The 144,179-nt window shown below is 35.6% G+C and overlaps 1 protein-coding gene and 1 long non-coding RNA gene across 8 annotated transcripts; one reads left to right on the forward strand and one right to left on the reverse strand.

Annotated features, from left to right (window-relative positions):
• Positions 1-865: 865 nt before the first annotated feature.
• On the reverse strand, positions 866-83,560 carry GLRA3 (glycine receptor alpha 3). Of its 4 annotated transcripts, none has more exons than XM_064417733.1 (10): positions 83,128-83,560; positions 61,945-62,072; positions 56,604-56,671; positions 41,557-41,780; positions 38,569-38,651; positions 28,515-28,652; positions 16,004-16,218; positions 14,299-14,445; positions 9,963-10,082; positions 866-6,210 (listed from the first exon to the last, which is right to left on the reverse strand). In XM_064417733.1, the coding sequence occupies exons 1-10, from the start codon at positions 83,244-83,246 to the stop codon at positions 5,941-5,943; spliced, it is 1,512 nt and encodes a 503-aa protein (XP_064273803.1). In that variant the 5' UTR covers positions 83,247-83,560; the 3' UTR covers positions 866-5,940. The 4 variants fall into 4 exon arrangements, with proteins under 4 accessions (XP_064273803.1, XP_064273802.1, XP_064273806.1 ...); XM_064417732.1 differs by having other exon boundaries at positions 866-6,213; XM_064417736.1 differs by lacking the exon at positions 9,963-10,082.
• LOC135299174 (uncharacterized) lies at positions 53,816-69,048 on the forward strand. Of its 4 annotated transcripts, none has more exons than XR_010361221.1 (6): positions 53,816-53,893; positions 55,263-55,483; positions 59,647-59,769; positions 62,316-62,361; positions 65,792-66,797; positions 67,098-69,048. It is a non-coding gene; the product is annotated as an uncharacterized LOC135299174 (long non-coding RNA). The 4 variants fall into 4 exon arrangements; XR_010361223.1 differs by having other exon boundaries at positions 65,792-65,870; XR_010361220.1 differs by having other exon boundaries at positions 65,792-69,048.
• Positions 83,561-144,179: the final 60,619 nt, after the last annotated feature.

A 144,179-nucleotide genomic window follows, 5' to 3' on the forward strand; every position in this document is an offset into this window, starting at 1 on the left:
TTTGCTTTAGGGAAGACAAGATAGTATAGATATGCTGGAGAAACAGCTGTCACAAATAACAAAGATCTGAGAGTTCTGCAGGTTCTGTGGAGGCTCACTCAAGATTTCTGCTAAGGCTTCTCTGGTGTTCTTGTTTCATTTGAACAATGACTGTTCCTCTGAGAAATTTCCATTTTATAAAGCTCCAAGCTACAGGTTTGCTGTACTGAATTACTTGCATTTGATAATGGAAATACTTCATTTGTGAGTATGTCAAAGTTGCTGATTTGTGTCCCATTGACATGATAAGCAAATTGAGAGGTGGGAACTGATGTCGCCTTTTGTCATGTGTGGGCAGGGAGTGACAAACAGCTGAGTTGTCTCCTAAAGACAGGGCTGTTACTGACTGTGCTCTTTATAAGAGCATTAACACTGCTGTAACCAGATTAGAAGAACTCAGACTGTTCTCAAATGACTTCTTATCTGCCAACTTCAAGTTTTCTATGAAGGAGTACCTAGGAGGTGCTCAGAGACCTATAAAATTTTCATAAGGCTATTTTGCTGCAAGTGAAACTCTTTGCCTTTTTGATAATAAGTTCAGCAGGACTATTTTGGAGTGGCTGTACTTATTTCAATAGGCATTTATCAAGATAACATTACCTGAGTTTTCAGAACAAGGGTTTCAGAGCTAGAGCCCATATAACAATCAAAGGCACTCTACTCAAAGGCATTCCTTCTCTCTTTTGCTTTCACTCCTGAAATACTTGATGGTAGTGCATGGTAACTACTGCTGTGGATTTAATCCTTTTTTCCAATGGTGCTGTCTATCCTTCTTTTGACTTTAAATTCATTTAAATTCAAAAATATAATAAAAATTACTTCACAGTTTCTGAAAAAAGATAAGTTTATTTTCTTTTTTGAACAAAATATCTACAATGACATCGGTGACACCATAAATTTCACATTTTTAACACTTCTGACTGCAGAGAATGTCAGTTTAAGTGCAATATGATACTGTAATACAATAAAAAGGAATCTAATAAAGTCCATGCACAACACATTTATAGATTTTTACCAAAAAAGGAAGTACTTTGCAATGAAATTGCTGTCAGAGAGAACTCACAGGAGAATATTTTGAAAACTCACAGACAAGTTATTAATACACTATCATATAAATTTTTATTTTTTTCTCACTGTAGCCTTTAAAAAGCCAGGATCACTAACACAGAAAATACCATATATTATGTTAAACCTTTATGTCAAAAGCTTATGGCACAATTTCTTTTTATACAGCTCACAATTCCACATTCATGGAACATCAGTAGCTACTTGAGTCCATTTCATCTGTTAATATCACTCTGACGCACATTAAAATACAAACATAAGAAATGTTTCTTGCATATTTCACAAAGATGAAAGTGAAGAAGTGCAGTAATATTCGAGAATGTCAAGAAGACAGGATGAGCCAACACTTTTTTTGGCATTAATGTACTGCTTCTAGCAATCTAACCTGCTTCCACATGCCTTCCAAACTGATAGTACTTCAGTAATTACTGTAGGTTATTGTTGCCTGAAGACACCTTTTCTGTAACTACTCCAAAACAGAACACTCGTTTTACTACTAACAAGTAGTCTGGTTTGAGATTTATGTTTTTCTTCTTAGTTGTCTCAAAAATGAAAAAATCTGTGAAATCTGATATTGTACTCATCTAACTAACCACATGATTGGGCAGTAAGTTGTGGATAAAGTTATTTTACTACCTCACAGGGGTACTGTATGTATTACTAGCTCATTTAGCAGTTTCACATTTTAAGGCCAAATTCTATTCTGTTGCATTAGATTAACTTCTATGAGCTCAAATGAGAGCAGAAACTGCACAAGAAGTGTATCTTTTGCAACCAATCATGTCAGCTTGGGCTGGGAATGGTATAAATAAATTAATTTCCTTCTACTATAAAATTATTGCTGAAAATAATACTTTTTCTTTTTCTAAGGTTAAGGAAGACTTTTTATCTTTCCCTACTGTTAAAAAATATAAGGTTTTGTACAGTTTATTATATTCCATCTTTATCTACATTATCAGTCTACAGTTCTGTAAGGGATTATACACGAAGTGGAAGCAATATCTCACTCCTTAAATGTAAAGTGCACATTTAATCACCTAAATATTTCTGTCTAGTGAGTAAACAGAATCATCTCTCACACATCACAAATGATTCTTTATAAAGCAGATTTTGGAATAAGCAATAAGAAAAGGAATCCAAAGAAACCTAATTTATGATTGAGCTAAAAAAATAATTAAATCTTAAGTAAATGCTCTATTCCTCCTGAATTACACTAACCTGTTAAACAATACTACTTGCTGTCAAAAGTCCTTGAAAGTAAAACGTACTTTATTTTGGTCTTAAAATAGCTGAGTTCTAAGTAGTACAGTATTAGTATGCCTTATTCCCTTACATCTTCACATAGTTTATGAGCATTATAGAGAAAAAAAAGCCATCCCTCTAACCATGCAAGCCTATTGTGTTGATATTTGAATCTAGTTTTAAAAATAAAATGCATTTTGCTGTTTGGAATTTAAGTAGTTAGGCACAGTGATACTTGAATATTTCTACTGCACCTCTATGGGGCTTTTCTTGTTCTCCCTCAAGGTACTGGAGTCTTTTGCCTTGTGAGGGGATGTGGCCACATCTCTCTTTAGTGCAGAATGAAAAGACAATCACGTAAGAGGTTCCAGGCTCTGCTTTGGGCTTTCTCCCTCCCTGTGGCCCCTGTTCTCCTATGCACAACCCAGACTTTTCATCCTCTATCTTTCTGTTTTGCTTCTCTTTCTATCAAGAAAGAGGATGGTGTGGAAGTCAATCTGCACAGGTAGAAATTACTGTCACAAAACAATACAAACTTTGCAGCAGATGACATAAATTGTTTTCCCCTGTAGTTACTGCTTCCACCTGTGCAAGTGCACCTACGGAGACACAGCAGGATTGGGAAAAATACTAAGGGTGCTTAGTATTAGGATCCCTTTTTTCCCTTTATGTTGACTGTGTCAGCTCCTCAGTATCTCTGTTACTGGGGTATTTCTCCAGATCCCACAGTGTCTCTGTTCTCATTGTGTTACAGTGTCCTTCAAGTGCCAGTAATTAATTTTTGAGGCATAGGGCTGGTCCACAAAAACATGACCTGTGAAGTACATTGTCTGCACCTATGTTGGATGATGACTTGGGACAAAGCTGCATTATCCTGTCACACAGGGATTGTGCTTATGAGAAGGCTTCTTATGTGGCTTTGCCAAGGACTTGTCCTCTGCAGAGCCCAGGTCCAGTGATAGTGAAGTGAGGTAGCTATTACTTCTGCCTAATGAATGGGGCCTTTTCTAGATGTAGGAGGAAGCCTGCTAGGTACCATTTGCCTCAAGCATTATCTCCGTGATGAGTGTTTTTCTGCATTTCCACTGTCTCTTTGATGGGAGTGCAACAAAAATACTGCAGTGTGGTAAGTACTGCAGAGCACCTTTCAATCCTTGCATCTTAACTTCATTTCCTGCTGCTTCATTATACAGTTGCAAAAATATAATCTCTTACAGTAATCTTAGTTGATGTCAGTAGTTGTTGATTCCAGCTTTGCACAGAGGGCTGGCATGCCTGCTGGCTGTTTTGGACTATTCCCGTTGTCAGTGGTGAATAGCAGGCATTTGTGCCTTGAAATTTCTTATAATCTTAAATGACATTTCTCTTTCTCTACCACATGACTTTATACAAAGTAATTCAGGAATAATTGAAATGAAGCTTAAAGTTATTATTTCTTTTGAAAAACATGTTAGTGGACTACAGAGGTTTATGTTACCTTGGTAAATGTTATGGTTCCTTTAAATGTCCACAAAACCATCAGATCCAGAGAGATCTTGGTTCCATTGTATCAAAATAGAATCACATGCCAAATGTAATGTGCATTTGAAAACAACCCCTAAAGAAAATAAAGTTATTTTGCTGATAACAGAAACATGTTAACAACCTTTCCATACAATATAACTAACCCTAACTTTGAGAGAGGTGAATATCAGCCATAAATTCATGATACCTCCTCAGACCTTCATAAGGGAATGAGATTTTTTTGGAACATGCACATAAAGAAAGAGATAAAATAGCAGACAAAATATCAGGAAAAAAAAACCCCAAAAAACCCCAAAACAAAACAAAAAAACAAACAAAAACAAACAAACAAAAAAAATGAATTTAATTAATTTTAGATTATAAATGAAGCTAAACTATAAAAGAATAATAGTTTTAAAATAAAGGTGGATTATACATGTTTTTCTGAATTTCACAATTTAAGAAAATGTGAGATGTACTATTATAGAATCCCTCTAAGTAATCCTGGCAGGAAAACAATAACAAACCAAACCAAAGCCGAGGTTGCTATGTTACAAGCCCCAGCACAGAGTTACATTGCTTCTGTTACTTCATATGCACCATGCCTTTGGCAGTGCACCAGATGTTTGCCTCCAGCTGATCCTGCTTTTGTATACACATTCTGATCATCAACAAAGCACACATTTTAAACACGTCCAAAATAAAAATATTTTGCAATGAGAAGCAGCCTCACTAACTGGACTTAAGAGTATCTAATAACTAAATGCTATATTTCCACATCATAGCATGGTTTTTTTGCCAATAGATTGACAAAAGTAAATACTCTTGCCAGGACACCGTGCCATAAATATGTTCTATGGTGTTATAATTCAAAGAAGCAGCTAATATGGCTTATTCAAACCTAACAGGGAAGATCTAAGAGTTTTAATATTTGTTCTCCTATTTTTAATGTGAAATCTAGTAAAGTAAAAGACCATCCAGGTATTTTTCTTTCGTTTCAGAAGAGCTGCGTGTTTTTCCAAAGTTGTGACACGCTTCTTAACCAGTATCTAAATCATATTAACAAACTTCAAGGAATGAGTCAGACATTTTGACATATTCATAAATTAAAGTTCCTGGAATTATGTAATATATAGGAAATGAATGTGCATAAACATAACTGTATTCATCTCCCAAATGCTTCAGCAAAGGAGTTGACTCTGCTTTCTGTTTTGGTCCAAAATCTCTTTGCATTGAATCAAAATGAAGCATTGCACAATTTTGATGTAATTTGTCTATTTCACAAGCTGAGTTTTATGAATTTAGAAAAAAAACACCTTAAAATATAAAAAGGGATTAAATAAAATTAATTAATTAAATTAAATTATCAAAGTAAAGGTAAATAAAAGGAAAAAAATCCTTTGCAGGAATCAATGCTTTACAAATTTTAGTATATTTCTCATGTGAAAGGTAGACTGTTAGGCTGTATACCTTGTGCTGGGATTATTTCAACATACATCTTCCAAGGCAACAGTAATATGAAGTACATTGAATAAATTAAATGACTTTAAAATGTTAAGTATGTTCACTGTAAAACCAACAGTACTGTCCTAAGACTAGATCAAGTCCTTTAAGCTGTTTTCTCCAATCAGTAATTTGTCATTATATTGTAAAATTAAAAGAAAACTTAGAAGCACTAATATATTCTGTAATACTGTGGGATTCACCTAGGGTGTTCTGCAGACATTTTCAAAATTAAAAATACACCAGAATTAAAAAAATTTAAGGACCATCAAAGAGTACTGTACAATTTTACCACTATGTAACATTATGTATAAATACTTGGCAGTAAAGCTTCAGTAGATAGTGATTTTCAATGAAAAAGTTGTTAATATTTAGTTTGACAAGGAAAGTTTGCAATAGCAGATGTATCTTCTCTGGGTTTCATTCTTCCATCCCACTGTAGCTGGTCACTGCAGGCCATGCAGGATCCTTTTCCTCCCCCTCATTGTTTTTAACTCTTCCAATCACTCCTCTGGTGTGCATGTCTAACAAAAGGTCTCCCGTTGAGTGTGGCAGCCAGATCTTTATGTACTGCAAGCCTGAATCTTGTTACTGGTGAATGTCCTCATGCCTGATGATTTTGTAGATTACCCAATAAAAAATATTGAAAATCAGAAAGGCTAATGGGAAACAAGCTCTGGATATTGTGTCAATCTTCTTGGCCCGGTCAATGAATACCTTTCTCATCTCATCAGGGCTTTTTGGTACAGGTTGAACAGGATTATTTGCCCCCTTTTGTGTTATTCCATCTTTTGCTTGCACACATGGACCCACTCCATATGCTGTAATGCTAAACTGACTGTCACGTGTATCATCATCCTGCTGGAAAAAAAAAGAAGAAAAGAAAGAGAAAGAGCAAGAAATTTTTTTTGTTTTTGTTTTTGTTTTTGTTTTGTTTGGTTTTGTTTTTTTTTTTTAGTTATTGTTTACAGAAATCTCACCTGCTGCTAAATACCAGTTGCACCATTACTTCATTGATTTCTTGAATCCACACCTTATGTTAATTGTTGGAATTTCATCCCTATCAGTCTACCAAAAATATTGCTGGATTGTTAACAAGCACAGGATTTTTCTGTTTGTTTATAGATTCTGTAATTTAATTAGAGAAATGAGAAAGCCTAGCAAACTAGTGGTAATTGGGCACAAAACTTCTAATTTGGTTTAAGTTTTCCCATTTACAGTAAATATGTGCAATCTTCAAAAGGACAAATTTCACACTGCTCTTTCAGAAAACAGCTATTAAGTCTGTCCATTGCCTTACAACCCAGGATCCTGGCCTCTAGACATGTTCCTCATAAAATCACTAATGATATGCACGTTCATTATATTAGTGAGAATTCTGCCTATTTGGCCACTGTATATTTAATTAATCTTATCTATATGACTAATTTCTGCTGTTCCCTATGAATGCATCAGGTAAAGATGGGGAAAAAAATGTTAGTTTAAAATAAAGGAAATGGAAGCCAAAGGCCAGATTTTTCTTCTGACTGATTTTGTTCTGACTGATTCTTTTGTCAGTTCAGGGGAAAACTGGCAAAGACAGTCAGGATTAGGGAACTATAAAAGAAAGTGATTCTTAATCACACAGCACAGAAACGGTAGATGTTTTGAAGATACACATATTTTCATAGCATAAAATTTAAAAATATAGCTTGTGTCTGGAGACATCTTTGTTACTTCTTACCTAGATATCCTCAACTAATAAAAAGGGCACACATGCAGACAAATAAATGATACATAATCTGTGAAGTCAGGGCTAGATTTGGTTCTGAAATGCAGTCCAGTGTACTCCTTCTTTACGTGGACTACTCAAGAGTAATTATGTGATTTTGATGGCATTCACCATTTTTCAATGCTAATTTTAAATTCAGGAATGTCAATTTGTCATGTCTAATTTAGCCTAGTTGCTTTAGGATTTTACACTTTTATTAAATATAAAAATTATTACATTAATTCTTAAGTAAGTATTTTGAAAAATATTTTTATAAATATTATAAAAACACCTGAGCAGCTGTCAACTGTAGGAGAATTTTTGATTTTTTTAAAGCTCTTCCTAGCTGAAATTAAAATAAGTCTAAAAACTTTTTATTTGCCAAAACAAGTCAAATAATTACTATTTAAATTCAATAGTTAGAAGCATTTTTTTTGTTTTATTTTAACTTCTTGCTTTATAAAAATGTAATTTCTCAATGAGCACAAATTAAATCCAAAGTTGCAAATTTTTTATTTTGAAAATGTCTGACATTTTGAAAATCTGAAAATATTTTTCAATGAAGAATTAATTTTAAAGATTTAAAACTTTCATCAAATAATTGCTAATTACTTTGTTTAAAAAAATCCAAGTTTTATTATCAATATTAATTGAATATGTTAGCTACAAAAGAATGCAGATAAATTACTACATTTCAAGGGAAATATTTGGCCATCAGCATGACAATCCAGCTGAGCTGTAGATATCAACCTACTGAAATACTTCTTCATATATGTAAACTGAATAAATAGTGAGACTGATAAAATTCACTGAAACTACTATATCTAAAATCTGTATTAGAATTTGCCTTTAAAAAATAAAAATAAAGAAAAATTATCATGAAAGAAAAGGAGGAGGAAAAATAACTGACTGACTTTACTATGGAGATGAAAAACAGAAATACAAAATGATAGGAACATTATTTGATGACGTGATAAAACAGAGATTTATTTACTCCAATAGTGTTCCTCTGCTGTCAGCTAAGAATGGAAAATAACATCTTTAATGTAGTTGTATTCTAGAATAGTGGTAGTCTTGTGTTGCAGTTGAGAGAAATATTAAGTTAGAAATGCATGTAATGTGAGAATTTTGTGTAAACTTGCCATTTAAACACCTTCATATGTACATTTCAGGATTTTGTCTTGTTATGCTGTGTTGGAATACAGACAATAATGCTTATGACTGCACAGGCTGAGTAAGATAATAAAATTATTCTTTTGAGTAGCAGATTTCAGCTGTGCATATTTTCAGGATTGGGCACTATAAATTAAGATTTTACTGTCTTTGTTTCAGATTTATCTGAATGGAATGATCCCCTAGAATGTTTTAAAGGCCAGGTCTCTCATCATTTTTGTGCTTGCTGACCTCCTGTATTTCATCTGCAAGCAGACTCGTTGGAAATGCTCTCAGTAGTTGAACTGATGTGAAGCTCCTTGTAGGAGCCCAGCATTCCTGCCCAGTGTCTGTCGGATGGTGTCTCCACAAGGACAGGCAGCATGGCTGGAGCCAGCCAAGTCACACCCAAGTGCTAGGGCTGGTGGATATGCAGGAAAGGACCTTCTGGAGAATGCCAAGAGCCACCAGAATTCCTTTCAGGGGCAGCAGCTTGAATATTCAAAATGGGGTTCTGCAAGTTTCCCAGCAGATTCATAATGCAGAAAGATCACTAGGTTGGCTTCAGATTCATATCTGAGGGTGCTTGTGCACAGCAGGAAAGATGCGGTTGCTGTTGTTATCAATACCAGCTTTGAGTGCCTTTTTGAAGGCATTTATGTCAGTGACATCCTTTTTCTTTTTTTTACTATTGATTGATTTGGCTAAAATCCTTCTTTTTGACTAGAAATATGTCTTAGGATGCACATGTCTGAGTCTACAGATGTAGAAATCATCTGGAGGACAATACCCTGCATGAGCCAGTTGAGAGCCTTTACGGTGAATCTTCCTGAAAAAGTTATGCATATTGGCTGAATGAATATAATTATTTTTTAAGAGATAAGGAAACTTTTGTTCCTTTTGTGACCTTTTTAGTGTATTACCAGTCAGAAAAATACTACAGATATTTGATAAAATTTTAAAAATCTTATTAGTAATGAACTTTAGTAAGACTTTGATTTGAATGCATTTTTCACCCATTCAGCTTTAGAATTAACGACTTTAAAGTTGTTCTGCATGCAGTTACATTTAAATACTTTATAATTTCTATTAAAATTAATGTAATTAAGGATTGGAAAAAATTTAGATAAGGAGTTTTTTTTTTTGAAAATTAGAATTCTTTAGTGGTCTGAAGGAAATAATTTCAATTCATTTGCTTCTGTATCAATGTTTTTCTACAAAATACTTAGCAATAAATGAATAAAAAACTGTGAGTTTTGTGGTTTTATATCACCATGATGTTTCCAGATAGTTTGCTTAGTAATACATTTCTCTTGAGAAATAACATGTATACAAGGGCTGAAAATAACTCCATAGCTGTTTGATTGTAAGGTATTATACCTCAAAAACTATTTGAAGCCTTGACTTTAGTAATTTGAACACTCTCTTTTTCACTGCTCAGTTTTGAGAAGGAAAGTGGTATTGAGCTGTTTTGCACTACAATGCAGAATTTTAGTATTATGTTTTAATCCAGATTTAAACAGATCAAAATGGATTATGAAATTAACAGGACATTACCTTTACTAACATTTCACGTCATCACATACAGGTAGCAATGAAGGTATATGAAGTTCACATGGGAAGATGTTATTGTAGACAAAAGGACAGGGCCTCTGTTAATGGTTGGATAGCACATTATGACAAATGGGACATCTTCTCAATAGTTTACCCTTAAATTTGTACTGTAGATTTGAGGCAAAGTCCCGTCTATACGTCCTGCACATCTCAAGCCATTGCTATGCTGCAATGATTCACTGATTTCATTTCCATCAAGAACTCCCTCAAAATACTTTCATCAAAATGGGTGGTTGGCCAAAAAGAAAACAAAAGAAAAAAGGTGTGATTACCATTAAAGACAATCTAGTTTGCATGTCTATTTTCTTCTCTAAAGATATGGTGATCTTTAGATTTTGAAAATAGAACTAATAGACTGAATATTCCCAAGACCTAAATATATTGACAGCTAACCTAAAATCAAATTGTTATTATTCAGTATATGTACACAGTTAATATTTTTCCCATAGAAGGTAAATGCAACTAAGGAAAAACAATGATCATAGGTGTGTTTCAGTATCCCTGTATGACTTCTTTTTCTGCATTTTTTTTTTTGTCTTTTAGGAAGGAAATGAATAATTAATATTCATTCTGAAGGAATGGTAACATAATATTTCTGAATAGTTCTTTTCACTGGACGGGTTTCTTTTTTGTCAGAGAACTGGGGCTCATATACTAAGTATCAAACAAAGTCTCAAACTGGGAACCAAAATTCCCGTTCTCAGAATTGGTTATGCCATTTGTTTAATTATAAAGAGATTAGACCCTTAAAAAAATCTCCTATTCCTATTGTGATGATTTTTGGAAAAAAATCATTGAGTAGGTTGCACATTATGTTGAAACAACAGCTTTCATTTGTAAATTAATTTTTAACACAATCCCAGACACTTCAAAAATTTTTGCTAGATCTGTACAAACTGGGTTAGGCCTCTGAAAAGAAATTTGCCTTTAAGTAATTTGGAATCACTGAGTGAAGTCCATACTTACAATCATAAAAATGGTGTCCAGAGTGTGCAGTGGTACCTAAGAATTGCCTTTGATGCTGTTGTTGCTGTCTGGGAAGGGAGGCCGCAAATGAACCAGATGGTGTGTAAAAAAGGCAGTGACTGTAAGTGGAAAAAGCATAAGGAAAATGGCAAGGATAGATGAACTCTAGATGCCAAAATGCCTTGTTGCAGTTCTGTACAGAACTGTAATTTGTATAGCAAAAGAATTTACTGCAGGGGTCTTATCCGAGTTCAAACATATGCTTCTTAATAGAGAGATTCAGTTCCTCTGTGTTTTCAGAAGAACATAACCATAGTTTAAATTCAATTAAAAAATATTCTAAACCATGAAAACCTGAAAATTTGTTTGAAGATATGTTTAGAAATAAAATTTAATTCAATAATTCGAACAAAGTATCTGAAAAATACAGGAAACTCAGTAAGTATGACATTTAGCCAGAAATAATCAGCTTTGTATTAGATGGAAAGCCAATGTCCCTGCAGGGTGTTTCTCTGGAAAAAGACCCAGAAGATATGGAAGATCACAGTAATGATATGGGTCAATAGCATGATGTTGTTTAAAAGGCAAATATTAAACTGGTTTGGATAAACACCTGCATCACTTGGTCCTTTGTTACTGTATAGGCTTCATGTTGCTCATGTTGCAAACATAGTTTTGAGGAATTGTATGGACTTATGAGGAGAATTTCCAGGGAAGGTGAATGAGGAAAAAAAAAGCAAAACCAAAACCCTAAACCCCAATGCAAACCAAAACCAAAAATTGTGTGCACTAGGAATATTTATAGAAAAGACTGAATGGAAATGTTCAAATGGTGACATGAAGGAATGAAGAAGTCTGGTTTCTGTGTCCTTTCTAGACAAGCTATGACAGGCTAAAAAAACACATTAGTAGAAAAAAAACCTTTTTAAACAACTGGAATGGATTTCAGGGGACCTTGTGGAATTTTTTTGGCTGGGATGAATTAGGTATGAATGATATTTAGTTAAGTCAGGAAAATGGATCCACTTACCTCCCAAAGACACTGAAATTCAATCATAGGACTATTGTTTTGGTAACTTGGTAAAAGTAAATATTTTTTGCAACAAGCATATCTTTCTAATTACAAAGAAAATAGACTTTGGAAATTCTTCATCTGCCCTACACATACCTGAAATGAAACATTTCCAAACTGATCTATTTTTTGTACTTTTACTACATGTCAAATCACTAGAAGTTTTACTGTACCCTTGTAGATAAAATGCCAGTGGCAAAAAAATCTGTATTCAACACTTAGCATTCACCTGGTAGAAAAACCTGATCTTCGTAAAATGTTTCGAGAGGGTAAGCATACAGAAGGAAAAAGTCTAATAAGTTATCCTATCTGCTTTATTTCTCTAATGGTTTTGGATGTAAATACTGAATAGAATGTTGTTTTTCTCTTTGCCAAGGATGAAGATTTAATGTTCAAGGAAGCCCCTAATGTTTATTTTAAATTCAGCCTTTTTACATAATATCTTTTCACCTCTTGACTTTATGCCAAATGAACATTGCTTAATACATGGTAGTTTTCAAAGTTAATACAATCCAATCCCTGAGAGCCAGTGGCTGTTTGACCTAGTCCAAAGGAATAACAAGCATACAAAACTTTATAAGCTTGAGCTCTAGTAACTTTGAAAAAGACAAAGAAGAAGGAAAACAAAATTACTTTGAGTTATGATGCTACGGCCTACATTTCATGTTATAAATTGTAGTGAATAAATAATAACATTTGTGGTGAGGAAGCCAAGTTATTAACTGCAGTTTTTAATCTGTAAGACTCGTGTATTGTTCATATAACAGAGGGTTTGAGATGTGATCCAAATTTCTTTTTAAGAGATAAAATCTCCATGATGTAATATTCCTTCCTCCATTCTGAGGAAGGAAGATACTAACTGTCAATTCCTAATCCTGTGGTCATAATAATTGATCTGCATTTAAGAGTGATATCACTTAAGTTGAAACTGGTAAATTTGCTTGAGATCCAGAAGAACCAATAATACATGACAATAAAGATGAATGGACTAAAACTATAGTGATATATCACTTACCACAGCTGTTTGATACACAATTCACTTGTTGTGATTTACCTACCCCCCTGTTCAGTAATTCCTATCTGCCCCATCCCATTCTTCCCATTCCAAACCTTAGGACAGCTTTCAGAGAGCCACCATATTCCAAGAACAAACACCTTGTAACAAAAGTACTATTTTTTCTGCTACTGTCAGCAGGAAGAAAGAAGAACATTTTGCACAGGGTCAAACGTTGAACACAGGTACTTGCAGTCTGAATCACCCTCTAGTCTATGGTACATGAGTTTCTCTGTGCAGCTGAAGACATCTGGGACTTACCACACAGGGACAGACAAATGTATGAAAATGCCATTTTCACCTGACTGTCTGGCCTGCCTTTTAACACTGAGTTTTACTAACAGAGATGGCTTAGGCAGGCTTTGCAGTAGTGCAGATCTTCTAAGTAAGAGGAAACTTGTAAAATATCTTCTCTGGCTGATGTAAGCAGCAGACTAAGTCTTCAGCAATGAAAGATGGTTGAACTGAATCATGTTGCTATGGTCAGACTTTCATCCTCTAGTAATATTCTAGGCAGTGACTGATAATGACAGGTTTTGCATAACATCGGTGGGGGACGGGGTAATTATTTAATAAGTAGGCTGGAGAAATACTTACACTTTGTAAAATCTGAAGTAGGAATTACATATTGTAAGAAATATTCCTTATTGCTTGGTTTAACTACAGATTTCAGAATTCGAACTTGTTACCTTAGCTGTTTGGCTTTGCACACTGGTAGTGAGTTATTTTACTTGTAGTCTGTATAGCGCCACCTCTAATATAAATATAAATAACCATTATTATAATTCTTATTCTTACCAATAATATGAACATCTAAAACAAAATTACCAAACAGAAGAAAAAAACCCCAAACTTACCAGTCTTTTAAAGTAAAATGTTTGTTCTTCTACCAATAATGTTATTTGAATAAGTAATTTGTGTATTAAAAATATTTGCATGAAACACAGCTGTTAAGGCGTTGAATTGAGTATTAGAATGAAATTGGGAAACAACATTTGTTGAATCTCACAGTAGTAAAACTGCTGCAAATACCAGTAACATTCATTCACGGAAGTATAATATAACTCTTCCAACAGAGTGAAATTCATGCTTGTGCAGATGGCTCCCACATGGCCCATGCCTCATTTAAATCCCTCTTAATCCCTCTTTCGAGAATTCAAGTTGGATTTATGCAATTCATAGTCCTTGTAGTGACCCTCTGCCTAAAGTGAATTTTATGCTGTGCTGCCATTTTATTTCTATTGCCACTTCAAGCTGCATTGTGTTGACCAAATTAACTCTGCATCCTGGCACAGTTCAGTCAGACCCTTTAAAAGCTGAGAACTCCGTTACTTTTACCTTACTCTTCTTCCTCTTGCGTCTGAATCGCAGGAGTTCTTTATGCTGCCTGGACACAAAGTTTACAGCTGCATACTCCAGAAGCGCAGAAAACACAAAGAGCAGACACACTGCCATCCAGATGTCAATGGCTTTGACGTATGACACCTATGAGAGGAGACAGGAGAGGCCTGAGTGCGTTAAAATGTTCCACAGATGTGAAGTTTAGTACTTCATGGCAGGAGGAAGTGCATTAATATCTCCATATCCCAACAATGCTTTTATCAAAAAAACTTTGCATGAAAGTTAGACAATAATAAGAATAATTCAATCTATAAATGCAGAGCTTTTGTTAAAAAATGTATTCTTTTACAAAATGTGCTTAAATCATTAACAGTTCCTTATAGTGTATTACATCACAAATGAAATAATCCTCAAAAAAAACCAAATGCTCTTCCTTCATTTGTCCCACTGAGATCTGTGAATGACACTAAGGAAGCGAAAAATAGCTTGTAGTGGGACCAGCTGTAATTCCTGTATTAAAGTGGATGTGGCTGAAAGTTCCCAGTATAAAAATTAGGTAGAAGAAAGGAAAAGGTGAAGGAGACAGGTCTGATGGGTTCATTCTTTGCTAATATAGGCACAGGAAATCAAATGTATAGTTTCAAATTAGTCCTGTGGTTTAGTCACAGTGAAAGTACTAAAAATCAGATATAGGTCAGAGCTGATTGCAATCCTGCATTGCCAAGACCAGATGCAGGACAAGATCTGAACCTACTCTGTCTTTGCAGAGTTACAAGAGCTTTTTTATATAAGCAAACATAGCTAACATCAGGCCTCTATGAGAGGCCTGCAGCTCTCTGTTAACCTCTTACATTGTTGATTTTTTTTTTAGTTTTTAGAGCATTCAGTTTTATCTGTTGATGCTAACTTCAGATACATTCAGTTCCATTAATTTGGGACACAAAGCATGCTCAAATCTGTTAGGGCTATCTGTTTTACTTAAAAAATAAGTTAATTAGATAAAAATATAATGTTAAAACTAATAAAGAATTGAAATTTGTTTATTTTATTGTATACATTTTATTTCTATTAGCTGCAATAGCACATGAAGATGGTCAAGGAATAAGCCTTAAAATGAAATGGAAAATATTTAAAGCAATTACAACTAAGAAAATAGAAATAGTTTATTATAGAAATAAACTTTAAGTGATTTACATTGTGTTTAGAATAATTTTGTGCAATTGTTTGGAGCTGTTAAGCTTCACATTTTTCTGTATCTTAATGTAAATGTGCTTGTAACTAGCGAGCTAATTCATAATTTAGGGAGTTTTGAGAAAGGAATACAATTGAGAATCTATGGTAAGAATCTATGGCCTTTAGAATTTCAGTCATATCTGCTAGCATGTCACCAGATACTGGGATATGAAAAAGGGTGAGCCTGTCAATTGTTAAGCAGGGTTTATATAAAACTGAATAACATTGTTTTCATTATTTGTTAAGGTTTATGGAATTAACTAGATGTGTGGCTGGCTATATAGCAGAGACAGGGGAGAAATATAATATATTTGATTGGAGAATCAAAAATCCCCTAAATATTTCAAAATTATTTTTTTGGTTCAGGAAATGATTGGATGCTAATAATTAAAACACATAAGGTTGACTGAAAGTGTTTGCCACATAGCATTATGATTAATATAGTACAAGCAAAGGGAATTTAGCCTACCTTTGGAAGAGATGCTCGTGAACCTGAGCTTTGTGTTGTCATGGTCAGCACAGTTGTTATGCCTAAAGCCACTCTGGCTGGAGCTGCATCCATATTGATCCAAAACGACACCCAGGAGAGAATCACGATCAAGAGGCTGGGTATGTACATCTGGATGAGATAGTAACCCATCTGCCTCTCCAGGTGGAATCGGACTTCAATACATGTAAACTTTCCTTTTTACAACAAAAAAAGAAATATTCAAGAGAAATAGAATGCTTTTACAGTCAACATCTAGTGCACACTCTTAAAGAATGTATGCTATGTCAAATATATTTGTTCACTAGAAAAAGATTTATGTTTTGAATCTCCACAGTGACTTGTAATAAAGACAGTCCCCATTATAACAGGAGTGTCTACTGGAAAGAAAAGGGGCAGAATATATAAAAAATTAAGATTTTGATGATGTCTGAAATTCTTATTTTCTTATAAAAAACCCCCATGATTCATTTTAGCAATAGGAAATTTCCACTGTGAGATCACACTGTTTTTGTGACTTGTGATTTGGAAATATTTCTGTGTACAAAGAAAAGGCTTGTTTCCCCATTGTATAATATCTCCTTTATATTTGGTTCAATTTTAAACTTAATTTTATTTTTATTAAAAACTGGGACATTGTAGTGATATGTATAGTCATTAGGTTATCAATAGGAGAATCTGCTAAATCTCTCCCTGTGTCCCCATTCAAATGGTTTCAGCTCATAAGAGAAATTATCAAGTTTCAAACACTGACCGAAGACTAGAAAGACCAGAGATTAGGCGAGTTTAGGAAGGAGATTAAATGACCTAGTTTTATCCAGGTACTAAACATTAAGCAACTTCTACTGAGTTATTCAAACCAGAAGAAAAAAATCCATTGGTAGCTCATAAAAATTTCATAAACCCATATTTTTAGATTAGCCAGATTGTTGTGGGGTTGGGGTTTTTTTTCTACCCTGTAAGGTGCAGATTATTTCACAGATCTTGACCCAGCCTCATTAGATTTTTTAATTCTACCCAATGACCATATCAGTCACATAGGGATGGTGCTGAAGGCAATGCTGTTGCTGCAAGTGGTGTATACATAAAACAGTTTTTCACAGCAACAAATACACATAAGTGAGTTTTCTTCCTTATTTGGTTGAAAACTTTTCCTAATTCTAAATTTAACATGGAAGGCTATATCGTTATATATTTCTTAAGTGGTGTGAAGCTCTTTGATTATGTGTTCCACTCATTTTTGATAGATATTCTCCTAATCAATTTCTAGTTGCCACTTTATACAATTTTTTTCCATATTAATAGAGATTTGATAGTAATCAGATTTAAAAAATTATGTAATGGATTTATAAGCTTATTCTATACTAATATATTGTGTTTTATCCTGTGACAATAGTATTACGCATACAGAAATGAACTTCAGATAAAGTAAAAAAAAAATTTTTTATTCTAGGGATATTAAGTACTTCTGAACTTCATTATTTTCATAACAGTTGTTTTTAACAGGCTACTATTTTCTCTATGATGCCATAATGATTGTAATTTTATGACAATTTTATTCGGCTGAGGCACAAAAATATTAGAAAGACATTTGTTATGTTTAATTTTAAGGTTACATTCTGTACCTCAGGAGTTTTATATCTGCAAGCTCAGTTATTAGTTCCATTCCTAATTGCCAGTGTTTTCTGAATCCCATCTACACTCCTGAAATCTGTGTCCCAGATCCTGGCTGAACCATCTGCTACCACAGTTTCAAGACTGATTTCTGCCCCATCAGTCACAGGATGAAATCCTGGTTTGAAAAAGTGAATGGGATTTTGGTGTTTAGTTGAGGAAAGGCCGGGATATTCCCCTATGTTTCTGTTCCATGGTCTTCAAAAGGACACTATGCAATCTAGTGTTTCACTTAGCAGTTCAGTACACCCCACATAACCAGAAGTTCTGCACTGACTGGCCTTTGTTGGAATAATATTCTTACTTCAAACTGGTTCTTACCCTAAGGATTTCTTTTTTGTGACCCTCATACTGTTAATTCAGCAGCCTTGGACAGCAGCAGTCTCTGTCTCATACAGAACAGTAAATTGTGGTGGTAAGGAGTGACAGAAATGCATCAGCCCAACCTAGGTCTAAGCAAAGCCATTTTATTTGGCATCATATCAGTAAGAATTGCTCAGCATGCAACATTTTCTTCTTATAGGGTCCTATATTCTCCTTTCAAGTCAAATTAGGAAGAAAAACTAAGGAGCATCAGACTGCATAATATATGCATATGCATATATGGAATGCCAATAAACATTATATATTGTATGTTGTTTTTTTTTTCCATCCAGAGAAATGTGGGATGAGATATCTGAGTTTCTTTCCTGAGGACTCCAGTGGACTTGAACTATTATAGACCACAAAGGATGAAATTCTGTGGTCCTAAACAGTGAACAGTAAATAATATAGTAGCTCTGATATGGATTATTTTATGTGGTTGCAAATTTGACAGATCTAATTGAACTAAGGAGGAAGACAAGAATTGTTGTAAGCAAGTTAATCCTAAAAAAATTAAATAGATTCTAAATGAAAGGAGTGCAAATGGAATATATTGTAATCACAGGGAAGGAGAGAAAAAATGGGGATAATGAAGAGGTGAGAACTAGGACTGAATGATGTGTCAGAGGAATTATACAAAAGCATTTTTGCTTGGTTTAGTATTTTTGTAAATATCATTGGCCAAGGGAAAAAAAACCACAAACCTCAAAACCTATAATACCAAGACCAAACAAAAAATTGAAAAAAAAAAAAAAAAGGAATCTTTCTCAAAGTAGAAAAATCCCCTTGCTTAGCTCCACAACATGTGTGACCTAGAGGCCTGCCTTTGTCTTAGACACAGAAAGTTTATGGACTTGCCAGGCATACTTCCAGTGCTTCCCAGTCAAGCCTACTCTGTTCCTCTTTTCCAGTACAGCATTGAAAAATCAATATATAGCATCTCCTCAGGAAGACTGGTGTTACCCAGCTGTGCCTCTCTGTTGCTCCACCACCGAGTGTTGGAGAAAGGCTGCAGATGGCAGTCAGTCTCAGCTCTGCACTTGCAGCAGTTGCTGGTCTAAGTGTGAAAGAGTTGATGTTAGTTTTTGCCCTTCTTGACTGAAATCAGAACCACCTGCATAAACTTGGCTAATGAAGCTGAGTGGAAAAAGAAAACACTTCCTCTAGCAGATGTGAGTTCCAGCCAGCAGCGGCTGTGCTGTTTTTTCCCACCTGAGGCAGCATCCAGCTGAGGGCCTCCTTTCTCTTCCTGTATTCCATTTCAAACTCAAAGCCAGGTTAGCTGTGGTTTGATCTATTTGACTGGATGCTTGAATGGATCAGAAGAGAGATACCCATAAAGTCATCTCAGCTGGGGAATGAGATAGACAAGCATCTAAGAGCATTGCTCTAATAATTCATTTGCAGTACATGAAAGGTAAGACCAGTTCATTTTGACATGCACTGTGAATGTCCCAGAGAGTGCTTAGCAAGAGGACAAGAATCCCTTCTGGTATTGTGGCTTTGCTGAGGCTGAGCAACAAATTAAGACCTGATGGTAGTTTCAGATTAAAGCTAAATATAAGTGTGCACACAATCCATAAAATGGATTTTTGTAAAGCAAATGGAAAAAAAACTATGCAGGGTGTCTCAAAATAAATATTTTTTCTTGAATTGAGGTTACATTTTTTGTGTTTGTAAGTCTAGCCTAACCAGGGACTTAAGTGCACAAAAGACCCCAAAAATGGTGACTTGATGAGCATTGTACCAATGCATATGAAGTGAATACACTGGTGTATATGTATGCGGTGGTGCATTTATATATCTTATCCATATTTGATAACAACAATATTAGAGCTGCTGAACTGGCAAGATTTCCACACAATGTCCATGCTGAAACCATTAGTGTAGTGAAAAAAATAAAATTGTAGTCAGTCTATATGATTTTTCTTTTCCCCAGAAAGCATAAATTGCTTTTCTTTGGAGTCAGTATCTAGATCACACACTATTGTTGGTGTTTTTTCCATGGCCAACCCAAGAAGAGCATTTTTCTACTTCAGGTCATTTTCATACTACACAGCATCCTCTGACTGTGGCATGTGCTGTTTAAAAGACACATGCAGTGTCATAGGCAAATAGATTCCTTAGCACCAAAATGTCATCTGGTCATCTGTTTCATAAGAGATTCAAGCAATGTGTGCAATAGCATTTCTCTTAATCTCTCCTAGCTTCTAAAGCTGACATGCAGGTGGGCTAATATAGTCTCAAGATGTCCATGGTCCACTTTAGGTTCTTCTTTCTTTCAAAGTGAATGCTGTGTAACATGGTGTATTTTGAATGAGTGATCAAACAGGGTTGACTGGTTGAAATAATGTTTTTCAACACTGTAGTGATTTTCTGATGGTTCAAGTATGCAGGCAGAAGTATGCTTGTGTCATTAAAAGGTGCTTTCAGTAGTGTGGGATGTGCAAGAAAAAGCGAGCATAAGTTGTACATTCAAGCTATAAAGAGTCCTATTTTATAGTTTCATCTGTCTCAAACTGCCCCAGAGGTAAGAGTTGGTAGGAGTTAAAAGTACTTGTCTCCTTTTAGCAGCCCTTAAGGTGTCTTTTGGGGAAAGATTTTCTTACTGTACCCCTACAATGTCATAAACATGTTATGATTCCCAGGAAGGCTGAGTAGCTGTTTCTGAAGCTGTACAGAAAGTTTTAACAAGGGATAATTACTTCAGGATTCTGAGTCAAGGAAATGGTGTGCCTGAGAAATAATTAAGAAAGGAGTAAAAATTTTTAAACTACTATGAAATTAAAAATTAATAGCATAATAAAATATGAAATTAGGAAGTATAAACAGATGAGAAAAGAACTAAGCGTGCAGAGTTCAACCGTTAATCCATGCAGAATGGAGAGTTATCTACTGAGAATTCTTATACTACTTTAGATAGTAGTAAATGCTAGTCTGACCTTGTAAGTCATTGAAAATGCTAATAAATTATTTACTGTGAACTATCTTATGGATATAAAGAGGACTGTGGCTGAAAGACTATACAGCTTAATGAAATTACATGAATCTATTTACTTAAAATAAGTAACTTATGCTTGGTGAATAGAGATTATTTAATGCTTAGCAAAATTCAAGAGAGTTAGGCAAATCTGAATAAATCTTTTCAGTGCTCTGCAGAGTATGTGTCCTGGATCTGGGAAGTAAATATTTCATATTCTGATTCCAACACATCTGTCAGTATGGATGCAGACTACACAATTCTGATTTTACCAGTGACTGATAGCCAACAAGCAGGCAGTCTAGCAACCAAACATTGCTAGCTGTGGAGATTTGCTAACAGAATCCTGGGGCAATTGAACTGTGATGATGCTCTGTCCTGGTTCTGTTCCTGTGCAGCAACACTTCATTTTTCCTCTTGAAAAAACAACTAGATACTAAGGCTTAGCATGAAATTAGAGAGACAGTAGGAAAGGAGAAAGGGAGAGTGAGACTACTTCAGTGGCTAGGATATGCTCAACCTAAATGGCTGACTTAGACTTACATCTCTTAATACAATAGAGAGCTTCTCCCACTTGTCTGTCTTCTGGAAAGCCATTTCTTAAGCACCTCAATTCCTGTACTCCCTATATTCTGACAGAGATCCTAAATTCAAAATGAGCTTGAAAATTGCATTAGACAGAGGATTTAATTCTCAGTGTTATTCTAAACCTCTGTTGTGTTTAACTTTTTTAGACATGTAAAAAACAGATTTTGTCATCTTATGTGGAAAATATAACATATTGCAAAAGCCAGCTGACACTCTTTTTTTCTATAGAGATAAAATTAATGATAGTTCTTTCTTCTCTAAGTCTAACAAGATAATCTAACAAGAAAAATGTTAGACTCTTCCTCCAAAATAAAACAATAAATGGACTCAAGAAACAGATTTTGTATAGATTGATGTAATATGGCTACTGTATCTCATGCCTTTGACTGCTTTCAAAAGTTTGATACCTTGGATTCACAGGTTCTTACTAAATGGCTGGCACTGCCATGCTTTGAGAATTCCTATCTACTCCCTGTACAAGGACAAATATTTATTCAAAACAAATATCTGTTGCACACTGAGGATAGTTGATGACATACAATATATATTGCAAATATAATCTTACTGCAGGTCATCACAGACCTTCCCTTTGCTGTATTTCTCCAGCCCTTCCTTAATGCTGATTCTGGCATTTGTCCCCTCCTGAGCTGGGGAACTTCAGTGTGCTATGTAGTGGAAAGTTAGTCCCTTAAATACTTGTGTGTTAAAGGCCCAGACAGATGAAGCTTGGTCAGGATTGTCCTGAGACAAAATCATTGATCATGTAATTAATCAATGCTTTTATTAAAGGCCCTGCATGTATAAACCCTAATGTTTTATCTAGTACCCAGGATGGAATCACCCTGGCAATGGTCACTGCCTTTAGTGAGAGTGTGGCTATTGGCTCCAGCTGCCTTCAGACAAAATGGATTGGTGAAAAAAAGAGATTTGTTCAAAGTTATCAATGTTGGAATTCTGAGGACAATTTTATCTACTAACTAAAAAAAGTCTAAGCTGCAAATAGACAGTCTTGGGAGAAAATAAGCTGTATTGCCATAAGAGGGATCACATAGACCACCAGCACTTTCCTTTTGCCTTTTGTTGAGTGCTTTCTTTTTTCTCTGCATCTGCTAAAATTAAGATTGCAATTAACATCTCTTGGCAACAGCATGTCATGTATAACACTGCAGTCAGAATAGCAGATGATTTTCATAGAGAGAACGAAGGAGAATTAAATATATAAACTGACTTTTCCACGAGGTAATACTGTCCCCTTTGCTTTCTCTCCTGTTCGGGTCATTTTAAGGATCACCACAAGAAAAGCAGTCTACTTGATTTTACCTTTTTCAGTAAAGATATTTCTTTTTTATTCTTCCAAGAATGGCACTTTGGTTTGAGAGCAACTCTGCTTTATTTATTACTGAAATACAGCTAAATGCTTTTTGTTCCTCTGCCTTCCAGTGATAAAATTTTTTAAGCAAAAAATAAAATTCATAAATTATGTGTATGCAAAGCTCATTATTTCAAGAATTTTTACCTATAAAACTGATTGCATATAAGTAAACTTAGCTGAAATAATTTTCATACCTTTCTAAGAAGAAGTCAGGATAATAAAAAAGCACTTGGTAAGTGCAGTCTCTAGAAACTTTCCAATTTGCACTTTAATATAAATAGCAATTTGAGTGTATTTTGCTGATAAAAGCTGCTTATAAAGTACTAATGTTTTCCTAATCATAAAATAGAGAAAAACCATATCTATCTTCATACAACCTGAAAAGAAATTATGATTTTCCAGTGTCTAACACATAGTACTAGACAAATTTTCATTTACATGGCACTTGTCTATGTATCTAAAGCCAAGGTTCACTATACCACTCTAGGAATACACTGCCATTCATTTTTTCTTTCAAGTCCCAGTCTGTGGATATCAGCAGTATATTGGGGGAAATCAGTGCTGAGGCTGTCACCTGTCTTTGACTACATAGATTCCTAGACAGGAAAGAAGTGTCTTTACATAGCTTTCTTTGGAAAAAAATACTGAGGCAGTGGTAAACTTGACATTGGTGTAAGACTGATAATGACTGCAGTAAAAGACATTTGAAAATAAATGTGGAAAAGAGAAACTATTTCTTTTTCATCTTGATAAATTTCCATTTGTTGTTCTCATGTCCCTCAGAAAGGAGAATGAGAAGGACCTTCATAGGCTGGAGAAGCCAGCACAACATCAAGGCAAAGAGAAATGCACAGATGGGTGATGAGGATGGAGTAACCCCCTGCTCTGGTACAGGCTGGGGTTGGACTGGGGAGGCAGCAGGTCTCCCAGGCTTGGGAGCCTGAGAGATATCAAGCTGAACAGAAACCTTGTGATGTGAAAGACTTGTCATGTCCTGCACTGTATTAGCCAGAACAGAAAGGGGAGAAGTATAAACTAAAGAGACATGTAGATGTAATGTTTCCACTTCCAGGACAGATGATGAATTTTTATTCAATGAATCTTTAAAGTAGAATGCTCAAATTTTGATCAGTGCATGGTTGACAATTGTCGCCTCTTTGCCCTTGAGAAAAATGCCTTGTTGGAATCAGACAGTGCCATTTTGTGTGCCTAGGGATGGTCACATCCTCAGCCTGCCATAGGCTCTGTTTTCCAAAGTGTTTATAATTTCTGCTTTTTCAGTGAAGGATTGAGCAGCTTCAGAGATTTTACACCCACAGACTATCTCCTGGGTAAAAAGTACAAACCTCCTTTTTAAAGAAATGTTCTATGAAAAAAAAACCTGAGGGAGTCAAAACGTCATGTCTTAAAAAGCACTCCTACAGTCTCAAAAAGAGTGGTTTAGGTGTTTGTCAAGACAAGCAAGGGTTTGAGTTGTTAGAGTAAGACATTGAAGTTATGTCTCCTTTAATCACTGTCATCAAGCTGGCAGCAAAATGGCTGAATATAAGGCACTAGGTCAAAGGCTGAAAGTGAGACTTAGAAGGGCCACAATCTACAGGTATTAAGAAACTTTTTTGAGGATGGGGAAACAAATGGGCTCATGAAAAAAAATTGTGTTTGGGATGTGCATATTAGGAAGTCAGATGTCAGCAATTATCAGAAAAGGTTACACAAAGAATATATCAGTTCTGGTGGTGAGTGCAGCAATCATAGCTCTGCTGTTTCCAGGACCACTACATCCAATTCTTTGATGCAAAAAGCATTATTAGACCTAAGCCAGTTCTGAGCAGCATCACTCAAGTGTGAGTGTAAAGCATTATCCATGATGCAGGAGTAAAGCCAAGACTCATTTATGCCTGTTAGCCAATGCCATTATGTATCAATTCATGCTACTGTATATAGGGATTTTTGCAGCTGCGCTTGAAATAAAATTTAGGTGTTGCATAACAGCCCAGGGAAGTATTAATGTCACATAGGAATGTGGCAAAGCAAGACCATCCTTGTAATGTAAATGGTTCATGTGTGATTTTTCTGGTTGTTATGATTATACTTCACTTTCCAAATTGGTCACTGTGGATATACCTGTGGATGCAAAAAATGAAAATTATCAGAAATGTCGCTGTGTCACTTCAGAACACAAGACTTGATGAGCCATTTTGCTGTACTGTTGCTGCAACTGTTATGCCTCTACATTTAGACATATGTTTAGTTTATTTTTTCAGCTCTGGTTATAGCGAACCATTTTCAATTGGGCATGAAACACTGATGGGACAAGCACTGATGAGTTTCCACATACTGTCCTGAAGCTTCATGCTAATTTGCTTCACAGGGATAATTTCAGGATTTTTTTTCTGTTTTACAGGACGTCTCAGAAGAGCTTTCCTACTAAATTTAATTTGAAAATTCTCCTTTGGTCACTTACTACATACCAGCTGTAGTTGCTTAGCATTATTTTAAGAATTCGTCTTACCTAATCTGACATAGGCCAGAGAAACAGACTTCACATCAAGTTTTAGAAAATGCTTTTTCTAAATTTTGGTTCTTGTGGAGTATCCTAAAGGCATATCTGCCTGTAGTATCTCATTGCAGAAGCCTTAAGAAAGCACATTACTGATCATGTATCCAAGTGACAAAATGAAAATATTTGTTGTTGCCTTTAATATGTTTATGGGGTTTTAGCCTATAAATGATAGTTAATAATATTGGTTGTAACAAAGAAATCAAATTAATTTTTACTCTCCTAGAAACCAATCCCCCCTAATCTGATTAAATTTGCTTCATACTGAAGATTTGAATAAAAAAATAACACTTTGGACAAAGTACTGTTATCTCGAAGAGGGTACTCTCACAATAAATGTAGTCCTTCTTGGGTAAAACCATCTTTTCTTTCTGATTTGCCCTGACAAAGTTCTGTACCTGTAATTTTGGTGCTGTAACTCAGAGCAGGCCACTCAGCTGCTTCCTCTGGTGAGGACATACCTTTCCACCTGCTGCTCAGCATCAGCATCATATTTTTTCCCTCTGCCCATCACAGGCAGGTCCCACAGCTGTGCAATTGCTTTATGTTTTGCTGACATATTTTGACATTCCCATCCTCTAACTGCACCCAGGCTTCTGTGTTATCAAATGCCTTGATATTTTGTGGACAAGTTAAATGGTCCATTTATTTTCTCAGTACAGGTATGAGCTTCATCTTTCCAGGGCTGTGGGTTGCACTCACATCTTAGAGTATGTTTGGCCATGGAAATGGAGTTTGGCCAAAGCAATACAGAATACAACAGGCTGCTGCCTGGCCACACTCTCCTCTAGACTTACTGCAGTAAACCCCCCCTCTCACCTAAATGTGACAGTATTGCAGACACAACCACACTTGTGGCCACACCCTGAGAACCATGAGGCCTCACACGCAGTTGATAACATCTGTTGCTTCTGCTTCTCCATTCAGCCTAGGGCCACAGTGGAAAAACAGTACTTATAAGTTGACCCCACGTAATCTAATATAATGTACCTAGGCATAGCATATTTTCCAATTTTTCCTTAGGTAAAAATTGATACCAAGTTAAATAGGCTTGAAACATAGGTTGTGAAGAAAAATGTAGTGCCTTCAAAATATTAAAAAAATGAAGTTTTAGTCAAAATCACAAGGTTTAAACTCAGATGATTATAATGTAAGTTCTCAGACAAATGAGTAAGTGTACAACTGAACTTTGGATGGAGAGTTTGGAAATCACTAGATATTCGGAGATTTCGAACCAGGTTTTCCTTCACTATGAGATTAAGCATCACAGTAATGTCTTAATTTCTCACAGATTTTTGATGCATCATGCAAATGAACTTTAGAAAAAAAGAGGAATACTCTATACCATGATTTCTCATTAGTTAATATCATATACAGGGTAGAGAATGCAATTACAGACGCCCATTAAAATGGCACAAAAGCAGGAGAATCCTAAAAAGAAAGGCTAAGTTGCTTGTATATCTCAAAGGAGACTAGAAAATAATGAAAATAAAATTTCTTATTTGTCATAAGGATTATGGTAGAAAGGAAAAAAGGTATAGTAGAAATTTGTATCTTGTCATTAACAAAGAAATGTCTGAGTGAAAAAATTACTCTGTATAGGATATATAACACAAATATTAGAAGGTTTTTAAGGATTATGCAGATACTAGCATTTGTACAATAAAAGTGCATGTTAAGTATTTCCAATTTATTCTAGAGAACACTTCAAAATATCTTTATCAGTATCTTCCTCGTCTAAATGGAAATTGAGAGAACCTTCCTTTCTCTTAGGGCAGCACTGCAGTTGTGATAAAACTCAGTGCTGGAAAGCACTCCTCCTTAATTTTGATTGTAGCAGGACATTCCTTATAAACACCACTTATTCAATTTTTCTCTCCCTGACATTTCAGCAGAATCCAAATGAATCATTCTAATCTTAAATTTTAAGACATGTTTAATCATACTGGAGAGCAAAAATTAAAAGATACATGGATCAGAATGGAAGAGTTTTAGCTTCTTTTTTTCTCCAGAGAAAATATAAACTGTGCATTCATAGGCTTTGCTTTTCAGGATTATTGTGCTTGTGATTGTTCAGTTATTAGAATAGTTTTTCACCATTGAAAATAAAAAACATAATAACTATATTATTTATGTTAATCCCTTCCTTTTTCAAATAATTCTAGAGATGAGCTAAATATTTCAGTTCAACAGAGGCCTCAATTCAGTATCATAGAATTAGAGAATTATAGAATGGTTTGAGTTGAGAGACCCTAAAGATCACCTAGCTCCAACCCCCCTGCCATGGGCATGGACACTTTTTACTAGACCAGATTGCTCAGAGCCCCATCCAACCTGGCCTTGAACACTTTCAGGGATGGGGCAGCCACAACTTCTCTGGGCACCCTGTTCCAGTGCCTCACCATCCTTACAATAAAGAATTTCTTCCTAATATCAACACCTACTTTCTTTCAGTTTGAACCCATTCACCCTTGTCCTGTCACTGCATGATCATGTCTGGTTTGTACACCTGGCCATTGCACACCAAGAATCCTTTCAGCTCATTCACATTGCCCCCTTGCTGTGTGGACTAGGGCAGGGATAACTTGGCTTGGCAGCCCTGTGTCCCTTTTTCCTGACTGAGCCAGGCAATGATTAGTGCACTGCATGTAGACCTTTGGATTTCAGTAGTTCTTCAGATCCCACATTGTAAATGTGATCACGGCACCTACTGAAAAAGTAAAGCCCCTGACTGAACAGTTTCTGAATTACTTCAGCTCTATTTTCTTAAGGTGCCTAAAATTAAAGTTTGTTCAGTCTTCAGGTAGTTTTAGTTTGTTTGCCAGTTATTAAAATTGCATTACCTTGCACAAAGCACCTGCATGTTTAACCCTCTTCTGAATTCAGTGAGAACATTGAAAATATACCCCAATACAATAAATGTTAAATATCTTTTCAGTTGTAATCACTTTCCTACCTGTGTTGTAATGCTTGGTGCAGTAACATAAATCCTTTTCTTCTTTCAGCAGAAACTGTGGCAGAGTGAGACCTTCTGCTACTTGAACCGCTCCCTTTTCTTGCCACTCAAAAATGAGATCATTCATTGTGTATCCAACTAAAACAAAGACAAAGCCCAAATAAACTCTAAGTCTGCTGCAAACTTTGGAAAGCAGTAACATATCAAATTGCAATATTTTAAGTAAATGTTATACAAAGGAAGTAGTACAGAGGGTCTGCTTGTACCTGTTAATCACAAATTTTTTTCTGCCATTCTATACCACACTGAATTGGAAGAGGCAAAACAGTTGTCTTAATCTTTATAATTAGATGGTCTATTAATGGATTCAACAAAAGCACTTAAATAAGCTAAACATCCAAATCTCTTTGGTGCTTGGGACCATCCTTTTCTCCTCAACCCATGAAGGATAAAATAGGCCCTTTACACTCAGATCTCTTCCTCCTTTTACTTGAGGTGAAATGTGGATTGTCAAAGTTATGCTTATGGATTTATGTCAGTTTGAATGGTTAAGTGCAAATAGTTTAAAGAAAACAATGAATTCAAAATTCTGCAGTAGTATTAGTTGAATTGAAAAAGCTGCTTTTCTCTCAAACTGGAACAAGACATGGGAAAGCAATCTTCTCATATTAACTGACTGTGACATACAATGATATTAATAAGCACTCTGCTTTAATATTCAGACTCCTGCACTTAGCCATACCTCATGCATGTGTATAAGATTAGCTATAACAGTAAAAGACATACTAGTCAAGGCCCAGACTTTGCAACAGACAGGTGCTTTTTCCTTCTATTTCCCTCTCTCAGATAAATATTTGCATGGGATATCATTGGGGAAAATATCCCTATTTCTTCTGAATATATGATCTGTTAACTTTCCCAGGCATTTCATTCCAATTTTCTTTCTAAATAAATTTTATCTGGTTATTACAACTGGAAAAAAAAGGCTTCATATTTTCATTCAAGTTTAAGCCACATATACTAGAAGAACTAGAAGGTAAAATGAGAATTTTTTTCATCTGATTTATATAGCTTTCAGCTTCATTGCAATTTTTCCTTTCTGCTTTAGTCCAATACTAACAAGCTGTTGAAAATAACCTGTTGAGAACCAGAAATTCTTTTAACCTTTCAGTAACAAATTACTGTTTAAAGTATATTGTTCAGAACCTTCAAAGAGTAACTGTCTGCATAAAATTACTGACATTTTGAGGTTCAGCAAAAAATTATCCTTTTTGCTGTATGGGCATATATTTTACTCCATTATATTCAGTGACTTTGTTAATCTTTTAATACACCTATAAATGGCATTCAGTGACCTGATCTGCTGACCTGAAAACTGAAATAAATTTCCCATTTTCTGATCTATGTTGAATGAAACTAAGAGCTAAGAATTATTTTTTATAAAACGTTTATTAATGAAAAAAATATTTTCAGCACTTTTTCTTCTAAGATCTTGATGTTTCTTTTGGGGAGAACCTTTGTACAGGGTATTCACAGGAACTCAGGCTGACTGTTGATTTACTTGGCACTTTTTTGAGTTTGGATAAATATGATAAAAATGAGACCACCATATCCTTTTAAATAAGCCATTAAGATCAGGCATTACTCAAGCCACTTCAAGTATATATCAAGAAAACACTTTCTTTTCTTGTTGGTTGCATGATATTCCATAAACACAGTTAAAATTCACTATTAAATGCCATAAACTGAAAAATTAGAAGTATCTATTTTAGCAAACTTTGCATGAATTCAGACAAAAAGCAGTTGTGTGTAAAGGAGATTACCACTTGAAACATGTAGATTATAGCCAGAAGTGATATTCCCTGAGTAAAACTCATTGAACTGGCAAGAAACAACTGCTGTGTCAAAATGTATTTCACTAAATCAGGTTCATTCATCTCTAATGCATGCTTTTAGTTTTGATTTTCTACCTGCCCACTAATTCTTCTATAACGCAGTATAGTACAAATAATAGCAGCATATTCAAAATGATGCTGTAGTAATTAGTTTTTGTCATGTTTACATTTTAAATGCCCAAACATAGTGTTAGCATTCAAAACTGTAACTTAAGTTTTGTAGCTCAAAGTCATAGTCATAAATTAAAAGTATTTTCAAATATAGAGAACTTAATGGAGATGTGAGTTTCTGTTATACCAAACAAATAGTATAATGCTTCCACTAGGATGTTAAATTAAATCAGCTTGAATGAAATCAAAAGAAGATGCATTTTTTCAATTAATTTTATGAAGAGGACCTGCTGAATAACACACTGCCTAACACTCAGAATGTTAATGGCACTGTGTGCATTGCCCATAAGGGGAAAAAGACATTTTTATAGAAATCCCTCTTTAAAACAATCAGTGGTTACCATACTGTAGTATTTATACTACTACAGTTCAGGTACGTGGTGTTATATATGAAATGTTATATATAATGGCACACTAATTTTGGGACCTCTGCTGATTAATTGTAATAACTGTTCCTGTCCTGTTCTAGAAATACTAAACCTGAAGTCCACCTGAGCTTTTGATTCTTGCTACCTGATTAATAAATGTGCATTATCTTTAAAACATTTAAAAAAATGTCATTTAGTAACATAAATTTAACTAAAAGTCTAAATGCCTGTTGCTGATACTGGTCTGCTTTTGGAGATTAGAAATACACAGTTTCTATTTTCCAAATGGTCTATGAGATAAAAAATCTGAGAAGTTGTGTTCCATTACATGGTTATCACTGTGCAAATATTGCAGTAAAGTGTGTCTTGAAATGTGAAGGCTTTATTCTGAATGGATATATGGCTACCTGTACAAACTTGTATGTGTCAGTTATATTGTTAGACATATTATGTAACTTGTAGGAACTGCACTGAAATATGTAGCAGTTATAAAGAACAAGAGATTTCTCTTTAGGGCCTATAAGGGATTAACTGCAACCCAGCATAATATTTAGCCTCTCATTAAACCAGAAACTTTTCTTTTTTGACTATGAGGTGGTGTTGGTGACTATTATAAATTGCTACCAGATATTTTTATTACCAGTGGCTGGGAAGTACAATGTTATGTAGGGAATTCCTAGTGGATAAATGTTATTGTTGAAAAAAGGACAGTCAGTCACTAGCCTAGGTAATATATGAGGGTGTAGCTCGCTGGTGCAAAAAGTGAAACTTTAATTCTACATGAATAGCTGAAAGCAATGGAGGCTATAATCTAGCATGGACTTCAGGACCAGCCCAACCTAAACTAAATCAAGTGGACTAGTAAAGGCACTAGGGTTCGGGTTTGCAGGGCATGAAAGAATGAAGGCTGAGAAAGGAAGTTGTTAAATAGTGTTTTAAGGGACAAACACCAGCTTCTGTGGCTAAAGAAGAGGACAGTTAGCAATGTATTTTGTTTTTTCTGGCCACTGTGCAGTACTCTCTCTTACTTAATTCTATAAAGGTGTTACTAATGATACAAAATCTAAATGGTATCATCATGGAACTATAAAGAAAGGCTAGAAAAAACAACCTTTTTACATTTGAACAGTGGTGCTCAGGAGTTATAGGGCTGGTTAGGTTACATTAATGCTCTCTCTATTAACCCAAAGTCTGAGGTCTTGCACGTTTAAAATGCAAAAGCAGGCAGAAAATTGTTGGTAATTATATGAAAAAGACATCATCCCAGGAGGAGAACGTTTCCAGGGGGAGTATTTCTCAATAACTGTGTGAATGCGTGGCACTGTAGCCTCTGTACACTGTAGTTCTCTTAAAGAGACAAGTAATTTTCAGGAGCCTGAAGTCATTCCAGGTAATTAGCTAATGAAGCATATAATGGCAGAATGAGAGCTCTGCCTGAGATTAATACGACAAACTAGGGAACATTTATAATTTACTAGAAGGGAAGAAGTCCAGAAACAATTGGGAAACTTGGGTTTGGTCTGCAGAAATACTATTTTAGAAAACGATGTTTTCTGAAACAGTTTGTGGTAAGTGTGACAAAATGAAAGTAAAACTCTGTCACACTAACAGAGGGAGAAGGTGGAGAAGATAAGGCCTTGATAAAAAGTAGTTCTCAGGACTTGTGTCTGGAATAGTTGATTAAATTGTAGTGACATTTTATTTAGTTGATGTAATCTATAAAAACATACAAACATAGTAACTTTAGCCTTTAGGCACCACTGAGAATTTTTTAGCTAGAGTGAAAATTTTCAGCATTTTCAATTACAGGTTCCAGGAAAAATTTCATGAAAAAAAAATTTGATCCTGCTGAAATATTTCTAAGTATCAAGGGCATCTACAGTGTCTTGAAAGAAAAACCAAACTTTTCCCTTGGTTTGACTCATTTTTCCCAGAAAAAAATATATTTTCAAAAACGGTGTTGACAAGTTGTTTTCAACACCCATAGGAGGTTCCTGAAAGAAAGAATTAAACTGTCTATAGGGTTTTTTTGCACTACCATTTAAAATTAATATCAACTTTTCATTCATCCAATTTTGAAAGTATGGAACTAAAGCCTTCCTTAAATAAATAGAGTCCCATTCAACCCACATCAGTCCGCATTACTCTATAGAACTTATTAGAACCAAGATGTATATATCAGTTGCATGCTAAAAGTAGGAAGATTTTATTTTAGCTCATTTAGTATCAGTGGTAGGCATTAAAAGCCCATTATCTCATAGACAAGACAGTGAACACCCAACAATTTTGTCTTGAATAGTTGTTGAAGTGTCTAACATCTCTTCTACTGCTTCTCCAAGGACTACACCCTTACAGGAACTTGTTATTCAAGGCAATCAGCTCCCCTGTACCTTTAGAGACTCTGCACCTTTCAACTGTCATTTTATTGACAATTCCAATATAATTCCTTTATCACATTCCTTTATCTGCTGACATGGTTTTATTTGCTTTGTCCATCCACCTTTAGCAAATATTTCCAAGCCATGAGCAAACTTGTAATCCAGCTGAATATCAATATATCCAGTAAATTTTTTACTCATTCTTTTTCCTTACAGGAAGGCTATGCTTCCCTTGTGTCATTTAAAAATACCTACAGGTTTATTAAAACCCAACTCTTTTCCTCATGCTCAATGAACAGACACATGCTCAGCATGAAACAACTGAGCAGAGTATTTTTTTTTTTTTGCAAAATAGTTTAGTTTAACTACAGCACTTATTTTTAATCCCAGTGATCTATCTAAATTCCATTCTCATTTCTTTAATTTTTATTAAGGTACAGGTCCAAACCCACCAATTCTTTAGGTCTGCAATTGACGCAAGAACTACAGTCATGTTGACTAGGGTTATTCCAATACTCTTCTGTTGGGCATCCCAACAGTTTGCCTCCAGGACAGGCTGCCTGCACATTACTGTTCCTAAGAGCATGACAGACATTTGAATTGTGCCCTAAATTCCCAGCAACATAGCAGGGGGCAGATATGACAGAGCTAAGGAGTCTGGCTTTGGCTTGAGGTTAGAACAAATTCTTCTACATTATGCACTAAATATATTAGCTTCAGAAATGAGCCGTGATTCATTTCAAGGCTAAATTTGTGTTGGAGCTCCAAGAAGGCAGGATTTTATTCAATGTACTTCTGAGCTGCTTTGCAAAATGTCTGCCCCTTGCATTGCCCTCTAAGTCATTCTGAAGGAATCTCTCCCTGGGGAGTTATAGGTTTATTCTTCTTAGCCCTAATTTTGGAAAAGAATAACATTACAGCTCAGCACTCTAGCACATCTCCCAAACCTCCTATTCTTGCTGAAGCCTATAGGTGTTCAGTTATCACTTTTATTCTAGTTTCTGTCTGTCAGCAGCAGCTGTACAGTTCCTACTGCCCTTTCATCCTGCATTGGTCAGGAGCTGATGACTACAAGTATGCTGATCTTTGTAGCTGTGTGTCATGTCTCACTTCAGATAGACACAATAGTCTGAGTCACCCATCTGCAGAATAAAAACCTGAGCATGGCCTGAGCAGCTGATAATTTTTGTGCTGCTGAAATGGAAAGGAGAGAAGCAGTATGATTCTACACCTTCTGGCACAGACAGGCATTGACCTAGCCTGTCCATAATTTCTGTCATTCAGGTAGAGACCTGAGAATTCCCTGGCAGATGAGAAATACGCTTCAGTTATTTTATCTTTCCTATGTTGTCTTTATGTTGTTGTGGGAAAAGGAAAAATGCGCAATTACTTTTCTGTAATGCATTAACTTTTACTGCTGCAGCCTGCATACACATCTTTCCACTTGCACAATCTCCAAATTAGAGACTAGGGGAAAAGAAATTGTGCAAATAATCTTATAGTAGAGAGGGAATTTTCTTTAGCAATCCAGAAGACAGGAGCATGATTGCTTAGAAAGACTAAAAAGCCTCCATAAATCAAAAGGGGGAAAACCAGGGCCACTGTTTAATTTAAAAATCAACACCAAATTAAAATTATGATGTAGAAAGTGTTTTAAACATTACTTTTCATAGTATTTTTTCTTTTGTAACTTAGTCTTTTCAATATTCTTTGAAAATTCGGGGATATTAAATGTCACATAAAGTTATAATTGTAATTTATGAATAAAGGAATGCTGTGAGGTAAAAGAGAAACTTAAAAAGGAAAGTCAACAAACTCTAGCATATGAAAGAAAAATATTTCTTTCCAGGGAGATAGGCTACAGAAATAAATACGTATCTAGTTGACATTTCTTTGTATCTTATTCAAGCAGAATAAAACTAAAATTATCCCACATGCCCATAGGCTTCCCCGGTGTAAGGCACAGAACTGTAGAAGGGATTATTTCATATGTGCATTTTCATTTGTTCCCTTTCTAAGATGAAAAAGAAGCTATTCTAGCTGCTGAGAAATCATTTGGTAAAATAAATCCTTTAAAAATAGAAGACATTTCTACAGAAATATTTTTCAGACACTTCATGATCTAATGAAGTACTTTTACCAGGGGCAAATCCAGCTGCTCAGACTGACCTTGGAGAAAACATTACACGAGCCAGCTAAAAATAAAAATATCATTTGGGAATAAAAACTAGACATGATTTTTTTTCTCTTAGAATTTTCTATGATGAAGCAAAAGTATCAATACTGAAGGAAAGTATCCAGTTCTAAATGAAATTACTACTTAAAGAGAGCCAAAACCCATGATCTGTCCAACTGTCAGTCTTTGCAACCCAGTGGTAAGACGAGTAAAAAAAAAAAATATGAGTGATTTATTCTAATTTTCTTAGTGACACATTCTGGAACAAGGCTTGCAAGATCAGACACAGTTTACAGAAACTGTGAGACAACTGGGCCTTGCAAATTCATAATGTACAACCTCCTACACAACTTGGAAAAAATAGCAATGATCACCACTTCAAAAAGAAACATCTGGAAGCATGGTTCTGCTGTTTTGCTCCTGCAGACACTTTGGTTTCTTATAACACGGTGGTCAGATCATTCACTCAGGACATGAGAGGACTGTGTTTTCTGTTTTGAACCCAAATGTGTTCCACTTCCCCAGACAAGGCATTAACCACTGGGGTTACTGCTTTGATCCCTCTGTTTACATTGTCTCACTGTGCACCAAAAAATTCAAGGCAGACAGCCAGAGCAGAGTATGACACTGTGGCCTAGAAATTAGAGATGCTTGGATGGAATCAGGCTCTCAGGGTTATGTCAGTTCTTACCTCGGGAGATTTGATGTGAAGCCTGGGAAAATGCCAAGTGCACCCATCCTCCTTTTTTCTTCTATAATTTTAAATAGAACTAGATGCCTTTTCTTAGCCAGAGAGTCTGGAATTTGAAGGTTGCTGCTCATACTTTCCTAAGTTTTGAAAATTTGTAAAACTCTGATATAAACTACAGTTTTTTCCCCTGGTTACTCTTCTTCCTGGCATGTAGATATTTTTTGTAACACTTCTAAGTTATTTCCTTTCCTGTCCTTCTTGTACAGAGAAACTGGCTATGGACAGGTGAATTCCTGCTCTCAAAGGTCTAGGATCTTACAGCTTAGGTCACTGTTCATATCTGTTTTGGATCTGTCCCGAGATAATCTCAGGGAACTGCTGCCTTGTTTTTGCAAACCTAACTGGTTATTCTGCTATCAGACATGTAAGCATATCCAGAGCTCCCACATGCTGCAAAATTTTCTGCCTCAGGCCATCATCTTTTCCCATAGTCTGTTTTTTGATGTCTGAAGTTACAGGTAAAATAGAATTAGACAAGGCAATATGGGAAAAGCTTTATTACTTGCAGCTTCCTTATGAAATAAAGTTTGATCTTTCTCTGTGAATAAAGAATTTGAAGCACTCATGTCTATTTTCTTCAGCTCTTCTTTTGTGTGAACCTCTCTTTACCATGTGAATATGCAGCTGAGAATTTACTCCCACTGAACTCAATGATTAAAAACAAGACTTCAGTGAAAAATATTCTGCTGGAAAACACAGTAGAACATCTACAGTGCTATTCAACTAATAAATGCTGGTTCCCTTTGGTGTAGTTTGTGGGAACTATGGGCTCCTGCAAGGTTTCTCTCAAGCAAACCAGACGCCTGTTTGCTCAAGAATGCTCAGTTGTTGTCTGACCTGTCCTCACAACAGCTGGAAGAGAGGAAAACGTACCTCAGTTTTATGAAGCTGTTAAAGCAAAAGCTTCATAATTTTTCAAAGCATTTTTTAATGATACATTTTGCTTGCTCAGTCAAACACTATGATACTTCCTCTTTGAAGCATAATGGTATTTAGTGAGTGTACCTGCCATCTGCATGTACTCTGATGCAACTGCCTCCTGTTAACCTTTTGTTCAGTCACATTAATTATACAGGTTATCAGTAGGATTGTCTGCTCACGTTGACTGTGGAGTTTTCTCAAACCCTGGATACATAATATTGTCCTAAATTCCTTGACATTTGCAGCAAATAATGATCTCTCCATTTTAGTCAAGAAAATTTCTGCTGTCAGATTCAGCTGTTGCCCTCATATTGAAAGGCTGCTTCATAATGTTACCATCTGTCCATTGTAATAAAAGATAGATCTGGCTTTTATGCTCACCCTGCAATAGTCTATAAATAGCATACCATACAACAAACAGTTCTGATATACTGACTGATAGATAATTACCTCCCCTTCCCCTAGGTGCTGCTTTGTTCCAGTAAAAGAAGAAAAAACCTCCAAAAACTGTTAATAAAATTATGTTTGTTGTGTTTCTGATCTATGATATATTTCAAATAATCCAGTGTGTTTTTCTATATGCACAATTTTTTTTATTTTTGAAATATTTTACTTGTTGGCCCTAAAACTGTAAATCTAGATCTTTTAGATGAATACTTCTTATTCTGGCTTGCCCCTGTCATTTATTTTGACAAACTTCGGATTGCTGGAAGCTTTCAAAGAATACCTTACTTTATTTTATTTTATTTTTGTTCTTTGCAGCAATAGGAGGATTTTTCTGCTGCAGCTCTCTTTCAAATTCCCCTCAATTTAAGGGAAATAGCAATCCCCAAATACTTCATATCATGATGAAAATGAGAATATAATGCAACAGACAGAATAGCTGATTTCTCCTTTTGTGAGGGTGTTTGTGCCTTGAAATGGCATAGCTGCTTTACACTTTTCATCCTCTTTTAAATGACAAGATATAAACGTAAATGATAAGTAAAGTATATGATATGTTAGAATATAATTTTATTTCACATAAAGTCCCATTAATCACTTCTTTAAGTTATTCTTATGTTTCCTTTATGCTCTCCATATTATTTTCCTCCTGCATGTGTGAACACAGAAAGACTTATGGTGAAACCCTATATGCAGAAATTTTGTATAAACTGTCACTGAATTTAATGGTAACTTCAGATTTACACAAAACTCTTGATTTTCAGTTCAAATAGGTATGAAAGAACCTCTTCCTCTTAAAATCATGTATATTTCACAGATTCTATTGATAAAATAGAAGATACATTTTGAAAATTTGTTCTTGTATCACTACAAGGGGTTTTCCTACCTCCTGCATAGCTGTTGTAATCTCTGCAAAAGTATGTATAGGATAATATATTATGCAAACTTACAGCTTTCCAGCTGCATTATACATGTTTGCACGTCCATTGGAAAATTTTTGAGATCCATGGGACAGGAAAGTATTAAAGTCAATCTGAAAGAACACAAAAAAACCATTAAAAACATACCCCCCAAAAAAGCCATAGAACTGTGCAGGAAGAATGCATGAATACAATTCAAGCAATTAGAAACAGAATACAGGTTTAAGTAGAAATGTCTCAAAAAAGGTCTCTATTAGCTGAACCCATCTAACTCAGCCTAGTATGACAGCATGGAAAAAAAATTTACAGACTTTCAGAAAACTATATTTTTCAGTAGGGCTGCCTAACTTAATCAGAAGTCTAAAGGACTGCAGCAACAGTGTGCCTTTTTGTACTGCAACAGATTTATTGCACTGTTCCAGTATTTCAAACCCTTGGCATAAAACTTATCCAAATTTGCAAGATTTTCATAATATATATGTCCGCAGTCATGGTGGAAAAGTAGTTTTATGTTACTATCCTAAAAGTTGACATTGCTTAAAATGTCAACACAAAGGCTTAAAGAAGCATTTTATGGTATTGATGGTAAATGAAAATATGGCTGCAATTTTGAACTGTAGCTGTGCATCAATGTTAGTCCTAATGCTTCCTGTAAAATTCTTTGCAAATTACAGGCCAAGAGGTAATTTTAAATTTTAAATTTAAAAAATTATTTTTTATTTGTTATAATAATTTAGAAATTGTTTACAATAATTTATCTTTCAAGTAGAACTTCTCTGAGAAATCAGAAAGAAGAATTTATAAGAGATAATGGCACATGTTTTCCCTCCCTAGATATCTATCTGTTCATGACTCAGGGCCATGACTCTACCTTCATTAATCAGTTCAGTTGTTCAGTTGATAGAATGTCCTACAAAAACCTGAGGACACACAGTTCAATTGCTTATACATAAGGCTCATCTAGCATGGCAGGGCTCTAATCCCCCTCTCTTGAACCCACTCTCCTGTTTTTGGCATGGGGGCTAAAGGGAGGTGGATGGTAGCTGGCACGTATGTATATTTATTTTACTCTTTTTTTGTTTGGTTGGGGTTTTTTGTTTTGTTGGTGGCCAAACCTCCTTGATTCATTGTTGCAATAATTTCTGTTTAGGCAAACAATGATAGAGCTGTATGGGAAGAGTCTGAGAAGGGAAGTCAGACCCATCCCTTATTCCCATGCTATTACAAATAGTTCCAAAGGCAAATTCTGGCTAGTAGGCTGCTAACACAGCAAGTTATTTCAGAGGCACCTGGGCTTTACTTTGAGCTTCAGTAAACATTTTAGTATTTTATATTAAGTATTCATTGAGCTGGGAACTGTTACCTTCCATTATTTTCTTGTCCATATGAGGGATGAGGAGAAATTAGGGAATGAAAGAAAGAAGCAAATTTAGAAACTTTTTTTTTCCCCCCTTTTAATATCAGCACAATAGCAATTAGCATATCTCCCCTTATCAGAAGGTTAATTCACTCAACTAAACTAAACTAGATGTCAATGATATGATTTTAAATCTGTTTTAGAAACTGTAATAGTTCTTAATTAAATCAAGTCAACATAAACTTGCTGGTTTCATAAGAAACAGAGAAACTATCTGGTTTCTCCTTTCAGTACAGTTGATGTTGGCCTTTATAACTTAATATGATACTACTTCTCACATTTGGTGTTTTTCAGCCCATTTCATGTGGCCATGAACTTGGTCTGAGCTGTATTGAAGTTGCAATCCAAACTGGTTTCAGCTGGGTGGTGGGGTACTGTGTGCTGTGTGCATTTGGAAGGAGTAGGGCAAGGCAGGGGGATATTTGAATAGACTGGAACAACAGCCAGTGCCCCTTGGAGCAACTCAGACAGTCTGCAGATTATTGATTTAGATCTATTTCTACTTGAATCCAGAGAAGGAATCCTTTTAATCTACTTTGAGTCTGTTTCTAGTGATAGAATACATGTTGTGACACTGAAGATTGATAATGTTCCCAGAGTGGCAGACTAACCTCCTTTTGGATCTGAAATCCTCATAAGAATTTTAACCCAACCTTCTCCTTGTGTAAGCTTGGAGAAGTGCTGCCCAATGGCACAGGAAGGAGGGAAGGAAGAAGAAGGAAGGAGACTCTTGCCACTGACACATCCATGCAAGTCATAAAGTTTTCTTTTTCTCCAGAATACAAAGTGTTTAGAGATTCCTGATGTCTCTTCAAATACTCTAATTATACATTAATTCAGTGTCATAAAAGCATGCAAAGCAAAACACTGAGTGAACAATAGCATATTTATTTTGAAAAGAGTAACATTTTGCACAAGTGAGTCACTGCTTCAATACCAAATCTAGTGGGGCATTAGCATACTTATATCTAATGTTTCTCATTAGATTGGGCTTTTTGAAGACAGTGGTAAAATGTCTACTGATGTCTGTATTAAAAGGAAAATGATGGGAAGAGAAGTGGGATAATTAGATTTTGTCAATACTTATGATTACTGCTTTCAGCTTCTTAAAACCTTTTCAAAAATTTACTTTCCAGTTTTCTCTCCATCTTCAGAGATGAGTAAATGACTACTCTTTAAATGTCATACTTCCTCAAACAGGCCATGTTTTCATGTTGAAGTGCAACTGCAATATCCAGAAAGGGGGAAAAGAAGTAAAATTGGATTGTCATGACATTGGAGGCCACAGACTGTGAAACTGGTATATAGGCCAACTCAGATTGTAATACTGCAGGATTGTTTGGTCTGTGCAATGTCCCAGTCCCTCTAAGCTCAGTACCTGTACTTTAAAATGGGAAATAATTTTTTCTTATTACTTTTACTGTGTGCATGCCTAATGAATGATCGTTTTCTATTTTAATATAAACAATGAATGCTGACAACATTCTGCATTCAAAACTCACACATAATAGTTCTGCATGATTAGCAATTGAATATATGTTTTAGAAAATCCTAATTATACTTTTGAGCTTCTATCTGAAAAAGAACCATTAGAGACTTACCTGATGGAATAAAGTACATTTCCATTTTTGAAAATCCGCAACAACTTATTATCTGTTGTAACTTCATGAAAGTTGGCACCTTTTTCATTAGCAAAGAACAAATCAGGTTTCCAAATGGAATCCAGCATGGATGGATCTAAATCTAAAGAGTCATCTGGATATTCACTGTATGCAAGGCGTGGATCATTCCAATTCTGACGGAGAAAGATGTTCACTCGGTAATCCTGAATAAAAGAGAAAACAAGCAAAGCTTTATCAAGCATAGGGATTTAGCTTTTATTTCATTTCTTAGCCATGTAATCCCCCATCCATCTGTGGATGACAAAAGAATTACTTAGCTGAATGCCAGAATGATACCTATTTATATTAGTGGGGACACAATGGATAAGAATAAAGATGCATTTCAGGGCAATCGAAAAAAATCCTAAATTAAGGAAATCCAACCTCCATGTACAGTTCATATAATTCCATATAACTCTACCCTATCTATCTACCTACTTGATCAGAAATTTGTCTTGAATTTGAAATGAGAAGCATAAAAATAGTTTCATGGTGTTACCTTTTTCTGCTCAAACCCTGGCAGGGGTATCCCCACTTCCCTCTCTCTCTGTCAGTGAGAATCTGTCCCACTGTAAGGGAAATTCAATTAATTTTTTTTTTCTCTCTCTCTCTCTAATCCTTACTTGTTTTAGACCCACCACAAAGGCTTTCTGTGCCTCAGTTCCCTATGAAACATTGTGTGAGCAGTAGCTTGCCATACAGCAGTCTGAGGAGGGCACATGTTCCTCCTCTCTTCAAATAGGGTAGAGACCCTATAAATATTTATGATAAATTAGATTAGCTACGAGTGCAGTCACCTGAATTTCTACAGAAAGTCCTGTCTAAATCAAGAGGGCTTTTATAGAAAAGATGAGTGAGTTCTTCAAACTTCTGGAAGTCATTTTTCACATACATTCTCCCAGGAATGTATTTATGCCTCCACTTTCTTACAACTTTACCACTCTGAAAATACTTGGTTTTAAATAAAGGTGAAAAATGGCTTCTCATTACATTGCATTTAGAACTGAGACTGAACATAAGGGCATAGGAACTACACTTTTATTGGTCATAATAAGATTTTCCTCATTATTTGAACTGCATTAATGAAAAAGATCAAAATAAAATAGAGAAAAAGATAGGTTAGCTGCAGGGGGAAAATGGAAACTAGTTGTCAGACCTTACGTGACACTTCTAAATACAACAGAAGTAAAAATCAATCACTTTTTTATGGTCAAAAAAAGAGTATAAAAATTAATTTTAACAAGAAAACTTCCTGAGCCAGAATGGGAAATTAAGTCTACAGGGTTGAGAAATAAAATGTAGCCAAAAACTATGGATACTAGTTTTTATAAGTTAGACTAACTAGTTAAAACCCCATTGGTGTAGAAATTGTCTGTTTAAAATCCAGCATTTTATTGATATTTCTCTTAGGAGACTTGGAGCTTGCAGCCATGTAGTGGGAAGAATCATACCAACAGACATAATATAGGACAACAGGAACCTCAATATGCAACATTTATTAATGAGAAACTGTTTTTCATATCTTCAGCATCCAGCTGTTTTGGTCAATTTAATTATTCAACTTGACTGAGTAAGTAAGGGTAGCCAAATATGCTAAAAACATGCTTAACATGCTTAACATTGCCAATACTTGCCAATATTTGCAAATCATATAGAGAAAGTCCCAGTAAAGAATTTTAAGGTCACATAACTTTAAAATTATTTAGCATAAAGAAAGTAAGTAGCAAACTACCTCTGAAAAATGAAATTAATTCAGAGTAATGTTTCCAGCAGAGGAAAAAGGCTCTTTGACCAAATGGAAGCATGCAACATTAAATGTGCTGGAATTGTTAATCAGCTGTTTCATTTAAAGAAATAAACTGTCAATTAATTTGTTAAAAACACACACATGAACACATCCAAACCCCTTTCAGGAAAGGACTAAAAGACATTTTCTTTTTTGTCATGGGGAGGGACAGCCTCAAAAGTCATAAAAAGTTCTCATGAGGACCTGTTGTTATTTTTTTATAATTAGTACCATGATGTGATAAAATCAGAACCAGGATTTGTACTTTACAGATATAGAAACAAGCCTGTATTTTCTGTGTGTTTCCAAAGTAAGACAAAATTCTTAGACAAGCTTGTGCCTCACAAAGCTATATTTTTGGTGTCTTCTAATAAGAGGGAATAATAACCCCTGAAATATCCTTATTTCTTTGCATGACATCCCAAATATCATGTAATACCAGTTTCCATTCCAGATTGCAGTATAAAATGGAAAGGACAGGAGGAAGAAGGATGTGGGAGCAGTGATAGCTCCACCGCCTTTCCCAGCATGGGTTGTCCTTGCACTGAAGGAAACAGCTCCAAACCTGGGGCACTGGGGTGGGATCACTGCAGCTCTCAGGACTTTGTATTTCAGCCCAACCCAAGCTTTATATTTTACATTATATAACCTCAGGTATGTCTACTTGCTTTACTTTTCTCAGTAGAATATGAAGACTTTATGGACAGGATTAGTTGTAGAGTAAAGGTCTTCTCACATGTGTGAGACAGAACAGGTGAAAAATGCACAGCAGGAATGCCAAATGGAAAAAGGAAAATGGATAATGACAAACAATGTAATCCTTTCAAAATTATATTAAGTTATTCTGTATGTCAGTATGAGTAAACTTTATTGGTTTAAATTGTTTCCAGCTTTTAAGATGAAAAAAGTCCTGGTTAAACTTCTCACTGAAGAAACTGGAGAAATTTTTCATCACTATCTCCCTTAAAAACTCTGCCATTGGCACTCATTATTCACTTTAAAAAATCCTAGTCTATCAAAAGGAAAGAGATGTATTTGACTGTTATTTTATGAAGGACAAGTATTCATCATCTCAGTTTATAATTACACATTATGAGCACAAGGCCTAACCACTTTAAACAAGTAGGGTTGTTTGATGCAAACACGGACACCAGAATCAAACTGCCTGGATTGATTTGTTATCCTACAAGAGGCTCTGTTTTTCTCATGTGCTATTTGCCTGGAAGAATGACTCCTAATTCAAATAACTATGACAGAAAAGTCCCTTGAGGAGAGGAAGAAATAATTATTTCAGTTGTGGTGACTTTCACAGTCTCATCTGTAACCTCAAGGCTGCAATTTTCTGAACAGCTGCTGTACCCTGGTTCTACAGAACGAGAGTGAGACATGGGTCTGCACTTGCTTCACCATACTTCAAAACCTTAGCACAAGGTGAACCTTCTTAGAGGGTTAGGGTACTGCTCACCTGCTCATAAGGCTCATTCAAATAAAAATTGGTGAACAGGTTTGTTATCAATAGCAATATTGGATTTTAGTTTCTGTGCTCACATATAATCATCAGAAGTCAAAGGTAGTTAATATCTAGATGCTTATTCTTAAAAAGATTAATTATAGTCCTGACATACTGTATAATAATGTTTGTCATAGCTCCTACTACTGCATGCCCTAGAATATTTATTAATTAAAGATTCAATATACTACTCCCATATTTGATGGAAGCTGTGTGTTCCCAAGTCCTAATTCATTACAATAAAATCACATTTTGAAACTTGTTCAATGTAATTGCTTTTTTAAGCTTTAGCTCAGGGGCTTTAAAAATGTTTGCACTTTCAAGCAGTAGTATAAGGGATTAGATGATAAAGGACATGACAATTACATGAACAAACAACACACACTAAGCCTCTGCCTTCATTTGGTCCTTGCCCTGTTCCCAGTTAACAAAAGATTCCATTTTTTTTTTTTTTTCTGCAAGCAAATGATGTGTCCCTGAAGAAGTTTTTGCTCTACAGCAGAATGTACTTCTTGCTAAGTGAAAAGTTAAGTTTTTCTGAGATTTTTCATTTCTTCACATGAATTTTTGGTGCTATATATTTCATTTTGTTATTAATGAATTTTATGTTAGCCATTTGAATATGGCTGGCTTCAATGAGTGACTGAATGGGCTATTTTATAATTCTTTTCTGAAAACATGTATTTGAAATCACCCTCTGTTTCATCTTAGAGAAATATAACTGAATTAGATCAAATACAATTTTGTGAATTCCATATTAAAATTCTCTGATCACTTTCTTGTGTTGGTAGACAAGTATGACATTGTCTAGAATAGGGTAAATAAGGTAAAATAAAAGGTAAATTTAACTAGGTCAAGCCCAGAAGCAGGGCCTGCTAACTCCTACAGTCTAAACACCTGATAAAGTGGGCTATGAGAAGGAATATATTACTAACTTAAACAAACCTGATCAGATATGAATTGACCTTAAATTTATTGATGTGCATGAAATGCACCAAGAGGTCTGTTAGGAAAATCATGTTGATTTAGTGGTTTTACAAGGATACCATGGCAACGCATAAAATTTTATGTGTATTTGAACTGTACCAGTACTGAGGAGAAAGGGAATGATTTGTTTGTCTACCCAAAGACTTTTCTAGTAGCATTTGAAAAGCCCCAAGTTATTTTGTCTTTTGGCTGCTGGTTCAAAAAGATGCATGTCTCTTGCAATCCTGTGATATGTTTACCTTCACAGTCAACTCAGGGAGTCTTAGGGATTATTAAGGCCAAACTAAATACACTCAGGCAACTAAATAAAACTTCAAGAGACACAAACTCCATTCAGTATCAATTTGCTAACCTGCTCTCTTCATGAAGAAATTAACTTTGTGAACAAGTACATGTGGGTCTAGATGAGTAGTAAATGAGAAAGAAGAAATGTAAATTTTATGGCCTTCCACTAGGTCCATGATGAAAGGAGTAGAAGTAAAGGTAACTTATTGAAAAGTGAATCCTTATTTTAAAAGATCTCAGACACTGTAATTCATAATACTACAGTAATACCAGAACAGTAGTCACAGGCACACACCTAAAACATTTTCCCTACATTTTGCTAAGCTGGGAAATATTCTTGTTACCATGTAAGGTAACATGGTAGTTGTATACAGGATATACATGATAGTTGTATACAGGATATATTCATAAATATTTAGGAATTGAAGTAAAACTATTCAAACTTAATGAAATAATAAACCAGTGTAAAATATCAATATATACAATGAAAAGTCTTGTTATATTTGTATTTAGTATATATTTTATATACATATATGATATACATCAAAAGACATGCAAATTATGTATTTAATATAGTCAGTTTCTGAAACTGTAGAGCAGCCACATTCACAAAAATAAGGAAAAATATATTGCAAACAAGGGAGCTAATAATGGCTGACTAGAAACATCAAATTTTCAGTATTATATCCCTTCAATCCTACCAGGAGTTAAGTAGCTAAAACCTCATTCAATTTAAATCTTTTAAAAGAAGATAGAGGAACTAAAAAGAAGATTGTGAGAGATCTGGCATATTGTAGCTTACACTGTTTGTAGATGGAAGTCAGACTAGAAATCTTCTTTAACCTGTTATGCCAATAAATTGGCTTGCATATGTTCCTATACATTTACGTTTTGAAAATCCATTAACAGAAAAAGAAACCTAGTGACTGAAAGATCTGGCACTGTAAATACTGGTTATTTTTTAAAGCAAGGGAGTAAATTCAGATTCTCCAGGAGTGCTTTTGAAGATTATTGTTTTATCATCAAAAACAGATAAACAAGAAATTATGAATACCTATTTTTTCACACTTACATGTCTTCAATACATTTGTTTATAATTCACCTTCAATATCTTAGTGGTTGTAATAAAGTTTTAGGTTAGCATCTATTCACACTGCCTTGGTTTCCAATGAGAAATGCCTTAAGGAGGTGGATGCCTGTCTGTTTGTTTTGGTTGTTTATTTTTGTTTGTTTGTTTGTTTTGTTTTGTTTCTTTGTTTCTTTGTTTTTTAATGGAAAGAAAGATATGGGATTAAATTTGCTCCTAAGCAAAATTAAATTCTAAGCCTAGAGGCTTGCAAGTTGGGATCTTTCTGAACTGTGGAGAAGGCTGCAGCTTGTTTGAGCTGAGGTAAAGTTAATTTACTTCACAGTGGCTGTTACAGAGCTATGTTTTGATTTGTGCTGAGCACAAGGTTGATAATAAAGATGTGTTCTTCTGTTTTTGCTGAGCAATTCTTTAACAGAGCCAAAGCATTTTTTTTTGTTTTTCCACCTGCTGTGCTGGTGAAGAGACTGGGGGTGTGTGGGAAATTGGGAAGAGACAGGAGCTGGCATGGCTAACACCCACCGTCTAAGGCAATATACTCAATATGACCATATGGCATCATGCTCAGTAGATACTGGGGGGGAGAAATGGGTAGAGGGGCAAGAAGGAGGAGGGGCATATTTGGAGTGATGGTGTTTGTCTTGGCAAGTAACTGTTATGTGTGATGGAGCCCTGCTTTCCTGGGAATGGCTGAACACCTGCCTGCCCATGGGAAGCAGTGAATTCATTCCTTGTTTTGCTTTGCTTGTGTGCACAGTTTTTGCTTGCCCTATTAAACTGTCTTTATCTCAGTCCACGAGTCCTCTGACTTTTACCCTTCCAATTAACTCTCTCCCTGATCCCACTTGTGGAGGAATAAGCGAGAGGCTGTGTGTTTCTCGTTTGCTGGCTGGGGTTAAATGATGATGAGGGATTTTTGTTGGCTTTGCAGTGCTTTTCAGTCCTGGATGAAACTGCTGAGAATTTCAGAGCCTCAGCAAGCTGGAGCACTAGAGGCATAGGAGCAGAGAAGCCTGTGAGTTGGGATTACCTGCAATTTGGATAAAGGGAGGAAAGTGCCAATCTGGAGATGTCTGTCTAGAGACACCTGTCTGATGAATCTAAACAGCAGAGTAGCACTTCCTGGGTAAGATGGTTAATTTGATAAAGGGTCAAATGGAAGTGCTTAGGAGTGAGAGGAGACAGAACCCAATTTCTATGCTGAAGGAGATGGCTGCTGCTGCTGAGGCCCACACACAATGTCTGAGATTCTGAAATTATAAGGGTTATTTTGTGCAAAAAGAAATTAAACTACCTGAGAGATGATGAGGTGCTTTTATTTTTTAAATTGGTATTAGGATCTAAAAGCATTTGGGAGGAGGGAGAAAGACGTCTAACACTACTGATGTAATGGCAGTAATGACATAGGGAGTAGCACGTCAGTAGAAAATGCATATTATACATTGCTGTGATCATATTGACTTTTAAAGAAAATTAAAGTAGGATTCACAGGGTCATAGTACTTCTTGTTCTGCTAGCTTTTAATGGCCATACTTGGTAGCATGCTGTGTATTTTCTATGGAAAAAAAAAAAAGAATCTGGTATGTAAAAAAAACCCAAACAGATTCTTACAAGCATTTTTGATGAATTGCATAATTTTACTGTTTAATTTTAAAGTATTTGTAAATGGTTTCAATTATTTTTTAATATATGATTTAAAATATATCTTTGCACTATGGGTATGATGTATAGAAGACTGAGCATACAGCTCTTTCACATTGAGTGATTACTTTGCCTGCTGTCATTAAAAATTCACACCCAGAATGCAGGAAGTACCAAGTATTCGGAATAGAATGAAGATATGGTGGGAGAACAGAGTTTTTAACTGATGCTAAAATGATGCTTTGAAACTTATTCAAATCAAGAATTTCAAGGTCATGTAGAATGTTTGTACTGAGAACTTTTCCAGGGCATATTTACTAGACTCAAGAACAGAAGTTAGGAACAAAGGTGACAATCTGAAAATCCTTTATTTTCTTAATTCTTATTCTGAAGTCCACTGTAGCTTTTTTCCAGCATGTAAACAGAGTTAGTAAATTACAAGTTCATGCAAAACTGAGGGAGACAGGCTATAGTCATACAGTGATGGGGATTTATGGACTTAACTCCCATTAGCATTAATAACAGTTAAGGACAAATCCACATATATCATGATGAGATTAATTTCCCTTGCTTAAATGCTTATCATGAAGAAACTACAGTAAAAATATTTTTAAAACTATTACTTTTGACCTAGTCCTTTGATTTAACTATTTTTGATAATGTTTTTAAGCTGATATCTGTGTTATAGAAATCATCATGAATGTTGCATTATCATAAGCCCAAGGGAGTTAATCTTTCACGATTGCAATAAAATAAGAAACTTCATAAAGAGCATACCTTAACAGAGCTATGTAGTGATCCCACAATCTTATTTTCACAGATACTAACATTTCCTGCAGTAGTGACTGAGTAGAACTCAGCTTTCAAATCAGATGTTTTCACATCTTTTTCTGGATAATGCTGTAATTGCTATATCAGAATGTAGATTTTTAGGAACAGCCTACTTGATTAGAGCCTTCAAATAGATTGAAAAGACTAATATAATAATGTGAAGTAAGTAAGAAGATACTGGGAGGGATGAGAGTAATGCCACCTGATTTCATAGAGCAGTGCTGTACAAGTAATGGCTTTCCCTTTAAGTGAAAAAGAGCGACCAGAGGAAGAGGAATCATGTAAACAAACACAGATAAGGAGAAATAAGAGGTGTGAACTGTTTCCCAGCTTTGCTAGAAATTAGATCACTTTAGGTAAACAAAGGATATAAAAAATTAACTAAATGCTAAGTCTCCCTTGGAATGAGAAGATAAAGATTCTGGAAGAACCTTTGATAAGTTTGTAAATAAACCATTTTGGTATTAGGAAGCATTAGAACAGGTGATGAGTACTACTTAAAGCAGCACTGTATGCAGTAGCAAGGGCTTGAGCTGATGATGTAGGAGGTCACTTCAGGTCTTCTGTAGCTAATGATTGCAGTAAGTGCTATGGGGAAGTAGCAAGCTTTGTGTTTATAAACTGAGCTGTTCAACTTTCTGTATTATAAAGTGTTTTGCAAATTATTTATGAATGCTTGTTAAAATGCACCAGAAAGAAGGATACATTTGTATGTCTGGATGAGCTGATTATAACTCCTGTACTGGTAAATATTTATCTATTTTAGATAAACCAGGACAATTACTTCTAGCTTAGAGTAGTAAGGCAACTATAGGTCTGGATTCAGCCTTTTCTTCAAATGAGGCAAAAAAATATTTGAAGCTAGGTTTCCATTAATATAAACAAGAATTAAAAAACATGTGACCCAGTGCACAGGCAGCAAGGTTACTACTGCTACCATTTCCCTAGACCTAAGAAACAGTCTCTGACTAATGGGTTATAAAATGTTTTCAAAACATGTTTATACCTGAAGGTGATATAGATAGTTGTATACAGGATTTGACATTTCTTCCAGGATGAGGAAGTCAAAGCAGAAGGTATTGTATACATTTGGTAGTAGTGTAGAGAGATTTTCTGGATATATCAGCAAATCAGATACTTAACTCATGTTTCTATGCACAGCTTCAAATTGAACTCATTCCCAACCAGCACCTCTGAAAACACATCCTCAACACCTGTTAGTGATGTGCAATACAACAGATCACCCTTAATCTGCTGTTGCAATGCAATGCCATGTCACACCTTGCAATTTGGTGAGACATCTGGAACATGGTTGTTCTACCTTTGCCTCGTATTTTCTTGTTCCTCTCCATGTTGTTATGCTGTTGTAAAGCCAGCCAGTGTTTTATGTGATATCTTCCACCACAATTTCCAGGGAATTCCAAGATTCCTGTCTAAAAAGTTATCCTAAACTAAAAGTTCCAGAGCAGAAGTGTACATAAAAATGCTTTCCATTTCTGCTTGGAAAACCAATGGGTACAGGAATTCCTTTTTAAATTAAAAAAAAAAAAAGCAAAAAGCTATTTGTTTGCTAACTTTATCTTCTATGTGTACTGATGTGTTTTTCCAAACAAACTTTGGCTATCCTATAGAGTTTCCTTATAATACGGAATAGATCCTGTATCTCAGGATGGTGATATGATATCTCGGCTTAGAATGCAGGTTCAGCAGCAGGATTTGCTTGGATTACTCTGGACATGTAACAAACTGGACAGCTGTAGACCCACTAGAATTTATTAAACCTCTGTCTGCTCCTGACTCTGTAACCCAGGATCAGGGTGGCAGAGGCCAGTGCATGAAAAATAAAGGATGTTATATAATCTGATGTCCAAACTTGCACAAGAACAATAATTTTTTCTGTGTCTTGATAAAAGGGAGTTGATTGTCAGAGGGACTTTTTTTTTTTTTAATTCTGAAACTGTAAAGTGGCCATTATTGTGAGGCCTCACTTTCATTCATCTGAGATATAAAGCATAGGGGTTTCTTCCTCACACTTCAGTATTAACACATTGCTATATATACTGGACATATTTTTCAGTGTATTTTCAGTAAAGAAAAGCATCTATTTCCTTGTATTTGAGATATCAGCCTAAATGATTCATTTGAGGAAAAATTCTTGATGAAACTCTTTAGCACTGAGGTTTGTAATGTGTACAAGGGAACACTTCTTCCAAGCAATCTACTGAAAGACAGCCTTGAATAGGTACAATAGAACAAAACCAGAAATGTTTATTGAAGAAAGATGAAACTAAAGAAATTAAAGAGCTGTGGCTGATGAAAGAATAGTAATTATTGTGGCTTAAAAATGGGTTGATATTGCTTAAAAACACATTTTATTTATAAGTGCAAGATAATCTCATTAGTGGGGGAAATACAGAAAGATCTATAATGTGCTTCCTATCAACACTGAATTCTTTTCAGAGTGAATCAAGAAATACCCCTGAGCAAAAACGCGGTAAGGCCAAATAAGAGACATATGGTTTTCAATTGTTAATTGAGATTAATTAAGAGTGTTAGATTAAAATGAAATTAATTAATTCAGCATTAATTGTCTACACTGTTGTTATTTGCCATCACATCTCTCTGTGAGCGCTCCCTTCAATGCACTTTGAGCACAAGCATTATGCTAAGCATATTAACACACACTGAGTAAAAATTGCTATAAATCTCCATGAAGGTCAGTGTTGTATCTGACCTTTAAAACTCAGAAAACCTTGAGCAAGTTTGTTAGTCACATTTCCTAGGATAAAAGCAGACATTTTGGTATGGCCTACTACGTACCCAATAGACTAATTGTTTTGTGTATTCAGTATTCTGACTCTGAACATTTGCACTTGAAAATGTTGGCACTAATATTATTCTGACCTTGTGTGACTGAATAATCTTTTATTTTTTGGTAATTGCCAATAATATATATGACGCTGCTCTTAACGATCACAAAATATTTTGGCTTTGGGAGATACAGTGTGAATACAAGCTGAGAACAGCTTGAGCTACAAAAACTCTCAAAGGAACTTTTCAGGGTATTGTGATAAAAGCTGAAATTTAAGTTCCACTGCATTAGTAAGTAAAGTATTTGCTTTCCTGTGGGATATAGTTCCCATATTGCCAATATATATTATAATTTATGTGACTAAGCAATCCAACCGATTTGTCAGATTTTTAATGTTATATGTGCTTAGGTTTTTACTATCTATCTCAAATGAAAAACTTCACATGTTAATTTGCATTAAATATGTTATGTTAATTTCATCATAATGAAATAGTAATTTTAGTCTGGGTTTTCGCAATTTTTTAATCTTTTATTCTTCCAGATTTCTAAATACTTCTGTGTAAAAATCCCGGAATAACAGCAACATGTAAAATAGGAAACACTCGTCCTAGGTTTTCCTTTATATGTGTGAAGCAATAAGAGTTTTTCTTGTCAAGAGGATGTGTGTGAAATTTTTACTTCATGAATATCTTTGTGAATATTGAGACATGCACAGATCTAATGCTACCATTCAGCTTGATAACAGAAAAATTGATGAGGCTGGATCCTAAGTGGTGCCAATTATAAAAGTTTATTTAAGGGAGCTTTCAATTATGTAGTTTACTTTTTTGCCTGCCTCTTCAGAGCATACATGGCATAAATGAAACTGCTTATATGGTCACTTAAAATCACCTAGGTTCAGCTCAGCTTCCTAGAAACAGGTGGCACTACTCTTTCCCTTGCTGTGAACCATCCGATTTGTATTTTGAGAAAAAGAAAGGGAATATTAAATGACTGGAACCCATGGAAGGAAGGAAGGAAGGAAGGAAGGAAGGAAGGAAGGAAGGAAGGAAGGAAGGAAGGAAGGAAGGAAGGAAGGAAGGAAGGAAGGAAGGAAGGAAGGAAGGAAGGAAGGAAGGAAGGAAGGAAGGAAGGAAGGAAGGAAGGAAGGAAGGAAGGAAGGAAGGAAGGAAGGAAGGAAGGAAGGAAGGAAGGAAGGAAGGAAGGAAGGAAGGAAGGAAGGAAGGAAGGAAGGAAGGAAGGAAGGAAGGAAGGAAGGAAGGAAGGAAGGAAGGAAGGAAGGAAGGAAGGAAGGAAGGAAGGAAGGAAGGAAGGACCAGTTTACAGAGCTGACAAGCTGTAAGCCAAATGGTGCTACTTTTTCGGTCTGTCTGTCTCTCCTGCGCTGTTAGAGCAGGTGTGGATGAGCTAAAGGGAATGTGCTTGCCCGAGAGGCACACACTGCCCTTCCCAGTGCACACTGCCACACTCCTCGACCTTACTGGGAGCTGTTCAGCCCAGCAGTGTGAAGCTGGCACCAGGCTACTTTGCAAGCTATGCTGGCTTTTTTAACCCCTTGTTTTTCTGCCTCTTTCCTCTGTTGTGCACAGCCAAGGCAGCAGAGGGAGCTCAAAGATTTTGCACGCCAGCAAGAGACCCCGGGAGGCCCGGGCAGAGAAGGGCACTGCCAGGGAATTGCAGCCGCTGCGGAGGGCAGGGCTGGATGTGTTCGGACTCCTTTAAAGCTGCTATGCAGCTTTATGTGTCCCACTATCAGCTGGCAGTTTTAAATACAAGTTATCACTGGCCAGGTTTTACTTTGCACTTGTTGCTTACTTAACCGGTTCTGCTTGCAGTTTGGAAAAAGAGGTATTTTTCAAGAATTTAAAATCCTTTTTGAGTCCATGAATTTGTTCTAATGAGTTAAGACATAGGTACCTGTATTTTAAGAAATACCGTAAATTCAGTTGATAAAATAGTGAAAATTGAAGACATACTGAACTGCAGTGAATTAACTAGGGTTAAAAATTCAATTTGCGAAATAATGCAAGATTGTTTTCATTGTCATTTAAAGGTAGAAAGATTTTCATGTTTTTTAGAAGTTCACCATCAGTGTTATGGAGAAGAAAAGCTAATAAACCACACAATTGAAAGTCCTATCTAGACAAAAGAATTTGCTCTTCTGCAAATACAGATTTGAGTCTCTGAGAGAGCATCTGCTACTGACAATAAGTTGAAGTTTGTTTTGAGCTGTGCCAGTGAATATATTATAAACAAAGCACAAGCATCATGAAGGTCAAGGTTGTGCTTAAATATCCAGTTTTTAAATGCATGAAAATAAGAGAATGAAAAACCTTGTGGTTCTGACCAGGTTTGGTATTTTCTGTAACATATTACATTACCTGGAACTATTTGTTACAGACCAGGTCATTGTCTACCTTGATGGTTTCAATTTGTTTTTGAGGTAACACAGAGCAGAACGTAGTTTGATTATAGAATAGAATATTGTACTAACTTAACTGAGTTGCTCTGAAGAGAAATGTTTATAATTCTCTGATTTTGGAGAGAAAATCCGCTTGAGATGTGAAATTGGTCATCATCTTCCCAAACTCAGGACAATTTTTGTGTATCAACAACTTCAGTTTTGTATATCTTCTTTATATATCAATCGAGTGGCTATTTCTTTGAACTTTACTGACCTTGTGCTCTGTCTCCACTTTTGGACCAGATTCACTCATCCAGACATCAGGAAGTAGCTGTGGAACATTATTCTAATCATGTGGGTATTGCTTAATCCTCTGATTGAACCTGAATAAATCTCTCTAGATGCCCTGCCAATCTGTTTGGGATTTGCAATCTGGAAAGGCCCTCAAATGCAAATTAAAGTAATTTTCTATCTGAAAAAAAACCATCTACCTCTCTCAGTAACATCTATTACTATGTTCCAAGGTAGGTAAAGAACAGGCAGTTGTTAATACCACTTGGAGATAGGGGGCATAAATACTTCACTGTATGATTTTTTTTTTTTTTTTTTGTTTACCTAACTACAGGTCCTTGGTTATGTTACCTTTTTTTTGTAGGTTTTTTTTTTTTTTCTTTTTTGCTATTTCAATTCAGTTCTGTCATTTCAAGTACATATCCTGAATCCTGAAATTGTTTGGATTACAGTGTATTTTATATATTTGGATCTTAAAAAGTCCCACAGTTCTGTCATCTTGGTATTTTAACCCGCTCTGCCCCAAAATTACCGTGTAACTGTTTTCAAAGAGGTATTTTTAACTTTCTTCAAACAAATGTGAAACACTTGTAGAGAGAAGGAATGCCGGTTATCTTCCCACACTAAATTTTAGTGATTACATCTGTACTCCAAGTTACTAACATATGTCTACCTTTTAGTGAGATTATCCTGGGGGTTCTTGTCAATTCGCAGTTCAATATCTAGTTTTTCTACCTTTACAGTCTGACCTCTTCTCCTTATTTTGTTAAAATCTCATCTTTTTGTTACTGTATCATCTGTCTTTCTTTAGTAGACAAATTTTAAGTATATGTACAAAAGCATGCAACCAACTTCTTTTTATTCCAGATTTTATATACCAGTTCAAAGTTTTAGTAATTTCTATTATTTCAGTGCAATATGGAAGAAGGACTTTCAAAACAAAGTATATATCTCAGTATACACTGTATATGATGAAATTAAAAAAAATATTATTAACAAAGTTGCTTAATGAATTCGCACTTTTGAGGTTTTAGGATGGTGGAACATTATTGAAACTAATATCTATCTAATAATTATTTCATTGCAACTGTCAAATAAAAGGTAGAAATAATTAAAGAAAACTAAACTTCTAGCCTTGGCTTTACTTTTACTTGAATGTAATGGTATAATGATGAAATCTTTTGTTAGGGAAAAAAAATCAATTGCCAAATTAGGAATTCTCACTTTCCATTCTCATAAGGTGATTTTCTTCTTCGCTGAGTTCCAGGTGAAGAGAAGCCCTAGCTCGCTTTAGAGCTCATGGAACATATTTCATTTGAACTTCAAACATTGACTAAGTTAAAAGTATCTTACCATGGTTGTTTCTGCAATGGATCCAAAGCTGTTTATAAATATGTTGCATGTGACATTAACTGGAGGACCTGCAAAAGAGAAAAAAACCCCACCAGTCCCTGTTCCAGAATTACTGCTTATTGATTGATTATTCAATATAGAGCATTATAAACAATATTTACTAACTTTGGAAGAAATAATGCTACATTCACAACTAATTTAATGCATAATTAAATTGAGTGGTTTCTAATAATTTTCTTTTGATTCTTCTCAAAGGTACACTACTTATCTGACCACATTTAGCAATTTAAAAAAAACCCACAGAAACAGAGTTTAGTATAAACCTACACACATGCTTCTCTACAAAAAATGAAAAAAAAACCCCATCCCATTTGTAATATAGAGTAAAAATATTTTATGTGTATTTCAGTGAGAATGCATGTCACTTCTCATAACAATTAGGGGGAAAGCGACTTTCTTCACTCAAGGCAGCATCTACCTTCAATGTTATCTGTCATCACTGGGAAAAGAAATGCATTATTGCTGCTCTTATCTCTACTGCTTACAAGAAAGTAATTTAGATTCTATTCCCACTTCTCCTAAATTCACAAAATGTTTGAGTCCATTTATAACTGAATTCTTTGTTACCATGGGCCCTCAGTCAACTGTTGTTTTGTCTTATCTTGCATTTTGAAGAATCAATAGTGGCACAGCAGTCATTGCGATAACTGAACAAGGAATTGCCTCTTCATGGAAAAGGGTTTAAATGATTTTCCAGAATTCACTTTAAAAATGTCATTGTGGAAAAGCATGCTGATTTTTCCATTATTCCTTATCAATTTCAGTCTGTGGCCAATAGAAACAAGGTTTTTTCCATCTCCAGTTTTTTTTTTTCGTTATCTTCCTACAACTCAATATTCCTATATCAATAAACCACTTCAGCATTGGAGAACCTGGATTCTTTTTGTAGTTGTAAGCAGTCTAACAATGAGAGATCTGTATCTGGAAAATGAAGACTGGTCTTATAAACCTTTAAGCAATATTTCTTTTTTAGTATTACTGAAGAAGAAACTCCTTTGCCACTACTGGTGGATTGCAACTAGCAAAATCTAACATGACCAATAGATTTCACATTAAATACTTGAAGAATCAGAATGTCCATTAAAAATTCTCCCAGTAGGACAGAACTTGGAACATCCAGCTTTCTTTCCTGACAGCAAAAATTGTTTTGAAGTCCTGTACAACCCTTCCAACAAAACACTTCTACACATAATTCAGTCTTTGCAATACACAAGACTACCCCTATGGAGCAGAATTCTCAGGTAAGGAGGTGGCACTTGCAGTCACTTTGGTAGTTAATTATTTAGAGTTGTTGACTATATCCAGTACTTCTGAGAATTCAGTAAAAGCTTTACATGCTCAAGTCCTGAAAAGAATCAAGGGAAAAAGGAAAAGCAGGGACTATGAATGAAGGCGGCTGTCAGGGAGAAAATGGTACTTCTTGCCCATATTAGTCATGTGTTTGCAAAGCAGCAGCTTTTCTTTCAAACACTTTTGAAAACAGGTTTTAGTACCTGCTATCCTTTCAAATTTGATGTGATGCTATCTTGTTTAACATAGTACTATACTTTAAAATATGTTTGCTTTATCAACATAGTTACTTATATTAAGAAAAAAGCTCCAAATCACTACAGTGCTGATGCCTAATTTCAAATTACAATAAAATAGTTAATAGCTAGTTAAAAGGGCACAAAAGTAGAAGCTAAAAGTAGCCTCTAAATACTTTAGAGTTAACTCAAAGGCACTGTGCTGAGAGTAAAATGAACTTCCCAGAATATAGTCACAAAGAATCATGAATGAGAAGCTGTAAAAGCTGGAAGTCATATTCCAACACAGGAATTCGGGCAAGTTGAACATAGATTAAAGAGAGGCAGAAAAGAAATAGAGCTAAAACTCACTAGAGACAGAAAAGCTAACAATGATCGCTATCTACAAGAATTAAAAATAGAATCCTGCCAAGATCTGAAAGCTGAAAGGAGATGATTAAGGTATAAAAGTATCCATGGAAGTGAAGAAGGTCAGAGCAGAAAAGCCAAATGAAGCCTTTGTAGCAGCATTTGTCTCCAATTGCTGGCGGTGTCAAATACTAGAGCCATTCTGCTGGAATTTTGTATGAAAACTGTAGAAGACATTTCAGACCATGTGAACAGGAACAAACTGAGCGGCTGAGGTGATATAAATCCAGACATTATAAAAATATTTTCAGAATTGTGGAAATACAATTCACTGTAAGTCAGCTGTCACCTGTGTCAATTTTGTAACCAGTGGAAATGTGTTCCATGTTCTGCAAGTATAACTTGAATCAAAAAAAACCCCCCAGATTTCAGGTATGATGGTGGGGGACATGAAAATGAACTTTATCACTGCAAACCTTATCTCTGCACCATCCAAACTGGTAGAAATAATGAGAACTTTTATAAAAAAGAAATACAGATTAATATTACATAAAAATACACTATATTAATTAATATATTTAATATATTAGGGAGAAAGACATCAAAAAGTAAAAAAGGATAAAAAATTATATGAAAATCTGCCACACAAAATCAGCTTAAGTAGAAAACACCAGAAAAGGTATACAGTAGGCAGTAATCTGAAAATACACAAATTTGTAAAGATCAAAAGGTGGTAATACTTCATGTCTTAGTATGTCACATGGCAATAAAATCAGTCAAATAATCAGCAAATCTAAAGCAAACAAAAGTATTCTTTTTATTCTTTTTATTATTTTTTATTATATTTTATTATTTTTTATTTACTCTTTGTCCAAAAAACAAAGGTTTTATTGCCAGAAAGTAATGAAAAAGCCAAAATTACAAACAACTTCCAGCTGAGATCAGGAGAGCATATGTAACTAATTTTTAAATTTTTTTTCAATTAAATCCTGGCTTCTAAACTAATGATTGCTGAAAAATTTTTGCCAATAGTAGGGCAAGTAATACTTTGCATTTTCCTATGTAAATGCCCAAATTTTTAATTCAATATTTAAAATTTTTACATTTAGGTTGCATAATTGTGTTCAAATTTAAAAGGCAATGAAGTATTTTCCATACTTGAAGGAATGCGTATCATCTGCAAAGTGGATACTGAGTAAGAGAAGCACTCTACTATAGGTTTGTAACTCTAGGTATGTAACAGCAAAAAAAAAAAATGCAGCTGGAATAACAGTTTTACAATGATTCTCAATTTCCTGATGTATTTCATAGCTGAATAAACACCATGTCTTCTCTATTATATTTTTTGAACAAGAACTCATATGCAGTATTCCATATCCAAAAGCAGACCACAAAGACAAAATACATATTATTGTCTTCTTGACCAAGATTAATTATGAATAAAATCAGTAATTAAAAATCTTGTCTGCATAGGAATCTTACTGGAACAAAAAATTATTTAAAATTGATGTGTGAGTTATCTTATTATTACTTACCTTCTTTCTTTTATGATATCACCAATTTAAAACCTCAAAAAGGCATTAAGCCCCAGCACTTCTTGTAGGAGTAATAAAACTAACCAAAAAGTGGCAAAGTCACTTAAGGAGATACTTGTTTTCAGTGGTAGGTCTGAATCATTCTGGGCAGATCTGTTCAAACTGCATAGCTGTCCAGAAGATTTAGAATGTGCACTTTTTGAAAAGGAACAACGTCAAATTAAGTTGTGTCTCTTTAAGTTTCAATAGTTACAAAACAAAGCTCTAAATCCTTTGAATTGTACTTTCAAGAAGTACTGCATTTAATTTCATAATCTCTAAACCATCTGCCTGTTCTTCACTGTTGCCCCATCAGAAGATTGTGATTGGATGCTGTCCATGACAAACTATAAAATTCAATCCCCAAATCATACAGAGACGTGTTTGAAATTCCAGTGCATGTTTATAATTTCCTGAGAAATATCAGCACCAATAACTTAAAAAGGAGCAAAACATTTCCAGCTGCAGTAAAGCCTGGCTAACAAGTTTATATATACACAACCAACTGTTTATAGTTTGCTGATGAGGAAGTAATCTGACAAATCTCTTTCATGGTCCTTATGAATCAGACTGAGCAAATTCTGGTAAAACCAGCACATGGCAGTGGATTTAGAGTCAAAACCATTTAAGTTTCTGGAACTTGGAGATGTCAAAAAATTATAACATTTCTTGTTGAATAAGAATTAAGATGGAAAGGCAGTGACAGATGACTTAGAGGAGAAAGCACTGGCAGCTTGAAGGAAATTTTTTCTAGTAAGCATGGAGTAAAGCCTTTTATGAGGCTTATGTGAAATATTAGAGCTAAGAGAATCTCTTGGACTCAAGAAGATAGGCATAGGACAAAGCAACTAAAGCAAAGTAAGAATAATATAATTTTTAATCACAATAGGTTTGCTCTTTCAAAACTTTATTTATATTCTGGGTAATTTAAAGACTGATACCATGGTTAAAAATTCAGTAACAGAGTTAAATATGGTTCCACTATAACACTGTGGAATGTGTCCTTTTTTCAGAAAGAAGAGTAGTCAAATTTACCCAGATTGCCCAGACTATAATGGATGGCCTTTGTCTGTATGATACTTTGCATATTCATATAAAAATATGCTTTGTGTAATCCTTCATTAAATACTCTAATGTGCCTGAATGTGGATAATATGCTAAGACCCTCAGATGTAGTCATTCCATTTGCAAACAATTTCAGCCTTTGAATCTGCTTTAATTGAATCTCCTTTGTGACAAGTGCGTAAAAGACAAAATTCCATGTGTTGAGAATTTACAATTTCATTGGAGAACTGAGAACAGGGAAAAGAACAAGAGGAAAGACTTTTGTCATTTCAAGGCACAAATGGGGCTCAGGAAGGAGGAATATGATTTGGTGGTAGAATTGGTAACTAAGATAAGCTGTCTTGAGTTTGATGGTCAATGTCATTAACATAGTCTTTAGAACCAGACAGATATGAAGATTTGGCCAATCTTTCACAGAGCTTACTTTCCGTAATGATTCATGCTATGGCAATCCAAGGTGGGAATCTGAATCCATCAGTAAGCATTTCAGGAAAGGAAAGAAACTAACAAATCATATCAGACAACTCAAATCTAAGAACAAGGTATATTTACGAAAGGCCTGCAATTGGGCAGCTGTGAAAGTGGCAGGTGTAGGGCGTATTGCTACTGAAATGAACTGCCACACATGCAAAAGAAAGGCAAAAGAAGGCACCTTTTTTTTTTTTAAGTGAATGTACCCCTTAGTTTTCATATTTGTTTCCAAAATTTCATTTTTGTGAGCAGTAATACTAACAGACTGAAAATCTGAATGTTTAGTTATGAAATTACCTTTGAAATTTGGTCTGATCCTCGCATCATAGCCTGACATCCTGCCCATTAGCTTATCCAGGAAATCAGATGGTGACATTGGCATGCTACGAGATCTTGCACTGTCTGTTTCCTTTGTGGCTACCAAGCTAACAGCAAGGAAAAACAAACAAACAAACAAACAAACAAAAATTTGTTAGAAGTTTTGTTAGCAAAACTTTGATTTTATTTAATCACAGTTCATTTTTGTAGGAACAGGAAATCAGGAAAGCTAAGACAGTCTTTCAAGCTAGTTAATGCTTCAAAAATAGTAGAAGTAAAGAAAATGAAACAGAAAGTTCTCTCTATATCTCTCATTTAATGCATAAATTTTATTTTGCTCTTCTGCACAGGTATAGGTTACTTCCTCAGAACTTCTGAAGATTAATAACACTTTCAGTAAGCACAAATCAATATCATTATCACAGAGTTAAATAATGTAATCTACAGAAGTAGCTGTGAATGTGGAGTGTCGTATTTTGGAGTCTATTCTGAGATTGATCTATTTTAACTGGGAGTGCTGTGAGAGATATCTGGATCAGAAAAAAAAAAAAAGTACTGAGGACTTGATTAGAGTAGTACTACTATCCCCAATCTTTCTTTTATGTTGATAGGTAACCGTAATAAAACACATCAGTCTCTTGGAAGATGATATTTAACATTGTCTTAGTTTCATTTTCTGTTAAAACAGAAGTGACTGTTACAGTGAGTAAAATAAAACAAAAACAAACAACCAAAATCCTAATGACTTATTCAAAAAACTATTTTAGGGCAAACTTTTCTACTTAGAGCCACATGGCAAGCTGTAGCCATCTCCTACAGCTTCCTCTTTATATGCATGCAGAACTCTCACTGACATTCTAAAGTGTGTTCTGCATGTGCTAAGAGAGCAGAGTAGTGGCCCTGTGATCAGCCTTGGCACCCAAACAAAAAGTCTTTGTTTTGTGGAACAGCTCTTACTTGAGTGCTGTCTAACACACTTGCAAAATAAAACAGTCAGAAAATACATAAATTTTGGGTAATATTGTGATACACAGTGCAATTGAAACCATTTATGGCTCTTGGAGTCTCAAAAAAGATAAAGTGCTTTGTGTGTTTGTGCTGAATTCAAGTAAAAAAACCTTTACAGAAGGACTTAAATCTCTTTTACTTACCCAATTCATTGTCTCCATATCAATTCACTCTTTTAGAACTACTTAAGCATATTTTTGTTTAGATGTAAACACAGGGAATAATGTAAAGCCTTTAGGAATTTTCTGACTCATACAAAACCCATGCTAAATTTTGCTTCTTAACAATGGATGGAATATCAAAATTGAAAAATTCCATAGAGGTATATATGTATGCAGTGGCCATGTGGAGTGCAGACTGAGAATGTAATTTCTTTCTTTCCAAGACCCTTTTACTCTGTAAGTTAAAAGTTACAGTTTTATAGAAATTTCCATTTAGGTCTGCTAAAATTTTTGTCTTCAGTTTTGAAATTTGGATTTATTATCTCAAATAAAAAAAGAGTTCATATTAGTCCTTGAGGGTTACAAATTTGGGCATACACAGAATATGAACATACAAGCCTCTAGAATGCTATGATTTGCTCATATTTTAATTAAAATGTAAATGAAGTCTTTTAGTTGTAATATTAAATCAGAAAGTTAATTTTAAGTTTATTCGCTTAGCAAGTGTTTATTCTATGTGTAACTTGATTTGTATATTCGTAAATTGTTAAATTGTTGGATATTTCTAAATTGTTTTGAATATTTTGGTATCTCTTACAGTAAAAAATGATTCTTTACTCTCTTTCAATAGCTAACCTAGTTCTTTTATTTCTTCCCGTAGCTTCAGAATGTATTTCCATTTCTGAGAAAGTATTCAACAAATTCTTTTTATAGTTCAGTTTGAAATTATCCTATTGCCATAATTTTCATTATCATTCTGAATGGATCTGATTCATCACATTATTAAAACTTATAATGATTACTGTTTCTGTAAAACATCACTAATGTCTATAAAGCAAATGAAATACAAGACTCAGGTTACCCTTTGCTGGGTATTATCTACTTGGAAGGCAGGAGAAGCAAGTTACTGTGTGTATACACTTAGTATATACACTTAAACACTTAGATTTCTTTCTAGTAGTGTTCTGTAAGGAATTTATATTTCTATTCTTTAGGTATATGACATATCTATACTATGGGATAGACAATCTTATATTTTTGTTATTAATATACATAAATTATCCAGAACTCAAGTATAGAAAGGCCCATTGTTTGCTTGAATATCAATTGTTGGAAAGGAATAATTTGTTTCTTTGCTCTTTTTTTACTTCATTGCTTTTTTTTTTGTAAATCTTTCTTTGTTGTACTTGTAGCTCTTGCTTTGCCATGGAATAAAGTAATTTGAAATTAGGGTAACTAATGGTAACTGAAAAAAATAATAATTGCTGTGACTATGGATTTTCTCAAAGTGACATTTACCTATTCATATGATGGCATCATTAATATTTGCTTTCATTAGTCAATTGTAAGTTTCAGAGTATCTTGAATAATTTAATGCCTGCTTATCAAAAGAATATATTCAGCATAATTAATATCTTTTGTATAAACAAGTTTTATCTCAAAAGTCAGTTGTAATTTGTAACTAAATATTTCTTCAAGGAATGTTTTCCCTTTTACTAATCTTGGGGTGTAATGAGAAAAAGCTGTTTGAGTTCTGCAAAGTTCTGCCCTTTTGATTTGACTTTTATTGAAAATATGTATTTCAAGAATAGTCTTGGACAAATAAAACTTTCATCAGTCAAAGCTGACATGTGGAATACTCTTCCAGTTAAAAAGGAGCTAGACCAAATATTGTGGTAAAACCTGAGTAAAGCACTGGATTTTAGGAAGTGATTTTCTGTTTCCAGATTAATATAAAAATTTACTCTGCATGGTAAGGGCTCTTCAGTTTTATTGTACCCTGCCTCTGAAAGTTAGGCCTCTGGCTGAGGGGTTAGAGGAGGGTATAGTCCTTCAATGAACTAAGAATTGAGCTCCTTTTAGTGTTAATAATGCACATAGCTTCATCCTCGATACACAACTATTGCATAAGTCCAGGAATGGCTTTGCGTGCCTCCAGAGGGAATTCATTCTGACCTGTCACAGTTCTTTAAAGAATTTGTGCATGCATTTTCTAACAGGCAGAATTATAGGAGTCTAATATCAGCAAGAATTTTAATATCAACAAGGTACAATGAATTTGTGTTGAATATAAAGTCATTATATGACTTTAAATTACTGAGAAAGAAAGCTGTACACTTTTTCAGAGGTACAAGCTTCCATTGCTATAGTCTTTTGTTGGAGAGAGATTATAAGCTGACTGTCTTCTGGTCTGTTCATATTTTATGAGGAAAAGTTACCAACAAGAATGCCCTCCCTGGCAGTGGTTCTGAGTTGTTCCTGTGAGCTATTGGCAAATATTACTTATATCAGTTATAAGGATTTTCCAGTTTCAGACATAGAACAGTACATGACTTAAATTTCCTGGATGTATCCTGAACATCTTTAAAATGTAAATTAAGCCTTCAAAAACAATTGAAAAGAATTTTCATAACTGAAGTTGTGGACAAGAATCAAGAAAAAAATTGAAAATGTCACAAGATACACTCAAAAATGATTTGTGATCAGACAAGTTTACACCATCAAAACTTAGGGTAAGAATTTTTATTTCAAATAAGCTGTCATACAACACCAGACAAGATAAGAAAATTAGAATCACAAGGACTATAGTTACTCCTGTCTCTGGTCTATTCTGTCCATTAACCTTTTTTATTTTTTCACCTAAAATCTGAGAACAGATGAGCTTTGCATCAATGCCTTGAAGCCTGTCAAGTTGAAATTTCAATCACTGAGATAGAAAACTCTCCTAAATAACAGGTACTTTACCTACAAAAAGTCATGTTTGAATCAGAAACTGTTACATCAAGCTGAAGATATTTCAAGTGGGATATAAATGTTAGAGAGTAAGAAGTAGTCTGACACAGACAAGATGCAGCTTCTCTAGATCAACTACTACATCCTAAATTTGAGAAAATAAGCTATTTGTAAGAATGGTGTTTAGCAATGCCATCTATAATCTGGAAAGAAAATGCAAAGCAGTTGATGGTTTAAAACGAAGAAATGCAAAAAGAATTGACAGAGACATAATGTCTGATGGTGTGAAGAAAACAACCTCTTTCTCAGAGTCATCTCATTTAAGTAGGAGAGTTTAAATCAATTAAAGAAAGGATATTAAGAGAGGCATGAACTGTGAACGTGGGCGAGTTGGAGAAAGCAGTGAAGAAGGACTCAGAATTCCTCAAATAACTCAGCACTGTAGTGGTGAAGATCTCAGTGCACTACTGTGTTGTCCAGTGGTGCAGAAAGATTGAAAGAGTAGAAGCATGAAGGTCACTTATTATTTTATACGATATTAATGAGACCAGTTCTGGGATGTTGAATCAAATTCCATGTCTGAGTTTTAAAAGGACATTAAAGCATTTGGAAAGGTACTGAACAAAGCCACTAAACCATGACCTGAGAGTTAGGGAAATTTGCTTCAAGTAAGAGACTTTAGGAGCTTAATCTTCTTAGTTTATCAAAAAGAAAAATGGAAAAAATAGCTTGCTTGAAGTTATAAATATCTCAAGGCAGCAGAAAATGCTGGACATTTACCTAAAGAATAAAGGCAGAAGAAAAACCAATGAGAGTTGGACAAATTCAAATAGGAATTTGGTCACACTATTTAATAACTTATCAGAAGATCAGAATGTACCAACTAAGGCAATACAGCTTTCTGGAAGAAAGAATTTAATAAAATATAAGGTATTGTTCTTCATATATGGCTAGCTTGGTGCACAGGAATGAGTTCTGATATATAGAAAAGCAGGCTAAATTCAAATTAAACATTACAAATCTCATGCAGAAATCTTCAGACTGTCAAAAGGCACTTGATTTACTTGAGGAGCTTAAGGAAGGAAAGCAATGGGCATACTTCCAGGTGTGAAATGATGTCTTCTCAGGGTCCTTCTACACAGGGGTTGGGTTGCGGGCTTGCAGTTACTGTAATGAGGTTTGAAAGTTACAGCTGTAATGTTGGCTTATCTTGCTCAATTCCTTTCACAGCTGGATATTTGACTTACTAAGCAGTTGTATGAGCATCAGCTCCTTGCACAGTAGGAACTTGAGCTCCGGAATGGAAAGCGTACTTGAGCTGCCCATAAACTAGAAGAAGCTTAAAGAATCAGAGGTTGACCACAACTAGGAAAAAGAGAGGCAAATATTCTGTCTATGACACGCACCTGCAAAGAATAAAGAATTGTAAGCTTAACTATAACATTGCCATGAAAAAAAATGGATGTGAAGTTGCCAGGAATAAATTTAGATCAAAATTAAAATACTTTCAACCACTGAAACACTTCACTTATGGAATAGCTTAACACTTTGAGCAGAGATAGATAGCCCTGGGTGTTTCAAGGTGGATCTAGGCCTCAGGTTGCTGTAACATGTATGACTGTGATTGCAGGTGGGGGGATTCAGCTATTTTTTAATCCTCTGCTGAGAATATGTTTACATTATTATTGATTCTTTTATGTTTTTAAAATATTTGCTGCTACAGAAGTCTGAAACAAAATATTGTTAACACAGCTATGCAGCCAGAGCATCAAAATCTGCAGAATTTAAATGGGGGGTCTCATCTATCAGCTGGCAATTTAGCTGCCAAGATAAAGCATGGGTCATCAATCTGTGCTCCTGGAATGTCTATTTAAAGTAGGAATGTTTGTGAGAGAACATCTTTCTCTTCTCTTCCTCCAAAATAAAATTATTGGAAAAAACTCTTCGAAGGGCATGTACAATCCCCACAAATGTTTCCTTCTCTAAAACATTTAAGGCTGAAAAAGTCAGATTGCTTTCTCATGTCTTTTTTTTTTCTGAAGAGCTACTGCGTTCTACCTGCAAGTTGCGTCTATCTATCCTAACCTTCTGCACATTTTTACCAAAGCACAAACGAGGAAAAGAAACTTTACATATGAATGTGCTTTATACAAACTATATTTTAAAAAACATATTTTCAAATGTAATTTCAGGCCTACTACATTTGAGACTTATAATTTTTGTACTGTAGAAAGTGCTGTTTTTTACTGATTTCCCTCATTTAAACATTCATCTTCAATGTGGGTTATTAAAAAAAAATGTTTTCAGTGTGTGGTTTCAGCCTTGAAAAATTTATATTTGTTTGAAAATATTGAAGAAATACAGTAATGGACTACCACCAGCATTTCTATAAAAAAAATTGTATCACTCCAGAAGGGCTTAATAAGAACAGTATAGACAAAAGAGAAGGAAGAAATTACATCTTACACCATTTGCTGAGTCTTCGTGTTTTGTTGCTGGTACAGGGAGGTTACAGAGATAAAGAAAGAATATGGTATGCTGTAATTATACCTTCCACTGGAAGCTTCCTAGAGAGATGTTTCCATGTCCAGTTTAGGACAATCCACTCATTTATCCAAATTAGCCTGTGTGTAGTCTCCAGATTCTCACAGACTTGCCTTTGAACAAAATTGATACAAATTATCTTTGAATTATATGGTAAGTTCATTTTCTGCCTTCCATACATAAACTACTGATGCACTCTTTCTTGAAAATTTTACATCAACACCAGTCGTTGGGGATCCTTTTCATCTGATCATAAGCTACTAATTTTGTCTAAAACATGCTCCATTTTAGTCATTTACAGAGGTAGAATGTTTGCATTTCATTTTACAATGCTACAGTGCCACTACACACGTTGTGATGGTCCAGTAGATCTTTCATTTCATTATTTAACTTATTCTCTGAGACAGCAAGTGTGGCCAAACCCCTGGAGCAATTGGATGTTGTGTTTGTGGTCCATTCTCTCCAGCTGATGTTTGAATGTTTTTAATGCACTTCATATGAAAATGTTTCCCAGAGAAATTCAAAGAAAGTAATTACACCCTTAGAAGGAAAGCAAAAACTGCAGCCAATGTGTATTTAATTGCATCTCACATACATTACTACACAAAAGCATTTCAGTAAATTAGTCTAGTGCTACTTATTCATTGGTTCACCAGCAATAGTTAGGTGAATTAATCTCATGACTAGTCTCCTTGATTCTATAGCTGTAAGCTATGATGATAGAATTCTTCAGCTTTTAAAACAAAAAATATTCAGTGTAACCATGTAATTAAAGAGGTCTGCTAGAAATGAAATCCTCTAATTGGTGGTGTAGGAGTATCTGACAGTGTCTTGCATTTTGAAAACTTTAGCAATAAGATTTTGTGCTATGAAGAAAGCATTCAAAGCCTCTTCTGAGCAATACAAACCTTCATCAAATACATTTGGTAGAATTAATGGGGAAAGCAAACTTTTAATTTGATGAGGTCAGAAGCATTTTTGTAATGGTACAAAAAATGGCTTTTTTGTAATGATAATTTCTCTAACTATCTGATCTACTAATTTAGTAGGTAAAGGACTAACGAGATCAGAGTTTATAGTAAGCAGAATTTGCACGCATTAGTCAAGATGTACCTAAACCTTAACAAAAATATCTTTTTGAGGGTACAATGTTCCAGCATGTGACAACTTAAAATGAAAAACAAGAAATATAACAAAACAAAGAAATATAGAAGAATGATTACTGAAGGCCTCAAACCTAATTTATTTGATTTTTGGGGATAAGGCTAAGGTTTTTCCAAATTTTTGCACAGTTATCACTGAAATGCATTTGTTCAGTTAAGTGGCATGACACAGATATTCTTTTGAGGTGTGATATGTTTAAACTGACTAACTGAGATAGCTGTGTCAGAAAAGAGATACAAGTCGCTGTGTTTTACTGCAACAAAGAATTTTAAATTTTGAAACCTTGAAGATTAGCAAATATTGTGGAGTGGGAGTTCAGAAGACAGGATAAAAATTTTTTTAGCAATTATTTTTTAAATTTCAATAAAATTTAAACCCAACCTCTTTACTGAAAATTAAAATGCTTCATAGAAAATAAAAGACAAAAATACTTTTCTGATTGGAGGCTCTTCATCAGAAATATTTATTTATGAAAATCCAGGGCCATTCTGGAAAGCCAGGAGCTATGTCAGGAGGTCACAGCTGCGTGGATCCAGTACTGAAAGTGACATATTAAATAATCTATCACTGCTGCTCCATTCTAGCTCACACAGAGATACTTTCTTCTGAGAAACAAAACAAAATACAAAATTCATCTCCATCTCTGAATTATCCTTGGAAGACAAGCTCTTTTCATTATCTGTATTGTGAACTCAGGGTATCTGAACTCCTAGTTTAGATGCCTGAATTAGAGAATGTTACCTTCTACCATTCAAGGTTAATTCAAGGAGATAATTTTCTTCCAACTCCTTTGTATTCCATTATGAAAATAACTCTATTTGAATAATGATTTATTGGTGAATAAATTAATTTCATTCTGAGGAACAAAAAAATTTCCTATGGTGAAAAATAGTGGAACAGGGTGGCATATAATAAAGCCAAAGATAGTAAATGACAGAGAAAGAATTAAGTTTGCAATGTGTTAACAAAGACTGAGATTGCAAGTGCATTTCTTTGTATTTCTGCTAAAACTTACAATAATGTGTTTCTTGCTAATTAAAGATGAAATCTCTTTTACTTGTTGTAGGTCATAAAATTGACAGCTCCTTGTGCAAAGAAAATGCAGATTTTCATATCCTGCAATGTTTTAGATAATACTAATTTTATCAGAACAAACAAGAATTCTTAACTCATGTTTGCCAGAGTGTCATATCAACTAAGAGAAGCAGAAACATTGTATCACCAACACTTTAGAAAGGTATTTTTCTAAGAAAAACCCTCAAGAAAATTGGAAATATTTTGTGTAAAATTTAGCTTTTCTACTGATTTTTCTCAGCTGCAGAGATTAGTGGAGTTGCATCAAGACATTTTCAGCCAAGTAGCAATACTTATGTGCAACAAAGAAAACCCCTTTCCATTTTAAGTTCACTAAATATTTATTCTTTATTATTTTATGGCTGTAAATGAAAGCTACATTAAATATACGGGGGATTGCATTTCAATGCAACTATTAGAAAAATATTTTCTTTTAGATTTGAATATTTTTTCTGATTCAGCTACAGAATTCACATTAAATTTTAGCACTTCTGTAGCTTAGGCAATGGTTATAAGCATTTTTTCATATTTCTGATACCTGATGCCTTTAAGGTGACATATTTTTTTTTTGCATTTATTGATACTGTTGAGAATTCCTCCAGTTCTACAGTCTTCCTCTAGTCATGTTTGTCATGGAAGTAAAATAGCTTGGTAAAGTAAACACATGTTTAACATATGCTAACATAAAGTGCATAAATTATGGACTATAGTTTCAAAAACTTTGTATTGCTGTAGAACATTTCAGCTTATAACAGAGAGAAAAAAAACAGAAAAATGTGATTTGAAGTCTTCTGATTAAGTCACTCTGTCATGATCACCATTGTAATATATTATAGTCTAGATAATGTTAAATTTATATCAATTTTTTTTTGTTTGTGACTTGGTACATACATATAAGCACAATGTTTTGCACCTTCCTTAGGGAAAAAATCCCTTAGGGTAAAAGAAGGAAACTAATTTGTCAGCATTCTTCATAATCTTATGGGCAAGGCTTTCTATCTTCATTAAAATATGCATTAAGCAAATTGCAGGTTGTCTCTGTAATTTTGCCTGGCTGTATATAACAAGTTTATTGTTTCCAGTTTCAGCAATGCAACATATGATTTAATTTTTTTTTATGAATTAGGTTTGTTCTGATTATTTTTCATTGTTTTCCCAGAAGCACCTATTTAATATTCTTTTAGCCTGCTGTATAGACTATTTTTATAAATGATCTAAACTCAGGTCTTAGTTTCTTGCCATTTTTAATTTATTCAGCCTACTTTTGGGGAAAGAAAAAGCTAACTCAAAGAGGAGCAGAGTATATTTCAAATACTCAAATTCTGACAAATCTCTCACTCTTCCAAAGACCTAATAAATGAGTTTAGGTTTTGACAAATTTAATTTTTAACTAAAAATAGTTAGATCTTCTTCAAATTGAATCAACTTTGTTTTGGTTTTGTTTGGGTTTTTTTTTTTTTTTTGATAGATTGTACTTGGCTAAAAGGCGTGGAATATTTTTAAAAATATTACAGAATCTGTAAGGCACTTATTTATAGTAGTCTGAACTTGCATTATTCTCTTACTATAAAGAGTAATTTGTGTATTCACTAAAGAATGCGGAAAAGTTATTGTTGTAATGGATAGATTGCAAAATTACCAACTAAAATAATTTCTTGAATATTCTATGTTATTATACCAGATATTCTATAAAAGCTGTCAGGGTTGAATAATCACATTTATTGTTGTGGTTAATGCATGATTCCCCTAACCAAGTGACCTTGCACAGGACCTGACTGGTGTCTTTCACCACCATAATGGATGGTAATGCAGTTGATGACAAAACTGAAAGGCAAATTAATGCAAATGAGACTTTTGACTGTAAACTGCTATTTCTCAAGGCAATTCTTCCTAGATCTAGGAAGAACCTGTGAATTCCACAAACAAAATTCTACTGAGTGTAGCTTCTTTGTTGATTCTGTATTTAAAATATATTTCAAAATGTCCTTGAAATTGTGAAGATGGTTATCACTGAGTTTCTTAATTCTAATGGATTTTTTACTATTATAGGAGTGCCCCATCAGCTTTGCATTTATTAGGTTGCTGTACTCTCAACAGTATAAACAGAAACAGTGTTCACTGAAGTGTACATCTGTAGAAGAGAAATCTTTCTTGTAATCATAATTAATGGCCAATTAGAATGTCATGTGTATTCTGTTCCTTTTTTATCTTGTTTTGCTTTAAAAATCTACTTTCATGGGTTGTAAACCCTAAACAAAACTGGAAATGGATTCTTTTCTGTGCTTCTTTTTAATTTTTACTATGCATAAAAATTTTCTCAGAAAATCTTACATTAGAATAAAATGATTGAGGTTTATCAAAACTAGATACAAAATTGATTTTGAATTAAAACTCCAGATTTGTGAAGGCTGAACCACAATTCAGTGAAACACTATTCTGTTTGCCTTAGGGAAGATCTGCTTGTATCAGTCCTGTATCTTGAGTGGGCATGTGAGATGGCTGTTTAGATTTGACTTTTTCTCTGAAATAAGTTTGATAAAAGTTCTATTAGAAAAAAGCTGAATATAGCCTGAAAAATCACTATATAAAGTATTTTTCCCCAAAATGCTTCTTATGAAATTGTTTATTCTGACTAGCCAGCTAATTATAGTGTAGATCTGTGCTATTACTAATAATTTAGAGTTTTCAAATAAGACAAAATATTTCTAGTAGAAAAAATACTGGTTTTATGGAATGGAGTTTTAAGGAAACTTATATGTTTCAATGTAGTTTTATGACATGCTGACAAGTTTGGGTGGAATATTATTCAGTGTCCTTTCTATTTTGTCAGTAACAGTCAGTTTTCCAATGTCAATGGAAACTGAAGTTGGAGACTCAGGTTCTAATTTTCAAAGACTGAACATCTTTTCCACAGAATTAGGAGATTTTTCCTGCTTTCTGCAACTTCTTTTAATGCACTGAAAAGTCAGAATATATTTTCTGAGCTTTGGAATTTTTTGTGAGACAGGAATTGTGATGTTTAACCAACCGTGTTAATTTACATGAGATATGTGGATTAAGTAATTTTTTTCTTTCTATTAATTCTATCCAGGATCAACACTGCAATAAATCTGTATAAGACTTTCTTTAACAAGAACAGAGTTGAGCTTCAGGGTGATGATGAGAGTGACAGAATTCATGCTACATAATGACAGAACCCAGTATTCCTAATGCATGCACTGAAGCATATTCCTTACGGAATAAGTCAGAGAAAATAATGTGAAGGTTAAAAAACCCCAGTGCTGCTAGCCTTTCGTGCTTCCTTTAAATTATCCTGGTCCACTACACGCATTCTCTTTCACACACAGAAAATTGTGTTTAAACTTCCCCTCAGATACATTTTTAGTCTTTGCTTTTCTAGTCTTCATTATGGCGGCATCCCCTTAAATTTTCATCCCAGTATTAGGAACTTCGTGTGAAGAACTCCAAATAAACTGAGGGAAGGAAGGGTCATGACCTGAGCTGATCCCCCACTGCCCTCACAAATCCTCCACCAGATGAGCGAGGGGTATGGGCAGAACACCCTCTCCCCTTCCCTGGATCATCATGAAAGCATTGAGGGCAGTGCCCCCCTTCCTCAACAGTGTTGAAGGCTTTATTATGTGCAAGACCTGTTTTCTCCTGAAGGAGTCACTCCTGTTGAAAAGGAGGGAAAAGAGCATTCTGTTAACCATTATTTAGGAAATCTGAACAAGTGCCTTTGTGCTCACATTTTGATCACAGAAGAAAATTTGAGCACTTTGGGATACAAAGATATGTGTAGGGAAACAACAGAAATAGGTAAAGAGAGAGGGATATCCTGAGAGCTCATTTGCAGAGTATTAGAATTTGGGTATAAGTTTTGAAGATAAAAGGTAAAATTTTTACACATATATGGAGAAACTTCCAAATAGTATTCTTGTTTCCAGTTCCCCACTGTATTGTACTTTTTGTAATCACAGATTACTGTCTCAAGTGGGGACATTTCATATTCATTTTGTGTGGTAAAAACTTGCAGTACTATGTTCAAAACAATTGACTATCAATTTTTAGTGCACAAGAACTGAAACAAGAAGATCTTTTATACTACTTTAACTCTTGCAAATTAAGAGCTTAAGCAAACTCTGATAAATCTGCTCCTAAAACAAACAAAAGAAAGGGAAGAAACTATCCATAAAGAGTTCTTCTAGCAGAATAAAGCACTACGAAATAAATTCATTATGGATTTTAATAAAAAGTTTTTTAGGGGATGTATTCCAGACATCATGCTGAAATCTACCCACTTTGAATTTAGTTCTAATACTGCTGAGTCAGAAGTAATGGATCTGACCCAACAGCCTCAGGGAAAACATCCTACAGATGCACATCCCTTCACAGAAGTTCTATGTGTGTGTTTAGGCACAGAATGGACATTTATCCTAGAACACAGGCACAACTTCATTGTGTGAAGTCATATTGATTTCATGGTGTTTATTTTGTTTTTGCCAGCAATTTACCACTTTGTGACATTTATTTTATCTAATAGGTCACTCTTAGTCAGCATATATATTGCTCACAAACCTGGAAGTTTAGTTGGTCCCTGAAGACGTCTTAGTCTACCTAGCCTAGAGAATGGACTCTCCTGTGCATTACTGAATCTAATAAAGGACAGTGCAGTTTTGAACCCTTTATGAAACTACAAGACTTAGCAGGAAAAAAACTTAAGATCCTTTCAGAAAATGAGTCCTACTCTATGCCAGAACATTATAAACCAACTTTTCACAAAACCGTCCCTAAGGTCAGTCCCAAAATAGTCCCTAAGTGCAGTCTCCCACTAAAATGTGAAGTCATAATAGTAGAAAAGGAAAGGAAAGGAAAGGAAAGGAAAGGAAAGGAAAGGAAAGGAAAGGAAAGGAAAGGAAAGGAAAGGAAAGGAAAGGAAAGGAAAGGAAAGGAAAGGAAAGGAAAGGAAAGGAAAGGAAAGGAAAGGAAAGGAAAGGAAAGGAAAGGAAAGGAAAGGAAAGGAAAGGAAAGGAAAGGAAAGGAAAGGAAAGGAAAGGAAAGGAAAGGAAAGGAAAGGAAAGGAAAGGAAAGGAAAGGAAAGGAAAGGAAAGGAAAGAAAAGAAAAGAAAAGAAAAGAAAAGAAAAGAAAAGAAAAGAAAAGAAAAGAAAAGAAAAGAAAAGAAAAGAAAAGAAAAGAAAAGAAAAGAAAAGAAAAAAGAGAAAAGAAACCTATGAGAACCATGCTGGTATAACTGTATTAGCCAGGTATTTCTGTTGAGTGGTTACTTGGGAAATTAAAATTAATTAAAGTGTTGGTAAAAATCATACAAAATTGTTAACAGCCAACTTTGGTGAAAGTCATCTGTGAAATTGCAGGTACTTGTGGATCCTCAGAGATGCTAGGATTACATTAAGTTCATATTTTGCCTTTCAAAATTCAGAAAGGTAGAATGGATTTGGAATGTTTTTTATAAGGAAGTGGAAATAAACTCTAGACATAGTGGAGTCTTAATGTAAACTGTACATAGTATATGAAGTCTTGAGCAATGCTGTGATGGGTAGCATAAGCCAATACTTTTTTTTAGATTAAATATGTTTATATATCTATCTTATATGAAATTGGGAATGCAAAAAAGAGAAAAGTACTAAGTAGGTGATGTAGTTGTAACTACAGCTTGAATTTTATTAGAGGAAGAAAATGAGTTTGCTTTTTTAAATTTCATAGCTGTTTTAATTTTGCTTTATGATACTTTTCTTAAATTAGTTTTAACTCTAAGCATCCCATGCAGGTTAATAGCAATTAACTCAACCTAACTAACAGTTTAAGAAAATGTACTACTCCTGTGTTCTACTCTATTGTTTCACCAGAAGAGCCTCGGGATAACCTGCTGCCTTGCTTTTTCCTCTAACCATTGATTTGTATTAGTCAGTAACCCCACTGCTTGTGCAGCTCCACTATTTCAACAACCCCATCAGTAACCATGATCATGTCAGACCAGAGTGTTCTCGAAATTTTCTATCTTTTCTGTGGTCTCAAACTGTTTCCCTTGGAAACTGCATTTTGCTAATGTTTCATGTCACCAGAAAGAAATTTCAGTAATAACCATATTGAAGAGGACTGACCTTCCTAAGGGAAGTTCCTACCTAGAAATAGCCCTGACTCTCCCTGCTGTCCCCACACATTTTGTACATCAGTGGTAAGCCCAGAGAAGTAAGAGGGTGGTATGTGGTATGGAAAAATTGCATAAAAATTTGGAGTGTGGAGTCATTGTCCCTGCAGATGTTTAATAAAAAACTGGATGTGGAACTTTGTGCCATGATGTAGTTGACATAGGGGTGATCATTCAAAGGTTGGACTTGATGATCTTATAGATCTTTTCCAACCTAATTGATTCTGTAATTCTGTTCATTATGTGGACAGTCCAGTTAAGTGTAGATTGGGTGCTATTACCCTTTTTGCTGTTGTATTCTATAATGTGTATTGGAGCAATTAGTTAGACATGTGACTGGAAATGTAATAATGAAATGCATTTTATTATATTTGTATAAATGTATACCATCTATTTTTTTCTCATTCTTTCTTTTTATTGTCACTACTTACACTTCCAATACCACACCATCTGAAGGCATCAACCAGAAAGGATAATATTGCCTCAGAAGCCATAAAAAATAATGGATTATGCTAGAAAAAAAGTATACCCTTTTTTCTTGACTTTACAATGCAAACTATTCTGCTTTCTGATGCTCTTCTCGTCCTTCTGTTTTGGTCCTGCATTCTTCTTAAACATAGCTTTTTACTGTGCTTTTTCCTGCTCTCTGACATGTTCCCTTTTTGCTGGTACTTGGTATCCTCAAAATGGTGCCTTTTACTTGACCTATTCATGATGCCTATATACCAGGGAAAGTGATATCTTCTATTTCCTATCTCCCCTCACTAATTCTTTCACAAACATCATGAAGTTTAGTAGGAAAAGCAGTAAAGAGGACAAGGAGCAACACCGCACAAAAGGGCTCTTCATCATGCATTACTTGAGAAAAGCTGATTTGCAGGAATAATTCCCTATAGGTATTATTACATAATACTCAGTAAGGTCATTTGAAGTCTGTATTCTGAATCTGTTAAAATAAGAAGCTCTAATCTTGTAAAAATTTTCATTTTCTCTGATTGTCATGATTCCTAGGATGTCTGGACAAAACTAATATTATAGAGGAGCTATTACATTTATCATCATACAGAAGCACAGAACTTATCTCACAATATTACTTGCTTTCAGTTGTTGTTACCATCAGCTGGCTGGGAATGAATTAAAAGAAGTTGAAAAGTAAGAAAATGTCACTAGCACTGTAAGAATTGAAAGATTAATGGTTTTAATTTAAATTTCTGTGTTATTTAATTTTCTTAAAGGTTATAGTACTATAAACACAAAAATATATACATAATATATAAATATATAATCCTTTCCTTAAATTATAAAGATAATAATGACTTAGAAAAATCATGAGGATTTTATAGAAATAAAGAATGGATAGCTAAAGCACGAATCAAATTTATACTCATGAAGAAACTCCTATTTAGTGCAAAAGGATTTCAGTGTCTTCAGTGGTATAGTTGAAATACAAGAGAAATTGATAGAGCTGAAATACAAGAGAGTTTGAATTACATATTCAAATAAGGGGTCACAAAACCCCTTTTTTGTCACTTTTGTCTGAGATTTGGAAAATACAATGCTTCCCTAAAGGTACTGATGCTCTTCTCCTAGACTTTTGGGAGGACCCTTCATCACGGGAGTTTGGCTGACTGGGCTCAGCGTGAGCTCTGGTAACTAAGCATTGAAACAGAGCTGTTTGTTTTGTAGAACCCTCAGCAGAGGTTCACCTCTCTACTCTGAGGACTTAATTTTGTTTCTGTTAACCGTGTTTGTATTTCCTTTTTTTTTCACCCTCAGAAGTGCTGGGGAGATTCTTGTGGTCTCTGCACAAGCTAGTGTGCAAGCATACTTTCACCCGGTGTTGTACCTTCATCATTTTGATCGTGAGCCTGACCTGCTGACCTGACCCTTTGGCTTTGACCTTGGGCATACCTCTTCATTACCACCTTTGCCCATCAATTTGAACTTTTGAACTGTTCTTCCCCTGCACGAGTGCTGTGGGACTGCAAACTTTTATGGCAGAATCCTCTTCCTTCCTGCCTTGCTGTAAGTCTGAGCTCCCAGCTCGCCTACCCTTCCTTTGCTACTCCCTGAGATGTGCTAACTGCTTTTCATGGGACCTGGAGTCTGCCACCTGATTTATTCCACAGAAACTATCTTTCAAATTAAGTCTGGGCTGCTGAGGAAAGGTATTATGCTTCAGTGCTGTCATCTTGCTTTAGTAGATTTACACACTTTTATTCACATCTTGATTTGGACACTTTTATTTCTTGAGTATCATTGTAGGTCTGATTATTAACATATTAATGAGCTACTGAAGCTTCATTAGAACACCTGAAAATCTTTATTTTCAAAGATGTTTGTGATGCTATGTCAGAATTAATATTTTTTAGCTGTTGTATTTTTTCTCTTTCATTAGTTGAGTGAACTTATACTGGCCTAAGGGATAATGACTTCTGCATCTTATACCTATTCACTAGAAATCAATTTGCAATGAAATGCAGGAACAATTTCAAAATCAGTTAACCTTAAACTCAGATATGCCCAAAAGTTAGGTTGCATGGACATTTTTCCCACAAAAATCTGGTTTTTAAAAGCAGATGTGTCTGAGATAGTGTTTCCTTCAATGTAAGTCCAATGGAGTAGTGAAAAGAGCAAGGAAAGAGGCAATAATCTAATTGAAGCATGATTCTTGGTCTATGCTAATATGAATAAATAAATACCACATAAAGAGAATCTATTTTGCATTTCCATAGTGCAGCATAACTTTACATCCTGTTCTTTCCTCACCCACAGGTCTACATACAAAATAGATACAGCATAGTTCTAATAGATCAGTGCTGGTGTCTGTGAAAGTTTCTGAGCTGTTATATGAAACTGTTTTTGACTCACAGATCTGATCTTCATAATTATTCTACAAATATGATCTTGCTTTCATCATGATCTTTGGAATTCAGGCAAATCCAGAGGATTTTTTGTTAACACTATTACTTTACTGAAAATTCAGGAGAATACCTAGTCTTAGACAGTATTATAACTTCAAACTATATCTCAGATTTTTTTTTCTTTCTCTGGTAGTAAATTACAGGTTTTTTAAGGCCACATTATTTTCCCTAGATTTTGCCTCTTTTTTGCACTTGTACCCTCTTAGTATCACGCTCAGGCTCAGACTGGCAGCAATATTAATAAGTAATATTTTTTTTTTATTTTGGGTCTGATAATAGATTTTCTCTCTATCCTCAAATATATTGCATAAACCAGGGTGTTATATGCTTTAACCATAGTTTTTAATGTTTAAAATATCTTAATGCATTATCAATATGTGTGTTAATCTATGACATAACAGTACAAACATGCACAATATTATGAAAAACTATGGATAATCAGAGAATCATTAAGGCTGGAAAAGACCTCAAGATCACGAAGTACAACCTTTGACTGAACACCACTTTCTCAACTTAACCACAGCCCTAAGTGCCATGTCTTGTCATTTCTTGAACACCTCCAGGGATGGTGACTCCACAGCCCCCCTGGGCAGCCCATTCTAATGCTAGACCACCGTTTCCATTAACAAATTCTTCTTGATATCCAATGTGAATCTTCCCTGGCACAGCTTGAGGCCATTTCCCCTTGTCCTTCACTTGTTGCTTGGGAGAACAGACTGATCCCCACCTGGCTACACCCTCTTTTCAGGGAGTTATGGAGACCAGTAAAGTCCCCCCAAGCCTCCTTTTCTCCAGATTAAACAACCCCAGCTCTCTCAGCTGCTTCTCACAAGACTTGCTCTCTAGACCCTTTCCCAGCCTCACTGATCTTCTAATTTTTTTTCTACAACTTTCAGAGATCAAATAATTAAATCCTATAATGACCAATCTACATCTTGTTTCAGTCATTGCAATTTGAAGGATCTTTTGATGTGGAATGAAAAATGAGCTATTAAAAAAAAATCAGGTGAAGTTTCTTCTTGTTAAACATGCATCTCGAGACTTTACTCATTAAAATAGCCAGTCTAAATTTACACTGAAAACCATATTTTTTCCCGTCTTCACAGGCATATAATTTAAACATTAATTTTGAATAGCCTCGGGGCTGTTGGACAAACAATGAAGGCTTTTCTTGTTAGTTTCATTCCGTTTTCTCACACGAATGTTTCTTAATGAAGAGCTGAAAAGTTTCAAAGTTGCACAATGTAAGAGAAGATAACATCATTTATTCCAAAATGTGTGAGCAAATAAACCACTTTGTTCCTAAACGTCTATAGCACATCCATCTTCTCATCAAGTATTATACAGGTACTAAGGCAGGAGTCTGTGTCTAACAGAGAGTGGAAGCAGCATCCTACTAATCCCTGTTTCCTTTGCTCCAATGGAAATCACTTCACAAGACTTAAGATGGAAAAGAAATAGAATTAATGGTCCTAGGAAAGTTGAGAATTTTACAGGTTTTCATATTTTAAATTTTTTCCACTTTTTCCCCATTTTTAAAGCATGGAGAAGATTCCTATGTGTTTCGAACTGGCTCAGATTTCTCATGTATTATTTCTAGACCTAAAGTCATCAGCAGTCTCTATCTTGAGATTGATATGGAAGATAAACATGGATTCTGAGCAGCTTTCTGAACTCTTTCTCCAACCATATAGTCCATGTGCACAGTAGCCATGTTCATTACCATAAAGTGACTGTTTATGAGCAAAAGGTAGTTGCAGTACAACAGTTATCTGGATGTTGAAGAGAGTAGTTTGAATTTATGCTACATAAGATATCTGCATATGTTTGGAAACAATTCAGTATTTGTACAGATTTATGTGATGCAAAATACCTGTATGACTTTCATAACTGACTTTATAGCTTTTTTCCCCCTTGGAGTAAATGCTTTTACAGTGTTAAAATAAAGGATGAACAATTCAGCAGTAGGATGGAATTTGCATGCAATAATATACAGAGGAGAAATAAGTTCCATAAGTACATTGAAATAGAATAATAATTGCATAGTACTGCTTGTATTGCCTACACGACACAAGTGTTTGGTTACCTCCACTGAACATTAAATACTCACTGCAAAATTTAAAGTGCAATATACATGCATTGACTCTTTCCTCACAGTGTCAATCTCATACCATGTGACCAAGTTCCTTAAAATCTCTTCTTTTGGCAGAATTACAATAAAATCAGGTTATAAAATGTTTATGTTACATATGTTGATACAAAGCATGTCATTAAATTAACTTCAAAATGGAAAGATTTGCTATAAACCTGTGAGCACTTGTGAAATGTGCCATCACTGTGGGGCAATATATGCTGCTGGTTTAACTTCATGGTTATAAATCCCTTACATGTATAATTCCCAATCTCTCCTTTTAAATTTAAGTTTCGGTTTTTGTCTGTCAAATAACAATGTGATTCTTAAAATAGTCTGGCACTGTCATGTTATATGCCATAGTTTATTTATTGTGATACAGAGCTAGAATATTTGTTGATAAGAAGCAGGGGTAACTGCATTATCAGTGAATATATGACACGGAAGTCTCTTTCTTTACATGTGTGATTTTTCTTTTAAAGTTTTCCCTCATGGAGCACCCCGGTTCATTTTAGCCTGGTATCATCACACTTCCAGAGCTAGGTGTTAAAAGAATGCTTACATTGATATAATAACATCACTTTGACTAGAAAGAGCGTGCTGGGCTGAGAAAGCCATATGAACCTCAGTCTTCTACTCAGGTCATAATTTATGGATATGTTGCCATCTTTCATAATACAAATCCGAGACTGTCGGTAGTAGAGCAAACGCTTTCCCTCTTAAGGGAACTTCTGTAGACCATATCCTCTTGAAACACTCAGCTAGTGTTTCTCTGCTTCTGCACAAGACTTCTGACCTGACACAATCTGTGATTTTCCTTTTGCTGAAAAGAACTGACAGTAATAAAGTCTATATATTCCCAACTCAGATCATCTTCTGTAACTTTTACATATAGACACTTTGCACCTTAAGAATTTTCAATATCATTGATGTTACAATTCCTGCTAAAAGCAGTGATAAAATTCACAGATCTTACAGGGAAAACTCTATCTGCAAGCAAGTGAAAGAAGTACACAACCTGCTTATAAAATGCAGAATGGGATTCGGGACAGCGCAGTGTTATGAAGCCGTTCAGGAAGCGTGGAGCTCACGCATTTAATTTCTGTGCCCACAGCCTGGCTGCCGAAGGTAGCCGGGCGTTCGCGGTGAGGAAAGGCGGTGACCGCGGCCGCTGTCCGCGCCCGTCCCAGGCACTTCAGCTGCCGACACCCGGGACCGGGGACACCTCTAGTCCGCCAAAGAAAGCAACTCACCTGAGCAGTATCGCAGCTTCCCACAGATAAAACCCCGAGACAGCCGCGCGGAGGTACCTAATCCGGGCCATGCTGCTCGGAGAGGCGGCGGAGCCCGGGAGCGGCGCTCTCGGAGGCATCGGAGGGGCTCCGCGGCGCGGCTCGGGCGGGCAGCACCCAGCACCCTGGAGAGCTCCGGCGGCTCCTCGCCCGCCCGCCCGCCTCAGCGCCCGGCGGCGCCCCGCGCCCTCCCGCAGGGCCCCGCCGCGCCCGCCCCGCCGCTCCGCATCGCAGCCCAGCGGGAGCCTAAGCCCAGCCGCGGCGGCGGCGCCGAGCCGCGGCGGCGGCGGGAGCCCCCCTGCCCGCCCGGCTGCCCCCGGCTCCTGGCAGCAGCCGGCGCTCCGCCGCCGGACGCATCCCGCATCCCGCGGCCGGCGGCGGGGCGGGCGGGAGGCTGGGCGGGGGCCGCCCCCGGAGAGCGCAGGGCGCGGGGCGGGACCGGGCGCGGCGGCGGCGAGGAGCGCCCTGGAGGGGCTGCCCCGGGCGCGGGGGATGCTCCGCCGGGGCTGGCTGTGCTCAGAATGGCCCCTGACCCAGAGCCTTCCCTGCCGCCGGGACGGGGGCGGCGGAGTCCGTGCCTACATGGGGCTGAGACCGTCAGAGAGGTCTGGTGAACTCACTGAACCTCGGGTCTCGGAAAAGACTGGGCAAAGAGGGCCGCTTCAGCTTTGCCTGTAGGTCTGGTGGAAGGATTTTTCTTAGGAAATGAGCATAGGGGGATGAGAATACATCTCTGTGCTTCAGTCTCTTTTGAAATACAGTGCTGATTGACACAGAAAAAGTATTATATTCTGTTCTATTTGCCTTTTTCAGTAAAAAAAGAAATCATCTAGAGCCATAGGGTGGACTAATAGGGAAACCCAAAGAGTCTGAAAGTTTGACTGGGAAGGAGAGTGGAAGGGATTATGGAAAGGAACAAGGGAAAGAACATATTAAGAGAGAAACCAGAAAGTTATTCATGAGAACACGGGGGACAGAACAATCTTACAAGTACAGGTGGCAGTAGGAAAGTGACATGATTACATTGTCAGAGAAACCAAACATTTCAGGCAAACCAGGTGCTGATTTCCTTAGCAAGGGTAAGGTTTCATGAGTTGATATTGAGAAATGTTATTTGAGAAATTCTTGTGGGAATCTGTAGGGTTTGTGAACAAAGTAAAATGAAGGATTTGTCATGAAGAGCTACACCTGGAGAAGAGAAGAAAGTGAAAATATCTATGGGATTGTAAAGTAGGGGTGCTCTATGAACCTAAAACGCAATGGCCTTTGAGCAGCTGTATCATGCCAGGGAGAGCAAGTGGAAAGAGAAATCTGGGAGGACCAGTTCAGGATAGAGCTCTGCATTTGTGAACAGCATCTGACTGGGCCTATCTCCCTGTCCTGGACCACCTCAGTATCATCTGCCTGCTTTTTTTTCCTGTAGCCACTAAACAGGAAACTAACAGTTAGATGGCAGCTCCAATACTTGTGCAGCTCCAACAGCTGCACAGGATTATCTCATGTCAGACTCTTATTAAAAGTATTAAAAAGCCATAGAAAACTTGAGTGCCAAAGACACAAGCAGATGTGGAAAAAGGCAAAGGTTCAGTAAGATAAGGCACATGAAGCAAAGAAAAAGTAACCGAAATTTAAGTGAAGTGTAATAAACTCATTACAGAAAAAGGAAGATGGAAAGAGAGAGAGAGCAATAAAGAAAAACTTTTAACATAGAAAAACAAAAAAACAATTAAAAGGTCGTCAAGTAGAGAAGATGCAGGAAAGAAATAAGAAACAGGGATTTTATGCATTTCTTATATCCAAAGATAGGTGTGAGTTAGAAATAAGGTATTTCATTAGAAACCTTGAAAGTAATCACATGTTCCAGGTACATTGTCTTTTCTTTTTTTAATTTCAAAAAATACCCCACATGTGACTTTCACCACAGTTCTTATTTTACATTGTTCATTTTCACAATGTTGCTATTCTTTTTTTTAGCTCGTCTTCAAGGTTGTTGCAGGATGGTATCACTAAATATTAATGCCTACCACACATTTTAGAGCTAGTTGGGATTTCTTTGTTGGTAGCTATTAAGTGTATGGCAAAGAATGCACCAGAACATCACTAACAAATTTTCCACCATTCCCTGAACTTTTTTCATTAGTAGTGGTTACATAACAAAGGGATGCTCTAAGTTTTTAGGTCCACTTTGCAAAAAGTTGATAATTTTGTTTTTTTTTTCCTCTGTAGCCCCAAATGCCAACAATGATCATGAAAGAAACTTGTTGAAACCTTCAACTGAAAGCACAATAGCAAACAAACTAACAAATCCCTCTATTTGCTCAGGGACAGTCTGTCAATTCTGCAGGTGCTCTGCAGAATCAGTGGAGTACTATCGTTCTGTATTTAGAAGAGTTGATTCCTATCTTTCCTCTTTAAAATGAGTATGCAGTGAGGCTCCTTCTCCAGGAGCTATTTATCTTTGTGCATTATGTACTTCAACAGTGAATTGGCCTAAATTAATTTATTTGCACTGAGAAAAATGCTTTTTTTTTTAAGGTGCTATTAGTTGAAATGACCATCACAAACTCTCCATGTCTCCAATAGAAACAGTTCTATTAATTATAAATGCAGGTTACATTTTAGATATGCAGAGTTCAAGCTTCTCAAAATCCTTGTGGGAAATAGATATGCTTGCTTGTGCTTTAGGTAGCCAGTTTACCGTTGCAATATTTTATTCTGCTAAATGAGACTGTTTTCAAACTTTTGAAAGTTTTCTGCTGGTAGTGTTGAATATTAAAATATTTTCTTCTGAGGGAATTAAAAAAACACACCTTGATATATAAAAGGTTCCAATTCAACAAAATACTACTGTTGACTTTAAACTTTGATAAAATATTTCCTAATTGTTTTAATTCACTATATTGTTTTAATTACCACCTTTTTAGTCTTTCCTTATCATTACTGGTAGACTTACCTGCTTATTATATAAAGCTAAACTAATGGCTATGTCCCATCTTTAGAAGATCTTTATCATATCTTTTGATACTTCTGGCAGTTACAGTAGCTTGAATGGTGAGATTTGTTTGAACAGCTATTGTAAAACCAGATTCCAGAAGCCAGAGCTTCTGTCTCAAATATTAATGTTTCTTATTTATATAAAATATCAAATAATATTGCTCATAATTCAAAACATGGTAGCTGGTGTGTGCCACATGCATACAAAACTGAGCTACCTGATTTATTTTCAGTAGTATTAGAGGTGAATTGAAGTACATTCTTTACAAATGGAAAACATCAGCATGTTGAAAAAAAAAGTTTTCACCAAAATATTCTAAAGTCAATCTCTAATTCTCCCTATGACCAGCAGGCTGCATAGCTACTACATCCCTGGTACAACCATGATTTAGGTATATATGAAAGTAAATCACTTGTATTTATGAGCTTGAGAAGTGTTCAACAGGAGTAGCCTGTGAGGCAAAAATGGTTTAAGGTTACTGGAAGAAGATAGTCCTAATGAGAATCATAACATTTTTTTTTTTTTGTTCCAAAAATGGGGATACTTGAAAAACCCTGTATATTGGACAACAAGAAATAGGGTAGGTCAATATTATAGACTACCTCAGTTTATTAACACACAATTTATACAACTGAATGCAAGACAATGTAGCTACTTCAAGTTATTCACACAGAGGAAACAAAGTGCATATATAGGTAGAAGGATTACTTAAAATGCTTTTTGGTGTGACAACATTATTATGGAATATTAAGACAAACTAAGCATAGTTGTAGCCATGAGAATTTATTATTATCATTTTCGTATGCCCAATCATAAACACATTATGGTTCAGTATGTTTAATCATCCTGTAAAAAGGCTGATAGCAAATTTCAAAGGTTTCTGAAAAGAACTGCAAGAATGTTACAGCTTGGAATACTTTTCTAACTGTAAGATTAAACTTCATCTTGTAAAAAACTGAAAGGTCTTTAGACATCTGCATGAAGTAAAAGAAACTGAAGTCAAGATAAAGATTTTAAAATTTGAAATAGTTAGAGGTAGTAAATTGGCAAGACTGGAACCTGATAAATGACGAATTCAGAATAGAAGAAGAGTAATCTTACTTTGAAGCAATTAAATTATTAAAATACCTAAAAAGGGAACACAACTGATCATCTTTAAAGTGTTTAAATCTTGGTCAGTTGTATGTTTTGGGTTTGGTCCAGAAGCCATTGGGTAAAATCTAATGACCCTTGAGATTCAGCTCAAGTCAGCCATGACTCCAGTATTAACACATGTGAATCTATAAACCACAAATGTTTTATAATGATATATTCAGCTACAGAGTTAGAGTTATTTACTTTCTTATAAGGATGACTTCCAAACTGACAGCTGAAACCCCCACATATCATAATGGTAAGGAATAAAGACCTCATGTATGAAGTCCTTACCACACTTGCATTGCCAGTTTGTACATTCTAGCATTTAAAGAGGGTGTTGTGATGGGACATGACATCACTGTAGTTTTAGATACTGGTTTTACTGAGACATGTTTGATTATGTTAATTAGTCTGGCTTTCTCAGTACACAGGATTCCCCAGGATGTAATTCATTCAAGTGTGAAACGCCAGAGGCTTTGACCTATTACTAAACACAAAACTACAAATAGAATATATGTTTTTCAATAAACACAGTCCTAAAATAGAAAGGCTATTTTTAAAATATTAGAGTAATTTCACTAAAAAGAAAATATTAGTTGTTTGATATACCACAACAAGCAAGAAAAGGCTTAGAAATGTATTTCAGTCTCTAAAAACAAAGAGGAGCCTATATGAAATCATTTGCGAGACAGTTTTCTCTAAAAAAATGAAATGTGTGTGTTCACCACGAGGCTGAAACATAGCATTCTAAAAATGTATTACCTCAAAAGCAAGACTTAGGATAACTAAAATAAATAGGCTTTTTGGCCATTGCATTTAATTTTTGGGATGCATACAAATTAGTTTCTAATTCATGGTTGACTAAACTTTCAGGCTTTTAGTAAACTGTGAAACACCAGATTGCATGTATTTTTCTTCATATACTTTTTTCTTCTCAAACACATCCTACCTTTAACCTTAATTCTCATAAGTCAGATGGAGTTCCTGAGTTCCAGTGACATCAGTTTTATCCATCATGATCTTTAGGTCTGTGCTAATCTATGTAAGACATCAGTATTTGGAGAGGTGTGTTATGGTAGTAACAGAAATCAAAATACAGATAAGTGGTCTATATTTTACTTTTAGTGTAAGATCCCAGTCAATGGGACTGGGACATTATTTCAATGTAATATGTAAATTTTATTTCAGAGTAATAATATGTCCCATGAAAATACTCCCCATCCTGTAAATAACAGCTATATACATAAAAATATCACCAAGTTGTCTGATATCAAAATATAAAATTATTGTTAAATATTGGTCAGTTACAAAAAGTTACAAAAAGTGTCTGTATGTATTCACTTTTTAGGAAGACAACTAAGAAAGGATATAAATGCAGTATAAGTTTGTAATCCAAAAGTAGTCATCATTGAAAAGAAATTCTGAGGTGTACCTGATTGGTTCTCTGTGGTGTCTTGACTGCCTTGGAACAAGATATGGTCTTCTGTTTATGTGCTTATAATTTCTGTTAGAAATTAAGAAACAATGGGAACTTAGTATTTTCTCTCTGTTTTACAAAAAAATATATCAGAACAGTCTATAAAGTGGGTAGGGATGCCTATGAACCATTGTGTGCACAGTTCAATAAAAAGCAGAAAGATTTCCAAGTTAATTTCATACTTTGTGTGAAACTCTCCATTAATTAATTAAGGGTTCAATCCATTTAACTCTGCTTAGCTCAGAGCAAGTGAGCTCTTCTGCTGGAGTCAGCTGCCCTGTGAGTGTTTTGCTGGCTCAAGCCTCAAGGGAGATCATTCCTGCTAGTTAGTCAGTGCTCCTTTTTTTTTTTTTTGATTTAATTACTCCATGTAATCATATTAGAACAATTCTTAAATATCCAGAGCCTGCCATTTTCCCAGTGTGAAACTTTCAGTTTCTTCTGTTTGTTTGAGTGTTTATTTTAAATTCACCCATGGGATAGTTTTGCATGAAAAAAAAATAACAGAGAAGCATATTGTACCTGTGCAAATTAACTCCCATGGATTTTGATGCTAGAAATATGATTGCTTGCATGTGTAAAACATGGTAGGAGTTGAGACTATTTCTTAATATAGTTGAAAAACTGTGGGTCTTGTGGTGAGAAGACTTATAGTAAGGACATCTCAATCCTTTATATTTTAGGCTGCGTTGTTTTTTGTGCTTAAAGAAAGGGATTTAGATAGACATTTTTGAAATCTGTTTGGGCTGGGCTACCTTTGTTTCTACTGAAGTATTATAAATTAAAATGTAAAAATCCCCCACCAAAACCCCAAACTGAACTACTTTCTAAAAGCACTTCCCAGTGGCCATGAAGAGATGCAGAAAAGTCATAGTCACAGCAGGTGTACGTAAAAAGAAAAGAATTAAAGCTGGACACTCAGATTTTCTTGTCCTGCCCTACTTTACAGCATTTTCCTTGTTCATCTTGAGAGTATTCAGATTTTGCAGTATGTCCTGGGAGTAATAAACACAAATATGAATTTAGGGAGAGAGTAAATACTAAAGACATAAACCAGTGGAAAATCTCCCAGTGATTGTTCTCTCCCTCTTGCTGTGGTTTGTGCTCAGCTCCTTTCTACTGTACAGAATACATCATAAGGATAAAGAAAGGACATAAATCTTATAAGGATAACATTAGCCATGTAAACATTCAATAACCTTTGGATTCCTGTATGACATAAATAGGTTGCAGAAGATCCTTTTTTCCAGGAGATCTGGAATATGATTCCAAAATGTAAGATCTGGGCAAGCTTAATTTGGTAACTGGTTGTTTCTTTATAAGCATTGTTACTCAAAATGGATTCTCAGAGTTGTGAATGAAAACCAAACTATTTTTTCCCACTTTTTCCTTAGTAGCTTTTCTTAAACCATTTTTACATCAAATGACCTATTATTTCAGCTAATTAATTTACTGTAAAATGTATTATTTTTGTGATAATCAATTACATTACATTGGTTTTACATTCATTACTTTTTATATGGAATGAATGCTTGATAACATATTTTGATTTGTTTGTAAGGGCTTGGATGACTGGATCATTTGCATTGAGGTGTAATAATGCTTACTGTTAGGGAACAGGCAGAGATGTTTATTGGACTTCCCATGTTGCTATTATTTTGCTTGTTTCAATTCTATTAATTCTTTGTTTGGTTCAATTCTATTAATTCTCAAATCAGTTTACCTCCTAACATGAACTTTTACTCTCTTGTTCCTTATTTCATGTTTGCAGTATCTGTCACACTTTTGAAAAGGATCATGTTAAATTATTTGATTTTTTTCCTCTGAAACAAACTGATAGTCTTTGATTTTGTTCTTATCTAATGCTTCCTACTAATACATCTCTAGCTAGTGCTGTTCATCACTGAAACACAGATGTGAGAGGAAGCACATATGAGAAGGGCTTGTAACATGACTATTAGCTGGTATATAGCATTTCCTAAGTCAGTATTGGGTTTGTGCCTATATTTTGGAATTATTTCTAGGACCTGTTTGGCATTGTCCTTCTTTCTGACTTTGCTCTAAATGAAAACTATTTTGATAACTCTAGTTGTAAGCCAAGTGCAAAAACTGTTCCACACAGACTCATAATGTCCTCTGAAATTCGACTGTACAACTAAAGCTGTGCACTGTGTAGAGATGTGCTCTAATTTTTTTTGCCTAACAGTAGCTTGGCAGTGGGAGAAAATGGTTTCAATAATTGACCACTGGTGTTTTTTTGAAGGTGTCTCAACTCACTATTCAGCTTTTATTTGCGTGTGGTAAACTGCTTTATATGGGGAGGGGTCTAGGAAGGCTTTGAGAGACGTAATTCTAAATAATTACTCCTGTTTTGTTGGTTCACTTAATGCAACTATTTATCCATCCTTTTAATGAGGTTTTTTCTTAGCCTCATTCTTCTGGAAAGGAGGAAGAGATGAGTTGAACGTGTATTCATATCTTAAAGGGATATAGTTTGAAAATATCATGTAAGTCTTGAAAGCATAAACTTTCAGTAATGATAAAGCTGTGCCAGGCCCTTTGCACTCAGAGAGTTCTTCAATATTAGAAAATGGTAATTTACAAAATTAATCAAATCTTCAAGGTGCCCTGTTTAACTGAAGTTTTAGGACTAGCCTGTCTGCCTTTTGAGTCCCACTTCTCTAGCAATGGCACGTACAGCTTTCAGGGCTGTTCTTCAGCATGCGTGCTTTAAAGAGAAATGCATATAGGACATAGTTTTGAGAATATTATACACTAGATTGCACTAGATAGTGTGGCCAGCAGGATCAGGGCAGTGATTGTCCCCCTGCACATGGCACTGGTGAGGCCACAGCTTGAATCTTGTGTTCGCTTCTGGGCCTCTCACTACTAGAAAGATCTGGAGGTGATGTCCACAACAGGACAGCAAAGCTGGGGAAGGTTTGCACAAGAGCACAAGTCTGAAGACTGGCTGCAAGAGATGGACGTATTTAGTCTGGGGAAAAGGAGATTCAGTGGGAGCTTCTCTCTCTCTCTCTCTAACTATCCCACCAGTGGCAAGGTGGAGATGAGCCACTTCACCCAAGTAACAAGTGATAGAACAAGAGGAAATGGCTTCAAATTGTGTTAGGGGAGTTTTAGCTTGGATATTGGGGAAAAGTTCTTCTCTGAAAGAGTTGTCAAGCATTGGAACAGGATACTCAGGGAAGTGGTGGAGACACCATCCCTGCAGGTATTTAAAAGCTGTGCAGATGTGAAGTTGTGTACTTGGGGATGTGGTTCAGTGGTGGTCAGTACTGGCAGATTCTTAAAGGTGATGATCTAAATGGTGCTATTAAATAGAGTTTCAACTTGGTTGAGCATGTACTTATAATAACTTATACAAAATGTGTATTTTAAGTCAAATTTGGTATGCAAGTGATCATTTACATATACATATTGAATTCGAAATCCTCTTATCTACTGACAAAAACTATATAGCTGGATATGATTGAAAGTCAACAGCTGTGTTTGTAGAGCTGTGATGATGATTGTCCTGACCTGATCTGTGACTCCAGTATCTGTGGCAGTCTGTCTTCAAGTATCCATATCCCATAACTCATCTTTGGTTTCATCAGATATAAACTTCATTGTAATCCTTTAAGAGGAAGGGCAGAGGAAAGCTATTGTACTAGTGCATTTAGCACATTACTGTTGAGTCCTGCAGTGAACAGCTTGCGTGTTTCTTTTTTTTTTTTTTAAGGTGGATTTTTTTAAAACACAGAATATGTTAGTGTCACAGTGAAGCAGTTATTTCAGTAATAGCTCTCTATCAGATATTGACTGCAAAGTAGCACTTATTAAATACATGTTGTTTCTTCCTTTACCATGCGACTTCATACATATTCTTTCTGGTAGGAGTTTTAGCTGTTATGGGTTAGGCTGTTAACAAACAATGTTAACTATTGGAACTAAAGGAACTATTAATGTTCCTTTTTGCTTTTTATTTGTCTCAAAAAATCTCAGATTTAAATGTTAACTGCCGCTTCTGTAACTTCTGCATGCTGGAATATAAAGTGTTAGGGAAACTGCTTTTCCTCTCCAAATGTGCTGCAATGAAAGGGTTTTGCCTCAAAGCTACTCATTGAGTTTCCAGTGTATTCTTCATTTTTATGAAATAAAGGTTACTCTATATCTAGTAAATTTTGTTTTAAAATCTCTGTTCAACGCACAGTATTTCCTACATGTGTGTGCTGATCATCCACATGATGCATCTCGCCTTTAAACCATCTATAATGAACTGAATCTCAAACTGACTTGTAACATTATTTAAGTGAATAATAAAAGTCTGAAACAGCTAGCTTGTTTTTATTTCAGCTTGGTTTTGTCAGCTTTCTGGTCCATCATGACAATTATTTTGTTCCTGGATGATCCAGTTACAGAAATTCTGAACTCTGCACTCCTAGATGCTTCAGCAGTGGGAGGTTAGAGTGATGGCCAGACACTTAAATGAGGCTGGAGTGACTATCCTGCCCTGGTTATTGTCAGGCTGTAGGTGGGGGACAGATGTGACAGACAGCTTGTACTACTTAGCTGTAGATAGTGTTTTGCTTCTTTTCTGTTTTATTAACTATTACATGGCTTGAATCAGGTGTGTATTTGTGACTTGTGTACACATGCATAAATACCGCATATGCTTAAATATGGCAAAGCATTAGGTTTTGTCTTAAATATGGTTTAAAAGAAATATTAAAGCCTCATATAGAATTAATGTTTGGCAATTTTTATACCTTAATTTCAAATATTTTTTTATTATCTCTGTTATGTTATCATTGAGTGGTGATAATATTAAATCTTTTAAGTGCCTTCTTTGACATAAATACAACATAACAACAAACTGATATAACCAGAAACTGAAAGACTCTGCAGAAGTATAAAGTGATAATGAATAATAAAACCATTCTATTTATGAATATATATGTTTCACACATTAAATGTAACATCCTTGTTACATCCTGTATTCTTGGTTCAATAAAAGATGAATTTTACTTCAGGTGTAGCTATGAAGTTGATATGGAACTTAATGCTTTATTTTATTTATTAATGAAGAAAACATATTAATTAAGTTAAAGAATTTCAGAAAAGAGCAGGTACTGCATGCAAAATTTAAAGAAGTGCATTTCTTCCGTCACTTGTAGTAAAATCATTAAGCAATATAAAATTTCAACAGAATTGAGATTTTTATTTAAAGGCTTTACTTAAACAAATGTTTTCTTAATGTGAAGAAAGACATTGCCCTTGTACAGGTTTTGGATTAGTAGAGAAAACTATTTTGGGGACTTAATGAAAGCACTTGAAGAGGATAGCTGTTGGGAAATGGAAGAGGGGCTATACTCAGAGACTCCCACTCAGATCATGCATGTGTTGTGCACTCAGAAATTCTCTGCTTTGCCCTTAAGTGGGTGCTTGCAAACCAGAGGCACATGAAGGACCCTGTGGTCCTGCCCCATGGAGAAGAAGATGTGTCCTGGTCTGTAAGCAAACATGGGTTTGCTCTTTCTGAGTCATATTTCAGAGGATGCTTTTACAAAGCACAGTGACAATAGTGGGACTCCATAGGCTACATTTCACTACAGCTTTAATGATTTAGCTAATGGATTGAAAGCTAGCAGTTTCTGAGAATTTCTAATTTTGGTAAATTTCAGAATGACGATATCCTTGATATGCTTTGAGACAAGAAGATAAGGGGATCAAAGGACTGGAAATCTGTAGCTTTACATGCTCACGTTGCAGTACTTGTAGTGTCAAAAACCCTAGTTAAAAAACCTTCCTAGGAAAAAATCCTTTCTCCACCTACAAAACAATACCAGTGGAGCTCTGTGATTTTTGGCAGGATGGCAAGTTCCCATGCATTTCACAGCTTTGGCCTTATTGAAGACTGGAAACCACATAGAATATTCTGTGTTGGAAGGGACCCATTAGGATCAATTCCAAGTCCTGGCTCTGCACAGGACACCTCAAGAGTCACACCATCCTGACTGCCAGGGCACTGCTGAATCAGGTTTAAATTTCTGTCAACCAAGATGCCCAAGTCCCTTTCCATGGCACTGCTTTCCAGCCTTTCATTCTGCTGTCCATCTGTACATCCAGGGCTGCCCATCCCAGGTGCACATTCCCTTGTTAAACATGATTGGTGACTGCTCAGCCCTCTAATTTGTTGAGGCCCCTCTGCAGGGCCTCTCCGCCTCCAAGAGAGTTGACAACTCCTCCCAGTTTAGTATCATCAGCAAACTTGCTTAGTGTTCCTTTGAGTCATTAATGAAGGACAGTTTTTGCTGAGTTGAGAAGCTTCTTTAGTGAAAAATATCTTGGTTCTGCTTGTATGTTAACTTGCAATCAAACTTTGAGTATCAAGTTTCTTCATTCTGAATAGTGATTCTTGTATATTTTTGCACTTTAGTTTTTTCTTGAGGAGAGGCAGAACTTGAAGCAAGTCTAATTCAGTCACATAGGTAGACAAGAAAATTCAGATTCAACTAAAGCAATAAAACTGTGGTGAAAGTGGCATGTACTCATAGTATGTTTTTAATACTGAAGTTTCAGTTTGAACCCTGAACAGTTCCAGAGATACTGGAAGAATTAATAAGGTCAATTTATCATCGCTGTTTCTATTGTATATAAATGATATTTTTCATTCTTATTTCTCAGTAAGCGTGCTTCTTGCTGGAATTGTCATCAAACTATGTTTTGGATTTTTTTAAAGAAATGGTCCTGTATGTGAGCTAAGGAGATGAGACACAGAAGAAAAATATTCCAGTTATATTGAGTGTGAGATTTTGGAACAGATGAAGCCCTGGTGGATCAAATTCAAATTCATTCATATTTCCTGATAGAGAGCTGTGGTCTATATGCAGAAATGATGTAGAAGAGTGATTCATACTTTCAATCTGGAGACATAAATGTGCAGAACTCAAATAGTCTCTGGCTGATGAGTAATGCTATAGTGGATTTTTGTGACCACTTCCTTGGAAGAAAGGAAGTTGGATGAAAAACTGCAATACAAATGTAAATAGCCTTGCATTACAAATGCAGTGTGTCAGTTCAGCAATTAGGATATCTAACAATATGAGGCCTATTACCAAGGGAGCAGGAATGCAGTAATGGCAAAAAGCAAATTAAGCTGCTGTGCATTTTCTGGGCCTCAGTAGGGTTAGGATGCAGTCTTCAGGAGTAGAGAGAGAAACTGATGCTATCAACAGTTCTGTTCTTGTCTCTGTGGCAGTGCCACTGCTTCATGCTTTTAAGAATACAGAAGTATGTTTTTAATTCTCTGGCAAACTGAAGAACCTCCAAATGCTTTGGAGATTGTAATGTTGTCTGACTTTAAGAATGTGCATGGTTGTTATGAATATCTGTTCCATAGTATTGCTATTTCTATTTTCTTTCCAAACTCTAAAATATGAGTAAAAATTCTTTCTTATCTGCTTCTCAGCATAGCTGAATGTAGATGTGAGATTCATCCATCTTATTGAGTATCACCCTGGTAATGGAGGCAAAGAAGAAATCCCATGTCTGAGACATTACTAATATATAGGACTTTCAAGCAGACCTGATCTGCTGGAAATATTACTAATTGTTTCATTAGTATCAAGATACTTCTGTCAGAGGAAAGTTCAAAATATTTTTTCTGTATAAAAATGTCTTCACAAAAAGCTTTTAATAAAGGTGGAAGGGTTGAAGTTTTTATAACATCCTTGTCAGCAGATAAGGCAACAAATCAAAACATATTGAGGAAAAAGATGACTGCTACCTCCACTTAGTTTGAATGGGATTCAACAGCAGTAGTAACAGACAAATTTTGGCATAGTTCAGAAGCTCTGTTTGCACTAAAAATCCAAGCTATGTCCTGCATTCAAGAAAAAGTGGTAATACAAAATCTGCATGAAGCAAATCCAAGTTGATTCATATTGATTCTTGAAAGCATCTAAATTCTTTATTTTCTCAGGCAATAGTAATTGTTTACTTGTTTCACAATCTGTTTCAGTATTTCACAAAGATTAGCAGTGAATGGAGTGAACCCTGAAGTCAGTGAAAAATAATATAGAACATTGTGTTTCAAATATCTGAGCAGTGTTTATCAAGAGTCCAGATTTCAACTATGTGGTTTATTTTTCTTTCAATATTAAAATGAGACAGACTATTTTTATTATAATGATGTAGTCCGTGCAGCATGAGGACAAAAGGTTTAGAAATGTATTTAGACTTATCTTGGCAGCTATGTTTTATGGTGATGTTTCTTTTTAATAGTTGTATTTAAAACTGAGATTAAGGAGTATGCTATGAAAAAAAAGCTTCAATATAACCAGCATGATCCTTCTTTCACAGTGCTCTTTCTTAAAGGTAGTATATTATGGACTATTACTTCAGAAAAATGTTTTTTCATTATTATGAATGCCTGGATACCAGTGGGAATCATTTTGAATAAGTGAAGGCCATTAGGTGAAACAAATGTAAAATGAAAAAACTGTTGAGTTGCCAGAGCTAATGACAAAGCTATTTCATGCATATTGGCAGTAGTGAGACATAATATCCTTTATCGTATGTTGCACATATAAATTAATTTCTGAAGTTAAATACAGTGCAGGCATCTTCCAAAGCCAGTGGGCAGGAAACACCTGGGCAACCATGAGATGTTTGAAGCCTGGCATTACAGGGAACCAGAATTTCTTTCCAGCTACAAGAAAGGCAAAATTCAGTTCTTTGAAACATTTTATCCAAAAATGAGTAATGTGCAAGGAACTTGTCTCAATAGACATTAGAATGCAGTGAGGAAGATTGCTTAGTGTACCCCACTTTTCCCCTTTCAGCATAGCATTCAGAAAAAATTTTAAGACACAGCTATTTTGTGTAAATGTGTTACAAAATGCGATTAAAAAAACAAATCTATTTTTTATTGGATGAAAGCAAATGGGAGGAGTTTCAGAATGCTACAAATGTCTCATAAAATGCTAGGATACTGGGGGCAGCCTCCTCAGGGATGTAATCATCACCTGTCCTCATAACTGAAGATTTTCAGGATGTAATTGGACATTGCTAAATAATCTCATCCAGGCTTCCTTTCCCATGGAAGGCTGGACCAGATGATCTATCGAGGTCCCTTCCAACCCGGGCTGTTTTTATTCCTATGGAATAGACAGCTTTTACAAGATTTGTGTTGAACTGGGTCTCAGGCTGACCATTTTCAGGTGCAGATACTTGTCTGAGGATTCTGAAAGGTGTGTGTTTACCGCTAGGGGGAGGGAATTTTTCTTTGTCTAAAGATAATAATTTTGAAATATGACTTCTTTTTTCACTGACAGCTTGTCAAAGTCAACAGTAATTAATGACCAGTAGTGATTGATATGCCTTATCTGAGATAATTTGCTTTCCAGATAGTGAAAAACAACAAACTACTCATTGTGAGTTGGATCTATTTGTTTGTGGAAAAGCTTGTACTATTACCCTTAACTGAGTAGCTCAAAGACAGGGCCATTCTGCCAAGATAATGTTGTCTAGACCTTGCCAGTAATAAAAATAACTGAGATTTTAACAAACATTTTGTTATTTGAAGTGCCTACAGATAAAGCCTAAAAGTGGCATACAAAAACAGCCTGTGAAATTAAGAAAACACTTAAACATGGACTCAATTTAGCCTTCAATACCAGATTTTCCCCCAGATATTTTTCCAGATATCTTTCATCAAACTCTGAAGGACTCTAAATAGACCCATAACAATTATCGCTGCATTTGCCAAGGTGAAATGACCAGGAGAATATCTTGATTTTTCTGTAGTTTTTCCTCATCTAAAATTATATTCTCCGGTGGAAACCAGGAGCTGAATATGTAATGACTTATTTTCAGCTTCCTGTTTTAAGGGGTGGATGTATATCTATGTATATTTCTGTTAAACACGAAGATAGTACCACCTAGTCTGTTGAAGAAACATAACTATTTGTAAATGTTTCTAATTAAATGTTCTGAAAGAAGAGATATGTCTGGGCTTTACATAAATGTAGGCCAGGTCCCTTCTTAGCTCTACTTAGCATCCAGTTAAACAACAGAAAAAAGTCTAATGGAAAAGGTGAGGAGCAACTGAAAGCTGCTGAATGTGCTATATTTAATCTGGGAAAACTGTTTTTTAATGAACTAAGTTCTTGTCTTTGCTGATACCCTCTCACTGCTGAAATTTGTGAACACAATAAAAAATCCACCAGATTCACACAATGGTCTTACCTGGAGGAAACAATGCTGCAATATTTCATGGCTTATAAGATCTTATGAAGAGAGTTCCCAGTTACATTGGATTTTTAGTGGAGGAATTGAGGGATGGAAATGCAAGCAACACTGAATGCCCTCACTTTTTTTTTTCATGGGTACTATAAATGAGTTTTAATACATTATTTCACCAAGGCCTTATAAAATCTTCTTCACAACCTGTAGAAATTCATGTGTACCGACTCCTTGTGTGCTCAGGAGCATGTGCATGTCGGAGATTGTGTTTATCTGTTGTTATTGCTAATTCTAACAGATCTGACATATGGTGTTGCCTAACTGCCAATTTCCAAGTAGTATGTAACAGGGAAAGCTGTTAATGTGCTATGAATTTGTAAAATCCTTTTAAAAAGATAGGGTGTTAAATGATTTCGATGTGTTTAGCAGGATGCCTGGTCAAGGGTGTTGGCTGAGCAGCATCTAAGACGTATGAGTAAAAACAGAAGCATTAACAGCTTAACATTTGTAGCATTAACATCTGGATGAGGTCACAGCTTATCACTGACAGACAAATGGCGTCAGTCTTAACAAATCACCAAGAGTGGCATATCTTCACCTGTTGCAGGTGATTCTGCAGTTCCCAGCCCTGAGACTCTAAAGAGTCACAAAGCAAAATCTCATCTGGATATCTGAAATCTCTGCCTTCCTGCTTCCAGAATAGGAGCACTGCTCTGCAGACTTAGCAAGACACAGCTAATTCCCAGGGCTGTGAAGCTTATTGAAAATAAGTTACTGGGATTCAGCATTATTTGATTTAATTGTAACAATAAACTGTACTTTAAAATATTGGTCTGATTTGTAGCAGTGTCCTTTGGTTTCCTGTGTTTATGCTTCCCATAAGAAGAAATTTCTTTGCACTTTTTAATATAATACACAAAAGTAGGTTTTAATTTGGCTGGACAGGCCAGATAGAAACTGGCTGACAACTGCTTCAAGAATTAATACCATCATGTTGGTCACAGAGTTCAGAGAATCATAGAATAGTTTGGGTTGAAAAGGACCCTAAAGATCACCTAGGTCCAGCTGACTTGCCCACAGGCAGGAGCACTGCTACACATCTAGAAATAAATGCCTTTTAGGTGCTCCTTTGTAGAACAGGTGCTGAAAGGCACACAGATCCACATAGGTGGGTTGCAAAGAAAAACACTTCTGTGGATTGAATAGAAAAATATTTTATTAGAGGTACTACTTGCCCAATAACAACTTTGATTAGAACTAAGAGAAGTAAGGATGTTTTGTTTCTCCAATGCTCTTTCCTTAACATGGGTCTGCTTTACAGTGTATTTTAGAAGAATTGCCTTTATAGCATATCTGAGCAATAAAACAAAGGAGGAAAAGCTGTGTCTCCAAAATGTAAACTGCCTCAATTTCAATTAAAAAAAAAGAGTTTGATGTGCAATATATAATTTTAAAAATTTTTAAAGCTTAACTGGTGTTTTCATGTACTTAATGTAATCCACTTTTACGTGATGAGATGACTGCTGAAAATATCAGACTGCTTTTAAACCCTATTTTTGCCCCCTCCCAAAGCAAATAAAAATAAATGGCAAAACCAGATATATCAAAAATAAAAAATAATAAAAAATTGATATCAAACAATACTAAGGACTGAAATGTTTACTTAGAAGACTGTCCAAAGAGAACTGTATCCAAGAGAAAATTGAAATGTATTCTTCCCGAAAATACCAAGAGAATGATTTCTTTAAATTCATTATGGTTTCTGTTGAAATGAGCAGATTTCCAAATAGACATATTTAGCAAAAAGTTGCTTGCTAACCTTTAAACTTTATTCTATCCCCTCAGATTCTTTTTCTTTTGAAATTTCTTTTTTCTCTTAAAGAATCCTTCAGGAAAACTGGGTATGTATATAGAATAACTAAGATATACATGCAGATTTTTTCTTTATATTTATAATTTTTTAATATGCACTGCATATTTTGTTGTATTCATATTTTAAATTGTCTTGCACATTCAGTAAAGTGACATGAATCTTAAATGTGTGATACTAATATTCTATAATAATAAGCTCTAATGACTCTTGTAGTTGCAAGCAACATTCTCTGCCTTCTTGTGTTACCTTGCGTTTTAAAAGTGAAGAATACATGGTTTTTCCAGGTGTCATTCCAATGCCAATATAGTTTCCCCAGTGCTTGACCAGATCTTGCAGATCTAAGCGTAGTAACTTTGATTTTAGGGCAAAATTATTGAGTTGATGACCACACTTATGCATTAGAAAAGTGTGTGACTCTGGTATCAAAACCTCAGCTGTGAATGCATGACATCCTGTGGAAGTGGACAGACTGTTGACTATTATGATTGTGCTTGATGACTGTAAAGATCTTTTCTAATCTAAAAAATTCTAAGATTCTATGTGATAAGGTTGTTGGGGCAGATACATTTGTAGAATTTTCTTCTGACTCCCTATTCTGGATGAAGTTCATTTGAGGTGAACTTTGGCTTTGTTGACGTTTGTAGCTTCATGGCTAGGAGAATGCTGTTGGAGGCAAAGCTTAAACACAAAAGGAGGGAATATAGTGATTGCTTTCATTCACAGGAGGTCTGAAATACAGCCACAACCATTTTGAGTTTACTCTGCAAGTAAAGTTGAAGTATCTCAACAGTATTGCACTTCATACTGATCTGGGAACAATTCAGTTAAGAAAGATGAATGTGAATTTTCTTTCTTCAAATGATTGCTTCTATTCTATTCATAGTAAAACAAATATTAAAAAGCAGCATGGCAGAATATCTGTGAAAGCTTCTGTCTGAGAAACATTTGAGGATGGATGGTTTGAATTTGTTTAATTTTTCAGTAAACAATCAGGTTCTCTGTGTGGCAATAAAGTGATGTCTGCCAGGCTCTGCAGGTTTTGGGTATAATTCACTGCATGGGTCCAGCTGACTCGGTGAGCACAGCATTGGATATGCACCATAGGAGCATGTCAGCCCCCTTGTGTGTGTGCCCATGTATTCAACTCTGAGCTATGTTGCTTCCTTAGGGTTGGTATAAGCATGGAGTTGTAGGAAATATAAATATGCTTGATCCATTTAGCTACAAGAGTTGGTGAATCCTTAAATTAGTGCCAATTTTAACATTTTTTCTTTAGGTTTTGGACCATGATTTGTTATAGTACTACCTAAATAGCACCAAATGTGAGGAGTTGTACTTGATGATGTTTATGGGTCCCTCCCACTTGAGGTAGTCTATAAATTTATGAACAGAAGATGTAACTTCTGATCAGGCAATGAGCAGTATCAAATTTGCAAATTTATAATTCTAGTCTTCTATGAAAAGCAAGAGATAAAATAAAGGTCTGTATTTCCAAATTTAGCAGAGTTCTGAAAGAAAGTCTCTCTGATACAATAGCTGTTTGGTTTTTTTTAAATTTTATTTTTATTTAAGCATAAATGGGATAGCTTCTCTAGTGTTTGTGAGACCTTAAGAAAATATTAAATACTTGAATATTCCTATACTGCTTTGTTTTGTGCTTTGTTGTTGCCTATTTTTCTTTAGTCTCTTTAATGTGCTGGCATTTTCCCTACAACCTTCTGTCTACCCTACAGCACTTCTAGCAGCAGATCTGTTTTCATAAATCACTTTGAGAGAAGCCAACACTCATAAAGAAAATATATGTTGATTTTTGCACAGTCCTGACATCTAACGGAAAGTTAAAATAAAGGCCACAATAAAATTCCACTACAATTCATACCCTGCTTGGTTTGTGTTCTGTGGATATGCAGTTTTTCCTTTAAATTAGAATATCGTTCTGATCTTAATGGGGTTTTTGTTTGTGAAATAAGATGGTAATGAAATGAAACACAACTAGGTTCCAGTCCTGAGATCCGTTCTTGCTTTTTCATAAAGGCAAAGCTTTCACTGATGTCAATGACAGTTTTGCCTGAATCAGAATTGCAGGATTGGGCTGATAGTGTCTGACTTAATGAATTTCAAAGAGGAAATTTCATTCCATGACCAGACAGATCATTTTGGAGTGTCTTTCACAGCCAGTGAAAATGCATCTTGTGACTATGTTTTTGTTTTCGTTTTGTTTTCAGGCTTTAAAGCGTTTTTCTTTTTCCCTGAGAGATGCTAGTCTAACAAATAAGCAGAGTCTTTTACTCGAAGAAATAGCAATGAGATTAATGGAAGAGCATTTTAGAATCTTACTATAGAAAGATGCATGGATTTATTTTTTTTATTATTTTGATCTTTTTGGTAGTTGGATTGAAAAAGGTTTTGTTGCAACATTCTTTTCATTTTCTGTAGAAGTTTGCTTTGCTGCTTGGCAACTGAAAGGCTTATTTAATTAAAAAAGACAAATTCCCACACACATTTGAGTCATCTTAAGGTTGGTTAACAATTACAGATATTTAACAAGGAGTAGGATCAGAGAAAAGAAGAAGGAGTTTGAGTCCATAGTAAACAAGGGAAGAAGTGTGTATGGAAGAGGGGGTTGGTGCTTGGTTTTTTCTTTCCCATTTGCTTTGACAACAGAACCTGCTACCTGTTCAGCCTAATATGCACTACCTTGCAACTGATAGCATTTTTGGAGTAATAAATGCAACCAGTTCTAACCCAAAGCAAGGCCTGCAGGGATTGATAAAGGGAAATCACTTATTTTTAGTGTATCTGCTATGTAGAACTTACAATTCTGTGTATGGTTTAGGGATTTGTTTGTTTGGGTTTTTTAAACCACAGACAGTCTTTGTGTACAAAGCTCTCTACCGAGCTTTGCAAGTGACCTTAAGCTGAGGTTGCCTGTTATTGAATAGAGGTAACTCAGCCACAGGCAGGTTCATAGATGATGCTTCCCACTAGTATGCAATCTATTGCTGATTCTAGATTTCAGCTGCAATGACCAGCACTCCCTCTTGGCCACACACAAAATTTTGTGAACGGCACAATGGAAAACAGATTTTTAGTCTTTATTTGAACAGGTGTAAATACTAATTTTTTTCTCCCTCTCACACAGTTGCGTAACAAGTGAATATTTTAAATGGTACTGGATCAGAACTATGGTGTCTTGCCTTTGTAAATATTTATGAGAAAACATGCTTTAATAGTAGTTCCTCAGAAGGATGTTGTGAGGGTGTTTAAGTTGCTCTGTTTTACAAACGATGTAAAGGGAGAAGTTTATAGCAAACCTACTGAACTGAATTCTGTATTGTCAGACTTCTTTTCTCACGTTTTCCCTGCTATTTGACACTTGTGACAAAAAGGCAGGGCACTAAGGAGCTGAAACTACATTTTCAAAAATGTTAAGAAATAGGTAGTATAGGAGAATTGGATCAGGATTGTGTAAAATATGCCTCAGGATAGTCTGGTCTGTATTAAGGAAAATAGCCTAAATATATGCAAGTTTTAACTATAGGATGGATCTTTTTTTCCCTGTGGGAGTGAGTGTAGTAGTGTTGCTTCCTGTTCCTCTTTGCTGTGAAGGGGAATTATCTTTGATATATTGTCATAACTTTAGCAATGCTTTTCTCTGTTGTAGTGCAGTACAGGAAGAGGTACACGAGATGTCCTTCTCCTCAGCATGGCCTACTTTATGGCTAAGTGGTGGTGATGTGTCCCTTTGGTCTGGAAAGGGGAACAGGGAGACAATAGTACCCACACTATCTGCATTACAGCAAACTTTGGGAAGACTTGCTCTTCTTTATAAAGACACCTTTGTCTTGAATACTGACCTAACTATTTAAAAACAAAAAGTAAAATTAAAAAATCCTAAACCAACAAAAAATCTCAGGAAAAAAGGAATAACGACAATCCTTAGAGCTAGATGAGCTGTCTCACCTCATGGTCTCCTTTTATCTCTTTTGATACTGTATCAAGGAGGTAAATAATAAAATACAGCAGACTGGAGCAACGGTAACACACTTTTCCGCAGCAAGATAAGGAATGTAATCATTATTGGGGATTATATGTAGTCAGGGGCCATGTGCTTCAGATAAGAGTAATCAAGTAGTAGGGCATACAACTGAAACCAATTAATTTCATGTTTTAGATGACAGAGCCAACGAGAGATGCCCAGAGATTGTTGAAGCTACACAGGTCATTGAGACCATACCTAAGAATTCCAGGCACTTCATTCAGAAAGCCGGCTTCACTGGTGCTATCACATGCAGCATGGGGAATAAAGAGGAGAAATGAAATGTGCCCATGTCTGCAAGGCTAAAACTTTATTTATTGTATTTGCAGGACCCCCAGAGGGACGGAGGGAGGGAGGGAGGGAGGGAGGGAGGAAGGAAGGAAGGAAGGAAGGAAGGAAGGAAGGAAGGAAGGAAGGAAGGAAGGAAGGAAGGAAGGAAGGAAGGAAGGAAGGAAGGAAGGAAGGAAGGAAGGAAGGAAGGAAGGAAGGAAGGAAGGAAGGAAGGAAGGAAGGAAGGAAGGAAGGAAGGAAGGAAGGAAGGAAGGAAGGAAGGAAGGAAGGAAGGAAGGATCTGACTTCATGTTCTCAGAAGGCTAATTTATTATTTTAAGATATTATATTATATTAAAGAATACTAAACTAAACAAAAGAATACAGAAAGGATACTTACAGAAGGCTAAAAATATAATAATGAAAAACTCGTGACTCTTTCCAGAGCCCCGACACAACTTGGCACTGATTGGCTAATAAGTCAAAACAATTCACAGCAGAAACCAATGAAACAACCACCTGTTGGATAAGCAATCTCCAACCACATTCCAAAGGCGAAAAATACAGGAGAAGCAAATGAGATAATATTGTTTTCCCTTTTCTCTGAGGCTTCTCAGCTTCCCAGGAGAAAAATTCTGGGTGAAGGGATTTTTCAGAAAATATGAATGTGACACCTTATTGGCATCACTGAAACCCTGTGGAATGGTTCTTATGACTGGAGTGCTGAAATGAAAGGATACAGGATCTTTAGAAAGGACAGGTAGAAGCAGGCCCAAGAGATCTGCACGATACTCCAGGATTGTATCCTCCAGGCTCAAGAAAAATGCAATCCCTACAAAGGGTAAATCTGTGAAGAATACCAGGAGGCCTGCATGGATGATAAGGAGATCCTGCACACATTTAAACACAAACAGGTAGCTTAGGGTGTGAAACCAGTGGAAGGTAGCCTAGGAGGAATACACAGAAATTGTCCAAACAGCCAGGGATCTTGTTAGCAAAGCTAAAGTACTGACAGAAGTAAATCTGGCCAAGGACATCCAAGGTACCAAAAAACTTCTTTAGGTACACAACCAATAAAAGAAATACTAGGGAAAATAAAAATTGTCTCAGGAAGGACACAGAAGTTCTGATGATCAGGACATGGAGGAGGCCAAGGAGGTGAATTAGTTTTTTGCCTTGGTCTCCACCAGCAGGTGTTCAACCCCAGCTGCAGGAGGTGAAAGCAGGGATTGGGGGAATGAAGCACTACTCACTGAGACCATCTAAGGAACCTGTGGGTGCATGTGTCCATGGGACCAGATGGAATACATCCATAAGTTCTAGGAGTACTGGCAGCGTAAGCCGCTTAAGCATTATCCGTTATATTTGAGAAGTCATGGCAGTCTGGTAAAGTTCTCACTGACTGGAAAAGGGAAAACACAAATCTCATTTTTAGAAAGAGGAATAGGAAAGACCCAGCAAAATACAGGTCTCACCTCAGTGTTTGCCAAGATCATGATGTGGATCCTTCTAGAAATTATGCTAGGGCATGTCAGAAATAAGGGGGTGATTGGTGAGAACCAACAAGGCTTCTCTAAGGGCAGATCACTCCTGATAAATTTGGTGGCTTTCTATCATGGAATTATAGCAGTGGTGGGTAAGGGAAGGGCAACAGGTGTCATAACTCTGAACTTGTGCAAAGCATTTGACACTGTCCCATCCTTGTCTCTAAACTCGGGAGACATGGATTTGATGGACAGATCATTCAGTGGATAAGGAATCAGCTGTACGGTTATACTCAGACTTGTGGTCAACTGCTCAAAGTCCAAGTGAAAAGCAGTGACAAGTGGCATTCTTCAGGGATACTGTGTGAGTTGACACAGACAGGCAGCCAGAACAACCCCAAAGCCACAGCCAAAATGGCAAGAGTAAATTTATTTCATTACCTCACTACCCAGAGGATCCCAGAGCCACAGCCAGGCAGAGGCACATGAGCAGGAGCAGAGGCCCTGTCAGGCTCAGTCCATCCCAGCCCATGCCAGGGCTGCTGTCTGCACCCATTTATTGAGGGTCCACACACACCTGGTTTATCACTATGCTGTGATCTCCCTGTGCTTTTTATGAGCTCTGAGCTTTGGTCCCTCTCCCAAGACAGGGAGCTCAAAGATATCTGTGAGAGTGCCTCCAAGTCTCTGCAAGCACCTGTGTTATCTCCAGACAGAGATTCCACTTCTCAAAACACACAGATCATAACAGGCAGCAGGCATAATATATGGTTTATACATGAGGTTTCCCACACATATTCTCCAGGCCTCAACATTCCCAGCTGCGAGGTCACTTGACTGAATCTACCATCCTCCTCTCCACTCTTCCAGTTTTAACCCTTTCCTCACAGCAGATGGGCGCTGTTTAACATCTTGGTGACGTGGTCAGTGGGACTGAGTGCACCCTCAGCACATTTGCTGATGACACACAGCTCTGTGGTGCCATCAGCATGTTGGAAGAAAGGGATGGCACCCAGAGGGACCTACACAGGCTTGGGAGGTGGGTCTGTGTGGAGCTCATGCAGTTCAACAAGGCCAAGTGCAAGATCCTTCATCTGGGCCAGGGCAATCCCCAGCACAAGTACAGGCTGGGCAGAGAATGGATCAAGACTAGTCCAGGGAAGAAAGACTTGGGAGGAGGATATGTTTTTTTAATGAAATATTCAATAATACTAGGCAATGTATTCCAATCTGGCCTTCATAGCCCAGAAGGCCAACCACATCCTGGGTGTCACAACAAAGAGTCATATTCAGGGAAGGTGATTCTCCCCCTCTGTTCTTTTGGGCATCTGAATTTAGTAATTTGTCATAAAATACTGTGATTGTGACTACGGTTATCTGTGTGTACTAAGAGAAATATGCAAAACCCACTTTTTTCTCGTAGGCACATTAAACATAAAAAAAGCTGATATTAAGTGAACTAACATTCCAGGCCTCCAATGTCAGTGGAATTTGTGTTGGTTTAGCTGGAGGAAATAGTTCAATAAACTCACTTTGTCAGGGACTATTAATATTTTCCTGGTTTAATTCAGGCATAAAGCTCTGACGTAGTGTATTTGTGAGTGTATCCTAGTACCAGCTACAAGATTATGGTTCAAGTCCCCTTTGTATAAAGAATGACTGGGGAGGAGGGGAGGTAAGGGATCTGGGAATGCAATTTTAAGAAAAATTCAGTGATGGAAAATATACCTGTAAGAGTAATGTGATTCCAGAACACCCAGAGTTTTCAGAAATCCATGAGTTCTACACGATCTGTGTTCAGTCTGGTGAAGCTCAAATATAATGCATGTTCTGCTCCTTGTTTGAAAACTGAACCCCCTCTGTGGTGGCAGCAGTGAAATATTTCATGCCATTAGTGGTTTTGCCTTGCAACACTTATTTCTAGGTAGCTGAAATAGTTTGTATTTCTACTATTAAACTTTTCCAAGCTCTTGAGAATTGTTAAGGCCCCATTGACAAATACCTTACCAACTCAAATATGTAAAGTACTTACCGAGTTGTTAAGTTTTTATGCAGCTTTTTGTTTCAATTATGTTTTTATTACTCTGTAAGGATTCTCTGGAAAATCCTTTTATATTGAATTTGGTATTCAGTTAACGTTTCTCAGCAAATATTCACCATATTCTGAGTGTTTCATATTGGACTAATTTTTCTTTGCATGTCAATTTGCACAACATAGGTGGTCTTTGATAGCTTTATTTGTCAATGTTTGTGGGTATTTGTACTGCTGGTAGGTATGAACTAGTAAGTTGCTTACCAAAACCAGTTTTGTTTTTCATAAGAGAAGTTACAAAATCAACAGCTGGGTAATTAAAAAAAAATCCAGCTAAGGATTTTAGTATCTAACTTTGCTGCTGGAGTTCACACACACAAAAAAGTAGACAGTGTTAATGTTTGAATAAAAAACCAGTTTATATACTTTGATAATAGTCTAGACAGAGATAAAATTTAAATTATCCTACAAGCCTATTACTGTTTTTGGATATTTATATGCTATGTTGGTATCCAACAGAGTTACAGCAGCAAGTTGACCTGCTAGGGACACAACATGGAACATTCTTGGACTTTATTTGAAACACTGATTTTTAGAATCTTTCAATCTTTCAGTCAATCAATCTGTTTCTGCAAATAAACATCCAGGCTGTTATAAATGATACAGGTGCCTTTGGATTTGTGAAGAGCTTAGTGGTTGTGTGGTAGTGAATATTCTTCTACAGTTTGTTCCTCTGTTGATGACAATTCTTGCCTCAAACAAAAGTGCTAGAAATAATTGGAAGGATACAATGACAAGGGTAAACTCCTTCTTTTCTTCTCCCCCTTTTATGTTGCTGTAGGAAAGTCAACTTCATTTTCACTATCTTTTTATGGCCTTGAGTTGTCTTGCTAAAATATAAAAATTTTCTTTAGAGGAAGCTTTGAAATAGGAGAAAGCTGCATGTACTGATTTCCTTAAACTGCTCATCCTGGCAGAGTTCCACATAGATTCTATTCTATTTGTGTTTTTGTATAAATGTGAAGTTAGTATACTGAGTACTTCTCTGTTATCCTCTTTTCCAGAAAAGCTAACCCTAGTTAAATATAGTTCTGCTAGATAGTGGTTTGCCAAGACAAATTTCCAAAAGTGAATCCAGGCATTACAAAATAAATGTACCAGTACTGCTGAATGAACTAGAAATATTTCCACTTTCATAGTAATTTAAATAAACACTTTGGGAAACAGTGAATTTTTTGTCAATCAAAGGAGGATGGGCTATTGTGGCCAGGTAATTTGGAATCTGGTGGGATTGGTGGGATTATGCAGAAAGGAGCATACATAGGTATATGCAATCACACACTTTTTTTTTTAGACAAAAACCTCCACAACAACTGAATAGATGAGAACAATATCTTAATGTAAATGAGGTGTTTGTTTATACCACTAACTTGATAGAGAATTCTGTCAGCTGTACAATGAAATGCTTGTTGCCAAGACACCAGTAATCAACTTCCACTTAGAATAAAATACCTTTAATTTAAACAAATAAAAAATTTAAAAAAAGATCATTTAAACACTTGCTTTTTTGAATCATGTTGAATTTAAATAGAGATTTTACTTGTGACTTCATGGGTTTGTGAGGTGATAATGTGTGCTGTCCCCATGGGCTCAAGATTTAGACAAGGATGGCATTACAGTTGAGTCAATGAGATGTCCCAAAGAGAGCCAAAGCATAGGATGCTGTGGACACAGACAGGAAGTGAATCACTAAATGAGCCTGCAGATAGAAAAGTGTATAGAACATTTAAACTTTCATGGTGTTTTAACATTATGAATGGAACTAAAAAGAGATTAAAAGAGGATAATATCAATTTTGTAACCTGGATATAAGATCTATTATTTTGAATTAAACTGAATGTATTTCTAAACAAATTAAAAAGGAAGTTATAGGATATTTATTCCTGAAAACAAAGTTTGCTCTGCCTGTGGACGTGTATAGGCAACTTTATTCATGCTGAAAATCTTCAGGCTGTCATTGCCTGCAGCAGTGATCATGCAAGACTAACTCTTGTGGCTACCATCTTCAATGTTAGTAAGGTTGAGAGAACTTCGTCTTGCCAACTGCAATCTGACCTTTTAATGAGCACTTTTAGTTTTGTTTGTTTGTCCTGGGTGTTTTGTTTGGGTTTCTTCTACCAAGTAAATGGTATTTATTGCAATGCAATGGTGGGTTTTGAACTGTGTCAGGAAAGTAAAATACAGAAATACAATTAATCACATATTTTTTCCTATTAAGTGTTAATAGAGCATTCAAAGTACTTATTATTAAGTGTTTATCTCAACAGGACCTTCAGGTATACTATTTAATAACTGAAAATACTATAAAAACACTTTGAAGATTTTTTTTTCCCTCACTGCTACATGGTTTCAGGGTAACAGTTAACTCCTTGTGGGAACAAGTATCTGCTAGGAAACCTCATCATGCATTGCCAATTGCTGGCCCTGAAACTATTCAAAAATAAGAAAGATATGCCTTACATTAAAGGGGAGAGCTATGACTTTATTTGTATTTAATTTTATCCATATTTGTCAAAATAACCTAAAGTGGCTAATAGCAGTCCAATGAACTTCTGTGATATGGATTGCTAAGTGTAATATGCATGGTAGTCTGACATTGTCATTGTGACTTGATCTGTTACAAGGCTAGGCAAAATCTTTTAATAAGAGATAAACTTCTACTAAATCATTTGTGTTTTCCACAAAGAAACCCCAGAAGATTCTTTTTTCCCCCTACTCTTATACTTCAGGGTACTACATGTGCCTCTAAACTACAATTCCTGAAGAGGAATTCTCAAGCTTGATCTTGCTCCTGACAAAGTTTTAGTATGATTACATTTTAAGACAGATACATTGCACCAAGATATTTCTGGGTTCAAGGCCTGAATATAAACATTATGTAGGCAGTTCTACAGCACTGTAAGGTTCTGTGCTGAGCAGCAGTGTCCTGCAAGTAATTAGGATTTTAAACTTCTGTTTCCAAAAAGCGTTTTTGTGCAGAATTTTTGAAGTGTTTTGTGTGCAAGGAAGAATCAAACATTCTGGCCATTAGTTTGGCTTATATTTACTTTTACTGAATTTCATGTATCATCTAATATATTTTGGAATAAATGCTGTATTAAGTGAATTTTTACTTAGCCAGTTTTGGTCCTGTGCCCTGGATGTTGCAGTGCAGAACTATACAAGATGCTGGAAATTACTGATTGCTTTTCAGTTTGCTTTTTTTTTTAGTTTTCTGCTTTCAGTAGAGTCCACTAGTCTAAAAGCTAGACTCAACAATAAATATATGCATGGATCAGACACATTTATTGTTATAAGTAGTCATGGTTTACCCACATCTTAATAGGTGATGTTAAATTTGTTAACATTTGGTGCTCTCAAATTTCAAAATTTTATTATGAAAAATGATAAAAAATCTACAGCAAAATGAGATTTTAATGCACTTTTATGCTTGCACCATCAATCCTTGCTCAGTCTTCTCAATGTTCATTGAGCATTTGAGAAGTGGTGAAGCATTTGAGAAGCTATCAGTTGGAAGTGTGAGCCTATTAAGGCAGATGACTCATGAGTGGCTTAGTAATAGACAGGACAAAAAATTTCTGCGTACAGACTTTATGAACAGGGAGAAAATAGTCTCCAGGCTAATACTTCTACCAATGTTATTATATAGGCATTATGGCTCATTAAAAATGGCTCAAATTAAACCTTGAAACAAACAAGGAAAACCTCCTTTTCCCCAGGTAGTCAAAGAAAAATTACATTGTTACTTAATGCTGGGTACAATGGTAAGAATTTGTCATAACATGGACTGATAAATATTTAGCTTTCTTTGGTGCTGAGCACTGGAATGTATATGAGAGCAATCAATCACATACTTTGACTTACATACCTGGTTCACAGTTGTTCTCTCTCCCCTTCCTTAAGAGAGACTTCTTTCTTCCCCCTGCAAGACTCTGACCCTAGTCCTTAAGGAACTGATAAGAAAGGGAGAACACAGCATTTGTAGAAATATTTTTCCAAATTTTTTTCAGTGTCCAGGTAACCTTTTATAAAAACGCATAGGTTCAAATGTATGGAGTTTCACTAATTCGTTATACTCTGCCTTTGTTCTGAGTGATAATAAAATCTTTCACCGTTTTCCAGTTAATCTCACCTAGCACTGTAAACACTGATAAATCATTAGCCACTCTTTTTTGTTTACTAGAATTTACAAACTGAAATTTACACTTACAGATACACACAAACTGTGTATATTTTCTACTGAGATATAAAAATCTTGAATTTATCTGTGCTTGAAAGATTTTATGCAATCACTTCAGGGTTTTGACTTGCAGTATTACATAAAATGTTACAGCCTTTTGCAAGGCAGTTGCAGCCTCTGTCATATTTTATTGCTACTTGTGCTACAATAATTCAGAATGATTTAGGTTTATTCACTGTTCTCCTGAGTGATATTAGATGTAATTGAAATTAATATGATACTCTGTATTGTTTGTGAATCCATCACTGGGTTTCAAAATGACAATGTTGAAACTCTTCATAAGCCTTTGCTGTTTTTCACAAAATACAATAATCTTAATTAGAGAGTTTAATATTAAATACCAATGTCTGTGGGGGTTGTGGGAAGATGTCTCTTTTCAGTATGTTGGAAGTATAAGAGATGAGATCCAGAAAGGATTTAGGGTCTGAAGTTCCTCTTCAGGTCAAGTTTTGACTTGAAAAATTCACCTGGTGATGTTGGCATATATTGATAAAACTATCCTATGGTTTTCTAAAAATACCCAGAAATACTTCATCTCTGCTGAGATAAGAAGCATGCTGTGGACTTTTTGGAATTTTTGTTTGTTATTTGAGGTTTCTTTGGTTTTTAGTGATAGGAGTTTTCTCCACCTAGGTCTTTGTCCAGTAATTACAAACAACAGGGGATATAAGAAATTGGCTTTAATTCTGCCATATTCTATTTATTTGTGTCAACATTTATTTGATATCGGTCAGTTAATTTTGAATGAGACAAGTGGAAGCAAGTGTGACAGCAGTAAGGGAAATGTCAAGTTTTCAGGTGCACATGAGGGAACCAGGATTTCTAAATAATTTCTGCCTGTTTACATTCTGGTTGCAGACACAGGTGACATCTGGAACTGGAATATTACTACTGTAAGATGTGGAGCAATCTTCTGATACTCCTCTCTCTCCCAACCTCCTGACTTACTACTTATTGCATGAAATAAAGTTACTCTGAAAATGATAGATGTTTTGGATGTTGGGTGATGAAAGGAGAATACACAAGGAAATTTTTCATGAACTTGCATTGGCAATAGAAAACAAAAAAAACACCAAACACAAGAATTTGTGTATGACATATATGATGTGTTTCTAGATATTTAAAAACAAATCTGTGTTGCTGCTCAGGACAGAAAAAACATTTTAGAATACAAAGCTACCAACACAGTCTTCTAAAAGTATATTTTTCAAAAGTAAGGTTATAAATATTAAGTAAAGTTCATATTTCTACCATCAGTTTACCTAAAGCATTTGCATCTGCCAGAGACTTGCATTATAAGTGATTGTGTTGGTTGTAAGAGTCTTTCAAGGCAAAACTGAAATTTAACAATGTGATGTGTTATTTGTTATGGAATAATACAGAATACAGTGTGTCAAAAAAAGAATTCCAAACTGGTGTGTTTTCTGTTAAGTGTGACTAACCGTGTATGTATTGAGTAATAGTGTTGAAATGGTGAAACCAGAAGGGAATATAAAGCGTACATGTACTACCTGAGTTTTATTCTGTTATTTCAGGAGTTAATAAGGGGAAAGAGGAGCTGATAAATACCAACACTTTTCTGTAGCTTAACTGAATTCCCTGGATTTTTGTTATTGCTGTTGTTTTTTCAAATATCTCTATGTGTGTACTTGGAAACTTGATTTGGTTTCCAGTTACTCGAGCTCAGAATGATTTGAACTGAGGGTGAGATCACAAGGTTAGTGTCAGTGTGCACTAGCTAAAATTCTTCTAGAAGACCTTGAATGATCTGACTTCTTAAGATTAATGTTTCCATTCTCCTATTGCTGTGAAGATTTAATTTTTTTTTCTCCAAACCTTCTTTGACAATGATCTTCAGGTTTGTAAATGGAAGAATGTTTTAAATATTTTTTTAACCCTCCATCTTTTACTTTACATGCTTGTGCTGAATGTGATAGCAGAACTGAAGAAATAACTGCGTAGACCTCAGAAAGACATTATGAACTTTGCAACTATATATACTGTTTTACTGTTCAAGAAAACAAAATTTTGCTTTCTTCCCCATCTTGGGCTTTTATCTTGCTCACTCTGGGCCTTCAGTTGGCTCACTTCAGCTATGCTATTCTCTGGATGGTCACACTTGTTCTTTGTTTTTCCTTCCCACTAGTTTGAAGCTTCAGCTGTCATAGTCTCTCTCAGTAAAACATGAGACAAAATAGTCTGAAGTATAAGTAAAAGCAAAGTAAATGTTTTAACGACTTCAGTTATACATGCAATACAATGAAAATCCATGGTCTATATTAAAAAATATATGATCAGTACTCTTTGGATTTGGGATGTTTTACTTCTAAACCAACCTTTGTTTCATAAATCCTGTCTATACAAATCCTAAATGAAAATTAAAGAATCATTTAAGGGTAAATGATGCTCCCTTCCTAGTCTAATTTACTTTTGTGGTTTTGAAGGCAAAGGAGCTGTAGATTTTGTGCAAGCAGCAGTGCCTTGCCCTATCTGGAACATGCCTAGAGCAAAGATGGCCCAGCATTCCTTGCCTTGTTGTCAGCTAGTCTAGCTGTGAGTATATCTGTGTCTGGGTCTTGTAGTGCAAACCTAAAAGGAAAGTCTTTCTTTCCTTGTCTCTCTGAAATATTTGAGAACATAAATTCTGATGAATTTTGTTGACACAGATATTATTGACAGGTATTATTATGCTACATTGTTTTTGTAACCCTTCCTTAAATCCTATTATGCATTTGTAAATAGATTTTGTTCAATATACTTTCAGAAATTTTGAACATAAAATATATATCCTAGAAAATAGACAAGCATTCTATCACATTATTTTCTAACAGGAAAAAATCCCCATGCTGGTATGACAGTTTACAAAGATGTGAAATTAAAGAATGGCTTTTTGTTTTCTGCAACACTTTGATAATAAGGCACTAGCACCAACATAAATGTAAAGTGTGATCAGAATTATATATATATATATATATATATATATATATATATATATATATATATATATATATATAATTATATACTCCATTAAACATCCATCTATCTCATAAAGCCTAACCACTGGCTCTTGTACTCTTAAAGATGAATTTCAATCCAAGCTCACTCAAATATGCAGATTTGTCACAGGTAAATGCAGTCTCTGTCTAGTTGCAACATCAGACAGATGCAGACAGATTTCTTCCTCCTTTTCTCCTAAATAATTTTTGGGTTGTCTTTATTTCATAACTATTTTTTTCAGTGTCAGTGTTTTAGTTAAAAAAAATCTGAAAGAGGATGTTTGAGTATAAAAATTCCTATTGATACCACACTTGCATAAAATGAGAGTTTGCCTAAGGTGTTTCTCTTTCATTGTCAGTAAGAGAATAAATACTTCAAAAACTTTAATGCCTAGTGTAATCGTACGTTCTACAAAGTAAATTAGCAATTATTCTTAATTCCTGTGGTATTCAGACATGAATTTTCACGCCACCAAATTGGAGGCAAATATTGTTATAGTGCAAATATTGTGATAGTGAAATATGAAACTGGTTTTGTCCTCTTTTTTCACATTACTTTAGTAGAAGTGCCACACTTCACTGCTAGTTCACATTTCTGCCTTGTCCATTAGTGTCAAAAAATTATATTCTCAGGGGAAAGAGAAGTAATTTACATCCCAGGCTATTTAGCCACAGTCATCTAAATCTGAAAATGAAAACCTGAATAGATGTGACTTGATTTTTAAATTTTAAAATATGTTTAAAGCAAAAAAATCTAAGAACGATGTACATATTTCAGAAATCAAAATATTGTCTTGATTCCATGGAAATAAATTATCTCTAATTCTGGAACACTTTCTAATGGGAAAAAGGTGACTTTTTGACTTTTTGGTGGTATTTCTACTATTTAAAATAAATTAGTATTTAAGTTGGAACAACTGCTTTAATGCACTTCAAATGGTTTCAGTTGTCCTTTGTAAGTATTTTAGAAGTGAATTTATATTGCTAGGTAAATTTAAATATTTTATTATGGCCTCTGATAATCTATTTATTTATACCTCAGAATTCATATGGATTTCATCTGACCTGCATTCAAATACATTCTTAAATTAGATCCATGATATATGCAAATAAAGATGACTTGTGCAGGGTGATAACTGTTACCCTAGCCTCCATGTCCAATATCTTAATATTTTTGTTTATAAAATAATTGCCTCCCTTCCAACAGTGGTAGTGTGACCATCTGACCTATGATAAATTAGCATATTTGAATTTTAGGCGTAAACAGTGTAGTGTGTTTAATGAATGTTTTGGTTCTGTTTTGGGTAATTGAAGGTTTCTGCCAGTAATAGCATATATTCTATGTGGAAGTCCTATACTTGCATGTCCTCATTTCTATTACTTGCTTATTTCAAGATTAAGTATATGAGCTGGAAGAGATTCCTGCTTTCCACCAGTGGGCAGTAGTGAACTTCTGACACTGGGAATTTTCTGGTGCTTTCCCGGATTCTTGGACAGGAAACCACTAGGCTGCTTATAATGGAAACCTGTTCGTTTAATCAAAAGTTTGTTAAAATCAAATTTTCTTATTTCAGAAAGCTAATATTTTAGAGAATTCTTGGGCAAGAACTTTCCAATTGACTTATACTCTGATATTTAAATTAATGGACACTGCCAAAACAAAATTTCAGTTTATATAAATAACAAGACAAATTGCTACTAGATACAATATAAGATTTATTTTTTTTTTATTAAAGAAACAGTCAAAAATTAAGAGACTGCACCCAAATACACACAACTTAACTTGGTTCTCCTGAAGAACTGGAATTTTAGACATTGATCTCATTTGTAAACCAAATTAAAAGTAGACAAATTTATGGATAATCTTAAAAAAAAATTATCTATGTCTGTCAATGATTTGGTTGTATTACTAGCATTGCTGGCTTGGAGTGAAAATTGCTGGTATTTCTTTTGGGAACAATTTAGTTGCATATTTTCAGAGGAATTTTAATTTATTTAATATATGTTGAAAGTCACATTTCAGAGCTGAACATGGATTAAAAATTCTGGAATGGAGAATCTCTTACAGCAGTACAAAATGACTCAAGTACATGTTAGAGTCAAGATGACTACTTGCATAATTTTCACTGATAATGTATTTCTCAGGAGCTGGAGGGTAAGTGAGAAAGTGATAGAAATATTTTCTGTTTTCTATGTCTTACTTTTTTATTTTTTTTAAGACAATTGCCTGTGTTTTAGCATTATTCACTGAATGTTTTAAGTTTTGGAAAGCAATAAGGGTTCTAGATTGGATAGTCCTTTTCCATGACATATTTAACTAAAATCACAGTCAGGAAACTCAGTGTGACAAAAAGACTGCACCTCTTCTCTGGAAGAGTTGAAGGCCAATTTGGACAGGACTTTGGAAGATGTCTGTCCTTGGCAGAAGTGTTGGAACTAAATGATCTTTAAGGTCCTTCCCAAGAAAAACCATTCTATGAATCTATAATTAGATGTTAAATCTAAACAAAACAAAAACCTCTATCCTTGTACCAGAATTTTTTAGGAAGTAAAACAATTCTTTCTTTTCCCCTGAACTGTATCATATGAAGATCAAAATGATGACCAGATTTTTTTGTTAAAATCAGCTTCAGCTATTATGTTTTCAGAATGCCTTCAAACACTTGACTCTTGGGTGCAAGTTGCAATGGCCTACAATTTTAAATCTTTGTATTGAATAAATAATTTTTGTCCAGTTTATAAGGAATTGTCATAATTATAATGCTGTCAGTCCTTCCAAGATTCATCTCTTCCAATCTTGTTTGTTTGTTTGTTTGGTCTGGGATTCTGCTCTAGCTTTCAGTGCACTGTAGCCTTCCAGTAAATTCTTTAAAACTGGAAAACTGTGAAGAGAGAATGAAGTTCTTGGCTGTGACATTTTGAGCTGCTTGCGAGAAAGAGTACTCTAAGGCTCTGGACCTTTTCAGTTTTGAATTGCGACCTCTACCCCTTGTTCAGTAGCTCATGAGATAGTCTTCTCCTCTTATATTTGTTCAAGAAAGGAAAAATAAATTTATAATTGTGTTCTCTTTCAAGAAAACTAAAGAACACTTAAATAAAATATTTTTCCATCTGTATTGAAAGTGTAGAGAAGAGTTCTTGCATCCATGATCCAAATGGGTTTTTCGCGATCAAGGTTGAGACAAATTGATATTTTATCCCTTAACATCACAGAAAGCTCTGAGAAAGAAATTAGTTGCTTTCACACAGGACAAAAAGAAGGAAAATGTCGCTGGCCTGAATGCTATGGGGAGCTTCAGAATGTGAAGGAAGTTCCAGATGGACGTTTGTGAGAGAATTATTTAGGTCTGCAGCTTGTCAGAACTGGAGCTAATGCGGAGCAGTGTCATCCTGACAAGTTGGTGGGGTAATGTGACCTGGCAAAAAAGACAAGAACTTCTAGTATTTGCATGAGAGGTTCAGAGCCTCAGTGGAGCAGTGGAAGGATGCTTGCTCTGCTGATCAGGAAAGTCATAAACATTGCAAAGGCTTGAGAGAGGAGTCTGGGCTCTCTAGGCTGTTTCAGAACTCGAGTAATTCACTATCAGTGGTATTGTGCTGCATACACAGGCCATGTTTACATTCCTCCAGTGTTTATTGCATTCAGGGCTGATTGCAGAAGGTTACTTTTGTTTTTTCAATGCAAGTGGCTGTGTCTTCCTAAAGTCAACACACCTGTGAGAAATGGAGAGTGTCCTCTATATTTTGACACCTGAAAAAAATAATTTCTGCTTATGCCCTTCCATTTGGTAGCAGTCTTACACAACAGATTTTCTATAAAGTTTTAATTCACGAAGACTTTTGTTTTTACTCAGGATTTACTGAGCTTTACCCTCTCTAAAGAGCTTATTATTTGTACACCTTTCTTCCCTCTGCCTACCTCTCTCCGTCCACCTCAAACCCAATATTTTTAGCCCTTTACTTGGATTTTCCACACACTATTTCTCCTAGACTGCAGCAGCTCCTGGGCTTTTGAAAGAAATTAGCTCACAGCTCTTGCTCATATGATCTGGTTGCAAAGATGTATTGCTCTGAAGTGTCATACATTTATCTTCCTATTACTGGTTGATAATACATTTATATCACCTTAGGCTAGTATAGTCTTTCAAGTGGAAGTAATGCCTTAAAATAGGTGGATGGGATAAAAAGAGCATTTTCCTTCATATGACAGCAGCTATTAAAAGAACATGCTGTTACCCAACACATATGCCACATGAATCTTTTGATGAAATAGGCCAGCCAAGCACCAACAAGATACTGCTCTGACAATTGCACAAAGACTTTTATCAAGGTGACGTGACCGTGACATTAATAGTCCCAATTTGAAGTCTGATAATGAGTTCTCTCACTTATGTTCACAAGAGGTCAGATTAAAAGCTCTGTCTCATCTAGGTTGGCCTTTACAAAGTAAGAGCTGCTAATTTTTACTGCCCATTACAATGAAAAATTTAAGATTTTAGGTGTTAACAAAGGGAGCTCTATTACAGTATCACTTAGAAAAAAATTCAATTTGCTTTCTGTTTTAATAATCTGGAAATTAATTCAAAAGAAGAACTTTTTTGCAACATGTTTAGGACCACTAGCAAGGGGTTAAATGAAAAGGCTAATGATGGATTGCAGATACAAACAGAACAATCACAGTCTGACAAATAGTCAAGGCAAGCTCTGGTGTGTTTTGAATCATGTGTTTGCAATTCCTAGTGTATGGATGGACAACACCTTACAGGGACAAGAGTCCAATAAATATTACAGTGTTTGAAGGAGAGAATCCCTTTTTCCCCCCTGCAATTCCTGGTACATAGGGCCCCATTCCCAGAAAGGTATGTGACTCAGGTGGGAATGGGGTTACGCAGTGGGTTTTTGTATGGTGCAAAATTGGTAAGGCTGCACTTTACAAAGAAACTGAGACTTTTATCTGGCAATGCTGGTGCCTTGCTGGTCAATTTTCAGATAGTTGCCACCTCCTATCTAGGTAGATTAGATCTTGACTTTTTTTTTTTCTAATCAGATACAAAAGCAGTCCATATTTGGGCAAAGATTAAAATCATAGTTTTAGATGTATTGACATCTACAGTTGAAGAGGCTTGTGGTAAAATGTTAAAATATTTGTAATTTGTCACTAGGGGAGGAGAATAGCTTTGACAGATAAGAGCTGTGGTGTTCAGTTTGGTGGGAAGGAAGTTGTGTTTTGTTTTGTTTTGTTTTTTTAATGAAAGTTTACCACCTGTAAGCATGCATACCATCATACTAAAGAGATTGATCCCCTAATCAAAACAGGTGTGTAGTGCACCTAAAAATACTAATCAGTTTACCCTTAAAAACCTGCAAAAGAACACTGTTAATGATTGGTGTTTTCACTCTTGTATCTCGCCTTTATGTAACCCATAAATTCACAGTATTTTTTAAAGTGTTATTAGGAGAAGAACTATTATCATTAGAATAGCTCTTTAAAAAAAATGTGCCCAGCAATTCTACAGAATCCAATTGCTGCTAGATTAAATAAAATGTAAAATAATTTATTTTCCTTCATAAGCATTGCTTTTGAAAGTTGTCACAGGAATTCTGGTTTCCTTTTGCACTTAGCTACTTTGTATTGTCCTACTGATAAAGCTTTATTAAAAAAATTCTTGAAACTAAGAAGATAAGAAGTCCAATTTATTGCTTCAATTGTTAATTTCACAGTTCAGTGATTATTTCAAAACATACACTGGTTGACTGAACTACAGCTGTGTCCAAATATTGATTTTTGGGGGAGGTTTTGTTGGATTTTTCATGCAAAAATTACTTCACCTAATTCCCTATGATTTTTTTCTTTATAATTAATAAAGCAGTAAAATTTTCTGCTCAGTCAGAAAAGTAACATGAAACTTTGAGTTAAAGTATTTTTAATGTTACTAAGGAGACAGTGAAAGTATTTTCCTTTTATAAAATATCTACATTTAGTCCCTGATTGCAATAACTTCTTCCCAGAGCTAGGACATCAAAAATTTCTTTCTGTATTTCCATTTAACTAAATGGAGATGTTCAGTTTAAAAATGCTGTTGTTTTTAGTTAACAACAGGTTGTTGCTGCTCTCTTGAGCCTCTGTTTACTGCCTTGATTTAACAAAGCCTGTTGGCAGCTCCCTGTCTTTTAAACACAACACAGAATATTTCTGCCTCAGCAGGAGTTTTGTACAATGTGGACATTATGTACAATTCTGCCCAATGTGTAGTGATGGTGGAAACATTTTGTAAAAAACAAGAAGTTTGAATAATCAAACACATAGAGTCTGTGGTAAAATACCTTGTCAGTCCATTGATGTTTCAAAATCAATATAAAATAGGAATCATACATGTCAATGTAGCTTAAGTGGCTTTTTCATGTTGTATGGATGAACCAAAAGATCTACTTCAAATATGGTAGGTGCTTTTCAACCCATCATTGAACAAGTGGATTTCGAGATCAGGCTGTGTTCCTGTAGCAGCTCCTGCTGATGAAGTTGAACAACTGAAGTTTTCTGTGAGCTTAATGGCTTCAGTGGAAGAGTGTAGACTATTTTATGTGTCCTCCTTCAGAGGAGGTTGATGAAACTATATTTAATTTGTCAAATATGTGTCCTTTCCCTGAGACCATAGGTTAATGTAATCAGTGAAAGCAAACCCATTTCTATTTATAGGACTGCTTAAACACATCTGGCTTCTCTTTTCTAGCTGCAACAAATTCCATTAGATTGTGTACTGCTTAAAGGACAGAAAACAGATTACTCCAGCTGTAAAGATGTTTGTAGCATCCACTTATGTAGATTTTAGCTCGAAATTATACAGGCCACAAGAGATAAAAAGGGTTAAAGGGATGAAAATATTGATCTACAAGTTAACAATATTCAAAATAATACTTAGTTCTACAGGTTGACAATACACATAATAATACTTAGGACAATTTAATGCCTTCTATTTTGCTATCAGATGAAAATATCTCACTACTTACTCTCAAAGACCTAGATCTTACTGTACTTAATAATTTAAAAGTATTGTAATCTATGTGACTTTTTTAATTGATTGAAAAAATAAATCTGAAGTCTTTTAGTTTTAAATAGTTAAATAGTGTAATTATACACTTGGTAGCACATCACAAAACATAAGGTCAGATTTTCATTGCAGCATTTAAATGGCTTAAACCTATCAGTTTTCCTTTTCTCATAAGTCCCATTGAGAAGGTGTAGATATCAATGACCCTTCAAGCCAATTTTTAATTTAACAAATGTTTCTCCCAATTTTCTAGCACTCTCTTTTGTTCATTTCAGTTAGCTCACTCTTGTCCTCTGTCACCACTCCTAGTGCTAAAGTCTCTGGAAGTCTGGGAAGCAACCTGATAGTTCCTTCTAGACCTTGTGACTCCAACAACAATAAATGAGGCTCTGGTGATGCCTTAAGTTTTAGCTTTCATATTATCCAGATTGTGTACTGCATTAGTATATAACAATACACTTCATATGAAGTGTTAGCAAGTTCTCCTCACAGTTTAGTTAGGTAAAATAATCCTTTTCCAGCCCAAGAGCCAAGGACACTGTTGTAGCTTCAGGCACAGAGAATATAAACAACAGTGAATTGAGAGCACTCTGGGAAGATGGGATTTCATAACCTGAAGCTGGAATTAGACAATTAACCCCAATATGTAAATGGGCCAAAACTTCTAAAAGTGTTAAAACTTGTGATCCATCGTCCGTCTTGTGTGGAGCCACAGCTGGGCCCTTGTACTGCCCAAGGTGTATCCTTTGAAGGCCTTTTTAATATGTACCTTCTTTATTCCTTTAACACTGTCTAGCCTCTGCTCTGTGCAGCCTCTCAGGGCATCACTGGGACTTCTTGTTCCAGGCTTTAAAGTGTAAACTTCACTCTCTAATGTTTGAAAGTCTAAGTATCATGGCAATTGTGAATCTCATAAAAGGCGTTTGGAGGTGTCATTTGAAGAAAAAAGTCAACTTGTTTCTCAAAGCCAATTTTTTAATAAAGCAATGTGGAGGGGGATATGGGTATATATACCTAAATTTAAAATTTTGCCTTTTAAAAAAAAAAGTTTTCTCAGAAAGGAAACTGTAATGTCTTTTGGGGAAAAGTTCAGATTTCTTGTTCCAGAAACTAAAGTGTGCCTATTAGCATTTTTTTTCAAGTAGGTTCTGTTCTTCGTTACTTTTCTGTAAAAAGTACTCATTAACTGTACGTCTGAGTATCAAAGACATTGGAAGCGAGGTCAAATATCCTGCCCACTGTTCAGAAAAATTCTGAATGGCATGGAGTTCTTGTCTTTTAATTTCTTTCTTCCCAGCTGGAGATGATAAGCAAACAAACTGCTAAGATTCATAATTTGCAAAGAATGGAATTTGGACAGAAACAAATCAATTAATGTTCTGTTTAAAAGAGTAGGTATTTGGAATAATGTGAGTCCTTTATTCTCATCTTCTTAAAGCTCCTAAGCACTTGCAGTAACAAAATAAACTTTACAAAAAAGTAGAAACAGCTCCAGATTCTTGAGATACTGTTTCAAGTAGAATAATTTTTATTTCCAATTATACTACTTCCGAATAAAAGGGAAAAATTTAGTAAATCAGCAAACTGAAATCCTGTAACAATTTCTTATCATGATAATAAATTAATTACCTTATAATTATTTTATAATTTTAAATTGTCATCAATTGCAAAAATAAGAAAATATTTCCTATCTGCTGTTCTGTAGAATAATTTATGTATATTGTCATTGTAGAGAATAACTCACGCAATTTTATTAGCTGTTAGAAAAAATATTTAAAATGTATATTGCTCTGTGCTGCAGTATCCTCTAAATCCGCAAAACCTTGTTTCCATGCTAATTTTGTTCAAGTTTCAAAGGGCTAGATTAGAATATATGATTGGAGCTTAATTTGGTTGAAGTCACTTTGTTGAGTACTATTAATACATATTATTTATTTTGTGATTTCTAATCCACCTTCTTCCTTTGTCTACTGTGTAAATAAAAGAAACTGGTTGGAACTGTATTTTTTGCTTAATCGCTGTTTGGAAACACATGCAATATACATATAAACAAGAAATACACAGGAGGTGGAAGCAGATTCAGGCCAGTTGGAATAAATACAGGGAGGTTGTCAGAGTAAGCAGAAATGACACAAGAAGGCCAAGGCCCATCCAGAAATAAAACTGGCCAAGGATGTCAAGGACATGAAAAAGGGCTTCTTCAAATAAATCAATAACACAAACTCAACAAAGGCAAATGTAAGGTCCTGCACGTGGAGAGTAGCAATCCCATGCTCCCCACAGGCGGGGGGCTGGGCTGCTGGGAAGCAGCTGTGAAGGACCCGAGGATCCTAGTGGACACCAAGCTGTCCATGAGCCAGCAGTGCCCTTGTGGCCGAGAAGGCCAGTCCTAGGCTTGGATTGGGGAAAGCATTACAGCAGGGCAAGGGAGGCGATCCTGCCCTTCCTCTCAGCTCTGATGAGGATGTATCTGGAGTGCTGTGTCCTACTCTGGGCTGCTAAGTACAGGAGAGATATGGAGAACCTGGAGAGGGTCCAGTGGAAGTCAGTGAAGGTGATTAAGGAGCAGAAGCATCTCTCATGAGGAAAGGCTGAGGGAGTTGGGCCTGTTTAGCCTTGAGAAGGGACAACTGAGAGGAGACCTCATCAATGTCTGTCAGTATCTGAAGGGAGGGTGCCAAGAGGGTGGAGCCAGGCTCTGCTTGGTGGTGATGAGCAATGGGACAAGAGGCAGTGGGCAGAAACTGATGCACAGGAAGTTCCACCTGAGCTTGAGGAAGAACTTCTTTACTGTGTGGGTGACTGAGCACCAGAACAGATTGTCCGGGGAGGTTGTAGGGTCTCCCTCACTGGAGATGTTCAAGAACCATCTGGACACAACCCTGTGCTATGTGCTCTAGAACAACCCTGTTTTTGAGCAGGGACGTAGGATCAGATGACCCACTGTGGCCCCTTCCAACCTTATCCATTCTGTGATTTGGACAAAATTCTGTCAGAAGATAAGATAATTTGCTTTTGACTAAACTGTTTATAAAATATAGCAATGCTATTTAAAATCTATTTTCATAAGCATCAATGTTATTTAAAAAAGGAAAAAATGAACCCCATTCTGATGTCCAATCTCTGATCTTGCTTTTGGCAAAGTCAGCTTACTTCACCAAATAAGCCTCCCTCTATTTGACAAGTCAAGTCAACAATGACAAATGAACCCATTTGGTTAAATACCCTATAGTTCAGTTGTTGACAAAATGACTTGGGGGAATTTCCAGAATTTGACTTTTCCTCTCTAGTATCTCATGAGACCTGCAATTGAGGAACTGCAAATGTTGTGCATACAAAAGCACATGCTGGAAAGAAGTTGGTTCTTCACTGCATTTGCCACACGTTATATGTAAGCTGTCTCTTAAGGAAAATTATTTTTACAGATCCAGGTTCCAAAATAAATCATCTGTATTTCTTCACCTTGCTTGGAAAATGAAAGTTAATTTGTGCCATCTGCTCTATATATTATTTCATTAAGGTGACAAAACATTTTGAATTATGTTTTAAGTAGTTCTTTGAACTCATAAAAAAATGAAATCTTCAAAACAAATTATCAGATTTAAAGTTTCCTTGTGCCAGGCTTGTACTATAGCCACCACTCCAGCGGCATTTTCAATGTAATGATCATATAAAAAAAAAAAGATGCTAGATGACTTTTTATTTCCTCTTTTTTTTTGGGAGGGTGAGGCTTGAAAAAGACCCTTATTTCCAAAGGTTCTGAAGAAACCATTTTAAAACTCTTAGATTTGATTTAAGAGCAATAATTTCAATATATTTTAAGAAAATCTGCTCTTTGAATTTATTTTATTTGGGAAAAAGAAGTCAGCCAAATATTAACAGCACCAGGTGACTATGTACCCATGTTAAGATCTGACAAGTGCGAGATGTTTTCATATGAATTAGAGTGCAAAGGAGACTTCATGCCAAATTCAATATTAAGGATTTCATTAAACAATTAATTTGAAGTAGAGAGATAGAAAGAAATATTAAAAAAAGAGAGAAATCAAGTACAAGAGAATTAACATCCATGGATCCAGTAGCATCCCTTTGGTCCTTCTTCACCCTGGGTTTCTCAGTACTGGAGAGCCCAATGTTTTTCAAAATTTTCTCTATTCATACATTTCAGCAAACATAGGAATTAATGTTCCTTGGCTGCAGAGTTCTCTAATACTAATTAGTCTGCATGCTCTTTCTCTTTGAGTCACTGGATTTATTGGGTTGGTGGGCTGTGAGTTGGTGCCAGTGATCTCCCCCTGCTGGAGTTCTTTTTACTGTATATTTCTATTGGGCTCCAGACACATAGGACTAATGGTTTTCATTTAATCTGCTATGAGAATCACTTGTTTGTCATCCATCTGCAATATGCTTTGGCAGTTAAAATGATTTGCTATTTATAAATACTAAATTGAATGCAAACAAATTTATCTCACTCATGCTTATGACTAATTTTTCACAATTAGTTATTGTGTTTCTTTACCATGCACACAAATGCTATTGTTTCAAAAACTGTGCTGGAAAATGTAATTATCATCTTGGGTACAGAAAAATGTTTACCCATTAATCTTGTTGCATTAGAATAAGTAAAGGCTTAACATTTTTTATTTCTGTCTTTGCTGTTGGTTGTTCTCAGTAGGTTTGTTAGTATAGCCTTCCTTCCCTCCTTAAAAATCAGAGTTTAACCTATCCTGAATTTTCAGCTTTCCTCTTGGGCACAAAATTGAAAAATATATAATTTATCACACTAAACATCCTTTCTGGTCTGGTATGAGTCATGAGGAATTCCACAATTGTCTTTGCCCTGTTAGGGCACATGAGTAATCTGTCCAGGAATAGCACAGGACCATGGACACAAAGACTGGCTTGCTTCAGGGATGTGTGGGACTACATTCGGCAGGTAGAATAGGGGGACAGTCCTATGGGGAGCTGTGGATGGGTCATGATATAAAAAAGACTATTTTTACACATTCTGTGAGATAAATTTGGCCAGTTCAAATTTTATCCCTCAGTGGTTGATTTGGCCTTTTCCCTGTCATGTCATGAAAAATGCACCAACTTGTAAACAGTACAGAATAGCCAGCAATTTTACGTTTGAGGATAGGTATAATTGTGCACTTCAAGTAGGACCTAAAAACATCTCATGACCTGAGATACTGACAACTCTTAATAAAAATAAAAAATTACTCAGCTTATTTGTTTAAAAAAATCTAATTTATTTATGGTAGCTACTCATACAGTGAGAGCTGATTAATCTTATTTAAATGCTTTATATTAAAAGGAAAAAAAAAGTGTGTGGCTCTGCATAGCAAATCAGTTGCTCCAATTACTTGGAAAATGTGTTGTAATATTTGAAACAAGCCACAGGTAGTGGAGCTTCTGAGCTGTAAACCTTGTGAAGTGGGAGTTAATTGCAGGTTTTGGTCATGCGGGCACATCCTGCTGTTGCTAGGTTATTGCAGCATGAGAATGGATGCTGTGTCTGCTGATTGCACCAGGGAACAAAATGTTTTCATGTCACATCAGATATGCTGAGACCATGACCTCATCCAACAGAGTCTTATTAGCAGTGATGAGCATGAGCAACTCCTCTGAAATATTCTGTCTCTGCTTAGCATTGAAATTATGAGCCCAGTATTAGTGACAAAGCCTTACATATATCTTGCACAAGGCAGACTACGTCTTTTAAAAGAAAACAAAACACTAAGACAAGCTGCACTGTAAACTTTAAATATGTTGCTAGGATTTTCTCCACTTTTCCAACTATTTTTTATGTGCCACGACAGAAATTTACAATTTCCAATCACAAGAGCCATTACTTATTTCAAAATGTCTCTTCAGTTTTGGTCTAAGAAACAGGTATAAGTAGAATGGACAAATCAGTGTTAGAAGAGACATAGAGAGGTATTCCTGAAATGAGTAGGTGTTGTCATCTGAACTGTAGTCATCACTGCAGTTCTACAGTTTTATTCTGTTACTTGTGTGGTGACACATTGGTAACTCATCTCAATACTATAGGAAAATCTACTGCTCTGAGGCAGTGAGTTCAATGAGCCTTGACAAGGAGCATAGACTGTCCATCAGTGCCTGTCTCAGGGCCAGTTTTCTATAACCACCTTTTATAAAAATACTGTATATTATTTTTGTCCAATATTTCACACTGGAAATAAGTTCAGTGAGAAATGAAAGTTCTCAATAAGCCATCATGTTCTAGTGACAAACACCAACCCTAAACAGGTAAATAAATATTTTTATTTATTTATTGCTTACTTAGCAGATTTATTTCGGCTGAACAAAAATACTTATTTTGGGGGATTGCCTAGGAAAATGGAATTTCTATACTTAATTACACTTGTTTTCTTAGAATTCCTTCCACATGTCTGTTATTGCTCCAAATGTCTATGTGATATTGAAAATTTCTCTCTCATCCTGAAAAAATACAGATGTGAAGAATTGCTATAAGTAGTGGGCATAAGAATTAATTTTCACTAACATTAACAATCAAAAGACTTTAAACATTTTATCAAAGCTTCTGTTTTAGACAATAATTGCTGAAAGGACAAGGACCTTCACAAGGCAAACTTCCCATAAGGAGCATTAGGCTGTGAAAAATTGAACTGAGGAATTTCAGTATTTTTCCACTATTTGCCTAACTTACAGTAGGTGCTCCATTTATAAATAATTAAATTTGGATGAGATGGATGCAGTGCAGAAAGTTCAGTTACAGCAGACACTTTACAGGATTTTCTGCTCAGTTAAGGGTATTCAAATGAACTTGGTGTCCTCCAGCACAGAAGAGCATAGTTGAAAGCAGTTCATGAGTAGGAAAATACTTACAGAGGCTCCTGGACACAATATAAAAACTTTGTTATATTTATTGAATATATTCAATATATTTATTATATAAAAAAATTATTAGCTGTTGATTTTACCATATGATTGAAAGGCTGATGTTGAGTTTAGGACATAAAAAGCAGGTGGGGATGACAAGATAGTTGTATGTGCCTTGTAGAGCATGTATTAACTGAGTCTTCACACACCACTACTTGAAAATCTTCTGAAATGTCCCCTATGAAGTACAATCAGACACAGGACCTTGCACTGGAGACACATTGTGACTTGATTTGACTTGACATTTTCTGAGTCTGGGCTATGATTTTGACACTCTATGACACAAATGTGTTTTTATTCAATATGACCTTTCATGTTAGTTTTTTCTATTTGGGCACCAACCTGTTTTTGGCTGCAAATATGTCCAAAGGGACCATATGGCCTCTGCACCATTCACTGCAGTAAAAACCACGGCTATTCAGTTCAGGGGGTACATAACTGAAACATAACTAAAGTGAACTTTCTAAATTAGGAGACACAACAGGACATATAAGTTCCCAGGCCTACACATGTGAGGACAATACCCACCTTGAATCTTTTTTGGGGTGTAACCCAGACCAGTACCAGCCAACTGCTTGAGTCTCACCCCATCATTGCTGCTCTGTCTTCTTTTCCACACACTGATTAATGCTTTCTGCTTCCAAATTTATTGTGGATAGAGACATGTTATTTTTGTCTTCTGTCCTTGCTAGAAGATTATGAAGTGGTGACTAAAATAAAGTAAATTATAAGTACATCATGAACCTGGTGAAAATATGCAAAATTGAGACCAAAACTTGACCTCCTAATGGTCAATATCACAGAGAATTATTATGGGAACAAGTCTACACTAGAGAGATGCTCTCACATTTTTTTGTAATCTGTGTTCCTTTTAGGTTTTAAATTATGGACATAATTACACAGAAATGAAACCATCTATAGATTCATTGACTTAGTCATTAGATTATAAAAGCAACATTCATTGAGATTATGCAAATACAAATAATTCCTGTTTAACTCAGCTGCAAACGATCTGCATTTCTCTGTTTAGAAAATTTGTATATACACATACTTGAGATACATGCATTTCTTCAACATTATTGGAAAGAAGACTGGAAAGCTTGGTGTTCTTAATATTTCAAATCCTTCACTGATCACTAAATTTTCAGGACCAATGATGTTTTTGTGGAACACTTCTGCACTAAGCTAATTTCCAATAATGTTCATAGACATTTTACTTTGTCTATTGTATGTATTTCCCCACCCATGCAAAACACCATGAATGTCTTATTAGAGACTGAATCCCAGGTAATTAATATCCTATCACTTGAGTAATAAAACAATTCTTGCTGCATTATTTTTCTGCATAACAAGTATAGCTAAAAGTTTCCTAAAATAAATGAGATTTCTGAGCATGTTAATTTTTGGGGTTTTTTCCACTGTGTCCTCAATATGATGAGATAAATGAGAAACTTTTTGGTCCACTGAATGCAGTTTTAGAATAGAGTGCTGTAAAAAGTCCCACTCATCATGGCCATTCTCCTAATTAATTTCTCAGTCTATCTACTAATTCAGAAATGTTTTCTCTATTTAAATATATACTTTGTTTAAGTATCATATGCAGTCCCGAGAACAGCTATGCATATGGGTAGAACATTTATGAGACTGTTTCAGTACTGTAATAAACACTGAAAAAAACCTTGAAGAATATGGTTAAATTGTATTTGAATGGACTTTGAATTACTGATTCCAAAGAAAAGCAACTTCAATTTTTCAGTTATAGATTTGTTTGTTTGATTGAGTCTGGTAACAGTAGTATAAAATTCTAAGCAAAAAATTCTAAGAATTGTGATAGAATTTTCTACTTTCTGGAGTCTGTTAGTGTGTTTTTTGTTTGTTTGTTTTTTGAGGGGGGTGGTTAGTTTGTTTATTTCACTTTTTTTCTTAGATGCCTAAAAGATGGTTAAATAAGATACTGAGTCACTACTGTGAGAGTAAAATTATGAACAGAGGGGTAAACAAAAAGCATTAGGATTTCCTGACCTTGTCTGAAGTGATGCATTTAATTCATATATATTTTTGTGCTTTAGGAGTTGAACTTTCTTTTGTTTTTAAATCATTTTACCAGATGATCTGTTGCTCTGTAGGGGAACAGATTTTATCTGTTGGTTTTGTATTGGGGTTTGGTGAAGATTTTTTCTGTTTTGTGTGCTTAGCTGTCTGAAATAATGGCTTTACATACTCCTAAAGAGTTCCACAAGATGTATATTTTATAGTTTTGTCATGTTCTTTCGTATTGATTTTTCTTTGTGTATTTTCTATTAGTGAATGTTGGTAAAAATGGATTCCTAATAATTTTTCTTGACTTCTCTATCTCTTCCTACAGATTGATATTTATTTTATCTATATAAAATAATTTAATTCATTTTTCTTGAGTTTCAGTGAATATTGCAGCCTTGCGAAACCTATTAAGAAGCCTGATAAAGCTGACTAAATTTCATGTAATCCCACTGCTCTCCTTTTGTCAATAAGCTGACTTTATTTTATCAGTTGCTAAAGTGTTTCCACTTCTGCCTTTATTTATATTTATAGACTTCATAATGGAAGAATGCATTTTTATTAACGGTAGGTGGAAATAGGTAAAAAAGGATGAAATTATTTTTAATGGTGTCTATCTACTGTAAGTGAATATTAGGTGTATCTAGACCACTCATCTCATTGTTTATTTTTTATTACAAAAAAAAAAAGAGAATATTCTCTTGAACCAAACAGACCATTTATATCTCTTGAATTCATACTACTTTTAAATACTAAACCAAAATTTATGATTAGTTTATGAGACATGACCACCCTGTGAATCAGAAAAATGCTAAAGTGTATGTTTTTAATTCTATCTGTCTAGGAAAGAGATAATTATAGGTACTGATAGATGTTGACATAGAAAATAGTGATGGTAGTGGAGGAGAGAGCTCTTTCCAAACAAGGATAATTTTTTGGGGAGGTCAGGAAAGAAAGGAAGCAGGGCATGGGAGCTCTTGATTTTGAAATTACCATTGGGAAGCCAATCATGATCTCGTGCTCACAGTGCCAATCTGAACAACCAGATATACCACTGTGAGTCCCCACTCAAAGTGGAGGGAAGTAGATTTTACTCCTGATGAAAATATGTCTCGTAGCATTCTGAGGGGTATGTGCAAGTACAAACATACCACTCAATGCGAAGAAATGCATTATTCTGCAGATGGAACAACAAGCTTTAATGTGTTTTGTAGAGATCTAAGTCAGTTACACATAAGCCAGTTTGAAGTTATATAATGGCAGCAGTCAGGTATTAAATACAATGATATATTTTTCCCACCAGGAAGAGAAACTGTACCCTGGTACCATATCCATGCAGCAGAATGCCCAACTCTCCAGCCTGTCAAGGTCCCACTGAATGGCAGCACAGCCTTCAGATGTATCAGTTTCATTGCATCAACAAATGTTTCAGTTTATTACCTGAATAATCTGGAAGTGCTCTGAATGATCAGTCCATTTTACCTTCAATCTTGCATATTTTGTACTTTCAGGTCATCCTGTGAAAGAGCTACTCACCTAACAGTTAAATAGCCAACAGGGTCTGGGTTTGAATTAGCAGAAGTTTTGTGTCTTACTCTGAAAGAACATATTTTATTTCTATCACATTAAAGATCTGAATCATGTGTATGTATGGAGTTTAAAAATGCACTGACTTTTCTGTGTTTTGCTACAGTTCAGATATAAGTAGTAAGTTCAAAATCTCTTTCTACAATAAAAGATCTGTGGATATTAAAAACTACATCAAGTTTGCTGCTTTTTCTGCCTCAACTCCTTTTATGTCTCATTTCTGACTTTGTAGTTATTAAGCTATTTTCTGCCCCAGAATTTGCCACTTGGATTTTTCTAAACATCACTCTAGCTCAGTGATTTATTGATTAAGAACAGAATCAATTCAGATTTATAAGAAGCAAATTATTTTGTTGTGGTACACTACTCTTTGACAGTTTTTGTTTTGTTTGGCACCTCATTACTTCATGAATTTTTTTTTACCTAGAGTTTGTTTACTTTTTAGTTATATTTTTTGTTCATGTGTTTATGCTGCCTTCTGATCCGTGTGACTTACACCTGGTATGCTCTCAAGCTTTACCTGGTAAAGTAGAAAAGTCCTGTCAGGTATTGTCAGATTGCAACTCCTTGGGCTGGAACAGTGCTCCTGACTTGCCTTGGCCATTTCCAGTAACATTTGAACAGCTGTTCCATTCCTTGGTAAAAGAGTATGCTGATGAAAAGATCTCAGTGGTTGTCTAGAGAAGCCAGAACACTGAAGGTGTTACACTTGGTAATTTTGTTTATTTATTTAAATGTTGAATGTTTCACTAAAAATATCATTGCTTTCACCAAAAGATATGGTAATGATTATTAAGAGGAAAGGGATGCAAATGCTTTCTGACAAGCAGAAAAGGATTGATTTGCTGTAAAGTAATATGCTCTAAGTACTTGTCATTTGTTAATTCAATTCTCTGCTTTCAAAAGCCACCAAATTTCTGCCCTGGAAGGAATACTGATTGTTTAAGATGAACCTTTTCTGTTGGCATTCTATCTCTGCCTGATTGTTGTCTAAAGAACAGGAACATGGGAGGGCCAGAGGGATGAGCCTCTGGCATCATGCATTAAAAGGCATTTCCTGATTGCAAACCAAAACACTAAGAGGCAAACCAACAGGTTCATCTCTTGCTTCTGGATTTCACTGTCTAAGGTCTTATTGCATTTCTAGAAAGAATCCAATCTTGGGCCTTTACAGGTTAATGAAATAATTTTATAATGAAATACATGTATATTTTAATTTACCCTGTAGGCCAAAAGAATGGATTTGAAATGAGTACTCAACACAAATATTACTAGATAGTAGAATATTTTCAACGTTTTTTTCTGTTACTGAAGGTATATACTTTAGAGATGGCTTGATATAAAAAGACTATTTGAAAGTTGATAAATCATATTTAGATTAATTTTTGTTTAGCAACTTAAATTACATATATCATTAATGTATATTTATAGGATCATAGAACAGTTTGGGTTGAAAGGGACCTTAAGAGCCATGAAGCTCTAATCCACCTGCCATGGCCAGGGACATCTTGCACTAGACCAGGTTGCTTAAAGTTGCATCCAACCTGACCTTGTACATTTCCAGGCATGAAGCATCCATTTTTTTAATGTTAAACATAAAACATGATTACATTTATGTAGGTCATATTTTTTGTGATTTTGTTTTCCCTTCAGATACTTGAAGTTTTGTTTGAAATATGTGATTCAGCAACCCATTTTGCTGACACAGAGATAAAATCTGAGCTGTATTTATGCAAAAATATGTAGGCTTAACTTTAAAAATGTGTTTCACATTAAAAAAATACCTCCTCAGAGTTTTTACCATCATGGTAGACTAAACAGTCTGGGAGCCTGAGGCTCTGAAGAAGACGCTTTTGCTTTCCTGTGACAGTTATTCAAAACATAGCTGGAGGAGGCAAGCTCTCGTGGTTGGACAAGTAGACCATGACAGTCCTTCCCTGAGGTTTAAATATGCTGTACTGACATGACTACAAAACCCATTGTTACTGCTGGGTTAGTTTAAACACTGACCTACTCTCATTCCTTGGATTAATGAACACCATCGCAGCACTTCTCTTTTGTGCCTTAATTGAGTAATGATCTCTGGGGCCAAGTGCTATATGTGTAAAACTACTATTGACCTCAGTGGAAAGGGACATTATCTGCTTTTCTCAAGGCAGAAGAGATGATTAAAAAACAAGAGGAATTAACTGAGACATGGGAACCTAAATTTAGTCCTGGTCAGTACATCACTGTCACTTCTTCCCTCTCATTCTTGCCCTGAATATCTTTCCAGCAAGGATTGTTAGGGGAAAAGCATGATGGCAGCTGGAGTTTGCTGTACTTTCCTAAGCTAAAAAATAATGTCAGCCCTAATTTGCTACTGCTGGTGTGTACCATCACTGCACAGTAGTCTGGAGTCTTGTTCAGATCTAACACTTAGGGTTGATGCTTACTTTCTACAGCATAATGATTCTTAAAAATGCAGAAAGATTTGAGTCACCAAGGGAACTTTGAAATTGTGTTTAGTCTTTGTAATGGCTCATCACATTTAATACAGTGATGCTTTAATATGGCAATAAAATACACATTTGTAAATTATTTGGGGAAAAAATAGAAAAAATTAATCTACTGTTTGCATTTGAAATCTTATTCAGAACATAGTCCTTCAGTGTTAAAAAAATGTAATTCATATATACACATATAAAAATAAAAGGTTGAAGTAGTGGTCTCTCTCTTTATGTAAATAAATTTAGGCTCCGAAGAATCACCGACAGTGAGTTTGTCCTGATCTATTTCAGCTAAATTCTTTGTTTAACAATAGAGTTTGTCTGGGCAAGAATAGTTTTAGAAAAGAGGGCCAGCATAGCTCAGGGGGTATTGAAGATTATCCCGCTGATTGAAATGCTGTGTGTATACATGTTGACTTTGTGAGTTCAGGAGGAGATCTAGTGTGTAGAGGGACTTGAATGCTTTCCCTCAAATCCTTAGTATGATGACTATGATAGCTCAAATTACTCTAAAAAGACTTGGAGTGGGTATTTTTATTATTAGTTTTTAACCAAAAGAAAGTGATAAGAATCTGGAAATTTTGATGAAATATCATTAAATTAAAAGATCCAAGTAATTTGGAAAGCATTCTATCCTCCTGAAACTGGATTTGAAAGCAATATTTTTGTTTGACTTTAATTTGAGCTTCCATACTTCCAACATTTGTTAATTTAAGAATCTACTTCATTGTGCATATTATGAAGTATTCATAATTTTACATGGATTCTTTAAAAATTAGTACTTTAGCTAATTTGTATATTTTTAAAACTTAAAAATATGACATAAGTCAATAAAAGATTGTGAGACTTCTGTCATAGTTTAACCTCAGCAGGCAGCTATGCCCCACACAGCTTCCTCGTCACTCCCCAGCATTGTGATAGGGAAGAGAATCAAAAGAGTAAAAGCTAGAAAACTCATGGGTAGAGATAAAGACATTCCAATATGGAAAGCAAAAGCTGCACATCCAATTAATTAACTACTGCCCATGGACATGCAGGTGTTCAGTCATGAACAGCCCAGAAAAGCCAGGCTCCATTAAACGTAATTGTTGATTGAGAATACATACACCTTAGCCCTGAACATCCTTCTTCCTCCTTCCCCCAGCTTTTATTACTGAACAGAAATGTTATATGGTGTGGGATATCCCTGTGGTCAGTCAGCATCAACTGTTCTGGCCACATTCCCTCCCATTTTCTTGTGCACCCCCAGCCCCCTCCTCAGCAGAGTAGCAGAAGAAGCAGAAAATTCCTCAATTCTCTTTCAACCCTGCTCAGAGGTAGCTGAAATATCCTTGAAGTATCAACTGTATTTCAGTCAGAAATCCAAAACATAGACCCATAAAATTTACTCTGATGAATACAAAGTTTATGACTGCCAAAATTAGTACAGCTGTTCACATAAAAGTGACATGGATAAAATCAGTACCACCTGGATTATTTTTTATAATAAATGTTGTCATAAATGGAATCTTTTATGAAGCACCCAGTGTTATCAACACCATTTTGGTCAAAACTACAAAACATAGCACTGTACAAAGTTCGATGAAGAGAATTATTTCTTTTCCAGAAGAAACCAGTAGACACCTCCAATTACTTTCCCGGATTTTTTTCACAAGTTGGGTGCCATGGTTTTCATGTACTTTTTGACACTTTAATGGTTTTAGCCACAGTTTCTCATTTTCTTGGCTCCTAGGCAGGAATAGAAACCAGTTCTGAACACTTTTGCTTTTCTTTTTCTTATAGGACTGCAATCCTGACAGTTATAGGCTGTGTTTGCATGAAAACATGTATTTATGCCAGAAGTTTAGAGGGCTTGAGGTCATCTAGAAGCTAGCTTAGCACTGACATAACTGGGATGTGTTTTGCATAAAATGTACAAAAAACATCATCCAAAGATAGAAGTCTCTTTGCAACAAGACGTCTAAGAAACAGAATTTTAATTACTCTACTGGACTTCTTGGCTCAATTCTGTTGAAGTAACAGGGTTTTTGGCCACTCATTCAGACTTGATCACACATGAAGCTCTCTTCAGCACATTGAGTGGTGTGTAGTCTCACTTGAAATGTATTCCTTGTTCAGCATGTTTGCTGATGTGCATTCACATCTCTCCCACAGTCATGGAGATACTTGCAGGATTTTGCAGCCCGTGGGACCGTACAAAACTGTCAAATGAATAACATCTTCTTATGCATCAAAAAAGAAATAGCTCTCCTTAGCCATGGGATTTCATGCTTTTATTCCTGCTTCTGGCTGCCATCATGAGCTCTTAGCCTGCTTTTACAAGTGGGTGATGTATATTCAGTTTCTTGCTATGCCACTTGCAAAAACTCTGGCCAGTTCATTCAAAATGCCTCTAGTACTTTTGCCAACTGAATTGCAAATCAGTAGATACCTATCTTATGGAGGATTATAAAAGGTAAAAACTTGAATTGGTATCTCTGTAGTACTTACTCTGTAAGTACTTATCTCTGTAGTTCCTACTCTGTGGTAAGAACAGAGTAAATAGTTTAATTGCATTCATTTTATTGCCAGATGGTATTCGGTTGATGTACTTTCAGCTCAGTCTAAGAAAAGGCAAGGAAATACATGAGCAGTAAAGCTAAGAGACGAAAAAGCTTAGGAAATGCAGGGACTGTCTACTTTTAACAGCACTGATTTAAGCAAAAACAAAAAATGTTAGGAAATTTGTCTGTCCATGAGTGCATAGCAGACCATTACCCCTTAAGCTAAAGCTTGCTGGGTGCTGATATAATTTCATCTACCAACAAACATAAGCTCAGTAGTTATGGGGGAACAAAATAAAAAGCAATTGGTTTTAGGAGAAAAAAAAGGAAGAGAAGAATTAAGCCAATTCTATAGTTTCCACCCCTCATCAAAAAATGGAAGTGGTGGAATGTACAGCAGTGTAAAGAAGAAAAAAATACCTCAGAACATCCTTTGTGCAAAGATCAACTTTCAGAAATAGATGAGTGGGAAATAAACTAAAAGAGAAAAGAAACACAGAAGTGGGCTACACAGGAAAGTTAGGGAAAAACTAATGTTCTCATCTGTGTAAAAAAGATCTTGAGAATTCAAGTTAAGCTAACACGCTCTAAAGAAGTAACACAGCCATTTCTCCTGCAACATGTCTCAGTTATGAAATTCCTTGTCAGCCTGTTGTGGATGGGAATGTTGCATTAACGTCAAGAAGAGACTGGGTAACTGCTGGAGAATGCACTCCCTGAACATTCTAGTGACAAATCAAGCTGAGTTTAGAAATAGATGAAGAATGAGAGATTACTCAAAGTATTATTCCATTTTTTATCCTAAGCATCCACTTTTTGGAGGCAGAGGCAAAATCCTGATCTAACTGAACTTCAAGTCTAATTTATGGCAGCTTTTTTTGTCTCCATTTTTTTGGGGATTGAGGGTGAGGTGGTTTGTGGGGGTTTTGTGTGGTTTTATTTTGTCTTGCTTTTGATTTTGGTTTTGTTTTTTCAAAGGAGGAAAACAGATTTATCGTGTCTGAAGAGTCATAACATCATGGTAAAGAAAAGAATGGGCCAGGTGAAGAAGACAATGTAATCACAGAAACTGTTAGTCTGACACCTTGTGTACACAAGATTTTGTTTATTTTCTACTATGGCTAAAGTTAAAATCTTACAAGACCTACATAATTATTTTCATTTTTCTTTTCTTGTAAGACTTTTTTAAAAAATAATTATTTTTAAAAGAGTTTCACTTTCTTATTTATTCAAAGAAATAGCAATACTGAAAAAGAAAAATGAACAAAGCCAGAAAAACACAAAAGGCTCCCAAAACCCAGCTGTTCCCAAAGAAAAGCAGGATTGGCTCAGACAGAAAGATATTTTTTAATGATTTTATTAGACCTCTGTTCTCGAAGCATTGACATTGATTGCAGTGGGAAACAGCAGAGGGCCATTAAATATGTTTACTTCTCTTCAAGTCACTGATTACTGTTCTTGAAACTGCTAATGACAATCAAATTCTTTATCAGTGTTTTTGAGCAATGTACATAACGAAATCCCTCTGCCAACATCGTTGTGGCTTTGCACAGCGTGGGACAGATGGGCACACGAAACAACTCTGTTCTTCTGTGTGGCAGGGTGTTCCAGTGAGTGCCCTGGCAGGAACACTCATGTTCTCCTGATGGACATCCTGGTGTTAACAACCAGCAGCAAGTCCCAGAGCCATGACTCACAGGGCTGGAGCAGAGTGGTGGGCTCCAAGTGCCTGCAAGGCCGGTCATAAACTTTGGAAAAATTATACTGGGCCTGTGGAATGAGGCTGGATGTGCAGCCGGGAAAAAACACTGGTTTTTTTACCACTGGTTGAAGAAAAGGGCGCTTGGGGGGCTAGCATTGTCATGTGCTAGTGCTGAGTAGAGGATGCAAAGGAGTGGATGGGAGGAATGGATAAAGGTGATAAAGCGATATTTCCCTCCTGTATTCTAGTAGGCTCTTATATGTACTGAATTAGGCTAAACATTGCTAACTGTAGGAACTGGCAAAGATGGATGACTGATTTCACACATTGAAGAAATAAGAAAAAAGCATTTAGCCCTAGAAAAATAAGATTAGAATTGAAGATAACAACACTATTTTTCAGTCTGAATTTTGTCAGCTTTGGAGATGTGACAGTATAGTCTTGCAATTTTGTGATGACCTTAAATATTTCATAAGCATTACTTTTCTATGTTTAGCTGTCAAGGTTTTGACTTACTCTGTCAACTCATTGCTGGCAGCCTACTTGAGATTGAACATCAGCTTCTTACAGCATTCCAGAATGGCTCCTTAGGCTGGCTTGTTTTAAGATTAAGATATGCAAAAGAAAATGTGGGAAAAGTTTTAGTGGACAAGGTTAAGCTTCTGAACCTGATAATATTTTTTGTTAATTGTTAAGATTATGCACTAGAAAGTGTACTTACTTATGGTCTTACTTCAAAAATCTCCTTACATGTCACAGAAGACCCTTCAAATCCTGTTTTATTCTAGTAAAAGAAATGCAGCTTTCTATGTTCTCTAGGCAGTATAATTTATTTATCATGAGTTGCAATCCTGTGCAAAAAATCTAACAGCTTGTAGAACAAACATCAATCTGCTATGCCATGACAAAGAAATAATTAAAATTAAAACTCTTATTTTTTACACAAAAATTTAGTAATAAATCATACTAGAACCTCTTGTTTCAATGTTGATATAGTCTAGAAATGTTATATTTCCTGAATAGACTACAGAAGAAATGTTTACCCGTTTGAGGAAAAGTGTTTCACTTTCTGCAAGAAGTTCAAAAGTAGATGCTTGCTTTGTTTGTGTAAAATATTCACAACAAGATGCAAGTGCATACATCTTGGTATCATACAGTAACCTTTTTTTTTTTAATATTGATTACCAAGACATTTGAAATCTTCATGGATGGGTTTTCTTTTTCTCTGTTTGTGGGTGGTTGGGGCTTTCATTTGTTTTGTTTTCATATGCTATTGAAAATTTAACTCAGAGCTACCAGTTCTACAAACTGAATTTTTCAAAAGAGCTTAGAAACATATGGAAACATCCCTCTTCTGATTGATTAATGCAAGCTGATACTATTTTTCAGGTTAGTATATCTGATCTTTGTCATGGTGATATATGTAATCTATTTAACTGTTCCAGCTGCACAAAGACTGGAATAAATGAATATGCCTCTGTATGGCTGACAAATATTTAGACATTTTTTCTTATTTATTTAGCTTGCCAAGATAAATTTTAAAAATAATTTTTATTCCTCTGAAAAGTAATTGAAACACATCAAAAAACCATCCTTGGAGATATTGTAAAGATGTTTAGATGAGGCATGGTTTAGGGACAAGATTTACTGGTGGATTTGGCAGTGGTACCTTTACAGTTTAATGTGATAATCTTAAAGGTGTTTCCCAAACTAAATGATTTCACGATTTATCTCTACCACACATAAAATTAGATAGCAGAGTATAGTTATTGTGTTGAGGCCTATATAAGATGTTATTAAAAATAAGTGCTGTGAGTCTTGTGGAAAAGAAAATGTAGCAGGAAAGAGGAGGGAAATATCAGAAGATGCAGGACAGTATTTTGAATATGTTTGCTAATATTGAGACACAGTTGCACCTGAGTCTGAAGACTCTTCTGTCCTAGAATCTAAAGGCTTCTCAAGCTATTTTGGTTTTGTTTGTAAATATAAGAGCTTCATTCACTTGATAGCCTGAAAACTGTTGTCCTTAAAAGCATCTGAATCTAAATTTAAAAGCCTTTTTACTGAACAGGGGATTAGGAACAACTGTTCATGAAAGCTGACTAAGGAGGAGGAAGCTGCCATTTAGGTGCCACACCCTTTCATTAACAATAGTCATTCTGTGTTGTTAAAAGCACAGTAACTGCATGTTCTTTAATTCTGTAACAAGTTATTGACATAATGGTTGGGAATGGGCTGCGTGCATACATTGTTTAAAGAGCACTGGCATATCTTCCTGTTTAACACCCATTCAAATTGAGTCCAGATGGTGCAGTCCAACGCGAAAATAGATGAATCTGAAGCTTGCCAAGGTGTCAGACTGTTTCCCATAATAGTATTCAAAATTTGTTCTGTGGTTATCTGTCTGAAATAAATACCAAAGGATGTCAAAACAGCTGAGGTAAGAAACCAGAAACTCATCCAATCTCCATCCCCAAAGCAAGTGTGTGGGGAGCAATTGGTTTGGGTTCTGCTAAAACAATGACTTTTGAATATCTCCAAAGAGGGGGACTGTACAACCTCCATGGGCAACCAGTGCCAGTGTTTTATCACCCACCCTCACATAAGTTTGGGGGTTTTTTTCCAAATGTTTAAACAGAGTTTCTGGAATTCTAGTTTCTGCCCATTGCCTCTTGTCCTGTATCTAGGAATCCCTGAGAAGATCTTTTTTCTTTCTCCTTTACCACCCCACAACAGGCATTTATCAAATTCCTGCTTTCTTGTATGTCATTGTTGCCCTGGGGAGCACAGAACTGGATATAAAATGGATAATACATCTCACCAAGCCTGAGTAGTGGGGAAGGATCACCTCTCTCCATCCCTGGTGCTCTGCCTGTGGCAGTACTCTGTGGTGCTGAGCTGTTCCAGCATGCGTCTGCCATGCCCATGAGATCTCTGGCCCTGCAACACAAGATTATAGAATACTCTAAAGTGGCAGAATAATAAAAGAAGAAATGGATGTCTGCATATCTAAATAGGTATGAAATATGGGAAAGGTGGCAGCAGCAATTCAAGAAGGAAAACCAAAAAAAAAATTAGTTGGTGAAAAATACCATTAAGGAAACTAATAAATGCCTTCTTGAAATGTTATTAGCAGAACCTTTCCATGAATATGTAGAGGTTTCACTTTATGACTTCAGATTCTAAAAACTACAGCAAATACCCTACTATGTTGATTACAATGATTGCTTTAAAATTCTTCAGGATATGGGGAAAATATTATGTATTGCTTGAAACTGAATGTTAGCACGTGCTTATAAAGAAAGAGAACAAAAACAAAAAAACAAACAAACAAAAAGACAGGAAAAGATACAACTCCCCCCCCCCCCCCCCCCCCCCGATACTGAAGATGTTTGAAAAGTGATTTTATTTAATGTTAAAATAGTGGCAGTTGTGCCCATCTATTTGAGGTATTTTTACAAAAAAATATTTCTATTCAGATTTCTATTAGTTGTTGGAAAATGTCTTTGCTCTTATTTGTGTATTACACGGGAATTGTGTATTTAATATGGCAACTTGCTACATTGTAACAAAATTGATTTTGCTGTTATTTTTAGTCTCTCAAATTAAAAAAATCTATAGCTGGTACTAGCTAATTTAGATACTTAATTTCTGCCTACCTAAGTGTGTTAAATCATGGACTGTTTGGGACATCTGGCAGTGTTTGAGAGTTATATCCATCATATTTTTGAATTCACAAAAAGCATCATTTATGTTGTGATTCAATTCAGAGTGGAACTACTTCAGTCAAAACAACGATTTTCAGAAATTACCTCTAAAACTTAAGTC

The sequence above is a fragment of the Passer domesticus genome, chromosome 4, assembly GCF_036417665.1.
Source record: "Passer domesticus isolate bPasDom1 chromosome 4, bPasDom1.hap1, whole genome shotgun sequence".
Lineage (NCBI taxonomy): Eukaryota > Metazoa > Chordata > Aves > Passeriformes > Passeridae > Passer > Passer domesticus.

What these genes read in the sequence shown, in the direction of transcription:
- GLRA3 (XM_064417732.1), bottom strand. Translation starts at nt 83,246, where the DNA reads ATGCCTCCGAGAGCGCCGCTCCCGGGCTCCGCCGCCTCTCCGAGCAGC. An exon ending in CCATTGCAGAAACAACCATG is followed by an intron (nt 41,781 to 56,603) that starts GTAAGATACTTT and finishes TCTTTTATTCAG; the next exon opens with GATTACCGAGTGAACATCTT. An exon ending in CACCAAGCATTACAACACAG is followed by an intron (nt 16,219 to 28,514) that starts GTAGGAAAGTGA and finishes TGTTGTAAAAAG; the next exon opens with GAAAGTTTACATGTATTGAA.